Source organism: Triticum urartu, chromosome 2A (assembly GCF_056163025.1).
Source record: "Triticum urartu cultivar PI428250 chromosome 2A, HENAU_Tu73, whole genome shotgun sequence".
Classification (NCBI taxonomy): domain Eukaryota; kingdom Viridiplantae; phylum Streptophyta; class Magnoliopsida; order Poales; family Poaceae; genus Triticum; species Triticum urartu.
Window position 1 is genome coordinate 36,648,578 of NC_141874.1, and position 144,179 is coordinate 36,792,756.

At 43.6% G+C, this 144,179-nt stretch overlaps 6 protein-coding genes, 1 long non-coding RNA gene and 5 pseudogenes across 8 annotated transcripts in view; 11 read left to right on the top strand and 1 right to left on the bottom strand.

Annotated features, from left to right (window-relative positions):
* The first annotated feature begins 13,673 nt into the window (after nt 1–13,673).
* Nucleotides 13,674–32,673, top strand: LOC125534817 (senescence-specific cysteine protease SAG39 pseudogene; annotated as a pseudogene).
* A 17,497-nt stretch (nt 32,674–50,170) lies between these two features.
* LOC125535292 (UDP-glucosyltransferase UGT13248) lies at nt 50,171–52,555 on the top strand. Its single transcript, XM_048698346.2, has 3 exons — nt 50,171–50,909; nt 51,462–51,846; nt 51,963–52,555. Exons 1-3 carry the CDS (start codon nt 50,220–50,222, stop codon nt 52,298–52,300), a joined length of 1,413 nt encoding a protein of 470 aa, XP_048554303.2. The 5' UTR covers nt 50,171–50,219; the 3' UTR covers nt 52,301–52,555.
* A 6,982-nt stretch (nt 52,556–59,537) lies between these two features.
* LOC125540775 (UDP-glucosyltransferase UGT13248) lies at nt 59,538–61,419 on the top strand. Its single transcript, XM_048704337.2, has 2 exons — nt 59,538–60,773; nt 60,851–61,419. Exons 1-2 carry the CDS (start codon nt 59,735–59,737, stop codon nt 61,186–61,188), a joined length of 1,377 nt encoding a protein of 458 aa, XP_048560294.2. The 5' UTR covers nt 59,538–59,734; the 3' UTR covers nt 61,189–61,419.
* A 1,676-nt stretch (nt 61,420–63,095) lies between these two features.
* On the top strand, nt 63,096–64,984 carry LOC125535291 (UDP-glucosyltransferase UGT13248). The gene is made up of 3 exons (XM_048698345.2): nt 63,096–63,821; nt 64,004–64,388; nt 64,506–64,984. Exons 1-3 carry the CDS (start codon nt 63,153–63,155, stop codon nt 64,841–64,843), a joined length of 1,392 nt encoding a protein of 463 aa, XP_048554302.1. The 5' UTR covers nt 63,096–63,152; the 3' UTR covers nt 64,844–64,984.
* A 1,540-nt stretch (nt 64,985–66,524) lies between these two features.
* Nucleotides 66,525–69,543, top strand: LOC147983339 (uncharacterized). Its single transcript, XM_087540696.1, has 4 exons — nt 66,525–67,438; nt 67,538–68,128; nt 68,387–69,012; nt 69,389–69,543. The coding sequence occupies exons 1-4, from the start codon at nt 66,786–66,788 to the stop codon at nt 69,541–69,543; spliced, it is 2,025 nt and encodes a 674-aa protein (XP_087396822.1). The 5' UTR covers nt 66,525–66,785.
* Nucleotides 69,544–77,390: 7,847 nt separating this feature from the next.
* LOC125540774 (cytosolic sulfotransferase 5 pseudogene) lies at nt 77,391–78,569 on the top strand (annotated as a pseudogene).
* Nucleotides 78,570–86,857: 8,288 nt separating this feature from the next.
* Nucleotides 86,858–90,653, top strand: LOC125535290 (uncharacterized). Its single transcript, XR_007294628.2, has 4 exons — nt 86,858–87,975; nt 88,225–88,303; nt 89,005–89,300; nt 90,159–90,653. It is a non-coding gene; the product is annotated as an uncharacterized LOC125535290 (long non-coding RNA).
* Nucleotides 90,654–92,340: 1,687 nt separating this feature from the next.
* Nucleotides 92,341–93,422, top strand: LOC125534816 (cytosolic sulfotransferase 16-like). Its single transcript, XM_087542886.1, has one exon. The coding sequence runs from the start codon at nt 92,371–92,373 to the stop codon at nt 93,373–93,375; it is 1,005 nt and encodes a 334-aa protein (XP_087399012.1). The 5' UTR covers nt 92,341–92,370; the 3' UTR covers nt 93,376–93,422.
* A 1,873-nt stretch (nt 93,423–95,295) lies between these two features.
* On the top strand, nt 95,296–96,444 carry LOC147983340 (cytosolic sulfotransferase 5 pseudogene; annotated as a pseudogene).
* Nucleotides 96,445–96,830: 386 nt separating this feature from the next.
* On the top strand, nt 96,831–98,442 carry LOC147983341 (cytosolic sulfotransferase 18 pseudogene; annotated as a pseudogene).
* Nucleotides 98,443–98,756: 314 nt separating this feature from the next.
* Nucleotides 98,757–102,045, top strand: LOC125528403 (cytosolic sulfotransferase 16-like; annotated as a pseudogene). Its single transcript, XR_015615630.1, has 3 exons — nt 98,757–99,490; nt 99,609–100,115; nt 101,215–102,045. The product of XR_015615630.1 is annotated as a cytosolic sulfotransferase 16-like (transcript).
* A 37,197-nt stretch (nt 102,046–139,242) lies between these two features.
* LOC147983342 (ABC transporter C family member 4-like) overlaps nt 139,243–144,179 on the bottom strand; it is an 8,908-nt gene continuing 3,971 nt past the window's right edge. Inside the window, exons 3-11 of the mRNA XM_087542887.1 lie at nt 143,843–143,929; nt 142,741–143,364; nt 142,298–142,462; nt 141,904–142,198; nt 141,335–141,546; nt 140,712–141,017; nt 140,556–140,619; nt 139,794–140,033; nt 139,243–139,617 (exon numbers count right to left, since the gene is read on the bottom strand). Coding sequence (XP_087399013.1) covers nt 139,514–139,617; nt 139,794–140,033; nt 140,556–140,619; nt 140,712–141,017; nt 141,335–141,546; nt 141,904–142,198; nt 142,298–142,462; nt 142,741–143,364; nt 143,843–143,929 — 2,097 coding nt within the window. The 3' untranslated portion in view covers nt 139,243–139,513. The remainder of the gene's footprint in view (nt 139,618–139,793; nt 140,034–140,555; nt 140,620–140,711; nt 141,018–141,334; nt 141,547–141,903; nt 142,199–142,297; nt 142,463–142,740; nt 143,365–143,842; nt 143,930–144,179) is intronic.

Genomic DNA, 144,179 nt, shown 5'->3' on the forward strand with positions numbered 1-144,179 from the left:
AAATAAGTTGCACTTTCATTATCAACTCTGCATCTTTTGGCTTCAACATTATGAATATGTGTATTACTACTATCGAGATTCAATAAAAATAGACCACTCTTCAAGGGTGCATGACCATAAAAGGTATTACTCATGTAAATAGAACAACCATTATTCTCTGATTTAAATGAATAACCGTCTCGCATTAAACAAGATCCAGATATAATGTTCATGCTCAACGCTGGCGCCAAATAACAATTATTTAGGTCTAATATTAATCCCGAAGGTAGATGTAGAGGTAGCGTGCCGACCGCGATCACATCGATTTTGGAACCGTTTCCCACGCGCATCGTCACCTCGTCCTTTGCCAGTGCCCGCTTATTCCATTGTCCCTGTTTCGAGTTGCAAATATTAGCAACAGAACCAGTATCAAATACCCAGGTGCTACTGCGAGCTCTAGTAAGGTACATATCAATAACATGTATATCACATATACCTTTGTTCACCTTGCCATCCTTCTTATCCGCCAAATACTTGGGGCAGTTCCGCTTCCAGTGACCAGTCTGCTTGCAGTAGAAGCACTCAGTTTCAGGCTTCGGTCCAGACTTGGGTTTCTTCTCCTGAGCAGCAACTTGCTTGCCGTTCTTCTTGAAGTTCCCCTTCTTCTTCCCTTTGCCCTTTTCTTGAAACTAGTGGTTTTGTTAACCATCAACACTTGATGCTCCTTCTTGATTTCTACCTCCGCAGCTTTCAGCATTGCGAAGAGCTCGGGAATAGTTTTGTTCATCCCTTGCATATTATAGTTCATCACGAAGCTCTTGTAGCTTGGTGGCAGTGATTGGAGAATTCTGTCAATGACACAATCATCCGGAAGATTAACTCCCAATTGAATCAAGTGGCTAGTATACCCAGACATTTTGAGTATATGCTCACTGACAGAACTGTTCTCCTCCATCTTGCAGCTATAGAACTTATTGGAGACTTCATATCTCTCAATTCGGGCATTTGCTTGAAATATTAACTTCAACTCCTGGAACATCTCATATGCTCCATGACGTTCAAAACGTCGTTGAAGTCCCGATTCTAAGCCGTAAAGCATGGCACATTGAACTATCGAGTAGTCATCAGCTTTGCTCTGCCAGACGTTCATAACATCTGGTGTTGCTCCAGCAGCAGGCCTGGCACCCAGCGGTGCTTCCAGGACGTAATTCTTCTGAGCAGCAATGAGGATAATCCTCAAGTTATGGACCCAGTCCGTGTAATTGCTACCATCATCTTTCAACTTTGCTTTCTCAAGGAACGCATTAAAATTCAACGGAACAACAGTACGAGCCATCTATCTACAATCAACATAAACAAGCAAGATACTATCAGGGACTAAGTTCATGATAAATTTAAGTTCAATTAATCATATTACTAAAGAACTCCCACTTAGATAGACATCCCTCTAATCTTCTAAGTGATTACGTGATCCAAATCAACTAAATCATAACCGATCATCACGTGAGATGGAGTCGTTTTCAATGGTGAACATCGTTTATGTTGATCATATCTACTATATGATTCACGCTCGACCTTTCGGTCTCCGTGCTCCGAGGCCATATCTGCATATGCTAGGCTCGTCAAGTTTAACCTGAGTATTCTGCGTGTGCAAAAACTGGCTTGCACCCGTTGTAGATGGACGTAGAGCTTATCACACCCGATCATCACGTGGTGTCTGGGCACGACGAACTTTGGCAACGGTGCATACTCAGGGAGAACACTTCTTGATAATTTTTAGTGAGAGATCATCTTATAATGCTACCGTCAATCAAAGCAAGATAAGATGCATAAAAAGATAAACATCACATGCAATCAATATAAGTGATATGATATGGCCATCATCATCTTGTGCTTGTGATCTCCATCTCCGAAGCACCGTTATGATCACCATCGTCACCGTCGCGACACCTTGATCTCCATCGTAGCATCGTTGTCGTCTCGCCAATCTTATGCTTCCACGACTATCACTACCGCTTAGTAATAAAGTAAAGCATTACATCGCGATTTCATTGCATACAATAAAGCGACAACCATATGGCTCCTGCCAGTTGCCGATAACTCGGTTTACAAAACATGATCATCTCATACAATAAAATTCAGCATCATGCCTTGACCATATCACATCACAACATACCCTGCAAAAACAAGTTAGACGTCCTCTACTTTGTTGTTGCAAGTTTTACGTGGCTGCTACAGGCTTAAGTAAGAACCAATCTCACCTACGCATCAAAACCACAACGATAGTTTGTCAAATAGACTCCCTTTTAACCTTCGCAAGGACCGGGCATAGCCACACTCGGTTCAACTAAAGTTGGAGAGACAGTCGCCCCCAAGCCATCTATGTGCAAAGCACGTCGAGGGAACCGGTCTCGCGTAAACGTACGCGTAAGGTTGGTCCGGGTCGTCTCGTCCAACAATGCCGCCGAACCAAAGTATGACATGCTGGTAGGCAGTATGACTTATATCGCCCACAACTCACTTGTGTTCTACTCATGCATATAACATCAACATAAATAACCTAGGCTCGGATGCCACTGTTGGGTTTCGTAGTAATTTCAAAAAAATTCCTACGCACACGCAAGATCATGTGATGCATAGCAACGAGGGGGAGAGTGTTGTCTACGTACCCAACGCAGACCGACTGCGGAAGCGCTGACACAACGTAGAGGAAGTAGTCGTACGTCTTCACGATCCAACCGATCAAGCACCGAAACTACGGCACCTCCGAGTTCGAGCACACGTTCAGCTCGATGACGATCCCCAGACTCCGATCCAGCAAAGTGTCGGGGAAGAGTTCCGTCAGCACGACGGCGTGGTGACGATCTTGATGAACTACAGCAGCAGGGCTTCGCCTAAACTCCGCTACAGTATTATCGAGGAATATGGTGGCAGGGGGCACCGCACACGGCTAAGGAATAGATCACGTGGATCAACTTGTGTGTTCTAGGGTGCCTCTACCTCAGTATATAAAGGAGCCAAGGGGGGAGGCTGGCCGGCCACAAGGGGTGCGCCAGGAGAGTCCTACTCCCTCCGGGAGTAGGATTCCCCCCCCCCCCCAATCCTAGTTGGAATAGGATTCGCGAAGGGGGAAAAGAGGAGGAGGGGGCCGGCCACCTCTCCTAGTCCTAATAGGACTAGGGGAAGGGGGAGGCGCGCAGCCCATCTAGGGCAGCCCCTTCTCTTTTCCACTAAGGCCCACTATGGCCCATATAGCTCCCGGGGGGTTCCGGTAACCCTCCCGGTACTCCGGTAAAATCCCGATTTCACCCGGAACACTTCCGATGTCCAAAAATAGACTTCCAATATATCAATCTTTACGTCTCGATCATTTCGAGACTCCTCGTCATGTCCGTGATCACATCCGGGACTCCGAACAACCTTCGGTACATCAAAATGCATAAACTCATAATATAACTGTCATCGTAACCTTAAGCGTGCGGACCCTACGGGTTCGAGAACAATGTAGACATGACCGAGACACGTCTCCGGTCAATAACCAATAGCGGGACCTGGATGCCCATATTGGCTCCTACATATTCTACGAAGATCTTTATCGGTCAGACCGCATAACAACATACGTTGTTCCCTTTGTCATCGGTATGTTACTTGCTCGAGATTCAATCGTCGGTATCCAATACCTAGTTCAATCTCGTTACCGGCAAGTCTCTTTACTCGTTCCGTAATACATCATCTCACAACTAACATATTAGTTGTAATGCTTGCAAGGCTTATGTGATGTGTATTACCGAGAGGGCCCAGAGATACCTCTCCGACAATCGGAGTGGCAAATCCTAATCTCGAAATACGCCAACCCAACATCTACCTTTGGAGACACCTGTAATGCTCCTTTATAATCACCCAATTACGTTGTGACGTTTGGTAGCACCCAAAGTGTTCCTCCGGCAAACGGGAGTTGCATAATCTCATAGTCATAGGAACATGTATAAGTCATGAAGAAAGCAATAGCAACATACTAAACGATCAGGTGCTATGCTAATGGAATGGGTCATGTCAATCAGATCATTCAACTAATGATGTGATCTCGTTAATCAAATAACAACTCATTGTTCATGGTCAGGAAACATAACCATCTTTGATTAACGAGCTAGTCAAGTAGAGGCATACTAGTGACACTTTGTTTGTCTATGTATTCACACATGTATTATGTTTCCGGTTAATACAATTCTAGCATGAATAATAAACATTTATCATGATTATAAGGAAATAAATAATAACTTTATTATTTCCTCTAGGGCATATTTCCTTCACCGAGTCCCACGCATAGGACCTACTGTATGGAATCTCATGGTCCATGTCCTCTTCCATGCAATTTGCCTCAACATCACCAACATAATGGTCATGAAGATAAGATTCCGATTCATCACCCTCAAACTCACCACCATCCATGTGCAAGTCTTCATTATCAACTTGGTCATTCCCGCCGGGGCTCAAACATTGGGTCATTGGAGGTTGGCTCATTGTTGTGTCATGCACATCCAGAGTGACATGTGTTGAATCTCGAACCGGGCTTCTAACATCATATGAAGATGCACACTGATTCAAATCAATGTGTAGCCGAGCACGAACAACTTTGTGGCAAATAACTCAAATGATTTATCTTGTGAGGCCAACACACTCTCTTTATATGCTTCCCAATGAAACTCGAAGTCAAGACGCATTATCTTCCAACGAATATGTTGCCCATACCCAACATTATACCTTCCGATTAAGTCTACTCCATCGCTTTCTTCCATCCAATTCAACCTTCTTCGAAGCTCAACCAAAACCTCCTCAAGGCTAGGACTTGTGGGAAACACCATCACTACCGGCTTCTTCTTCGGGTCACCATACTCCGCGTCTCCCTTCTGAAAGGAGACAAAGTCCACATGATGCACATTGACGATCCTCGCCATCTAGAATCATAAACAACAAAATGCATCAACAAAAATAGCAAAATTGGATGACCTAGGGTTTCCCCAAATCCCCACAATGTTGAGATTTCAACCAACAAAAAGAGGAGGAATGATGGAGAATACCTTGAGGGGTCGAAGGGAAGGATAAATCACCGATTTGGAGCTCCGATCCACGAAATTTTGTGCGCATTAGGTAGGGGATTGAGTGGGGCGGCCGGGGTGGAGAAGGCGGAAAGTGAGGATATGTGGAGGGGAGACTTTGTTTTGTTCACGGAAGGGGCATGGCGCCCTGAGCAGGGGCGTCATGACCATCAGCACGGCGCCGTGGCCTGGAGCGCCATGGTGGCATGCCCTGCCAACGTGGCAAGTAAGCGCTGACCAGTCTGGCGCCCTTGACCGAGGCGTTATGTTGTCTAGCATGGCGCCCCGGGTGCGGGCGTCATGCGTGTAGGGCCATTTTGTGAAATATTTTCAAAAGAGGTCCATTTTGTGCTGAACTTCGGCCAAAGGGCCAGTTTTGTGATTTTTCACTAGTATATGTACAGTGTTTGGTGTTGAGCACTGCACAATTTTTTAAAATCAGCTGCAAAAAGATGCCCCCTTTAATTCTTGTACAATCATAATGCGTTTACCTTTTATAACCTTTTATCCAAGTAGCTACTGGCAACTATGGACCAATGTATCTGAGCCAATTCATGTTTTGGTTGCATTACAATCTCGTCATATTTATTTCTAGCTGATTGTTTTCTTTGATTGATTTGTATAGATGTGTCAATTTAATTATCATCAGAGCTCTTTATGGTCTTTCTGTTTTCGTCTAATGTGAAAAGTGAATCCTGCATGTAGTTGTGCTAGCGACTTTCAGTAATATGGCCATGAGTAAGGCGGGGATGCCATGAGTGCGGATTTTTGGAGGCCGAGCTCCAGTGAGCTCGATATTTTGAAAAAATCAAAAAGCGTATCTAAAAGTTCCAAAAAAATCTGAAAAAAATATCATGAAAACTTATATGTATTCCGCAAGAACGTGTTCAATTTCGTCGAAAAATGTTGTGATTTGTAGGCTGTACAAAAATAACAAATTTCTGGCCCAATAACAAAAATAAAAGGCCCATTAAAAAATGTGTATTTGTCTTTTTCCTGTAGGCCACATGTAAATGTATAATACTGTGAAATTTTGCATATACATAGTATACATGTGCATGTGTGTTCAAAAAATAAATTTGGAATTTTTCGTGCTCCAGAAAAATAAAAAATGAAAACAAGCTCACTGGAGCTCGGCCTCCGATGGCATTTTTCGGGGATGCCATGAGCTATATGGCTAGACATATTTGACCAGTCGCAGCTTAAGGGCTTCTTTGATTCAAAGGAATTTTATAGGATTTCTGGAGGATTGAAATCCTTAGGATTTTTTTCCTATGTTGGTCCTTTGATTCATAGGATTGGATCCCATAGGAATTTTTCCTATGGAATCTTCTGTACTACATTTCATAGGAAATTTAACATCCACTCGAACCTCTTTTTACAATTCCTTTGTTTTTCCCGTGGCATCAAACAATCATTGCTAATTCTATATGATTCAAATGGGCATGCCACTCCAACCCTACACTTTTCCTATTCCTATGTTTTCAAAATCCTACGAATCAAAGAGGCCCTAAAAGTTCTTGCAGTTACATGTTCATCTGTTTATCTTACGAACTGTTATCAAAATCTTGTTCCACAGTTCATTATGCCTATTTTGATTTCTATTACTTTGTACTTCTTCGTTTCTGGTGCGTCTAGATATTTGACCTTTTTTTGGTTTTTCATTGTGTTCATCTTGCTAGCAATACCAGTACCGTGGATGTCGCAAGTGCCGTGCAGTTCTTGTTTCAGACTGGTTTAACCTACACATAGTATACTATACATCGCTGCCTACTGTTTTTTTAGGTCCATGTGGTATACCACAGTACCATATTTACACTACTACACTAACTGTATTGTACCAGGCTTACTATTGTCATGGCTCACATTTGTAAATGAATATATTATTTGGCAAAATATGCACATGTTTAAGACTTCTGCTTTAGACTAGAATATGCAGCCTTAATTTTTCATGTTTTAGACTAGACTTCTGCTTTAGACTAGAATATGCCTGCTTGCGTATACAACAGCTCAGTTGTTTTCTTTGTTCTACTAGTCTGCCTTGTCATTTCTCCCAAATATGTGTTTGGTTATGCATACATATATTGCACGTTATGTGTTCAACGACATATCTTGAGGCTTTCACATATCTTGAGGCTTTCTTCATTCCAACTTTCCAACTGCTGCCTTCAAAAAAAAAACTTTCCAACTGCTGACCGATTCAATCAACTTTTGCAATCTGGCAAACAATCAACTGGTCAGCTCAAGTTCAGGGAAGGTCCCATTGAAAGTGCCATGTCGCGCATCAAAATGATGTGTTTCCGTGAATTCCGTGGGGATGAAGGCGAGGTTGCCTTCCTCAGATTGTTCTTCAAGAGCACAACGATGCTGGAGACCGCAGTGGTAATAATGGTGAACCCCAGCTTCACACCATTTTCAACAGCTGCAGCATCTTCCATGGTGCGGCGAGCTTCTGAGGTGAATAGGTGCAACCAAGTGCTGGTCCTTGAGAGCATAGGTCCTGAAGGAGGCGATGCGTGGAGCTTTAGAATAGGAAGTGATTTTTCATGTGAGGACCCCTTTGCAGAAATGGAGGCCCTCAGCCAATCTTAGTGCCTGCGGAGCCGTGGATTTTTTTGGATGTGCTGAACTATGATCAATCATGGATGGTATCTGCTTCTTTTGGCTTGCGGCCACTGGTAGAAAAAGGGCCTATAGTCCCGGTTCGTAAGAGCCTTTAGTCCCGGTTCCTGAATTATTTTAACCTCTAGTCTGTAATCACCACCCCTCATCACTTCTCAATTTATCCTCTAATCACCCCTCATCATTCCAAATCATCTAACTTCCCGAACGGTCACCCATCCTCCCACTCCCCCAGCCTGAGCACGCTTAACTTCCGGGTTCTATTCTCCCTCGCTCCAAGTCTGCACTTGTTGTTTTCCTGACAATAGTAAGATGTCAATCCTATTAACCTTCAGGAATTTTGCTTGAGCATGAAGTGACACATTTCACTGTTTAATTTTGAAACTATTGTTTTAAAAAACAATAATTATTTAGTAACACTAATATTTCTTGAATAATTAGTTTGACCATTGTTTGACCACAGTTTGACCATAGTTTGACCAGATTTGACCAAAATTGAAATAACTAAAATAATTATTTAGTAACACTAATATTCTAGAATAATTAGTTTGACCATTGTTTGACCACAGTTTGCCTACTGTTTGAATATTTTTCAATTTTTTCCACTCTAGATCTTAAAAGCCCTGTAACTTTTTTTCTATTAGGTTTTTGAGGATTTTGAAAATGTTTAACGGGGTTCCCCCAGTTAAATTTGGATGTAACTTTTCGAGTAGATGATTTTTCATATAAAAAAACTTTTTCATCCGAGTTAGTATGCAAAAGTTATGCCCATTTTTACAAATTTCAGAGAGATTTTGCAAATAAAGTCAAAATTCACATTTGCAAATTTTCCCAACAACTAGACCACATATCACATGAGAAACTTATTTTCTTTTATTTTTTTGACATTTCCATTATTTTCTTTTATTTTTTTTTTAAAACTGAAAAGGCGATCCATGGGGGAGGGGGGGTACAGTTTGAAAATGGGACCTTTAGTACCGGTTCGTGGCACGAACCGGGACTAAAGGTCTCAACCCCATTAGTCCCGGTTCGTGCCTCAAACCGGGACTAAAGATCCTCAAACCGGGACTAAAGGTCTAATCTTTAGTCCCGGTTTGAGGCACGAACCGGAACTAAAGGTCATCGCACCCTTTAGTCCCGATTCATGTCTTAAACCGGGACTAAAGGGCCCGAGTGAACCGGGACTAATACCTTAGCCGCACGAACCGGGACCAATGCTCACATTAGTCCCGGTTCTAGACTGAACTGGGACTAATGGGCTGAGCCGGCCTGGACCATAGCCCTGTTTTCTACTAGTGGGCCTTTGATTTGGCGGTCTTACATTGTGTTAAACTTTGTGGCCTGATATCTGGTGGGAATCAGAGATACTATGAATTTGTACACTAGCAGATTTGCATTTTCTCATCCTTATTGAGGTGTCAAATATAAGACCTCCATGGTTTACTGAAATCTGCTGCCTCACTTTCTAATTTGTGTTACACATGAGTAGATGCATATATAGCGACGACACCAGCACAATTATTTTTCTGCCTCACTTTGGTGCTTTGTGCTAGTTCCATGCATGGAAGTATTGATGATCTGCCATTTCTCCAACACCATAATTTGAGGCTTCATCTATGCATGGAGGTATGGTGTCTAGTGGGAATCAGATTTACCATGAACTGATTATTTGTAATGCCGTGTAATCTGTTTATCAGTTTCCATCAGTAACATTTTCATTGTGCTCCTGATAATCACGCTACACTTCTATACACTTGTAAATTTGGTTGCAATTTATCTTGATAGCATATGCACACTCGCAACATTTTGTGCGAAATGGAACAAAGTAAAACTGTGTATCTGCGAACGCATTACAATTCACTCACCGCTGCCTGTGAAAGGTCAGTGATTGTCCACTAGAACTATTAAGGAACAAGCTATTCAAATTTGCCGATCGCTTCAAATTTACAAATAATTTACCAATCGCTTTGAATTTCCAAGTTGTACCAACAACAAGAAGCAGGGCATGGAGCTATATTTTTGCTGCAAAGCATAGAAATTGCATCTTTGCCATGAAGCACAAAGAAGCAGGAGAATTGGGAACCTGCTACAACATTTGCTGCAAGATACAAAAGTTGCATCTTCACAACAACATGCCAAACGATAAGCTAGTCACATAGACCACAACATTATACTGTGAACCCAACTTCAGTGCTCCAACTTTTAAGTCAATGCATTATTGCCAAAATTAACCAACAAATATTGTGAGAACTACATGACATGAAAATTTCCTTGTCAGTTCTTAGCGGTGAGAGTATTGTTCTCCGTGACCCAAACCTGGTTGTCCAGCTTGACGAAACGCTTCAGGTTTTCATAAGGCAATGTCTTGGCATCTTTCATCCGCAGCTTGCTCAGAACAAGACGCTTGTTGATCATCTGCCACAGGATATTTGCCCCAAACACACTTGTACTCTTCATTTCTTTGCTGAGCACAGGTTTAGCATCAGCCACGCCACCTTTTTGAAGGAAATATGCCCTAGAGGCAATAATAAAGTTGTTATTTATATTTCCTTATATCATGATAAATGTTTATTATTCATGCTAGAATTGTATTAACTGGAAACTTAGTACATGTGTGAATACATAGACAAACAGAGTGTCACTAGTATGCCTCTACTTGACTAGCTCGTTGAATCAATGATGGTTATGTTTCCTAACCATAGACATGAGTTGTCATTTGATTAACAGGATCACATCATTAGAGAATGATGTGATTGACTTTTTTTGTGGTTGAGAGAATGATGTGATTGACTTGACCCATCCGTTAGCTTAGCACGATGATCGTTTAGTTTACTGCTATTGCTTTCTCCATAACTTATACATGTTCCTATGACTATGAGATCATGCAACTCCCGAATACCGGAAGAACACTTAGTGTGCCATCAAACGTCACAACGTAATTGGGTGACTATAAAGATGCTCTACAGGTGTCTCCAATGGTGTTTGTTGAGTTGGCATACATCGAGATTAGGATTTGTCACTGTGTATCGGAGAGGTATCTCTGGGCCCTCTGGGTAATGCACATCATTATAAGCCTTGCAAGCAACGTGACTAATGAGTTAGTTGCGGGATGATAAATTACGGAACGAGTAAAGAGACTTGCCGGTAACGAGATTGAACTAGGTATTGAGATACCGACGATCGAATCTCAGACAAGTAACATACCGATGACAAAGGGAACAACGTATGTTGTTGTGTGGTTTAACCGATGAAGATCTTCGTAGAATATGTAGGAACCAATATGATCATCCAGGTTTCGCTATTGGTTATTGACCCGAGATGAGTCTCGGTCATGTCTACATAGTTCTCGAACCCGCAGGGTCCGCATGCTTAACGTTCGGTGACGATCGGTATTATGGGTTCATGTGTTTTGATGTATCGAATGTAGTTCGGAGTCCCAGATATGATCATGGACATGATGAGGAGTCTCGAAATGATCGAGACATAAAGATTGATATATTGAACGGCTATATTCGGACACCGGAAGTGTTCCGGGTGATTTCGGAGAAAACCGGAGTGCTAGAGGGTTACCGGAACCCCCCGGCGAACTCCATGCGCCCCCTCCCCCTCTGGTCCGAATTGGACTACAGAAGGGGGGAGGCGCCCCCCTTTCCTTCTCCCTCTCCTCCTTCCTTTCCCCCTCCTAGTAGGACTAGGAAAAGGGAAGTCTTACTCCTACTAGGAAGAGGACTCCTCCTCTCCTGGCGCGCCCCAAGGGCCGGCCGGCCTCCCCCCTTGCTCCTTTATATACGAGAGCAGGGGGGCACCCTAGGACACACAAATTGATCATTGATCTCTTAGCCGTGTGCGGTGCCCCCCTCCACCATAATCCACCTCGGTCATATCGTCATAGTGCTTAGGCGAAGCCCTGCGCCGGTAGCTTCATCATCACCGTCATCACGCCGTCATGCTGATTCCCCGATTCCCCATGTTAGGCCATAATTCGCAGTATGTCATCTTTCACGATATGTCAGGCAATAACCACCACAATATGCTTGGTTAGCAAATTTTTCTTGGAGTTGAGCAAAATCATGAGAAAGGCGCAAAACAGAAATGCCCAGTTATAATACCAGTTTGTTTCTTGCTGAAGCAAAATCAGTTGAAACATCAGGCACTAGTTACAGCATGAAGCACTAGTCGACTCAAAATCAGATCCACAATCCAGCCTTTAGACCATTTATTTATGCACAACACAGTTCACAACACCGTGCCGCATCGTACCGCGTGAGCCATGCCTGCTGGCCGCCATGGGGTCGCACGCACCATCTTGCCGCGTGCCACCTAGTGCCGAGCCGCATCGTATGTATTTGAACTAAACTCCAGCTGTGAGTTGGAAAGAGAAAAAAAGAAACGAAAGAATCGATAATCCAGTATGCATGCAATAAGAGAGGGAAGAAATGGAAACGCGGTTGCAACGGAATAATCAGATCAGGCATGTTGCTTCAACTGCATGCCCAACAGGCCACATGCATTCACCCAAGGGCCGCCAGTGGCGGAGCTGACATGAATACATGGGGGGGCAAAGACAAAAAAACGTTTGATGCAATTCAAGCAACCGTAGACAAATATGTGGTGCAAGCAACAAGAAATTCCCAATTAGATCAAATGAATAGGCATACTACATGATTGTTAAATTACTAATCAAATTCATACTGGGAAACAACAAGAAATTCCAAATTTTGCTGCCCCTAATTTGACTCGTACATGCAACATTGCTGCAGAGGATTCGGTAGTTTAAGGTTGCAAGCACAGGGCACTTCAAAAAAATTGGCCGAAAGCCGGTGGGGTTCACTACTACCTGGTAAAAGTATAAATTTGGGTTTGGGGGGGGGGGGGGGGTGGGTGGGTTGGGGGGGAGGAGGGCACGGCCCCCTCAGCCTTACATGTAGCTCCGCCGTTGCTGGGTGGCTGCGGCTGCAATGGCGGCCACCGTGGAATTTTTATTCAGATTTTTTTGAAATGGAGAAGTTTGTTTCTTGACTTTTTTTCAATAAAATAGGCCCTCATGCATGGAGGCCGAGCTCCAAAATGCCCTACTCTTCTTACAAATATATTGTTACCTGTGGCACTCTTAGTCTTAACCCCTTTATCATACAACATTTGGGTAGAAAACTTTGGCATGGCACAAAGTTTGGATGTCATTTCTTTGATCTCTGATTTCACATTTCATTTTAGGCCTCGTACAAAGTGCTACGCATGTCTCTTTTTTCTTCTTCTTCTTTTTCATTTCCTCTTTTGGATTGGAAGGATCCATTACTTTGCATATATTCTGTAAACAAAGCATGTGTTTATCCGGATCACGCCAATGGAGGGGGTAATTAAGCACTTATCTGATCTTCAAATGTAAACAAAGCATGTGCGACACCGGAGACAATCACAAATTCAAGCTTCACAACTCTGGATCTCACATGAGTATCAGATGATCTTGAATCCATGTTTTGCTTCTTCAGTACCTTCTATAACTAGTGTTCCCTCCATCTCATAATGTAAGCCGTAGTGTAGTGTCAAAAAACGTCTTACATTATGGGACAGAGGGAGTAGTTATTAGCAACCGCGATTTTACAACAAAAGGTGGTCAAACGTTATGCAGTAGGAACAACCTATCATAAAAAATCCTTCTTGCTATATTCGCAAATATCAGTCCATCTTAACAATAATCCGTTGACTGATTCCAGTAACAATCGTCTTCCTTCTTGCTATATGTGCAAAAATCAGTCCAGATATACTAACCAATGTTTAATTAGGCAGTATTTATTCTACAAGCCGAGTACAGCTAATTAACTAAGTTGCGGTTTTGTTCAACGATGTATAACGTACAAGATGTTCAAACATTGTCCACATTACATCCCACAAGTATATCATCAAACAAACAAGATCCGGCTGGCACAACTTTCTCTGTCGCACTCAATCTTCATCGATCTTCCACCTCTACCGGCCATGGCTAGTTACTGGATAGTTCTCCTTTTCACGAGCTCCTGCGCACTCAGTGGCGCACTGGCGGCACGCGACCTCACCGACGACCCGTCCATGGCCGCGAGGCACGAGCAGTGGATGGGCAAGTATGGCCGTGAGTACAGTGACGCCACGGAGAAAACACGGTGGCTGGAGGTGTTCAAGGCCAACGTCGCGCTCATCGAGTCCGCCAACGCCGGGAACAGCAAGTTCTGGCTGGAGGCCAACCAGTTTGCCGATATCACTGAGGACGAGTTCAGGGCTACCCACAGTCCCACACCGAGTGAATTGCAAAAAACCACCACAATTGAGGACCCTAATTCAGAAAACCGCCAGCATTCAGTTTTTATTCAAAAAACCACCAACATTGGGGTGACAGTTTTCAAAAAACGCTGATACCGTGATTTAGAGTGTTTGAGTGGATTTCTGACGGGTGGGTCCCTTTGTCAGGTGCCACGTGGCCAGGGCGAGACGGCGACCGTGACGCGCCATTAGACGGCGTCGGTCTAAACCTAACCAGCTCGAACCCTACCACCACTTTCCCCCAAATCGCATCTCGACTCCCCCTGGCTACCCGCTCGTGCTCACATCTCCCCCATGGCCACCGGCGGCGGCGGCGGATGTGCCGGCAGCGACCTCAGATTCATCGAATCCGGTGCCCGCTCCGCCTTTCCTCGCTCTCCCACGGCCCTTCCTCGCTCTCCCACCCCCCCCCCCTGCTAGGGTTGCTGGCAATGGTGGATCGTTCACCGATGGCGGAGAGGAGCTCGACGAGCAAGGCGGCAGCAAGTTCAAGCCCACATCCGACGACATTTTTTCGCGGGAGGCAGCATCATTGGCCCAGGTCTGGACGGCAAATCCCGCATAGAGCCACCACTTCACCTCTGGCCTAGGCGGTGTGGAGTGAGTCTTCTTCTTCTTCCTCTTAACTCTCTGAATTGGCTAGGAGTGCTTAGCTCTGTATAATTTTTCGTGTAGTCTATACTTTGCTCTTAGCCAACTGAATTTAGGAATTAGGGTTAACTGAATTGTTCATGTTTATTTGTTCCTGTATGTCTTAGCTATCTTGAGGTGTACTCGATATACATTGTAGTGTTATTTTAAATTATTTGGAACTGAACTATAGTTTAAGTGTAAGTAGTGTTAACTAACATTGGAACAGAACCATAGTGTAACTGAATATAGTGTTAACTAAATTTAAGTGTGACATAAATTAAAGTTTAACTGAATTTAGTGTTAAATGAATTTGTTTTGACATGTATTATAGTTTAAATGAATGTAGTTTAACTGAATGCACTATTAAGTGTAAGTAGTGTTAGCAGAAAATATTTGCAACTAGTTTAACTGAAATTAGTGTTAACTGACATTGGAACATAACCATAGTGTAACTGAATTTAGTGTTAACTGAATTTGTTTTGACATAAATTACAGTTTAACTGAATTTAGTGTTAAATGAATTTGTTTTGACATGTATTATAGTTTAAATGAATGTAGTTTAACTGAATGCACTATTAATTGAACTTGTTTATAAATTGCAGTTTGGATGATGATGAACCATGGGAAGTGAGGTTTCATTTCCAAGGTTGTGACAATCTAGAAAGGAGACTGTATGAGTCAGATATAACATATCTAAATATGTTAGCTATCATTGGGATTCAGGGCTATGATCGGAATGATTCCATGTATTATGTGAAGGAAGATGGTGTAGGAATGTCAGGGATGCAACTAATCAGGAGTGATGAAGATGTTGAAGAGATGCTGGAGTTATATGAGGACAAGATGTGTGTTACTATCACTGTTATGAAAGGTAGAGAGTCTGAGAGGGCAGAATTGCAGATTAACATTGGAGATGAGCAGCAAATTCCTATTTCACAGATAGGTTCACCTAAAATATACAATGTAGATGAAGAAGGTGTGCTATATGCAAGTCAGTCAAGTGAAAAAGCAGAACAAGCAGCATGTTCTGCTCCAATTGTCAGTGTACACACAGAGGACTCATTTGGAGAATATCTTATCACTCAGGAGAGTTGCAATGTGAGGAAGGGAACAACTATTGCAGAGCTAGATGATTTCCTTAATGAGTTTGCTGACATGCCAGAAGTGCAAGAACACAACATGGAAGAAGATAACATGGAGGAGGAAGATCTGATGGATTCTGATAGTGAAGAGGAGCAGGAGGATGAGGATGCAGAGCTACATGTGAAAATAAAAGACCTGAAGAGGAAGAGGGTTTTTGAAGGTGATTCTAAGCCAAAAGATTTATTTTGTGAGGCTGATGAGGAAGAAGAGGGCTTTGTTGAACCAGCACCTATGCAGAAATTGCCTATTAGAAGAGGACCCACAACAAGATCTCATTGTAGTTCAGAAGCTAAACTTGAAGAAGACTATGTTCCATTGTCTGATGAGGACATAGATGAGGAATTTGAAGTTGATTCAGATGAAGAGGTTGTGTTCTACTGCTCCTCATCTGGCAGGAAGTCAAGGGCAAAGAAGAGGAAGGCCAGGAAATGGTATGATGAGAACAGGCTTGCCCCACAGGAGCAAATATGCTTTCACATGTGTTTTACTGATGTTTATCAGTTCAGGAGAGCTTTGGTTAATCTTCATGTCACTCAAAGGAGGAACTTCCATTACCATAGGAACAACAAAGACAGGGTAATTGTTGATTGTGTTGAGAAAGACTGCCCCTTCCACATGGTTGCATCTGTTATAGCAAATGAGAAAACATTTTGTATTAGGAAGTTTCAATTAGAGCATACATGTGCTCCAAGTGGTGAGAATTGTAAGATTTCTGCTAGGTATGTGGCCAAAGCAGTTGAGGATAGTTTCAGGACAGATCCAAAAGCAGGAATTGAAACTGTGATAGACAAGACAAAGGAGAAGTTTGGTGTGGAGGTTGGGAAGATGAAGGCTTACAGGGCAAGACAGCAAGCTCTTAGTGTGGTCCAAGGTGATCAGGAAGCACAATATACCAGGATAAGAGACTATCTCCAGGCTGTGCTTGACACTAACCCAGGAAGCAGATGTATTGTGACAACAAGAGTTGTGAAAGAGCATCCAAGCAAGAACCCTAGATTTCATAGGTTGTTCATTTGTTTGGCAGCTCAAAGGGATGGTTTTCTCAAAGGATGTAGACCTTTCATAGGTATGTTACTAGTGTAATTACATACACAAGTGTAGCATATTAAGGTTTTGTGAAATTTACTATGGTCTTGTGTAATTGTTTTCAGGTCTAGATGGTTGCTTTGTGAAGTTGAACACAGGTCAACAAATCCTAGCTGCTACAGGTAGAGATGGAAACAATAACATATTTCCACTAGCTTTTGGAGTAGTTGAGAAAGAAGATACTCCAAGTTGGTGTTGGTTTCTCACTCAACTAAAGATAGTTATTGGTGGAGAATCTGGAGAATTTGGATACTACACAATTATTTCAAACAGGCAAAAGGTGATACTGGTGCCTTCATTATTAGTGACTACATTAGTGCCTTTATTTCATACTTAGAATTACTAGTTGCAATTAGAATTACTTAGAATTATTAGTGTCCATGGCAAAACATAGTTAGTGACTAAATTAGTCCCTTCATTACTATCATCAGGGTCTTCTCAATGCAATTGACCAAATTTTTCCAAATTGCCCTCAAAGATACTGTTTAAGACACATTTATGCAAATTTCCAAAGTGCTGGCTATAGGGGGGATGAACTTAAGAAATATATGGATGCAACTGCTTACTCTTACACTGAAAATGGGTTTAAGTTAGCAATGGAAGATATTAGAAAGGAGAGTGAGGATGCATGGTTGTGGCTCAAGGCAATTCCTGTTGATACATGGGCTAGGCATGCCATGGACACAAACTGTAAGACTGACCAGTCAACAACATCAGTGAGGTGTTCAATAGGATGATTTTGGATATTAGGGGAAAACCCATTAAAACAATGGTTGAAGGTGCCAGGAGCAAACTGATGGTCAAGTTCAATGAGAAAAGGATTGGAGGGCAGACTGCTAGATGGGAAATTACCCCAACATATGCAGAGATGCTAGAAGAGGCCAAGGAATGGGCTAGGAATTGAAAGGCCATGATGGCAGGCCCAGATCTATTCCAGGTCAACAGTGGTGAGAAGTCTTATGCTGTCAACTTGAAAGATTGGACCTGTGGTTGTAGGAAATGGGATATGACAGGTGTACCATGTAACCATGCTGTGTCTGCCATATACAAATCAAAACAGCAACCTGAGGATTTTGTGCATAAATTCTTCAAGAAAGCAATGTATGTTGCAGCATACAAACCAATGATCTACCCTGTTCCAGGTCCTGATCTTTGGACAAGAACTGATACAAGAGACATTGATCCACCTGTGTTTCATAGAAAGAAGGGTAGAAAACAGACCCAGAGAAGGAAGGGCCAATTTGAGGTGCCAAAACCCAAGGACACATCCAGGGTTGGAACAATTACATGCAGTAATTGTGGAAGGCAGGGACATAGGTACACAAACTGCCATGATGCTCTAAAGCCAGCACTTGCTGCTAGGAAAAACAAGCACAAGGTACATTTACATTTCTGCACTATACATTTCTGCACAGAAACTGTTTTTGATACATAGGGCTGGAACTATTTTGTTTCAGGAAAATAGGGCTGCTCCAAGAGCTACAGCAGGAACTTCAGCAGCTCCTACTCATACTCCAACAGCTGCTCCAACACCTACTGCTAGGAAAAACAAGCACAAGGTACATTTACATTTCTGCACTTTATAATTTCCAAAGAAGCTAGCAAAATCTGTTTTTGATACATAGGGCTGGAACTATTTTCTTTCAGGAAAATATGGCTGCTCCAAGAGCTGCAGCAGGAACTTTAGCAGCTGCTCCAACACCACCTCCAGCAGCTGCTCCAAGAGCTACTCCATCTTCTGCCAGCACAATTTCCACATCAAGGGCTTCTGCTGCTCCAAGATCTGCAGCTCCAAGAGGAAGGGCTGCATCAACAAGGACTACACCAGCACCCAGGTCTTCATTTGCTCCTCCAAGGCCTTCCACTGATCACAGGGCTGGAAGTTCTTCAGCTGCAGGTAGAAGGGTCACCAAGAGGCCAAACAGGCTCAAGGATTATTTCTATGCTAGTGGCAACTAGCTATGTAATGCACCCTAGCTGATGGACCAACCAAGGAGTCATTTTGCCAAAAAAAAATATGTCATTTTGCAACTTGGTGTGCCTGTTGCTTTGTGGCTATTGAACTCATTATGGATGAGGATTGCCATGTTGAACTTGTTTTCTGGTTGTGTAATGAACACTTGGATGATGTGTCATGGATGATGTTATATTATGCTACTGTTGAGCATTGCCATGTTGTACTTTTTTATCATGATGAAGTTTATGATGATGTGTTTGGCTTTGATGATTGGCATGATGAATTTTATTTGTCATGATGAAGTTTATATGTACTAGATGAACTATTATTTTGTCCTCGAGTGGTTTGTCGAGAGGCTAGGTTCAACCAAAAGAGGCATTTTTGTCCTCGAGTGGTTTGTCGAGAGGCTAGGTTCAACCAAAAGAGGCATTTTTGTCCTCGAGTGGTTTGTTGAGAGGCTAGGTTCAACCAAAAGAGGCATTTTTATCCTCGAGTGGTTTGTCGATAGGCTAGGTTCAACCAAAAAAGGCATTTTTGTCCTCGAGTGGTTTGTCGATAGGCAAGGTTCAACCTGTAGCGACCAGACCTCAAACAGTCTGATCTCTGTGCTCCGGTGTCATCCCTGGATCAGTAATGCTGACACCACACAGTACTCGGAGGATTTATAGCAGAGTAGCAATCACACACTTATTACATCGAGTGTCTCAAAAGAGAACTGAAAACAATAAATATGGCTTAAGGCCATCTAATAACGATAACAGCGGAAGGCTTGGAAGATAAGTGAGTCCATCAACTCCAACGGCATCACTCAGTATAGAACCACGACCTAAACTCCTCAATCGTCGTCTGAAAAGTCTGCAACATTAACATTGCAGCCCGAAACGGGTCAGCACATGGAATATGCTGGCAAGGTAACACATAGAGAATAATGGAAATGCAGCAACTATACTATATGCATATTTGGCTGGTGGAAAGCTCTATGGTTATAGTTTTTGCGTAAAGCCAATTTTTCCCTACTTCAAAGGAATAAAATTAATTACTATCATGGTGGTTGTTAAACATTGAGAATGGTTGACAGCATTCTCAATCCCAATTAAGTATCATCATTAAAACCCAACAATATTAATTCTAGAGTAACATGTTGAGATTCACATGAAAATCAGGTACCAGATACTCAAGATGTCCATAACCGGGGACACGGCTAACCATGATTAGTTTGTTGCACTCTGCAGAGGTTTGTGCACTTTTCCCCACAAGACTCGATCGCCTCCGTTTGGTTTCTTGCACTACAGGGTGTTTGAGAAGACGGATGACCGAGACATAGTCTTTCAGAAGCGTTTGCACCTTACGATGGGTAGACCGTACCACCTACAACCCCTACATCTGCTAGTCTACCACTGTAAGAGTTCACACGACTTAGTCAACTATTCTAGAGCCCATAATAGATTGTGGCTGCACACGGAAGTTTCTAGTATGAATAATCTCATGATCCCTTTGAGCCTGGGTGGCGGTCCAAAAGAAAACAGGCAAGTCCTGGATACCCCAGGTGCCTCAATCCACCCAGATGTGTGTTAGGTTGTCACCTTAGATAAACCCTTAATTATAAAATCTCACATCTGTCATGGATATCACTCACCCAATCCACGTCTACTGGCATAGCATGGCATAATAAGCAAACGTAGAAGTAACTCCCAAAGGTTTGATAATAAACAGGTAATAGGTACTACCTCATCTACTTCCCATCCCACAATTTAATTAGATCCTAATCATGCAATGTGTGAAGATTGATCTAATGCAATAAAACTGGGTTGTAGAAAAGGGTATGATCAAAGTGTTACTTGCCTTGCTAATGATCCGCGAAACCTAGAGATTCGAAGTAACAAGCGGCGCACTCCGGGTATTCTGTCGCAGACAACAATAAGCATACAATAAGTACTCATCTAATTCACAGGTAAAACTCAAATAGAAGATCTAACCAGAAAGTTCAACTTAAGAACCCTGGTTGGCAAAAGAATCAAATCGAACGAAGTAAAAGAAATCAAACGGCGAAAAAAAACAACTTCGTTCTAGTAATCTGAATCTAGGGCAAATTTTACAGTAGCAAAAACAAGTTTAAGTTGATTATTCGGAAAGAGGGTTTCGAGACGAAACTCCATGCGCTTGAATCGCCTGATTCCGATAAACGAGCGAAAAGTTATACTAAAACGAAAATCGGATCAGAAATCGCGATCAGAAAATAACCGCGGAAAATCCGTCGAAAAAGAAAAACGACGAACAGAAATTTTATTTTAAAAAAAACAGCACGGAAAACGAGGCGGCGGCGAACCTCGAAAGGCGCGCTCCGGCGAGTCGGCGGCGGGGCGGCGGCGGCGGCGACGGCTGGAGGCGCCTAGGGTTTCGGGTGGCGGCTGGGGCTCCTCTCTCGGGCCGGGGCGGCGGCTTATTAAGGCCCCCGGCCGGTGGTTTCCTGCCCGGGTACGGCCCGGAGTCGGTTACGCGTTTTTTTTTAAATCCGCTCGGAAGAAAAATAAAAAGAAATACTAAACGGACTCCAAAAATCACGAAATAAATTTTGCCGGGTTCCTAAAATCAAGCCCGATAAAGTGAACATTTATCTGGGCCCAAACTACAACTTTGAAAAACGCGCGTTTTTCCTAAATTCAAATAAAAAATACCAAAAAACTCCGAAATAAATCTTATTTGATTTTTTTTATTAAATCCTCAATAATTCTATATTTTGGGAAAGTCATTTTATTCCCTCTCTCATATTTTTGTAATAGAAATAATTGATGATAAAATAAATAAAATCAAATGATCCTGTTTACATAATTTGAGAAAACTCAAATATGTAAATAACGAAATCCCCAACTCTCTCCGTGGGTCCTTGAGTCGCTTAGGATTTTCTAGAATCAAAACCAAAAGCAAAATAAAATATGATATGCATCATGACCTAATGTATAACATTCCAAATTGAAAATTTGGGATGTTACAAACCTACCCCCCTTAAGATGAATCTCGCCCTCGAGATTCGGGTTGGCTAGAAAATAGGTGAGGGTGGTCTTTGAGCAAATCTTCCTCTCGCTCCCAGGTGGCTTCATCTTCCGTGTGGTGGCTTCACTAAACTTTGCAAAACTTGATAACCTTGATGCGAGTAACTCGGCTGGCAAACTCGAGAATCTTGACTGGTTTCTCCTCATAGGTCAGATTGTTATCCAACTGGATTGCTTCCAATGGCACTGTGTCTCTCAAAGGTATGTTAGCCATCTCCGCGTGACACTTCTTCAACTGAGAAACGTGAAACACATCATGCACTCCGGCCAATCCTTCTGGCAATTCCAACTTGTAGGCCACTTCTCCCATACGCTCCAAAACTCGATATGGTCCTACAAATCGTGGCGCTAACTTCCCCTTAACTCCGAAACGCTTAATCCCTCGAAGTGGGGATACTCGAAGATAAGCTCTATCTCCGACTTCGTAAACTGTCTCCTTGCGTTTAGAATCTGCATAGCTCTTCTGCCTGGACTGGGCTACCTTGAGCCTATCGCGAATCAACTTCACCTTCTCAGACTCCTTAATCAGATCTGGTCCAAACAACTGGCGGTCTCCAACTTCGTCCCATGACAACGGTGTCCTACACCTCCTTCCGTACAGAGCTTCGAAAGGGGCCATCTTCAAACTGGTCTGATAGCTATTATTGTAAGAAAACTCTGCATATGGCAAATTATCGTTCCAACTAGATCAATAATCTAGCGCACAAGCTCTCAGCATATCTTCCAAAATCTGATTGACTCTCTCAGTCTGTCCATCTGTCTGCGGATGAAAAGCTGTACTGAATTCTAGCCTAGTACCCAAAGTCTCATGCAACTGCTTCCAGAATTTTGAGGTAAACTGGGTTCCTCTATCTAACACGATGCTCCTCGGAACTCCATGCAAACATACGATCCTCGGAACTCTTTGCCAACTTAGCACTGGTGTAAGTGGTCTTTACGGGGATGAAATGTGCTACCTTCGTCAATCGATCGACTACAACCCAAATCGAGTCATAGCCTGAACGAGTCCTTGGTAATCCCGTGATAAAATCCATGCCTAGCTTATCCCACTTCTATTCGGGTATCGGCAATGGTTGCAACAATCCTGCTGGCTTCTGGTGCTCTGCCTTTACTCTCTGACATACATCACAAACTGCTACATAATCCGCAATATCCTTTTTCATTCCGGTCCACCAGAAAATATCCTTCAAATCCAAATACATCTTGGTATTTCCTGGGTGAATCAAATACGGTGAATCATGTGCCTCTTGCAAAATCAACTTCCTGATTTCCGGGTTGTTGGGCACATAAATGCGGTCTTCAAACCATAGGGTGTCGTGCTCATCCTCGCGAAATCCTTTAGCTTTTCCTTTGCTCAGTTTCTCCTTTATAGCGGCAATCTCTTTGTCAGTTTTCTGAGCTTCTCTGATTTTGTCCATTAATGTTGACTGAATCTCCAATGCTGCTACATAGCCTCTCGGAACTATTTCCAAACATAGTTCACGAAAATTTTCTGCTAACTCCTTGGGTATTTCTCCCGCCATTAATGTATTGACATGACTCTTGCGGCTTAATGCATCAGCTACTACATTAGCCTTCCCGGGATGATAATGCAATTTCATATCATAATCTTTGATGAGCTCCAACCATCTCCTTTGTCTGAGGTTCAACTCCTTCTGTGTGAAAATGTACTTCAAACTCTTATGATCCGTGTACACCTCACAATGATTTCCAATGAGGAAATGTCTCCATGTATTCAATGCATGCACTATGGCTGCTAACTCCAAATCATGCGTAGCGTAATTCAATTCATGGGGCTTCAGTTGTCGTGAAGCATACGAAACAACTCTTCCTTCCTGCATAAGCACTGCTCCAAGTCCTCGACGTGAAGCGTCGCAATACACCTCATAATCCTTGGTTTGATCTGGCAAAATCAACACTGGTGAGGTAACCAAATGGTTCTTCAACTCCTGGAAACTTGCCTCACACTCCTCAGTCCATTTGAACTTAGTATCCTTCTTCAACAACTCCGTCATAGGTTTCGCGATCTTTGAGAAGTTCTCAATAAATCTCCGGTAGTATCCTGCGAGTCCAAGAAAACTCCGGACCTCTCCAACGGTAGTTGGGGCTTCCCACTTGGTCACGGTTTCAACTTTAGCGGGATCTACTGCTATACCTTCTCCAGATATAACATGTCCGAGGAATCCTACTTCCTTCAACCAAAATTCACACTTGCTGAACTTGGCATATAATTGATGTTCTCTGAGCTTTCCAAGTACCAAACGCAAATGCTCCTTGTGTTCCTCTTCATTCTTCGAATATATCAGGATTTCATCAATGAACACTACGACGAACTTATCCAAAAACTCCATAAACACTTTGTTCATCATGTTCATAAAATAGGCAGGCGCGTTAGTCAGTCCAAATGACATAACGGTATACTCATACAGCCCATACCTGGTGGTAAAAGCTGTCTTCGGAATATCCTGTTCTCGAATCTTCAACTGGTGGTATCCTGATCGCAAATCGATCTTGGAAAACACTTTAGCTCCTTGCAACCGATCAAACAGATCATTGATCATTGGTAGCGGGTACTTGTTCTTGATTGTTACTTCGTTCAATCCCCGATAATCAACAACCATCCTTAACGATCCATCCTTCTTCTCTACTAGAAGTACTGGTGATCCCCAAGGCGAAGAACTTGGGCGAATATATCCCTTATCCAGTAACTCCTTAATATGCTTCTTAATTTCCACCAAATCCTTTGCTGGCATCCTATATGGTCTCTTCGATATTGGTCCAGTGCCTGGTAAAAGCTCAATCAAAACTCAATGTCTCTATCCGGTGGCATGCCTGGCAACTCTTCGGGAAATACATCAGGCAAATCCTTTACCACTGGTACTTCCTCCTGCACAACTCCTGATAAGGAATTTACTTGTGTCCTGTTTGGCACATGCCGGGATACATACTTGATCCTTCTCCCTTCTGGTGTGGTAAGCAAGATTGACTTTCTAGCACACTCAATATTCCCTTCATACTTTGATAACCAATCCATGCCTAATATCACATCCAATCCTTGAGATTCCAATACTATTAGGTCTGAGGGAAAAACGTAGTTACCAATCCTTAATGGTAACCGATCACACCATAGTCTTGCCACATACTCTGCTCCTGGCGAGGTTACTAACATGGGTGACCTAAGGGCTTGGGTTGGTAGGTTATACTTATCCATAAATCCCCTTGATATGTATGAATGCGATGCACCAGTATCAAAAAGAATGAGTGCAGTAAATGACTTAACCAAAAACTTACCTATTACTGCATCGGGCTGAGCTTCAACCTCCTCCACATTAACGTGGTTCACCTGTCCCCTATTGAAAGGGTTCGGCTTCTTTCCAGAACTTCCATTGCCGTTTTGGCCTTCAGGACATTCATTTGCAAAATGTCCGGTCTTCTGACACTTATAGCAAGTGACGTGGCTTAAGTCCTTCTTGGCTGGGGTTGATGGGGTGCTGCGGTTCTGTCCATTGCTTCCTCCACTCCCATTACCATTCTTGGTGCCATTGTGATTGTGCGAGCTACCTACTCCATGGGTATGCTAAAATTGTCCTCCCGGTCTAGGGGTAAAACGAGGCTTCTGCTGAGCTCCTGAATTATACTTTCCTTGTCCATACTTCCTCTTGCGGTTCTCAATTTGTTGCTGCTTCCCTTCAATCATAAGAGCACGATCTACCAACTCCTGGTAGTTGTTGAAGGTGGCTACCATCAACTGCATACTCAACTCATCATTCAGTCCTTCCAAGAATTTCTCCTGCTTAGCTGCATCCGTAGCAACGTCATCTGGAGCATAACGAGCTAGCTTACTAAACTCCTCCACATACTGGCCAACTATCCGTCCTCCTTGGCGCAAGTTACGAAACTCATGCTTCTTCATGGCCATTGCTCCTGCTGAAACATGGGCGGTACGAAAAGCCTGCTGAAACTGGTCCCATGTGACAGTGTCGATTGGGAAGGTGGCTGTGAAATTCTCCCACCAAGATGCTGCGGGTCCTTCTAACTGATGTGCGGCAAACTTAACCTTCTCCACATCTGTGCATCCTGCTGTGGTCAACTCCCTAGCTATCTTGCGGAGCCAATCATCTGCTACTATCGGCTCGGTGCTACTGGAAAACACCGGCGGATTCAGCCTAAGAAAACGGGCTAAGTGGTCAACAGGTGGTGGTGGTGGTGGGTTGTTGTTGTTGTTCCCCTGATTCTGATTCTAAACTAGCAACCGCATCAAGGTGTTCTGCTGCTGGATCAACTGGGTGAGCTCCGCGGAAAGGCAAATCCGGGGTCACGTCTCGGAGGCATCTGAGGGTTTAGAAAAGATGAGATATAAGAATAGAGGGGGTCTAAAGGGAAAACACTACCCATATGCACATGAGCAAAACAAAAAATTCACTTCAATCAATCAATCAAAGGCATACAATCGATCTACCTATCGCAAAAGTGCTCGGACTACTATATTTACATGGTGGACTACTACTACTGATGAGGTGGTCTACTAGAAATATTCTACGGTTGTAGACTCCATGATATCTGCTCCTGCTTCATCCACATAATCATCATCGCTACTATCTTGTTCCGAGTCGGTGGCGTCAATGATGATGTAGTCTTCCGGGCTAATCTCTTTGGGTTCTTCGTCTTCATCTACTGGAGTCGGGCCTCCCATAAATATTCCAATCTTCTTGATTAGATCGTCATTCTTCTCCACCAATACTTCAATTTCTTCTTCATAACCTTCGCGTGTAGCCTTGAGTTCTTCCTCCAGTTCATTGATTCTAGTCTTAGCCTTCTTCAGATCTATCATGTCGGTGCACATCTGATTCTCCTGTCGTCGAATGTGCTGATTTAACTCCTGGATAAAAGCTGCAATTGATCTATCTTTCTTGGTGCTGATCATCTCCCAGTGTTCATCTCGGCGCCCGCAAATTTGGTAGATAGTATCCTTAAGATCCTTGCGGTAGACTTCTCCAATGCGTCCCATGGCGATGTGAGCTGCCATACTCTTTCCTAGACTCCAAGTTGGTGCATCAAAAGAAAACTCTATGGGCTCAGTGACTGGCATGAACGTCCTTCCTGGAACTTGAACTTGAATCATCCAGTGCTCTTCTTCAGGTAAAGTGGCGTTGTAGGTTCCCGTGAAGCTTGGTACTCCTATGTTCAGGTATCTAGTGACTTCCTTCAAGTGGCGTCCAAAGGGTGTATCTTCATCTGGTTGTGTGAACTTGTTCCTTGCATCCGCCATCCTAAAGAGTAGAAAATATGAGAAGTCAGAAGAGAAGAGAGTGAGTAGTGATCTAGGTCTTTAGCTTAGTGGTCGTGTCCTACAGTCAGTGTGTGCTCTGATACCATCTCTGTAGCGACCAGACCTCAAACAGTCTGATCTCTGTGCTCCGGTGTCATCCCTGGATCAGTAATGCTGACAAAACACAGTACTCGGAGGATTTATAGCAGAGTAGCAATCACACACTTATTACATCGAGTGTCTCAAAAGAGAATTGAAAACAATAAATATGGCTTAAGGCCATCTAATAACGATAACAGCGGAAGGCTTGGAAGATAAGTGAGTCCATCAACTCCAACGGCATCACTGAGTATAGAACCACGACCTAAACTCCTCAATCGTCGTCTGAAAAGTCTGCAACATTAACGTTGCAGCCCGAAACGGGTCAGCACATGGAATATGCTGGCAAGGTAACACATAGAGAATAATGGAAATGGAGCAACTATACTATATGCATATTTGGCTGGTGGAAAGCTCTATGGTTACAGTTTTTGCGTAAAGCCAATTTTTCCCTACTTCAAAGGAATAAAATTAATTACTATCATGGTGGTTGTTAAACATTAAGAATGGTTGACAGCATTCTCAATCCCAATTAAGTATCATCATTAAAACCCAACAATATTAATTCTAGAGTAACATGTTGGGATTCACATGAAAATCAGGTACCAGATACTCAAGATGTCCATAACCGGGGACACGGCTAACCATGATTAGTTTGTTGCACTCTGCAGAGGTTTGTGCACTTTTCCCCACAAGACTCGATCGCCTCCGTTTGGTTTCTTGCACTACAGGGTGTTTGAGAAGACGGATGACCGAGACATAGTCTTTCAGAAGCGTTTGCACCTTACGATGGGTAGACCGTACCACCTACAACCCCTACATCTGCTAGTCTACCACTGTAAGAGTTCACATGACTTAGTAAACTATTCTAGAGCCCATAATAGCTTGTGGCTGCACACGGAAGTTTCTAGTATGAATAATCTCATGATCCCTTTGAGCCTGGGTGGCGGTCCAAAAGAAAACAGGCAAGTCCTGGATACCCCAGGTGCCTCAATCCACCCAGATGTGTGTTAGGTTGTCACCTTAGATAAACCCTTAATTATAAAATCTCACATCTGTCATGGATATCACTCACCCAATCCACGTCTACTGGCATAGCATGGCATAATAAGCAAACGTAGAAGTAACTCCCAAAGGTTTGATAATAAACAGGTAATAGGTACTACCTCATCTACTTCCCATCCCACAATTTAATTAGATCCTAATCATGCAATGTGTGAGGATTGATCTAATGCAATAAAACTGGGTTGTAGAAAAGGTATGATCAAAGTGTTACTTGCCTTGCTGATGATCCGTGAAACCTAGAGATTCGAAGTAACAAGCGGCGCACTCCGGGTATTCTATCGCAGACAACAACAAGCATACAATAAGTACTCATCTAATGCACAGGTAAAACTCAAATAGAATATCTAACCAGAAAGTTCAACTTAAGAACCCTGGTTGGCAAAAGAATCAAATCGAACGAAGCAAAAGAAATCAAATGGCGAAAGAAAACAACTTCGTTCTAGTAATCTGAATCTAGGGAAAATTTTACAGTAGCAAAAACATGTTTAAGTTGATTATTCGGAAAGAGGGTTTCGAGACGAAACTCCAGGCGCTTGAATCGCCTGATTCCGATAAACGAGCGAAAAGTTATACTAAAACGAAAATCGGATCAGAAATCACGATCAGAAAATAACCGCGGAAAATCCGACGAAAAAGAAAAATGACGAACAGAAATTTTTTAAAAAAAACAGCATGGAAAACGAGGCGGCGGCGAACCTCGAAAGGCGCGCGCTCCGGCGAGTCGGCGGCGGGGCGGCGGCGGCGGCGACGGCTGGAGGCGCCTAGGGTTTCGGGTGGCGGCTGGGGCTCCTCTCTCGGGCCGGGGCGGCGGCTTATAAAGGCCCCCGGCCGGTGGTTTCCTGCCCGGGTACGGCCCGGAGTCGGTTACGCGTTTTTTTTAAATCCGCTCGGAAGAAAAATAAAAAGAATTACTAAACGGACTCCAAAATAAATTTTGCCGGGTTCCTAAAATCAAGCCCGATAAAGTGAACATTTATCTGGGCCCAAACTACAACTTTGAAAAACGCGCATTTTTCCTAAATTCAAATAAAAAATACCGAAAAACTCCGAAATAAATCTTATTTGATTTTTTTTATTAAATCCTCAATATTTCTATATTTTGGGAAAGTCATTTTATTCCCTCTCTCATATTTTTGTAATAGAAATAATTGATGATAAAATAAATAAAACCAAATGATCCTGTTTACATAATTTGAGAAAACTCAAATATGTAAATAACGAAATCCCCAACTCTCTCCGTGGGTCCTTGAGTCGCTTAGGATTTTCTAGGATCAAAACCAAAAGCAAAATAAAATATGATATGCATCATGACCTAATGTATAACATTCCAAATTGAAAATTTGGGATGTTACACAACCAAAAGAGGCATTTTTGTCCTCGAGTGGTTTGTCGAGAGGCTAGGTTCAACCAAAAGAGGCATTTTGTCCTCGAGTGGTTTGTCGAGAGGCTAGGTTCAACCAAAAGAGGCATTTTGTCCTCGAGTGATTTGTCGAGAGGCTAGGTTCAAGCAAAAGAGTCATTTTGTCATCGACGGGGTTATCGAGAGGCTAGGTTCAACCAAAAGAGTGATTTTGTCATCGACGGGGTTATCGAGAGGCTAGGTTCAACCAAAAGAGTCATTTTGTCATCGACAGGGTTATCGAGAGGCTAGGTTCAACCAAAAGTGTTATTTTGTCATCGACAGGGTTATCGAGAGGCTAGGTTCAACTAAAAGAGTGATTTTGTCATCGACGGGGTTATCGAGAGGCTAGGTTCAACCAAAAGAGTGATTATGTCATCATTTCTCAACTTCAAAGTGCACATCATAATTGTTTTGATATCAATGCTGATTTTTTCATCATTTATCATACATGATTTTGTCATAATTAAATCAATGGACAACACATTTCTTTCCAACCAACATCATAATTGTTCTGCTATCACAGCAACAGATTTCATTCCAACCAACATGATAATTCCAAACATTAGTAGCCACAACCATACATGATATAGGTTCACATACTACAACACCCACACATTGTTCTTACTTCTAACATTAGTAGCCACCACAACCATACATAATACATAATACATAAACCACCAACATTTACTCATCACAAATTTCCTTGATTCTATTGATCTTACTCTTGTTCTGCTCCCCAGCCTTCAGCAAATCAGCTATGATGTACTCCAGCCTTTTCTTCTCTTGCTTCAGCTCTGCCATACCTTGATCTGCTACAGCCTTCTTCCAATTGGTGATCAGTTCATCATTGCTCTGCTTAATAACTTGAAGTGCTAGCTTCAGATCCATATTCTCTTTCTCAAGCCTAGCCTTCTCTTCCTGGGCTTCAACTACAGCTTTCTCAACATCACTATCCTGCATAATCTTCTCATAGTTCTCCCTCATCACATTCTTGTGAACTGTTGCAAAAAACTGGCTTGTTTCCTTTATATGGGTGTGATGCTTCTCTTGTATTAACTTTTTTTCTTCTTCCAGCTTCAATATCACCTTATCTTTTCTTTCAATCTCTGTGTTGCTCTGGTCATACATATCCCAAATCTTGCGCAATGCATTCTGCATTGGTTCTGGCCATTCTGCATCAATCCACTGCACCAGACCACAGTTGTCGCCGTCCTGGATTAATTTTTTTGCAAAAAGAGTAAAGACTAAGTACAATTGAACAGGAACTGAGAACTTAAATGTTCTAATTATCAAATGCTGAATTTGAATGGATTTTTGTAACAAGCTGTACACTTTGTTCTTAAATACCAAACAGCACATACATACGAACAGCACATACACTATGTTCTTAAATTAGACCTAAATTACACCTAGTAGACAATTGTTCAATGGCATAGAAAGGATCAACACGAACCTCATTACCACATCCGTAAAACCTACGGCCAGTGTTCACGCCTTGGAATACAACACCCCTATGCACCGGCAAATTGTGACTGCACATCGGTCCTTCGGCAACAATACCACACCACTCTGGGTCAACAATGGTATGTGGAACCTAGAAGGGTTCACATAGAGTACATCCTCAAATCCCAGATCAAATGGGTCAAAACTAACCTCAAATGGAGTACAGATCGAAGAAAACCTAACCCTAATTGAGAAAGACGATGAACTCACATAGGATTCGTCCGCGTGCGAGATGAAAAGGGGGGAAACAGACTCCTCGCTGCTGGTTTCGCCATCCTCCCAGGAGACCATGGCTGCGGCAGTCGGCGGCGGGGGCGCGGGCGGTCGGCGGCGGGGGCGCGGGCGGTCGGCGGCGGGGGGACGGGCGGCGGCGACAGAGACCTGCGAAAGAGTGAGAGAGCGAATGGACGAATGGGTTGGGCTCGAGCAGCTGGTTAGGTTTAGACCGACGCCGTCTAACGGCGCGTCACGGCCGCCGTCTCGCCCTGTCCACGTGGCACCTGACAAAGGGACCCACCCGTCAGAAATGCACTCAAACGCTCTAAATCACGATATCAGCGTTTTCTGAAAACTGTCACCCCAATGTTGGTGATTTTTTGAAAAAAAAAACTAAATGCTGGCGGTTTTCTGAATTAGGGTCCTCAATTGTGGTGGTTTTTTGCAATTTACTCTCCCACACCGGACACAAGCCAGTTGCTGCTGACAAGGGCCGGAGCGCTGGGTTCAGGTACGCGAATGCCAGCCTCGACGACCTCCCGGCCTCCGTCGACTGGAGGACCAATGGCGCGGTCACTCCCGTCAAAGACCAAGGCCAATGTGGTACGCACTACGCAGCACAAACGTACATTATGTTGGACACTGGAGTATGCTGACTCATTTGTACATTATTTTTAGGGTGCTGCTGGGCGTTCTCCACGGTGGCTTCTATGGAGGGCATCGTGAAGCTGAGCACGGGCAAGCTGGTGTCCCTCTCGGAGCAGGAGCTGGTTGACTGCGACGGCACGGACAAGGGTTGCGAGGGCGGGCTCATGGACAACGTCTTCGAGTTCGTTGTCGAAAACGGGGGCCTCGCCACCGAGGCCGACTATCCCTACACCGGCACAGACGGCAGCACATGCGACTCCAGCACGGCTGCAGCGACCATCACGGGGCACGAGGACGTGCCGGCCAATGATGAGGCGTCGCTGCTTAAGGCGGTGGCGGCACAGCCCATGTCCCTGGCCGTCGACGGCGGGGACAACCTCTTCCGTTTCTACAAGGACGGCGTGCTCTCGGGCAGCTGCGGCACGGAGCTCGACCACGGCATCACGGCGGTCGGGTACGGCGTGGCTGGGGACGGGACCAAGTTCTGGGTGATGAAGAACTCGTGGGGCGCGGGGTGGGGCGAGGACGGGTTTATCAGGATGGAGAGGGACGTCGCCGACGAGAAGAGCCTCTGCGGGCTCGCCATGCAGCCTTCCTACCCCACCACGTAGCCTGCTTCAATCATTCCTAGCATGTAAATCGATCCACCTTCGAAGTGTTTCTGGTGTGTATGGATGTACAACCTGCATTATTCTTATATATCACCCTTTCGAAAAATGCTTCTGTCTATCACAAATTCACGATTCACACACTCTACTTCTCCACTTTAGCTACTTGTAAGTTGCCTGAATTTTAATTTGGGTCAGTCGTTTCCTTAGCTGTTGATTCTTGCTATTCGTGCTGCTTTTTTTTTTTGCAATGTCTTGTTGATTGGGCTGGGCTTGTTTTTTTACGGACCCTTTATTTGGGTCAGTCGATTTGCTACTGAACCAAAGCCCATTAACTATGTGATCCATCCCTCCTATCCCTCCCATTTTTCTTACGTTTATCCATTTTTGTGCGTTTCTGCTTTTGTTTTTTGTTTTTCTTTGTTAGTTGGTTTTTATCTTTTTATTATGTGTATTTTTGGACGTTGGGCGAGTGTAAATGTATACACATAAATATTACCAATATAAAAAGACCCAGTGAGACAGATCCAATACATCTCGGCCATCAAACCATATCAATTCAACGACTTAGATTGCTCCAATGGTGAGCATTAAACATGTTTAACGTGCAATTAATATCATACCAAATAACAATAACGGTGTCAATCACATAATTAACGTGTGACTAATACCCTACCTAATATAAAACGTGCAATCAATTTCCCCAATATCAACATGCATTGCACGTGTGCATTTACTAGTACTACAAAAGGTGCAATTTTAGTGCAAAGTTGTGTGCAAGCTTTTTCAAACTATTTTCGTTATCTTCCTTCTTTAAAGGGTATTGCTATTAATTCGTCGTTCCTTATTTTGAATTTTCATAAGGGTACAACCAATGATGCTAATTTATTCCTTCATAGGAATAGCTTCATACGATAAGAAGGCACAATGTCTGCATAAATTGTGTGCAAATTTTGTCATTATTTTATTTCCTATGCCAAATGAGGTAAAACGTGAAATGAACTTCATAAATCGGATAGCTTGGTACCATTTTACGAAAATAGGGTAGTTGTTATCACTTGAGCACAAAATATGAGGTAAAAAGAGGAAATTTACTCAAACTTTCATTACTCCCGCATAATTGATATGGTGGTTGGATGTGATCCTCTGTTATCTAACTCTTATACCTATGTGCATAAAACCAAGCATATCTAACTGTTCACGACCTTACATCGACGACATGCCGAGGTATAGCCAATTCATTGGTAACTTAATATAAAACGAATTTGTGTAAAGGTCTCTGGTACAAGAAAACTTGAGTTTCGTTATATGCTTCTCGGTGGATGCGTTGACAATGTTGTTGTCTAAAGTGAAGAGGAATAGTACCCTATCAACACGTGCATACATAATATGTGATGACTATTGAGTGGTTGCGGATAATTGGACCTAAATTCATTTTGATAAACACTTAGCTGCAAATTCAGCAATATTCTTACCCCATAGGACGCGAGGACTACTGAGCAAGGGGGCTGCTGATCCAGCCATGCCATGCACGCGCGTTGCTGCTGATGAAGTTGACGCCGTAGACCTTGTTCGATGGCAGGCGGCCATCGTCGAGGAAGAATGACGTGCACGCCGCCGTGCTCATCGCCGGACGACGAGGTCGCGCTCTCCATGTCTCTATCTTCTTGGCTTTCAGTTCTGGGCAGGGAACTCTGTTTTGCTCTGCTTTGGATGTGTCAAGGAAGTGAGTGTACGATGAACTTGTTGGCAAATATAGTTCTTTTGTTCTGTTACTATGGGTAGCTTCTGTGAGCATGGGTATGACCTACCAAGTCACCTTCACGCTTAGTTAATCACGTTGACAGGGAAGGTGCTCATGTAGTTTCCCCACGCCATGTGCTGGACTTGCCTCTCCAGCCGCAACTATTTTCTTTCTCTCCTCTATCCTGTTTCTCTTGTTGATATTTTGTTGCAAAGGGACCGTCTCTCCAGCTGTAGTGATTTTTCTCTCTCCCCGTCCCGAATTACTTGTCGCATAAATGGATAGTAATGGATCTATCTAGACCTAAAAATACGTCTAGATGCATCTATTTCTGCAACAAGTAATTTGAGACGAAAGAGTATTTCATAAGATGGACAAATTTATATTCGCAGAAAAAGAAGATGAACAAATTTATAAGACAACTTAATCTTTCTTACAATCTAAGTTGTGGGTAAGTGGAGTGGAAATAATTATTGTGTTTTTAAATTTTGCTGAGTGCAACCCCTTTTGAGCAAGGGAAGACTTCCTAGAGAAGATGAATGTGCCCATGGATAAGGAGCTCACATTTGAGGTCAACCTAGTCATATTAAAAAAGAAGGGTCAAACTACAACGCTCTTGCCACCGAAGAGGCAGAGCGAAGCTTTTTCGGATGCCCTCGTTGGAGAGACATTGCAGCAGACTACATGATGGAAGCTAAGAAGATGGTCTTGATGTTTCTTGGCGAACCTGATGACAACATCATGGTGTTGTACAACTCCCACGCTTACCATAGTTCCTGGTGTTGATCCAGAGTTCGTAGGCATGCTAGCTATATGTCATTAGTGCTTCGTTAAACATGTTAGAATGTATTGTTGTTATGTTGAAGTATTAAATTTTGATGTATATATATGGTATTACAATTATCGTTAAACTTAAGTATTATGTTTATTGTTATTGTTAAACCGTGCTATATGATACTAGCATATATGATATTATTATTACTGTTAAACTAAAAATTTAGCCATTTGGCAGAAGACGCTACCGTGTTATCTTTCTGGCCTAGGACCCGATACCAGTGGCGGGGGAGCATATGAGCCTGCCACTAGTAGTTACATTACCAGTGGTGGGCAGACCGCCCGTTACTACCCCAGCCGCCAATGGTGAGCTTCTTTCACCATCACTACTAGTCTATGTCGGAATAGTGAATTTAATAGCAATTTCATAATTTTTGTAAGCGTACATTCTTTTGCATGGTTCTTTCGTAACTTCATGGCGCCTCTGTGTGCTAAATATAGTGGGTGATGATCGGCGATGCAACTATTTACTTTGCTACTGGAAGCCCATTGCAGCCACTATACCATATGAATATGAGGTACATCTTCGAGTTCTATGTTTTTTTCCAATGCCTTGAGTGTCATTTTTTTGGAGATTCAAATTTATTACCATGACCATGAGATATAGCTATGTCCAGTATAACAAAATGCAGTACTCAAGTTTCTTAATGCGGTACTTAAATTTGGTTATATTTTCTCTTTGTTGTTGTGTGCTATATATTATATGGTTGTGGTTTGCGAATACATAGATACATTATTTAATTATCTTTATGATCCTAACAACAATGATCATCTGTCACATGCTAGGCCTACCCTGGTTTCTGCCTTATCCTCAAATGTACTTATGTTAGCCATGCTTGCTCCTAGGGCTCTAACTGGCATGTCTCTATTTTTTACTTCCTAACTATCCGGGTCTACAATTAAAAACAAATAAATTTCTTGTCTAGATATTAGTGATTTAGTTCAACCATCTGTTCCAGAAATTATTAATTAATAAAAAAATTACACCATTCTCGATCATGACATTTTCATGAACCTCTTTCAATTAGATAGCTACAATGTTAGCTTAATCACCTCATGATTCAAGTACTAGAAGACTTGATAATTCAACTGCTCAAAGATAAGAGAATCAAAATGGAATTACTCGTTGGTAAGCATCCAATAAAAAATGGTAGTGTAAGAGAAGTGGGCACAAGTATGTGGGTTTTGGTTGTAGTAACTTACAAAGTCACATTCTATATTTTCAATACAACTCATGCTAGATTACTGAACATTTTGTTACTCTTTCTATATTTTCTATTTACATTCCTACCAAATCTCATTTTGATATCTCTTCCATTTGTTTTCACCCATTTTCAACAATTCATTTGATTAAGCGGTTAACTTGCCGATTAATCCCTACTCGTAGGTGAAGGAAATATGCCCTAGAGGCAATAATAAAGTTATTATTTATTTCCTTATAATCATGATAAATGTTTATTATTCATGCTAGAATTGTATTAACCGGAAACATAATACATGTGTGAATACATAGACAAACAAAGTGTCACTAGTATGCCTCTACTTGACTAGCTCGTTAATCAAAGATGGTTATGTTTCCTGACCATGAACAATGAGTTGTTATTTGATTAACGAGATCACATCATTAGTTGAATGATCTGATTGACATGACCCATTTCATTAGCTTAGCACCTGATCGTTTAGTATGTTGCTATTGCTTTCTTCATGACTTATACATGTTCCTATGACTATGAGATTATGCAACTCCCGTTTGCCGGAGGAACACTTTGGGTGCTACCAAACGTCACAACGTAACTGGGTGATTATAAAGGAGCATTACAGGTGTCTCCAAAGGTAGATGTTGGGTTGGTGTATTTCGAGATTAGGATTTGTCACTCCGATTGTTGGAGAGGTATCTCTGGGCCCTCTCGGTAATACACATCACATAAGCCTTGCAAGCATTACAACTAATATGTTAGTTGTGAGATGATGTATTACGGAACGAGTAAAGAGACTTGCCGGTAACGAGATTGAACTAGGTGTTGGATACCGACGATCGAATCTCGAGCAAGTAACATACCGATGACAAAGGGAACAACCTATGCTGTTATGCGGTCTGACCGATAAAGATCTTCGTAGAATATGTAGGACCCAATATGGGCATCCAGGTCCCGCTATTGGTTATTGACCGGAGACGTGTCTCGGTCATGTCTACATTGTTCTCGAACCCGTAGGGTCCGCACGCTTAAGGTTACGATGACAGTTATATTATGAGTTTATGCATTTTGATGTACCGAAGGTTGTTCGGAGTCCCGGATGTGATCACGGACATGACGAGGAGTCTCGAAATGGTCGAGACGTAAAGATTGATATATTGGAAGTCTATGTTTGGACATCGGAAGTGTTCCGGGTGAAATCGGGATTTTACCGGAGTACCGGGAGGGTTACCGGAACCCCCCGGGAGCTATATGGGCCATAGTGGGCCTTAGTGGAAAAGAGAAAGGGCTGCCCTAGATGGGCTGCGCGCCTCCCCCTTCCCCTAGTCCTATTAGGACTAGGAGAGGTGGCCGGCCCCCTCCTCCTCTTTTCCCCCTCCGCGAATCCTATTCCAACTAGGATTGGGGGGGGGGGAATCCTACTCCCGGAGGGAGTAGGACTCTCCTGGCGCACCCCTTGTGGCCGGCCAGCCTCCCCCCCTTGGCTCCTTTATATACTGAGGTAGAGGCACCCTAGAACACACAAGTTGATCCACATGATCTATTCCTTAGCCGTGTGCGGTGCCCCATGCCACCATATTCCTCGATAATACTGTAGCGGAGTTTAGGCGAAGCCCTGCTGCTGTAGTTCATCAAGATCGTCACCACGCCGTCGTGCTGACGGAACTCTTCCCCAACACTTTGCTGAACGTGTGCTCGAACTCAGAGGTGCCGTAGTTTCGGTGCTTGATCGGTTGGATCGTGAAGACATACGACTACTTCCTCTATGTCGTGTCAGCGCTTCCGCAGTCGGTCTGCGTTGGGTACGTAGACAACACTCTCCCCCTCGTTGCTATGCATCACATGATCTTGCGTGTGCGTAGGAAAATTTTTGAAATTACTACGAAACCCAACAGTGGTATCAGAGCCAGGTTATTTATGTTGATGTTATATGCACGAGTAGAACACAAGTGATTTGTGGGCGATATAAGTCATACTGCCTACCAGCATGTCATACTTTGGTTCGGCGGCATTGTTGGACGAGACGACCCGGACCAACCTTACGCGTACGCTTACGCGAGACCGGTTCCCTCGACGTGCTTTGCACATAGATGGCTTGCGGGCGACTGTCTCTCCAACTTTAGTTGAACCGAGTGTGGCTACGCCCGGTCCTTGCAAAGGTTAAAACGGAGTCTATTTGACAAACTATCGTTGTGGTTTTGATGCGTAGGTGAGATTGGTTCTTACTTAAGCCCGTAGCAGCCACGTAAAACTTGCAACAACAAAGTAGAGGACGTCTAACTTGTTTTTGCAGGGTATGTTGTGATGTGATATGGTCAAGGCATGATGCTGAATTTTATTGTATGAGGTGATCATGTTTTGTAACCGAGTTATCGGCAACTGGCAGGAGCCATATGGTTGTCGCTTTATTGTATGCAATGAAATCGCGATGTAATGCTTTACTTTATTACTAAGCGGTAGTGATAGTCGTGGAAGCATAAGATTGGCGAGACGACAACGATGCTACGATGGAGATCAAGGTGTCGCGCCGGTGACGATGGTGATCATAACGGTGCTTCGGAGATGGAGATCACAAGCACAAGATGATGATGGCCATATCATATCACTTATATTGATTGCATGTGATGTTTATCTTTTTATGCATCTTATCTTGCTTTGATTGACGGTAGCATTATAAGATGATCTCTCACTAAAAATTATCAAGAAGTGTTCTCCCTGAGTATGCACCGTTGCCAAAGTTTGTCGTGCCCAGACACCACGTGATGATCGGGTGTGATAAGCTCTACGTCCATCTACAACGGGTGCAAGCCAGTTTTTGCACACGCAGAATACTCAGGTTAAACTTGACGAGCCTAGCATATGCAGATATGGCCTCGGAGCACGGAGACCGAAAGGTCGAGCGTGAATCATATAGTAGATATGATCAACATAAACGATGTTCACCATTGTAAACGACTCCATCTCACGTGATGGTCGGTTATGGTTTAGTTGATTTGGATCACGTAATCACTTAGAAGATTAGAGGGATGTCTATCTAAGTGGGAGTTCTTTAGTAATATGATTAATTGAACTTAAATTTATCATGAACTTAGTCCCTGATAGTATCTTGCTTGTTTATGTTGATTGTAGATAGATGGCTCGTGCTGTTGTTCCGTTGAATTTTAATGCGTTCCTTGAGAAAGCAAAGTTGAAAGATGATGGTAGCAATTACACAGACTGGGTCCGTAACTTGAGGATTATCCTCATTGCTGCTCAGAAGAATTACGTCCTGGAAGCACCGCTGGGTGCCAGGCCTGCTGCTGGAGCAACACCAGATGTTATGAACGTCTGGCAGAGCAAAGCTGATGACTACTCGATAGTTCAATGTGCCATGCTTTACGGCTTAGAATCGGGACTTCAACGACGTTTTGAACGTCATGGAGCATATGAGATGTTCCAGGAGTTGAAGTTAATATTTCAAGCAAATGCCCGAATTGAGAGATATGAAGTCTCCAATAAGTTCTATAGCTGCAAGATGGAGGAGAACAGTTCTGTCAGTGAGCATATACTCAAAATGTCTGGGTATACTAGCCACTTGATTCAATTGGGAGTTAATCTTCCGGATGATTGCGTCATTGACAGAATTCTCCAATCACTGCCACCAAGCTACAAGAGCTTCGTGATGAACTATAATATGCAAGGGATGAACAAAACTATTCCCGAGCTCTTCGCAATGCTGAAATCTGCGGAGGTAGAAATCAAGAAGGAGCATCAAGTGTTGATGGTTAACAAAACCACTAGTTTCAAGAAAAAGGGCAAAGGGAAGAAGAAGGGGAACTTCAAGAAGAACGGCAAGCAAGTTGCTGCTCAGGAGAAGAAACCCAAGTCTAGACCTAAGCCTGAAACTGAGTGCTTCTACTGCAAGTAAACTGGTCACTGGAAGCGGAACTGCTCCAAGTATTTGGCGGATAAGAAGGATGGCAAGGTGAACAAAGGTATATATGATATACATGTTATTGATGTGTACCTTACTAGAGCCCGCAGTAGCACCTGGGTATTTGATACTGGTTCTGTTGCTAATATTTTCAACTTGAAACAGGGACTACGGAATAAGCGGGCACTGGCAAAGGACGAGGTGACGATGCGCGTGGGAAACGGTTCCAAAGTCGATGTAATCGCGGTCGGCACGCTACCTCTACATCTACCTTCAGGATTAATATTAGACCTAAATAATTGTTATTTGGTGCCAGCGTTGAGCATGAACATTATATCTGGATCTTGTTCAATGCGAGACGGTTATTCATTTAAATCAGAGAATAATGGTTGTTCTATTTACATGAGTAATATCTTTTATGGTCATGCACCCTTGAAGAGTGGTCTATTTTTATTGAATCTCGATAGTAGTAATACACATATTCATAATGTTGAAGCCAAAAGATGCAGAGTTGATAATGAAAGTGCAACTTATTTGTGGCACTGTCGTTTAGGTCATATCGGTGTAAAGCGCATGAAGAAACTCCATACTGATGGACTTTTGGAACCACTTGATTATGAATCACTTGGTACTTGCGAACCGTGCCTCATGGGCAAGATGACTAAAACACCGTTCTCCGGTACTATGGAGAGAGCAACAGATTTGTTGGAAATCATACATACCGATGTATGTGGTCCGATGAATATTGAGGCTCGTGGCGGATATTGTTATTTTCTCACCTTCATAGATGATTTAAGCAGATATGGATATATCTACTTAATGAAACATAAATCTGAAACATTTGAAAAGTTCAAAGAATTTCAGAGTGAAGTTGAAAATCATCGTAACAAGAAAATAAAGTTTCTACGATCTGATCGTGGAGGAGAATATTTGAATTACGAGTTTGGTGTACATTTGAAAAACTGTGGAATAGTTTCGCAACTCACGCCACCCGGAACACCACAGCGTAATGGTGTGTCCGAACGTCGTAATCGTACTTTACTAGATATGGTACGATCTATGATGTCTCTTACTGATTTACCGCTATCGTTTTGGGGTTATGCTCTAGAGACAGCTGCATTCACGTTAAATAGGGCACCATCAAAATCCGTTGAGACGACGCCTTATGAACTGTGGTTTGGCAAGAAACCGAAGTTGTCGTTTCTTAAAGTTTGGGGCTGCGATGCTCGAACCCAAATCGGAGAAATGTGTCTTCATAGGATACCCAAAAGAAACTGTTGGGTACACCTTCTATCACAGATCCGAAGGCAAGACATTCGTTGCTAAGAATGGATCCTTTCTAGAGAAGGAGTTTCTCTCGAAAGAAGTGAGTGGGAGGAAAGTAGAACTTGACGAGGTAACTGTACCTGCTCCCTTACTGGAAAGTAGTTCATCACAGAAAACTGTTTCAGTGACACCTACACCAGTTAGTGAGGAAGCCAATGATAATGATCATGAAACTTCAGATCAAGATACTACGGAACCTCATAGATCAACCAGAGTAAGATCCGCACCAGAGTGGTACGGTAATCCTGTTCTGGAAGTCATGCTACTAGATCATGATGAACCTACGAACTATGAAGAAGCGATGGTGAGCCCAGATTCCGCAAAGTGGCTTGAAGCCATGAAATCTGAGATGGGATCCATGTATGAGAACAAAGTATGGACTTTGGTTGACTTGCCCGATGATCGGCAAGCAATTGAGAATAAATGGATCTTTAAGAAGAAGACAGACGCTGATGGTAATGTTACTGTCTACAAAGCTCGACTTGTCGCAAAAGGTTTTCGGCAAGTTCAAGGGATTGACTACGATGAGACCTTCTCACCCGTAGCGATGCTTAAGTCCGTCCGAATCATGTTAGCGATTGCCGCATTTTATGATTATGAAATTTGGCAGATGGATGTCAAAACTGCATTCCTGAATGGATTTCTGGAAGAAGAGTTGTATATGATGCAACCGGAAGGTTTTGTCGATCCAAAGGGAGCTAACAAAGTGTGCAAGCTCCAGCGATCCATTTATGGACTGGTGCAAGCCTCTCGGAGTTGGAATAAACGTTTTGATAGTGTGATCAAAGCATTTGGTTTTATACAGACTTTCGGAGAAGCCTGTATTTACAAGAAAGTGAGTGGGAGCTCTGTAGCATTTCTGATATTATATGTGGATGACATATTGCTGATTGGAAATGATATAGAATTTCTGGATAGCATAAAGGGATACTTGAATAAAAGTTTTTCAATGAAAGACCTCGGTGAAGCTGCTTACATATTCGGCATTAAGATCTATAGAGATAGATCAAGACGCTTAATTGGACTTTCACAAAGCACATACCTTGACAAAATTTTGAAGAAGTTCAAAATGGATCAAGCAAAGAAAGGGTTCTTGCCTGCGTTACAAGGTGTGAAGTTGAGTAAGACTCAATGCCCGACCACTGCAGAAGACAGAGAGAATATGAAAGATGTTCCCTATGCATCAGCCATAGGATCTATCATGTATGCAATGCTGTGTACCAGACCTGATGTGTGCCTTGCTATAAGTTTAGCAGGGAGGTACCAAAGTAATCCAGGAGTGGATCACTGGACAGCGGTCAAGAACATCCTAAAATACCTGAAAAGGACTAAGGATATGTTTCTCGTATATGGAGGTGACAAAGAGCTCACCGTAAAAGGTTACGTTGATGCAAGCTTTGACACTGATCCGGACGATTCTAAATCGCAAACCGGATACGTGTTTACATTAAACGGTGGAGCTGTCAGTTGGTGCAGTTCTAAACAAAGCGTCGTAGCGGGATCTACATGTGAAGCGGAGTACATAGCTGCTTCGGAAGCAGCAAACGAAGGAGTCTGGATGAAGGAGTTCATATCCGATCTAGGTGTCATACCTAATGCATCGGGTCCAATGAAAATCTTTTGTGACAATACTGGTGCAATTGCCTTGGCAAAGGAATCCAGATTTCACAAAAGGACCAAACACATCAAGAGACGCTTCAACTCCATCCGGGATCTAGTCCAGGTGGGAGACATAGAGATTTGCAAGATACATACGGATCTGAATGTTGCAGACCCGTTGACTAAGCCTCTTCCACGAGCAAAACATGATCAGCACCAAGGCTCCATGGGTGTTAGAATCATTACAGTGTAATCTAGATTATTGACTCTAGTGCAAGTGGGAGACTGAAGGAAATATGCCCTAGAGGCAATAATAAAGTTATTATTTATTTCCTTATAATCATGATAAATGTTTATTATTCATGCTAGAATTGTATTAACCGGAAACATAATACATGTGTGAATACATAGACAAACAAAGTGTCACTAGTATGCCTCTACTTGACTAGCTCGTTAATCAAAGATGGTTATGTTTCCTGACCATGAACAATGAGTTGTTATTTAATTAACGAGATCACATCATTAGTTGAATGATCTCATTGACATGACCCATTCCATTAGCTTAGCACCTGATCGTTTAGTATGTTGCTATTGCTTTCTTCATGACTTATACATGTTCCTATGACTATGAGATTATGCAACTCCCGTTTGCCGGAGGAACACTTTGGGTGCTACCAAACGTCACAACGTAACTGGGTGATTATAAAGGAGCATTACAGGTGTCTCCAAAGGTAGATGTTGAGTTGGCGTATTTCGAGATTAGGATTTGTCACTCCGATTGTCGGAGAGGTATCTCTGGGCCCTCTCGGTAATACACATCACATAAGCCTTGCAAGCATTACAACTAATATGTTAGTTGTGAGATGATGTATTACGGAACGAGTAAAGAGACTTGCCGGTAACGAGATTGAACTAGGTATTGGATACCGACGATCGAATCTCGAGCAAGTAACATACCGATGACAAAGGGAACAACGTATGCTGTTATGCGGTCTGACCGATAAAGATCTTCGTAGAATATGTAGGACCCAATATGGGCATCCAGGTCCCGCTATTGGTTATTGACCGGAGACGTGTCTCGGTCATGTCTACATTGTTCTCGAACCCGTAGGGTCCGCACGCTTAAGGTTACGATGACAGTTATATTATGAGTTTATGCATTTTGATGTACCGAAGGTTGTTCAGAGTCCCGGGTGTGATCACGGACATGACGAGGAGTCTCGAAATGGTCGAGACGTAAAGATTGATATATTGGAAGTCTATGTTTGGACATCGGAAGTGTTCCGGGTGAAATCGGGATTTTAACGGAGTACCGGGAGGGTTACCGGAACCCCCCGGGAGCTATATGGGCCATAGTGGGCCTTAGTGGAAAAGAGAAAGGGCTGCCCTAGATGGGCTGCGCGCCTCCCCCTTCCCCTAGTCCTATTAGGACTAGGAGAGGTGGCCGGCCCCCTCCTCTCTTTTCCCCCTCCGCGAATCCTATTCCAACTAGGATTGGGGGGGAATCCTACTCCCGGAGGGAGTAGGACTCTCCTGGCGCACCCCTTGTGGCCGGCCAGCCTCCCCCCCCCCCTTGGCTCCTTTATATACTGAGGTAGAGGCACCCTAGAACACACAAGTTGATCCACATGATCTATTCCTTAGCCGTGTGCGGTGCCCCCTGCCACCATATTCCTTGATAATACTGTAGCGGAGTTTAGGCGAAGCCCTGCTGCTGTAGTTCATCCAGATCGTCACCACGCCGTCATGCTGACGGAACTCTTCCCCGACACTTTGCTGGATCGGAGTCCGGGGATCGTCATCGAGCTGAACGTGTGCTCGAACTCGGAGGTGTCGTAGTTTCGGTGCTTGATCGGTTGGATCGTGAAGACGTACGACTACTTCCTCTACGTCGTGTCAGCGCTTCCGCAGTCGGTCTGCGTTGGGTACGTAGACAACACTCCCCCCCTCGTTGCTATGCATCACATGATCTTGCGTGTGCGTAGGAAATTTTTTGAAATTACTACGAAACCCAACAGTAGGGTCACCGAGTAGCCGATAAATTGATGAATCATCCGATTAATTGATTAACTGGCCGATTAACTTGACGATTAGTCTATTAATCCCTTACTCTGTTGTCTATGGGACATGCATGCCAACTTGAAATTAAATATTTTACTACTCCCTTTGTTCTGAAGTAAGTGTCATGGTTTAGTTCAAATTTGAACTAAAACCACGACACTTATTTTGGAAGGGAGGGAGTACCTTTTAATATTTTTTACTTAGTAGCACTTTCAAAAAAATTCAAATGACGTGAATTTTCTACAATATTAACATGGAAAAATATTTGCAATGTCACCAATGATTTGCATAAAGTGGCGACAACCCAAATATTTTCTCCATGTTCTTCTTTACAGATGGAGAAAATATATTTTCTTGGAATATTTGCAAAAAGAACATGGAGAAGATATTTGCAGGGTTACCACTCAAACTCTAACAATACCTTTAGTACAAAATTGTACAGACACTTATTTTGGGACGGATGGAGTATTACTTTAGGTACATATGTTAAAGCAGTATACCCCCCCCCCCCCCCCCTTTTTACAAAATGCATGATGTTTTACACAATCTTGAAATTGCACCTTAATTTAATTTTATACACTAGAAAAATATATGTATTGAGAAAATCGTACAAGATCTCATTTTTTATCAAGTATATTTTCAACAAGTTTTTACCTAATAATTGTCAATGATAGCAAAGTATAATCACCATTTATAAATGATATCATGTATTTAATAACAAAGATAGCAAAAATGTCAAAAACTGAATATCTCAACCATCATAATGTAGCTGATCTTTGTATAAGAGTTTGAATAATAAATTTTAAACTTGATGAAGGTGTTGCTCGTACATGTGCGCGGGCCAATTTGCTAGTTTTGAAAATAGGCTTCAAATAGCAAGCAGTTGTTAGATAACTAGTGTTAAATACATAAGATAAGTTAGGTTGCGCTTTTAGAGGCGGCACCGTGGCCATACACATATACACATAAATAGAAATTGGGGTGATATAATTTTTAATAGTTTGTGTATTCATTACTTGGGTAATTACCTCCCAAAGGTCATCATCATAAGACAAAAGAATCATGTGCTTTGTCACACTAACACTTGTAGTACACACAACACAGTAGCACTACAATAACCAAAATGGTTCCAATTATTATTACAAAAATGGATCCTAAGTCGTGTGACTTCCTTGTTTCTTTGCCCTTAGTAAAGGGGCAGGGGTTCAGCAGGAAAGGGGGTAGGCGGGACAGGTGCATGCACGTCGACATCGCCCTTATGGCGAACACATGTATAATCTACACCAATCATCATCAACATGAATGGTATAAAAATAAAGCAACTTATAAATATGACAGTTGAACCATTGCAGTCCTTCATGTACAGTGGCCATGACACGTCTAGATCAGAATATTTGTCATCACTACAAAAATGATACACAAATGGAAGATTATAATGAATTTCCCATGCCACCATAAATTTGCATAGTCTAACTCAAACCGTGGCACGAAATCCGCACAAACAAGAGAGATTCACAACACTGGTGGAGCTTACGGTAAGGGGGGGGGGGGGGGGGCCGCCCCTCCCCTCTTAGTATTCAAATTTTATATTTTGCCACCCCTCCCAAACTCAACATTCTCAAGTGCCGCCATTGCGCCGCAACACGAGGGTCTTGGAGACTTCAGATACTCTTGGCAGGACATCGCGACAAGACTAAGAAGTTCAGACTTACAAGTGTGCTTCGGTACCACCGAAGTCACCGAGAGTAACGTCGACACAAAAAGACATGATCACAAGGAGGAGAAGAGTTGTTTCCCGAAGTGAGCAAGAGTAAAGCAAGAAAACTAGAATTATTTGCGAGTAGCACAAGGAAAAACTTTTGAAAGATTTCTACCAACACCAAAGAATATTTTGTAGACAAGATTGCAGTAACTATCCGTGACAGAACAACATTTAGAAATTAAATCAAATTAGGACAGGCAAACTGAAAAATTGAACCCCTTTAAAGAAACAAAATTTTGAAAGCCAAATGGGAGAAAATGAAATGATCCCGGCATCCTGACCCGCCATGGGTCACTAGGTTTTCTTGGCGGCAGACGACCTCGACACCAATGCTCGTTCCATGGTCGTGAGGCACGATCTCATGAGCATTGCCAGGTACGGCCGCGTGTACATTGATGCCGCAAAGAAAGCACGTCCGCAAAAGGTTTTCAAGGCCAACATTGCATTCTTTGGGTTGGTGAGCGTCAGGAATACAAAGTTCTGGCTGGAGGCCAACTAGTTCGCCGATGTCACCAACGAATGGGTTCAAGCCTACCCACATTGAATATATGCCAACGGCTACGAATAAAAAGGGCCGGAGCACTGGGTTTAGGTATGCAAACGCCAGCCTTGACGACCTTCCAGCCTCCATCAACTGGAGGATCAATGGTGTGGTCGTTCCGTCAAAGACCAAAGCTATGTGGTAAGCAACACAAACCTTTGACGCTTTTGTGGTGCATACAGATAAACAACCTGCATGATTCTTCTTTCACAAATTCATGCTTTATAACTCTTGATCTCACCTATGTATCTTAGACTATGGCAGTTCTTGCAAACATATTATTACTGAATCATATGATCTTATTTTGCTCCTTCCATATCTCCAACAACTAGCAGTTATTAGCAATCACTCGGTTTTAAAACAAAATAGACTCAAACGTTCAGTAAATGCTTACTAAATTACGACCATCTCTCTAAAAAAACATGGTGTTAATTTGACAAATACAGGCAATTGGCTGCAAAATCTGCAAAGTTCTGGGCAAGAAACTCTGTTTTGCTCTGCTTTGTATGTTTCGGTCGAGGGAGTGACTGTACGATGAAAGTATTGGCAAATAAATAAGCGCTAGAAAGAGTACCTCTTTTTGCCTGTGCTTCTAGCAGTTTAGCTAGCTGCAGGATTCTAGCGGAGTGGCGCGCAGAAAACATAGGTTTTTTGTTCTGTTATGGGAAGCTTCTATCATAGTTGCCATCAGCGCTGCTACACGCGGTGGCTAGTTGCCTGGCTGTTGGACCTCTCCGTCTCCAAGTGGCTCGGCTCAGTGCTGAATCGGGGCAGAAAGCTCATAGCTGGATGCGAGGCAGTGCTTGATGACGGATGCGAAGGAAATTTTTCTCTGAAGCTGGGCTTGCCATGGCCTGGTTTTGTCCTCACGAAGCTCCGCCGGTGCTTCTATGTGCATGGCTATAACCTATCAAGTCACTTTCACGCTTCCTTGACAGCCACATGGAAGGTGCTCATGTATATTCCACATTCCAAGGCTTCCCTCTCCAGTTGCAGTTATTTTTTTCTTTCTCTCCTTTGTCAAGTTTCTCTTGTTGATATTTTGTTGGAATGGGATCTAGTCTGGCAGAGATGACAGGGATATGGGGACGAGAGAAGGCGGCGCTCCGGCCGGTTGCTCACAAAAAACAATACTTGGTGGAGAGAACATATTTTTCTCTCAAGCTGTAGTCAGTTTTCTATTTCAAAAGATGGACAAATTTATATTCGCAAAAAAAGAAGATGAACAAATTTATAAGACAACCTAATCTTTTGTACAATCTATTTTGGATGTAAACAGGGTAGAAATAATTACTTAAGATTTTTCAAGATCATTTGCCATAGTTAATTTCTACTAATATTTTGGGAGTGGCGATGAAGCATTTGACTTGATTGTCGCATGGGTCTAACCGTGGAATAAGTTTATCAGAATCAAACTTCAATGTTAAATAGGGTAAAAATATGGAATAAATTGTTTGCAGAGAACAGACTGTGGTTAACAACTGAATGGCCCGAAAATTAAGGTAAATTTTGCTAGATCGTATTGCTGATTTTCTAGACAAGTATATTGTGCAAGTTAAGGTGACGAGGATGTTTGTTTGCCGGAATCCGATTTATTCATCAATTGTCAAGGTAGATTCAGGTCGGTAACCACCTAGCGACAACTACAGCCATTGGAGCGAACCAAAGATGCGCAATCATCATTTCAGCTACCTCGTCGGAGCCAGACAAACCTTATTATATATAGTAGACAGCCGAGAAAAAATTATAACAGATAAACTACAAATGTATCCATATCTCCCTGCATTTTTGGAGGACATGATCAATTATTCTCGGTTCCTCTCATGGGGAGATAGGAATTTTTTTCCTGGCAAAGAGTGGGTTTTTTGTTGAAAATGTAACATTAAAGGGATACAAACATAAAACGCATACAACTAGTCTATGCATAGATAAGATGCACACGATCAACACCAATTCACACACAAAAAGAAAACCACACTAGCAACTAGCAAAATCAAATAAGATCGTAGCTATGCCATGGTGAAGTAAAAAAAGATAAAAACAAACGATGAAAAGGGTGATCAACAACTGCATCAGCACTAACCATCTCTTGACATCACCTGTACTACGATAAGATTCTCCAACAACAATGCCCCGCTGTCGCTGAATCCAACCACCGCCGAAGAACAAGTCCGAACAAATTCGAGCAATGTCTTAGGTAACTGACACCAGAACCTAGTCCGGGCTGTTGGCGTACAATTGGAGGATCGGTAGTTAGTGGTGAGCTACATTACATTTTAAACCAGTGGTATCTCAAAATTGGGTGCCGCTGTTGGTGTAGGACAAGTGTCGTCGCATAGTGACCGCATTCGAGCTGATGGCGATGGGGTGGAGCTGGAGCGCAGTTCTTCTGCTCAAGTGGCTGGGCGGAACAACTTCCTCGTTATTTCCATCGCCACCGGACAAAAGCGTAGCAACAAATCTGACCATCGCGCTCCAAGAGCAATCTTGCGCGTCACTCTGCTTCCATGCCTATAAAATCCACCGAAAGAAAGACACATCCAAGAAACCCCACCAAGCTGAAGTGCTAACCCATGGAGAGCACGCCGGCGGCCACCGCCAGCTCGGGCGTCGGCCATGGAGGCGGCAACGAGGGCGCGACCGTGCTCCTCCTGCCGATCCCGGGGGCGCTGGGCCACACGAACCCGATGCTGGAACTGGGCCGCCGCCTGGCGCACCACGGCCTCCGCCCCACGTTCGTCACCACCCGCCACGTGCTCTCCGTCACCCCGCCCCCCGGCGCGCCCTTCCGCGTGGCCGCCATCTCCGACGGCTTCGACGCCGGCGGCTTCGCCTCGTGCCCGGACCCTGCCGAGTACTTCTCCCGTCTGGAGGCCGTGGGGTCCGAGACGCTGCGGGAGCTCCTGCTGTCGGAGGAGGCGGCCGCGGTGCGCGTGCTGGTGTACGACTCGCACCTGCCGTGGGCGGGGCGGGTGGCGCGGGCCGCCGGCGTGCCCACCGCGGCGTTGTTCACGCAGCCGTGCGCGGTGAACGTCGTCTACGGGGAGGTGTGGGCGGGGCGGCTGGCGCTGCCGGTGACGGACGGGCGTGAGCTGCTGGCGCACGGAGCGCTGGGCTTGGAGCTGGGGCCGGAAGACGTGCCGCCATTCGTGGCGGCACCGGAGTCGCTGGCGGTGTTCCTTAAGACGTCGATTGAGCAGTTCGACGGGGTGGAGGACGCCGACGATGTGCTCGTCAACTCTTTCAGCGACATGGAGCCGAAGGTGAGTCCTACACTCGTACTTGCGTGCTCCCGCCACTCAAACCGTTTGTTTTGCTTATTTATGGGTGGTTTTGGTCTGTTAAACTGGTTTTCTCGATAGATATTTTGATAAAACCACAAGTGAGGTCCACAACAATTAATGTATACATATTTTTAGACATAGCCATAGCAAAATCACTATAAAGAAAGTTAATTACTTTCTCCAATCAGATTGAGTTTATATGACATGCACATATTCAAGGTCTACCTTGACCATCACTAAAACTAATACTACCTCTGTAAACTAATATAAGAGTGTTTAGATCACTCCTTAGTTTACAGAGGGAGTACTATATAGCACAGTAATATGTTATGTAATACCATACGAAACTGCATAGTTTGAAACTTTTTCGGAATGGTGGATTCAATGATATGTTTTTTGTGTCATATGAGTCATATTTGGTTACCCGCAAAAAACAAAGAATTATATTTGGTTACTTACACTGATGGTCAAAATTAGTCTTACAATATGTGTGTGACTTGTGACCCGAGCGACACTATGAAAATCGAGCAGGAGGTGGATTACATGAAGTTAACATGGGGAGCGAAGACTATAGGTCCCACCTTGCCATCATTTTATCTCGGCGATGATCGCCTGCCATCCAACAAGTCTTATGGTTTCAACGTTTTTGTTGATGACGCGGCATGCATAGATTGGCTTGAAAAGCAGAGCATCTCCTCTGTTGTGCTTGTATCAAATGGGAGTTACGCAAACTATGACGCGACTCAGTTGGAGGAGCTTGGCAATGGTCTATGCAATTCTAGCAAACCTTTCCTCTGGGTTGTTAGATCCGACGAGGCACACAAGTTATCTGAGCAACTCAAGGTGAAATGTGAGAAAAATGGATTAATTGTCTCTTGGTGCCCCCAGCTTGAGGTTCTAGCACACAAGGCAATTGGTATCATACCATAAACCATATTTCTTTTCCTCTTCATATGAAATGGAATTAAAAGGTTTTCTAAAATGAGAAAATAAAAATAACATTCTAATCTTTTTTCATAAATATATGTGTAGGTTGTTTTGTTACCCACTGTGGATGGAACTCGACACTAGAGGCAGTTGTTTGTGGTGTACCTCTTGTGGGAATTCCGCACTGGGCGGACCAACCCACTATCGCAAAGTATGTGGAGAGCATGTGGAGTATGGGTGTGCGATTGCGGAAGAGCGAAACTGGATCACTAAGGAGTGCGGAGGTCGAGAGGTGTGTTAGAGAGGTAATGGATGGGGATAAAAAGGACGAGTACAAAAGGAATGCTACGAAGTGGATGAAAAAGGCTAAGAAGGCAATGCGAGAAGGAGGAACCTCAGACAAGCATATCGTTGAATTCGTTGCCAAGTATTCGTCAATTTAAAGTTTCAACAATGCAGTCTTTATTTCAGGATAAGCAAGCATGCAATGATTCCAGGCATATATAGAAGTTTAGAGGAGATGGCATTTTCCATATGTAATTGGAGAGCTATCTTCTCACCACTTTGAAGGATGCTGAAATTTTCATATACCGATAGCCAGCAGGAAAATGCTTTACACATTATGTGTTGATGTAACGTTTTCTGTAAATTTATATGTGGACTGCAACTATTACTAACATGTAACTCCATACTATGAACATGGTATGTTCTTAGTGTTCCACAGGGAAAAACAAATCGCACATGTTAAAGCAAGCCGATTATTTTCTATCTCATGGACAATGCTTTAGATACATATGCAATTACTCCTACTAGCACAATGTCCGTGCGTTGCTATGAAATAATAAAAAATGCATTCATTATATAATTTGGAAATGTGTGTCGTACATGATGGCATGTTTTCATCGATGTAGCAATGAATTGAGGCTCTTTTCCATTCCTTTCCTTCTCAACAATCATTGTGTCAATGTGTCTCCTTAATCGCGCTATCGTTCCAGGAATGTAAAGCGACATCTTTCTTTCCGCCCCTCCCTCCCTCCAACCTTCACTCTCACCGGTGTGTTTGATCCCTCTTTTCAAAATATGGTACCTCTGCATATTATGGTTTTTAACAACTAAAAGTATTATTTTGATCTTCTATTTGTCGATTAGCTAGTTGAATATTCGCTTAATTCTTATTTTATTGCTATTTGATTAGTAGCCATTGTCTTCGGGCGCTCTTGCTCTAGCATTATTGTCAGTTCAAAAGTATGTTGCTCACGTTACCATAGTGATCTTGTTCTCCAAACCTTTTTGCAAATCTCTAAAATGGCCCTCATGTATTGCAATAGTTGACGTATTGTATGCCTTGTTTACAAGAACAGGTTCTTACCAACTGTTAGAGACAACATGTATTAAATTTATTATTACAAACAATGAAAAATGCACCCAGTGGAATGCCAATAGATGACGTATTCGATATCTGTGAGGCAATGTGTATTACGTAGTACAATGCCATTATTTGTGTTACTCAACCACAAAAAGATAACATTTTGGTAATCACGGCAAAAGTTGAGTCACTTATTTTGGGACGAAGGGAGTAGAAAAGAAATACTACCTTCATTAATTTCATGGTTAAAATTCATGATTTCACCTATAATTAGGCTAGGGCTGTTAACTTCTCTTTAGATGCCTTTTTTTTGCAGGGCTTTAGAGGGCTTGTTAGCTACCACACTCTTGCATGAAATGCATGTTTTTGTACGTGTATAAAGAGCCCAGAGCTCAGTCAATACAATATCGTTCCATCTCACTCTTGCTCTATACTTCTACAATCTACGTCTCTCTTCTTCGCAAACGGCGAACTCGTGGGGTGACCCGGAGGCCACTTGGTCTCCAGATGGTGGTGTGAGGCGGCTCGGAAGGGGTGGTTGGCATGTGGATTTCGTCAACGTGTATTGCTGGCAGCAAGTGCGTCTTCCAGGTGAACATTCTCCGTTGCAACGGCCAGCAGACGCAAGGCTACCGGTGCGTGCCCGAGGCTATAGGCGTGGAGGCCGGCGTGGGTGGCGGGCAGCATGGTGCCTTAGGCACGTCGGGTAGAGGTGTATGGAAGGCCACTGCCGTCATGACCGTCCGCAAACTTATGGTGGTGGTGGCTTTGTCGATGAAGGCAACAACGACGGGGCGTAAAGTGCCATCAAAGAGTTTTTTCTTCTCGGTGGCCGTCGACACAACCCGAAGGCGCTCCTCGCTGTCAGCCCGCAGGACGACCTCTCTTTCAACGCTTCTGCTTTGGGTCGGTGTTCCCTTCGCTCTATCGTTCGTGTTTGTGCTTGTCATTTCTATTGTTGTTAAAGCACCTTTGTCGCTTCGAGCGTTGCTGTCATTTCTGTCTATAGCAAGAACATGAACAGTCCATTTGATGATGTGAATGTTCTGTAATGGTGTGCAATGTAGTTGCTTTAAGGATGTAGACTTCTTTGGTATGTATCTAGTATTCCTAACAAGTGCGTCCCACTACAAGCAATTCTCTCAACATGCAAATTTTCACCTTACCAAGTGTGCCAAGTCAGCATCCACTAGCACTATTTTTCAGCCATGCACCACATCCACTACCTTCAATTCTTGCATCATGTACTCTCCAACCTCATCAAGTCATGTCTCTCATGCATGTCAGCCATATCATAATTAGTCATGTAATTATCCATGCCCTGCATCTTAGACAAGCTCATATAACTAGCATGTCATCTTATTCATTTGGTATAGGAAATTGACGGTAGACATTGTACATTAGAATGGATTAAAAAGTGAAAATCTAAATTAAAGAAGACAATACATGCATACAAGCATTGGATGGTGTGTTGACTATTAGTAAATACTAGAGCATTTTTTTCTTTAAAGCTCTACAATGCTACAAAACTTTTTAAGAGAAACATTTATGAAATAAAAAAAGGAATACCGAATATTAATCTGACAAATTGACTTGAGATGTTTTTATTAGAAAAATAATAATTATTTTATTTTGAAAATTCCTTGAACCGTTAAATTGATAACTTAACAAAATAAATGTTAGTATGTAGTAATAGTATTTCATGACTACATGTCCCCTAGTATTTCCGCAATAACGTGCGGGAAATCATCTAGTATCGTTAATCGTTCGGGGCCTTTTGCAAGCCTGTTGCATGACTTGGGTTTCACGGTCTCTTTATGGCAGTTTGTATACAATAATCCTAGACGTGCAGGCTGTTTACAGGGTTGTTACCGAGCCTTCCTTAAATCCCCATCCCCCCCCCCCCCCCCCCCCCTTTTCCAGCCGGGGTGGCCCGCCTCACTCCCCTTTCCAATCACCATTTGCCATGTCAGCATGTTATCAATCCCGGCCCGTATTTGCCTGTATGTGTAGCATTACTGGTTTGTATATGTTGTTGCCGATAGGAATATTGCCTGGTGCTCTCATCGCAACACCGATTGGCGTGGGTGTATGACTTTGCTCGGCGGATTAGACAGGTAACAGCCCCGGGCAATGACATCGCAAGCCAGACGTTGCCTGGACCCAAAGTGGCTTGGCGTGCCCGGACGCGTCCCAAAATATTAGAAATTAATTAAGAATGATCTTCAAAATCTTTATTTCTACTATGCTTACCTCCGAATTAGACTGTCAAAAAGATTAAGCTGTCTTATTTTTTGGCAAATGTTAAAAATCTGGCGTCATATCTTTTACACTAAAAATCTGGCGACCAAATTTGCCATGCGAAAACAAATAAGTTTGCCCATGTGTTTTGTTTATTATTTTCTAGGACAATTGTCTAATAAATTTGTTCATGTTTCTTTTCTTGTGAATGTAAATGTGTCCATCGTTTGAAGTAGAAAAATCACTATACCTCAAAAGATAAATATCTTCTCCTCTTCGAGTTCTTTTTTGAAAACCAACAGGAGCGCCGCCTTCTCTCCTCCAAATATCCCGGTCATCTACAACAAGTTATACATTATCTTCTTATCTACTTCCTCCGTTCTTAAATATATGTCTTTTAAGACATTTCAAATGGACTACAACATACGGATGTATGTAGACATATTTTAGACTATAGATTCACTCATTTTTGCTTCGTATGTAGTCACTCGTTGGAATCTCTAGAAAGACTTATATTTAGGAATGGAACGAGTAGTTTTCTCATGTCCACTTCTCTCTATCCATCAGCTCTCTCTTCCCATTTTTTTCTCCTTCTACTCTGACGGCTAGCACGCTGTGCAGCTGCAGGGCGCCACCGAGGCAACACAAAGGCTGATGACGGGGCAGTTTCTCCCATGGATTCCTCTCTTTTTTTTCTCCCTGGGCGCCATCCCCTTCCTACCAGATTTGTTGCGATGTAGCCCCACGTCGGCGAGCGGCACGCCTGGCGACGAGCTGCTGTAGAGGTCCTCGGCGCTGCAACGGGGCTGCTGTAGAGGATCGTCGGTGTTGTGCTGCAACCGGTGTTGCGGGGATGCGTCGTGCGAGCGCAACAAAGGGTCGTCAGTGTTTGTGCTGCGACCGATGCTGTGCGATGCTTCACGGTGTGCGCAAATGATGCGATGTGGGTGATGTGTCGCTGTTTGCAACATCACCCCTTTTGCAAAAAAAGAAAGAAAAGAAATTGCAACAAGGGTCTTGTCGCGGGAATACAAAGAAGAGTCCGGAGATGCTACGCAACATCACCTCTGTTGCAATTTATTTTTTTTGCAATAAGGGTCTTGTTGCAGGAATACAGAGAAGAAATGCAAATTTTGCAATGGTGCCCTGTTGCAGGAATTCGCGTTTTGGTAACCGAGCGAAATTCTGAGGTTCCGTGCGGTTACCGCGTTTACCGACCACCCTCGAGAAACACTCATATCAAGAAATTGCAACAAGGGTCTTGTCGCGGGAATACAAAGAAGAGTCCGGAGATGCTACGCAACATCACCTCTGTTGCAAATTTTCTTTTTTTGCAATAAGGGTCTTGTTGCAGGAATACAGAGAAGAAATGCAAATTTTGCAATGGTGCCCTGTTGCAGGAATCCGCGTTTTGGTAACCGAGCGAAATTCTGAGGTTCCGTGCGGTTACCGCGTTTACCGACCACCCTCGAGAAACACTCATATCAAGCAAAAAATCTCAAATAATTTGAAAATTTTGAATTCAAATTCTCACAGTATAGTTAAATATAGGTCATCTTTTCATAGCAACAGAACTGGTCATGGCTTGGTGGTAAAGCTAACCTTCCCTCAGCCAAGAGACGACGATTCGACTCTGGGCTTTCATGTTTTTACTTTTTGATAGTGCAAAACTTAAAAAAATGCTGCCATTTTGTTGGAGCGATCGGAGCTCGAACCCGCGACGAGCAAGAAAGAGCCAGCTGCGGTCGAATAGCCACTAGGCCAGGGTAACGTAGATGTTAATTAGAGTTAAATAACTATCTATATCGTTCTTAAAAATTTTGAATTCAAAATTTGATTATAAATTCCGTCCGAAATTTTTTCGGAATTTCACGGTTACCGTGGTAACCATGAATTCCGGTGCCCCTCGAGAAAAAAAGGTCCACTTGTGATTCAAAACCTTGGCAGGAATACAAATAAGAGGCAAAAAAAGGAGGAAGATGCTTTTGCAACAAAGGTTCTGTTGTGGCGAAGGTTTGCAACAAGGTTCTTGTTGCGGGAGAATGAAGAGGAGTGATCAGACGACTCGCGTCATATAATCGGACGGCTCATGACCCGGGCGATCTTTTAAAAAGATTAACCGACAGACACGTAGCACTCCTCATAGGAGAAACAGAAGAGAAAAAAGAAAGAAAAATAGCTGGAGAGGGTAGTCTTGGAATGTGGAATCTACACGAGCACCTTCCCTGAATCCCTGTCAAGCTTGAAAGCGACTTGCTTGATATTACTCCCTTCATTTCAAAATATAGTTCAGCCGCGCTTTCCGAGGTTTAACTTTGACCATAAATTTAACCAACAAGACCAACTACGACGGAAAAAAATAATATATAATTGAAAACTTCTTTCGAATACAAATTCACTGATATAATTTTTGCTCCCGCCATAATCGGTCTTGGTAGTTAAATTTACGGTCAAAGTTAAAACACGAGGATAGAGGAAGCACTACATTGTGAAATGGAGGGAGTAGATGATAGCCATGCTCAGAGAAGCTTCCCGTAGGAGAACAAAAAACCTTATCTTATTTGTATTCCCCGATGCATTCATTCATGGTACACTCACTCCCTTGACTGAACATCCAAAGCAGGAGGGAATTGCACGAACCACCACTTATTGGGGCTAGTGTTGCACAAAACATCTACTATACAGGTTTGTTGCAGAAAGCACCACATATTGGTGTAATACATTGCAGATAGGTCTAATCTAGTGTTTAGCTATATTAACATAATTTCAGACAAATGGATCCCGCTTGTAAGTCAATTCTAACCGGCTGATGCAAAGGAATGTGATTTTTATCCGTTTGGGTCGGCCGAGCAGACATGCATGTCCGGGTTTTTTGGGTCGGCTGGTGCACCCACCGTGGCCGACGCATTTGTCCGCGTGGTCTTAGAAAAACTAAATAGGCACAAAAAATATTTAAATTTAAAACATGAATATTAATAATACATGATTAAACATTAAAACCGCTGGCCAAAGTCCCCTTCAAACATAACTAAATATAATAAAACATAATAGAAACAAAAAGCCTCACGGCAGTTCTCGCCCACAGCCGTAAGTGTCATCCTCATCGTTGGAGCAGGTAAAGTCAAAGAACTTTGGCGGCTGTGCCCAGGGGAACGCTGTCTGGTAGGCCGCGAGCGCGGCCTCCTCCGACGTCTGCTACTACCCCATGGGTGCCTGGCGCCGCTTGCCTCCTCCTGCTTCCGCCGCTCCTTCTCCTCTTCGCGCGGCTAGTGCTATCGGTGCTCCTCCTCTCCGCGCTCGTGTCGCATGCGGTGCTCCGACCAGTCCACTTCTCCTCTAGCGTGCGGCAGCGCCGCTGCTCAAGGTAGGCCGCCTCCTCATCCGATGCACCGAGCCACACCAGTGGTGTGCCGACCCTCCCGCATGATGCCCTGCCACTGCGTATGTCTCGGTGACTGTGGGCGGTGCCGGCGTGGGTGTATGTGGTGCTGGTAGCGATGGCGGCGGCAGTGGCGGGTAGATGCAATTGCCGGCCACAGAGAGCTGGAGCGCCTCCTCCAGACCAAGTATGCAAGACTAGTCATATTATTTTGTGATGGTTGTATTGGACACATGACAACTAGTTTGATGTAGTGGCCATATAGCAAATACTTGGATGCTAAAATCTAATGGCAACAATATCTACCATGTTTTTGGTGCTAGTGATCACATGCCGAACTTGTTTCATTTAAATTTTGGTTCAAATTTTAACAATTTCAGAAAATATGAAAAATTCCAGTGAATTTCACATGTCTACAGTACCATTTTGGGAAAGTTTTACCCCATTTGGATCAATGGGTTGAAGATAATGAAAGTTTTGGTTAGGCCGTACAATTTTTTGGTTCAATTTTTGACATTTTTCAGAAAAATGAGAAACAATTCCAGTAAATACTACATGTATTCGATACCAATTTGAAAAAGTTTCGGCTCAATTGGACCACAAGTTTGGGAGATAATGACGATCTAATATGTTGGCTGATGTGACCGGTTTTTATTGCCACATGTGCACTTACAAGTGGGACTCATCTGTATAAAATTATGTCAATGTATCCAAACACTAGATTAGATCTAGTTGCAATGTATTACACCAATATGTGGTGTTTTCTGCAACAAACCCGTATAGTAGGTGTTCTGTGCAACCCTAACCCCAATAAAGGGTGGATTATGCAATTCCCTCTCCAAAGCAGAGCTTTTTTCCCAGAGCTGAAGCGAGCCTGAACCCAACAGAGACATGGAGAGCGATGAACGCGGGGGCGCGCACGTCCTGCTGGTGCCGCTGCCGGCGCAGGGCCACATGAACCCGATGCTCCAGCTCGGCCGCCACCTCGCGTACCACGGCCTGCGCCCCACGCTCGCCGCCACGCGCTACGTGCTCTCCATGGGCCCGCCCCCCGGCGACCCCTTCCGCGTCGCCGCCTTCTCCGACGGCTTCGACGATGGCGGCATGGCCTCCTGCCCGGACCCCGTCGAGTACTGCCGCAGGTCCGAGGCCGTGGGGTCAGAGACGCTGGCGCAGGTCATCGCAGAGGAGATGCGCGCCGGGAGGACGCCGTCCGTGATGGTCTACGACCCTAACATGGCGTGGGCGCCGCGTGTGGCCAAGGCCGCGGGCGTGCCGACCGCCGCGTTCATGTCGCAGTCGTGCGCCGTGGACCTCATCTACGGCGAGGCGTGGGCGGGGCGCGCGCCGCTGCCCATGGCGGACGGGAGCGCGCTGCGCGCCCGGGGCGCGGTGAGCGTGGACCTCGGGCCTGAGGACCTGTCGCCGTTCGTGGTGTCGCCGGAGCTGTACCCCAAGTACCTGGACGTGTCGATCCGGCAGTTCGAGGGCCTCGAGGACGCCGGCGACGTGCTCGTCAACTCCTTCCGCGACCTCGAGCCGCAGGAAGCGGAGTACATGGAGTCCAGATGGCGCGCCAAGACGGTCGTTCCGACGCTGCCGTCCTTCTTCCTCGACGACGGCCGCCTGCCGTCGAACAAGGCCTACGGCGTCAACTTCTTCAGCAGCGACGCACCGTGCATGGCATGGCTGGAACGGCAGCCTACTATCTCGGTAGTCCTCGCGTCCTATGGGACGGTCTACAGCCTCGACGCCGGCGAGCTTGACGAGCTTGGAAATGGGCTCTGCGACTCCGGCAAGCCATTTCTCTGGGTCGTGAGATCCAGCGAGGTAGAAAAAATATCTGAAGAACTCAATGACAGATGCAAGGAAAATGGATTACTTGTGCCATGGTGTCCCCAGCTTGAGGTCTTGGCGCATAAGTCCATAGGTACGAAAAATAGGGAGTTTATTTTTATGAATATAAATATCAAATTTTCAGGTATTAATTTACCTTTCAACTTGCAGGTTGTTTCTTGACCCACTGCGGATGGAACTCGACAACGGAAGCAATTGTTGCCGGCGTGCCAATGGTGACAATGCCACGGTCGGCTGACCAGCCAACCACGGCAAAGTACGTGGAGAGTGCATGGGGGATCGGCGTGCGGATGCGGGCAAACGAGAAAAGCTTGGTGAGGAGGGAGGAGGTGGAGAGGTGCATCCGCAAGGTGATGGATGGCGAGGGGAAGGATGAGTACCGCAAAAATGCGACAAAGTGGATGAAGATGGCAAAGGAGGCAATGCATGAAGGAGGCACTTCGGATAAATATATTGCTGAATTTGCAGCCAAGTATTTATCGAGATAAATTTAGGCCTGATTATCCACAACCACTCGATAGTCATATTGTGATTCATCGTAAATTCTGTATAGAGGATTATTCTTCCTCTTCACTTTATACTTCAATGTCAAGGCATTCATCAAGAGGTTTAGAATGACACTTTAATTTTCTTGTGTTAGTAGCCACTGCACAAATCCAATTTTATATCGAGTTACCGATGAATTGACTATACTCATGAGGAGTTAGATATATTTGGGTTTATGCACCTAGGTGTAAGCTTTAGAGAACAAACGATGTAATGATGCTTTAACAAACGATGTAATGATGCTTTAACTTGGAGCGAGAGTATTCAAAATTTGACAAAATTTCCTCTGTTTATCCCATATTTGTGCTTGGGTGACGGTAACTACCAAAATTTAGAAAATCTGCCTCAAGGTTTCTGATTTAAAAAGTCTATTTCAGATTTTACATCATTTGACACCAGAGCCTCTCCTAACAAAATGGTCCCACATATTAGGCGCATGCGACAGCTGAGCCTGAAGCTCATAGGCTACACATCAGAAATAGTAGGAAATAATTATAGGAGTTTGGTTAAGATTTTCTATACATCCCAGTCACTTGAATTAGAAAAATATGTTTTTTTTTATTTTCCGGATCTTCTAGACTATATTTAGTTTACGGTATTAGAGTTTGCAATCTTATAAGAAAATTAAGTTCTGAAATTAAAAGTAACTCGTGTTTCAGGTATTGTTTAGTAAATTTTATTTAACATCTATTCATATCATTTATCCTTGTTAAATATGAACAATTACAATAAAAATATGATAAACATATTCCAGTACTTGAATTCTACTTCTTCATACTCTGTAAAATACAAATGTAATTTATGTTATTCAGTTGTATGCATCTACTTTACTCTAAATGAAAACTACAGTTCAAGATTTTCCAGACCATGGCAGAATACAACTTGAAGGATTTAAAAGATGACAAGAAACAATTGTTAAAAATTGAGTTTATAGGTCAACTTTGTCTTTTTACAACCTAATTTGAAGGTAAGTTGAGCAGAAATAATAATTTAAGGTCTCCAAGATCATTTCCTGTAGTTAATTTCGAATAGGTCATATATGGAATAATTTGTCACAGGAGAATAAACCATTCATAAAACAATTGAATGGCCTGAAAGTTGTGTTAAAATTCGCTCATATTACACATTTTTTAGACAAATGTGTTGTTCAACTTGCGGTAACTGACTTGCTGTGCTCTTGCAGCGGAATCATCGAACTAAAAAAGTTATTTTCGAAAAGGGGATTACACCGGCTTCTGCATCATTGTAATGCACAATACCATCTTTGAAAAAATGAAAGAGAATAAAAGAAAAACTGCAGCTGATCGAGAAGAAAAAGATTACATGACTCAGTCACAGAACCTATCATTGACGAATGAACGTACAAATGTGACTTGATAGATTACATTACTCTGTTTTTGTCATAACCATCTTGCTTGTTTTTGTATAATCTAAAAACTGAGCCGCTGCTGTTGCGGGATTGGAGGGCCGGCAAAGGCACTGGTGAACACCCCACTAAGTTGCTGGCCACTCGCTGATAATATCCATAGTTTTAAATAGTCGACTATAGCAGCCGGGCGCTACTAAATAATCGTCTTCACAAATAGCTCGCTATAACCCGTTTTAGCTCGCTATAGCTTCGTTATAACCTGATCTGAAGGCCCGCCGCTATTTTTCATAATCCGTTATTTAAAACATTGAGAATATCACACGCAGTGTCTTTGTCTGATTGACGGGTGTCCTCGGAAGATGGATGTGCACGCGTACGGTGGAGAATGCAGCCGCGCCACCTTCCTCGTTGCTTCCACTCGCCCAAGTTCAGCCACCGGACCTTGCGCGCCGCTCAGCTTCCACCCTTTCCGTGCCTATATAATCCACTCCACCGAAGCACCGGAACACCTGAGGAATCCCCAGACCAAGCAGAAGCATGCAGCGCACGGGCCATGGAGGCGGCGGCGACGGCGAGGGCGCGAGCGTCCTCCTCCTGCCGTTCCCGGGGGCGCAGGGCCACACGAACCCGCTGCTGGAGCTGGGCCGCCGCCTGGCGCGCCACGGCCTCCGCCCCACGCTCGTCACCACCCGCCACGTGCTCTCCTCCAGCCCGCCGCCCGGCGCGCCCTTCCGCGTGGCCGCCATCTCGGACGGCTTCGACGCCGGCGGCGCGGCCTCGGACTACACGGAGTACTTCTCCCGGCTGGAGGCCGTGGGGTCCGACACGCTGCGGGAGCTCCTTCTGTCGGAGGCGCGCGCCGGGCGGCCCGTGCGCGTGCTGGTGCACGACTCCCACCTGCCGTGGGCGGGGCGGGTGGCGCGCGCGGCCGGCGTTCCCGCCGCGGCGTTCTTCTCGCAGCCGTGCTCGGTGAACGTCGTCTACGGGGAGCTCGCTGCGGGGAGGCTGGCCCTTCCAGTGACGGACGGGCGTGAGCTGCTGGCGCGCGGAGCGCTGGGCGTGGTGCTGGGTCAGGAGGACGTGCCGCCGTTCGCCGCGGCGCCGGAGTCACAGCCGTTGTTCCTTAAGACGGCTATTGGGCAGTTCGACGGGCTGGAGGACGCTGACGACGTGCTCGTCAACTCATTCAACGCCATCGAGCCAAAGGTGAGTCTTGTTCGTGTGCCTCTATGGGTTTGCAAACATGGAAATTCTTTCTACATCTTTGTTTGCAACATCTTTATAAATTTTGACAATACTAATAACGAGACTAGAATCTTTAAAAGGGAAGTTAATTAGAGTAGGGTTTTACAGAAAAATTAGTGCTTGACATTTTGACGTGTGAGCAGGAGGGAGCGTTCATGGAGTTAACATGGAGAGCGATTACCGTAGGCCCCACCTTGCCATCGTTTTACCTTGACGACGATCGTCTGCCCTCCAACAAGTCTTATGGTTTCAACCTATTTGGCAGCGATGCACCGTGCATGGATTGGCTAGAAAAACAGAGCATCTCCTCTGTTGTGCTCGTATCCTACGGGACTTTCTCCAACTACGACGCAACCCAGCTAGAGGAGCTTGGCAATGGGTTGTGTAATTCTGGCAAATCTTTTCTATGGGTTGTTAGGTCCAACGAGGCACACAAGCTATCGGAGGAACTAAGGAAGTCATGTGAGAAGAATGGATTGATTGTTTCTTGGTGCCCCCAACTTGAGGTTCTAGCACACAAGGCCATTGGTATGATATCACAAAACGATATTTGTTTTTGCGTCATTTGAAAATGAATTAGAAGATTTGGTAAAACAAGAAACTGGTAATAACATTTCCTTTTTTATTTCGTAAACATGTATGTAGGATGTTTTGTTACTCACTGTGGCTGGAACTCGACGCTGGAGGCGGTTGTTTGTGGTATACCTCTTGTGGGAATTCCGCATTGGGCGGACCAACCCACCATCGCAAAGTATGTGGAGAGCGCATGGGGTATGGGTGTGCGAGTGCAGAAGAGTGAAAGTGGATCACTAAGGAGTGCGGAGGTCGAGAGGTGTATTAGAGATGTCATGGATGGGGAGAGGAAGGACGACTACAAAAGAAATGCTATGAAGTGGATGCAAAAGGCCAAGGAGGCAATGCAAGAAGGGGGAAGCTCGGACAAGCATATTGCTGAATTCGCTGCCAAGTATTCGTCAATTTGAATTTTCAACAATGTAATCTCTATTTCAAAATAAGCAAGTAGGCAATGATTCCAAGCATATATGTTTAGAGGAGACAATTTTTCCATATGTAATTACAATGCTAAATTCTCACCATTTGGAACGATGCTGAAATTTCGTAAATTAACAGCCCATAATGCTTTACACATTATGTGTTTTTTCAGTAAATTTATATCTGGGCTGTAGCTATTACTAACAACTAACTCTATACTATGTATATGGTTTCTCCTCAGTGTTCCACATGGAATATGATGCATGATAATTCGCGGAAGATGAGTTCATAAGCCTGAAGTCTATCATATACGAACGTGCATCTACGGGGCATCACGCAATGCACGGTGATGTGGTACATATTTTTTTTGAAACTAGGGGGGGGGGGCTCCCCACCTAAATATATGTCAAGAAAAAAGTTTTTACATGAGAGTTTTTAGCCTAGGTAGGAGGATAGGTAATCACACCACAACCCGGCATGATCCGTAAGAGGTGCCTTTATTGAGGTGATAAGACCAAAGGGTTAGATCTGCAATGACGTTAGAGATCACATCATTATGGGATACATCAATGCTTCTAAACACCTTAGAGTTTATAACATCCCAACTTTTCCTGAGTAGCTATGACAGTCGAGTAGTGTTGGGGGCGGTCCAAAGGGATGAGGTCAGCGAGTAGGTTGGTTGGAAACCAAGAGCATCCCATACAACACATGAGGATGTGCACCCTAAAAAAATGAGCACAGTCTTCCACTGCAACAGACCATCGAGCACAGGTCGAAGAATCAAGGAGTGTCTTGCGGTGTAGTTTAGCTCGTGTATTTAGCCGGTCAAGGTGGAACAACCAGCCAAACACACAAACACGGTTGGGCACCCGTGATGACCAAATGGAGTCCATACGACCATACATTCGTTGGCATGGGCGGAGACAGGCCCCAGGCAGCCCAGGCGGCTGCCTGGGGCGTGAGGCCCATCTCGCTCGTACACTGTAGCAAATATACTGTAGAACAACGAAGGCTGCCTGGGGCGTGAGGCCCATCTCGTTCGTTGCCTGCCTCATATGCCTGCGGCCTGCCTGTGCGTCTACTTCGAGTCTGGACGAACACGAACCAGCCAGCCACCCGCAGCCCGTTCCCCTGACTTGGACAAACCCTAGGCGCCGCCCGCCGCCTACCCTGCCGGCCAGCTCCGTCCCCTTCGACCCCCTTCTGCGGCATCAGGTTGCGCCGCTGCGGTGCTGCGGGCTACTGCCCTGTCCGACGAGGCAGTGACCTCGGCGAGGCGGCAGGCTACCCGGCGTCCGGCAAGCCGCAACACATAGCAGACAGCAGAGCAAGAGGCCAAGAGCAAAGGTATCCCTTCCTTGCTTCCTAGTTTTCTTCGAGTTCGATGTACAACTCTGTTCGGTGGAGGCGTGGAGCTCTATTCTGAACTTCTGAATTCGGATGTATAGCTTTTAGGACAGAGACAGTGCAGCGTTGAGCTCTGTTCGTTGGAGGCGTGGAGCTCTATTCTAATCTTGTAAGCATGGCCCCCTCACTTAGGATTCACTAGGTAGAGTTCCTGTACTCTGTAATTGCTAGATGCCATCATTGTTTGCTTGATGCCACTTTTTGTTAAATGTGGAAACCTATGTAGACAGATAGTAATTTTGTTTCTATAAATGTTACAGGAAGGCAAGATGAGTAAAAGAAACAAGACATTGAATTCATTTTTTCAAGTTCGAACCACGGAAACTGCAGAAACAGGTCCTTCAACTCGAACAACTGATAATGCCCCTAGTGTTACGGCTCAACTTAAACCTGGTGATATTGAATCAGACCCTGGTAAGAGAATACCAATTGAGGATTTGGATGCAGACATTAGAGATCTTGCTAGAAGGGAGTACATTAGTATGGGTCCATGTCAACCAACTGATCATACATATGAGCAGATAAATGGTAGAAGCTTTCATGATTACTGGTATAATGATCATCGCGGCTGGTTGGAATATAGCATTGAAAAAAGCAGTCTTTTGCTTTTATTGTTTTCTATTTAAGCAACCAAGAGCTGCAAACTATGGTGTTGAGGCGTTCACGAAAAATGGATTTAAATCTTGGAAGGATGGACCTAAAGTTTTTAATCGGCATGTTGGCAAGCATGATAGTGCTCATAATAAATCTAGACAACATTATGATGATTTCAAAAATCAAAGACAAAATTTGCCACATGTGTTTGATAGGGGTTCTAAGAAGAGAGAAGAAGAATACAAAGCTCGTCTCTTCATTATATTGGGTATTGTCAAATTTTTGACACTACAAGCTCTTGCTTTTCGTGGTCATGATGAGTCTGCTAGCTCAATGAATAAGGGTAACTTCAAAGAGTTGTTGGACTTGTTCATAAAGAAAGACCCAAAGATGGAAAAATTGTTTGGTGATGCAGGAGGGAACCATCTACTGACTTCACATGAGATACAATTGGATTTATGCAAGGCTTGTGCACAAGAGACCACCAAAGTCATTATAGAGGAGATTGGAGATAGGAAATTTGCTTTACTTGTTGATGAGTCCAGAGATGCATCTATGAAAGAGCAAATGGCTATGTGTTTGAGGTTAGTACCTTTCCTCGTATTGTATGTGTTTGTTGTTGTAGACTTGTAGGTGGATTTTGTTGAAGTTTTATATTAATCATGCTCCTTTGTCTTATGTAGGTATCTCGGCAAACGAGGGGAGGTGATTGAGAGATTCATGGCAGTTGAGCATGTTCCTGACACAAGATCAACTTCACTAAAGGTAGCTTTGGATGGTATGTTTGCTACTCTTGGCTTATCTATGTCTAATTTGAGAGGACAGGGTTATGATGGGGCTTCAAACATGAGAGGAGAATTCCGTGGGTTGCAAAGATTGATCTTGGAGGAAAATCCTTATGCTCATTATATACATTGTTTTGCCCATCAGTTACAATTAGTGGTTGTTGCTGTTGCCAAGTGTTGTTCATCAGTAAGGGATTTTTTTGAATACACAAGCGTGGTGGTTAACATTGTTAATGCTTCTTGTAAAAGACATGATCAATTGGCCCAAGAGCAACATGATGAAATAGTGCGTCAAATAGAGGCTCGGGAACTTCTTGTGGGAAAAGGAAAAAACCAATTAACTAACCTTGCTAGACCCGGTGATACACGGTGGGGATCACATCATAAAACCTTGTGCCGTCTTGTTCAGATGTGGAAACCAGTTCTAAAGGTATTAGAAAATCTACACAATGATGCAGATAATGTTGCACAAAGAACCACAGCCGCAGGATTGATAAAGCAAATGGAGTCCTTTGAATTTGTTCTCATATTGCATCTTATGATTACATTATTGGGCAAGACTAACAATCTGTCACAATGCTTGCAAATGAAAAATCATAATATTGTACGTGCTGTTGGATTGATTAAAACCACATTGGATGATATTCAAAATATAAGGCAGAATGGTTGGGGTGAGCTCTTTAAAGAGGTAACAGACTTTTGTGTCAAGTACAACATTGTAGTGCCAAATATGGAAGATACTAGAACTGCTAATGGGCGTTCAAGGATTTGGGGTGGGCAGTTGGTAACTTACAACCATCATTTCAGAAATGAAATATTCAATGTGTTGCATGATCAACTTATTGTGGAGTTAAACAACCGCTTTGCTGAAAGGTCTACTCAATTGTTGAGATGCATTGCTTGTCTTGATCCCAAGAATTCATTTGCCAATTATAATGAAGACAAGCTAGTAGACCTTGCTAATATGTATGTTGCTGACTTCTCTACATATGAAGTTACTTTTTTCCTTAGAAACCAACTAGACTCATTCATTCGGGAAGCAAGAGTTGATCCACATTTGATGAATTGCAATGACCTTGGTCATCTTGCCATAAATATGGTTACAAGTAATATGCACACAACTTTTCCCTTGGTTTACCGTCTTGTTGAGTTAGCATTGATTTTACCTGTTGCAACCGCAATAGTGGAAAGGGCATTTTCAGCAATGAGCATTATCAAGACTGGATTGAGGAACAAAATGGGTGATGATTGGATGAATCATAGAATGGTATGTTACATTGAGCGGGATGTATTTGTGAGTATTGAAGAATCAAAGATTATTGAGCGATTTCAAGGTTATCGCAGTCGCAAATGCCTTTTGCCTCGTCCTGGACGTAGGTTTTCAAATTTTGCATCTATTATGAACTATTTTTGCTTCCTTTATTATGCACTGATTTGCATTTCAAAATTTATCATTCAAGTCAGATCAACCAATCCTTTGATTTGGTATTAATCTTTTGGATCATCTATATATGCTACATATTGTCTTGATTTATCTTGCTTTATTAGTTGACCCATCATGGAACAAATGCTGCCATGGAATATTATGTTTGGTGTATTATTAGTTATGCAACATAAATTGACTTTCGTATGCGTTGAAACTGGAGTTTTTTTTGGGTAGCTTTTAGCCCTTAGTTTCTCGCCTGTGGTGTCAGCCAATCCTGGCTCCGCCACTGTTCGTTGGTAAGCTGTGATCCCAACGCCTCATAGACACCTTTGGTGGTGAAGGGTGCGCCATTCAGCAGTCTGCGGGGGTTCGGGACCTGTACGAGCGTGACATTTTGCAACAACAAACGCAAAGACAAGTCCAACATACTGTTTCCTGCCTTTTCACAGATGTTATATCTCGTTCAAAGCGATACTAACAAATGTCTGGGAGCGCGCCAAAAAATTGTGCTCACACGACGAAATCGAACACATGCCCTACAATACATACAGGTGTTCGGCTAACCACTAGGATTTGTCGTTGCAAGTGAATAAATGCAGCGCTACTTTAAAAACTATTATAACCGCTCATACATGTTTTTCCTTAAAAATAATAATTGAAACTTCATAGATTTCAGAAAAAGTTTATGAACATGAAAAAATACGTTGCCCTATTCTAGAAAAGTTCAATTTAGAAAAAAAAATCATCATTTTTAGAAAGTAGTTCACAAAATATTGAAAAAATGTTCATCAAAATTTGCAAAAAAAAGTTCATCTATTTTTTCAAAATTTACAAAACTGAAAGAAGTTCAACATTTTTGAAAAAACCTAACAGAATTTTAAAAAAACTTAATTGAATCTGAAAAAACATCATTGATTTTGAAAAATAGTTGATCAAATTTGAAAAAAAACTTCATCGAATTGAAAAAAGTTCATCGAATTTGAAATTTTTTTATCGGTTTTGAAAAATAGATCACTAAAAAAGTTCATTGATTTTGAAAAAAAACTTCCTCGATTTGGAAAAAGTTCATGCATTCAACAAACGAAAAAAGAAAGTAGGAAAACAAAAAAAAGAAAGGGAAACAATGAAGAAAATATAGGAGGTATTTCCTATACATAGAAGAGTGTGAAAATCGATGAGGGAAGAAACCAGGAAGAAGAAAAAAGAACATAAAACAAAAATGGGAAAAAGGAAAATGAAATAAAAGAAAAAGGAGAACGAAAGAATAAAAGAACGAAAGAGTTGAAGATTAGCATATCCCGATCCGTGGCTTTCTGGTTATACCAGCGAACCTTGATGAGGGAGGTCGGTTGTTCCATCCGCAACGAGTGCATGCTTGTTTTTTGCGTATTAAAATACAAAGTAGCGGCTGCCTAAATTGCCAAATAGGAATCGCCAATATCTCGCTGAAGGTTTTGCCCATCCCCCCTATAGCTATTGGGCTGACCGGTTTTCTTTATTTTTTTCCTTTCTCGTTTGCTGGTTTCGATCGAGTTCGCTTGTTTCGTTCACTGGGTTTCATTCGCTAGTACTTTTTTTGATTTTTTTTTTCTGTTTCTTCACTTGTTTTCTTAGGTTTTTATGATCCTCTTTATATTTTTCACCAATTTTATTCGGTTCTTCCAAGGTATTCATTAGGTTTTATTTTCTTTTCTTTTCCTTTGGCTTTTCACAATTTTCTTTGTTTTTTACTATTTTTCTTCGCTTTTATTTTTTATATGTTTTTCTTTGTTTCTTTCTTGGTTTTCACTATTTTCCCTTTGTTTTTAGTTTTTCCTTCTTGGTTTCCATTTTTTTGTTTTTTTTTAGATCTTAGTTTCTCTTGTTTCTTTCTTGGTTTTCATTCTTTTTTTATTTCTTTGTTTTGCATTCCACATTTTTCGTATATGTCAAGAATATTTTTCTAATACACATTCAACATTTTTCAAATATAAGTTCATCCTTTTCTTAATACATCGTTTACATTTTTTCTATACACCTCTTAATCATTTTTAAATATTTGGTTAATATTTTTAAAACGTTTTATGTAAAATATTTGGATATTTGGAAGTATAACCTAGACTAATAAAAGTTAGAGAAAAAAATCAAAAACATGAAAAGAAATACAAAGAAGCGAAGCCGGCCCATCTGGCGCTCCGATGACAAGAGGCTACCCTCGTCTCGATGAGAGCTCCTCGTTGGCGCCTTCAGTGCCCCGCAAACTTGTTGCGATCACATGCGCACCTAAGGGGGCATGGCCCATCGCTCGTTCGACTAGCTGCTCGCTCGATGTTGGTTTCACTGAAATCACTAATTGGGGAGTACTCCTTGCAAAGATCACTCCTACCGTCCAGGTTGTGACTAATGACGTGCTGCATGTGCACCACTTGTCACAATTTGGGAGTTTTTCCTTTTTTCGCAGATCCTTTTATTCCAAATGTTTTATCTCTTAAACTGTGCATCCAAATCTTGAACCGTTTTCACCCTTGGTTTTCTCGTGTAGAGATCTTCAAAACGAGATACCCATGTTTATAGGTTTTGATGAACTTTTTCATAAAAGAAACCGGTCGGAAAAAACCAGATGAAAAAACCGAACCGGGAGCACTATTTTTTCCCTTTCCGAAAGAGACACGGCCATGCCTCTCGCGAAATCACTACCATGCCTCTGGCAAAAGCAAAACTGTGCCTCTCGCGGAAGAAAAGTAATAGAAAACACGTTTTTTTCGTTTCTGAGAGGCACGCTCACGCCTCTCGTGAAAACACAATCGTGCATCTCACGGAAGCAAAACCGTGCCTCTCGCAAAAAAGAAAAAGAAAAAAACACGTTTTTTCCATTTTCGAGAGGCACGGCCATGCCTCTTGCGAAAGCACAACCGTGACTCTCGTGAAAGCAAAATCGTGCCTCTCGCGAAAGAAAGGAAAATGGAAAACATATTTTTTTCCTTTTCTGAGAGGCACGGTCGTGCCTCTCATGAAAGCAAAACCGTGGCTCTCGCGAAAGCAAAACCATGCCTCTGGCGAAAAATAATAATAGAAAATGTGTTTTTTTTCATTTTTTGAGAGGCATGGCTGTGCCTCTCGCACAAGCAAAATCGTGCCTCTGGCGGAAGCAAAAGAAAAATAGTGTTTTTTTATTTTTTTTGTCCAAAAGCTGAGAAAGACCAGTGAAAAATCAAAAATTTGAAAAAATCATTTAAAAACCAAAAACGAGTGCGGAAAAATAAAAAAACAAATTCCGAAGGAAGCGTCTAGAGAGCGACACGTGGTGGCGGATGAGAGCATGCCAAGTGGCGCTGATCATTGTGAGGCTCCCAAAGGAGCGCTTGTCAACTAGTTGCTCCCTGATTTTTCTCGCCCAATCCATCGCTAATGAGTTGTTTGCTGGTCTTTTTTTGGCCTGCAAGCACTTGTGAAAGACGAGTGCTGGTTTAAAAAAATGGTTGCGATTCTTCTATTAATTTCAAAACTTCATCAACTCAAAAAAGTTCATTAATCTGAAAAGTGGAAATATGTAAAAATGTCTGTCAATTAGAAAAAAAATGTGAAGGTGATATAAGTATATGAATTTTAAAAAAATGAAAACCAGCTTTTTCACATAAAGTTCATCGATTATAAAAAATTTTAAAATTTTGAAAACAAATCATGAATTTTGAAGAAAAAATCTCACAAACTTGTAAAAGGTTCATTTTAAAAAAATCATTGATTTAAAAAAATGAACTTTTTTAAAAAGTTCAAAATTTTGAAAAAAAAGGTTCATCAATTTTGATAAAAAGTTCATCAATTTGGAAAAAAAATAAGAAACTTGAAAAAGTTCCATCAATTTTGAAAGCAAGTTCGCGTATTCAGAAAAAAATCATCAAGTTTGAAAAGAAGTTCATGAATTCGAGAAAAGTTCATCGTACTTTGGAAAAAAGGTGACAGATGGAGAAAAGATCATCATTTTTGATAAAAATAAAGTTGATCAAAAAAGATCACTATTTCTATAAATATTTGAATTTAGAAAAAAATATTGTATTTGAAAAGAAAAAGAAAATAAAACCTGAGCAAAAAAGGTTGAAAACCGGCAAACCGAACCCCCCCTGGTGCAGAATAAGAAGCTGGAGAATTATTACTATGCTTACGGGTGAGCCATCAGAATTGGTTTCATAAATTGTGGGCACTACTTGGAGCCGGTTCTAGGTCTCGTACATGGAGCCAGTTCAGGTTCCAGAAAATTGTGGCCACTACTTACTTGTACCTATGGTGGCAGAGGAGAGGCATTGTGTGGGAAGAAGAGGTGTTATCGCCGGTGCGCATGGTACTGGCGATACAAGCATTGATGTTGAGTTATGTGCCGGGGGAAGGGGACCAACATCAACGGCCAGAGTAAACCAGTGGAGAATGGGATTTGTGCGAAAAGCTTTGATCAACGTTGATGCTTCATTTTCTGACAATGATTATACTGGATCATGTGGCGTGGTGGTAAGGGACTATACGGGCCGGGGCAATTCTTCAGCACAACGACGATGGTGTTACAACATCTACGTGATGTAGTTTCTGCAGAAGCTGGGGCCTTGCTAGAGGGACTGAAGTTAGCGACAAAACTGGGATGCAATAATATCCTAGTTCGTATGGACAATGTCACGGTAGTTGAAGATCTCAAGGAAGATGAAGGCTACTCAATGGTGGCATCACCGGTTTTTATTTGCATGTCGTAGTGAGTTTCACAGTTTTGGAAAGGCCTTTTTTTAAGTTTTATAACAGGGAGTCTAATGTAGTCGCGCATGTGCGAGCTGAGTGGGGGCAGGAAAATCAACCCTCAGAGAGGCTCGACTCACCTTCAAGTTTTATTGCAAAATATTTAGCAGATGATGTAAGTGTGATTTGATTTTAATAAAGCTAGCCATGATGGTCTTCTTCTAAAAATTTGCATAGTGCAGGTGCTTAATAAAATAAACCGAGTTTTCTTCAAGCACCAGTGCGTATCTCCATAGGATGAGTGATTAATTAGAAGCCTACCTCTACAAATAAGTATTAGTGCTTAAAAACTGATTTTATTTGCCTAAGCACCTTTCTTTTTCTAAGCTTCCGATACCTTTGTTTATTTATGTTGATGTTGAGTTTATGTTGTGCATGCGATTCTGAACCATATTTTCTATGCGATTCTGAGATGTGTTGTGTATGTGATGCTGAATTTGCTAGGCCTCTTTCCCAAGGTTGGAAGTTGTAGGTTTGGTAGTCTCCATATGGAAAGTGACATGCGTAATGCTAACACAACTAAACCGGCATTATGCCACCTACCAACGCAATCGGAAGGTGGAAGTGACCTTTGCAAGCAGTACTCCTTAATCAGTGATTTCGCCTGAAAGACCGAAGTCTGGCCTTTTATTTAGAAGAACTGAAGTCTGACCCTAGAGACATAGGAGCCTCGAAATTCCGGCCCAAAAGCCTGAAAATAGAAGCTGGTGCATAGCCCCAATTGTCTTTTAGGCTGCAAACAAAACGAGCCCAACCCTAGAGACAAGCCTAACCAGCGTCTCCTGCTTTTTTCGGGTTAGGCGATCCGATGCCATGATTTATTTATGGAGCAATGCTATACCACAGATCATTAGACTTGGCAGGTTCCTGCTGGAATAAGGGGTGTGGGGGGGGGGGGGGGGGGATCGCCCCGCTGAAATTCAGTGTGTGTGTGTGTGGGGGGGGGGGGGGGGGTGCATGTCATGCTGAATTTTGTTATGCATGCGATTCTGAACCGTGTTGTCTATGAGATTCCAAGATTAGGGATGGCAATGGGTCGGGTTTGGGGCGGGTGGAGCTGGTCCAAATTCAACCCATGACCCATCTTCCTACCCTCTGCCCATCCATCAAATTATCCATGGGCACAACTTGTGCCCATGCCCAAACCCGCTGGATACCCACATACCCATGGAGCTCCATGGGCATAGAAAAGTCAAGATGCCTTTCCAAAGATCAAATTAACTCATCATCATTCACTCACAAATGACAACATAAGCTACTTGCATAAGTAGGCAACAAGTAATACGATGAGTCCTTAAGTGTGACATACCACAGCTTGATTCTGTAGCATACAGCTTATGGCACTAGTTGCATATTGCCTGCCATTTCCCATTGATTTGCTCTTTCTACTATCATTGGCATATGCCACACATGTCATACGGGTATCCATTGGATATCCATGGAGCACAAACTATAACTGTGCCCAACCCGGCTGTTCGTGGGTATCCATATCCACGGACCCATGGGCAGAAATGTGCTCCATACCCATACCCAACTGGGTCAGGTATTCATGGGTATCCAGATCCGTGGATAAAATTGCCATCCCTGTCCAAGATGTGGTGTGTATGTGATGCTAAATTTGCTATGTCCCCATTTCCAAAGTTGGAATGATATTTACTATAATCTCCGTATCGAAAATGCCGCCCGCAATGCTAACACAACTAAACCAACATTATTATTAGTTATTGAATGGTAATACATGTCTCATTTATATCATAAAGATCATACTCCCTCCGTCACAGTTTAGAAGGCATAGTTAAATTTGCGTGCGTTTCCACAATAGACAAGGTTTAGGGCGCATTGCATTTATTTCTAGTAGCTAATTAGTACTCCGATATGCTATTTCTATATGCATGCTTAGTGTGAATGCCATTTTTTAGCCCATCTCACAATCAATAGATAACCACCTAGGTCCCAGAGAATTTCCAAGTGCGCCTTCTAAACCGTGATGGAGGGAGTAGTACAAGTCATGTATATACCGACGTTACAAAATTAAAAGCAGAACATTAGTATTTGCACAAAGAAACACTAACCAAGAAGTAAAAATACAAACAAGACATAAAAAATCTCTGAGCTTGACACCAACAATCGTCACATGCCTCGGACACCACCACAGCTGCCACCAAAGAAAAAAAATGACGGATCACCTCCACACCCGAGCTCGACGCGGCACCATCGCTGATATGCAGCTTTGCGGACCTTCAAGGTGGCTCAGTAAAGGCGAAACCACTACTATTGAACGAATCAGGCCAGGGCAATACGCCGGACACGCAATCGAACTCCAGATCTGATACCCCATATGACTAAGACGTCGGAGGAGGAAACCATACTTGTCATCCACGTACCACGAAACTAGCACATGATCCACCATCTTCCATATGCCGCCGATGCAGACCATAATCTGCATCCGCTTCTGGAATACCTCCCGGGCTTCGCACTGGCGCTGGAGCAAACGTTTTCGTAATAGCAGAGACCAAGGACACATGTCCGCCACGAGGATGCCGCCACTACGGCACCATCCTTGCTTGAATAGACTGGATTTTAAATCCACGCCCAACCAAAGGACCGATCACTTTGTCAGAGTAGGATCTGAAAAAACTTTATTTAGCTCCGCCATTGGCGTCACCGAGGCAAAATGATGAACAGCCGAAAAGCTAAGCTAATCGGGCTTAAAACTACCCACACGGATGGATCCGATGAATCCACGCATCATTGATGACCGAGGTCAACGGAAGGGAGCGTCCTCGAAGGAAACACCTATCGAGATCACCTTTTTCTTCTAGAGGAAGAAAGAACGATACTACAACTAAACCGGCATTATGCCACCTACTAAGGCCCTGTTTGGTTCATAAGTCTTAGGATTTTTTTTAGAGGGTGTTTGTTTCCAGGGACTTATTGGTTTAGGGACTTAAATAAGTCCCTATAAGTCTCATCTAAACCAAACAGGAGGGACTTATAGGGACTTAAAGTGGGCATTTGGGACTTATGGAATAAGACTCTCAAGGAGGGACTTATAGAGACTTATAGTTATAATATGGCCTTATAGAGACTTATAAGTATCGGGAACCAAACATGTAGGGACTTTTTAGGGACTTGAGACTTATAAGTTGGGACTAAAAAAAGTCCTAGGACTTATGAACCAAACAGGCTTTTAGTCTCAACTTATAAGTCTCAAGTCCCTAAAAAGTTCTTGCCTGTTTGGTTTCTAGGACTTAACATGAACTAAAAGACCATATTACAACTATAAGTCCCTATAAATTTCTTCTTGAGAGTCTTATTTCATAAGTCTCAAATGCCCATTTAAGTTCTTATAAGTCTTTCCTGTTTGGTTTAGATGGGACTTATAGAAACTTTTTTAAGTCCCTAAATCAATAAGCCCCTGAAAACAAACACCCTCTAATTCAACGGAAAGCAACCAAACTCTTCTAGTACGTATATTTGTAGCAAGTGGGAGTGGGCGATACTCTAGTACGCATATATACGAACCTCTCACTCGATATATGAACAAATATATATATATAGCACCACACTCTTCTCTTGAAGGCCATCAATGGCGGCCAAGACTAAGGCACCAGCTGGTACTCCGGTCGGCCCCGTCCCTTTTGCGGACGTCGAGACCGACCCAGGCTTGGTCTCCCCAGTGCCGGAGCAGCTCCCGGAAGAGCACGCCACCCTGCCGAGCGCGTCCGCGTTCAACGGCCAGACGAACATCCGTTGCTACCAGGGCTTCTGGCTGTCAGATTACTTCGCCGCCGCGGCCGTCGCCCTGCAGCGCCGCTTCGAGCCCTGCCGCGACGACGTCATCGTCGCAAGCTTTCCCAAGTCCGGCACCACGTGGCTCAACGCCCTGGCGTTCGCCACCATGGCACGGCGCGCTTACCCGGCCGCCGACGCCGGGCACCCGCTGCTACGCCTCAACCCGCACCAGTGCGTCCCTTTCCTGGAGAACCTCTTCCGGAGCCGCGCGGAGGCCGCCAAGCTCGAGGCCCTGCCGTCCCCGCGCCTCATGAACACGCACATGCCGCTCGGCATGATAATGCCGGGCGCCGGCGGGTGCAAGGTCGTCTACGTCTGCAGGGAACCCAAGGACATGGTCGTCTCGTTGTGGCACTTCCTCCGGCATCTGCGGCCAGACCTGGCGCTGGCCGACGTCCTCGACTCCGTGTGCAGCGGCGCGGTGCCGTATGGACCCGTCTGGGACCACATCCTCGGCTACTGGCGCGCCAGCATCGCGAGGCCGGACGCCGTGCTGTTCTTGCGGTACGAGGAGCTGCTGCGCGACCCCGCCGGGAACGTCAGAGAGCTGGCGCGGTTCGTCGGGCTGCCCTTCTCGGACGCCGAGGAGGAGGCCGGCGTCGTCCAGGACATCGTCAAGCTCTGCAGCTTCGGGCACCTCAAGCCCCTGGAAGCCAACTCGACAGGCCAGTTGGATCCCCTCGTCCCGGTGCCGCGCGAGGCGCTGTTCAGGAAGGGCGTGGCCGGCGACTGGGCGAACCACATGACGCCGGAGATGGCGCGACGCCTCGACGAAATCGTCGCCGACAAGTTCCATGCGACCGGCCTCACTTTTGGATGATTTTCCATGATCAAGTAATGTTTGTACTCTCGTAATCACTAAGCAGGAATAATCAAGTGGAGTGGTTTTCGTTTCACGAAACTGGCCTGTCTATTTCCGGGTGTAGAGCATATACGTCCACTTTCCACGGTTGCTTTCAGATTCATGCAACTTTTTAACCATTTTTAGAACTTGTTTTGTTTCAGTGTGTTACATATTACTCCCTCCATCTCATAATATAAGAGATGTTTTTAACACTACACTAGTGTCAAAACGCTCTTAACAGAGGGAGTAGGTCTTTTCTCTCGTTCCATGTTGTATCACATAATGCTTTATTGTGTAACATCGTGTATCAACAAGCCCGTTCCAACACAGATGCCTTTTTGTCGTCCGTACACAATAAAACGTTGTACACTTCGAAATAAGAAAAATACCAAATGAAATTTTTTGAAACAAGATAAAATTTGAAAGCAACCAAAAAAGTAGGACTATCTCAAAGCAATGACGTAGGATATCCCGTGCATGGTAGGTAAATCATTCTCGTACGCACTAGGGCTCCTTCCATTCAAAGGATTTTCATTAAAACACTGGAATGATTAAAACCATTACGATTTTTTCAAGATATGTTGGTTGTTTGATTCATATGGTCTAATTCTGTAAGAACTTTTCCTATAGACTCCCTTAATTACTTTGCTTTGGAATATGTCATGTTAACATAAACATCTATCTCCTCGTTAATTTAGTGCTATATTTACGATTGTAGCATAACACTCCGTCCTAAAATAAACGCCTTTGATTTAGTGCTATATTTTAACAGATTACGACAGCAACGCGCAGGTATCACATGTTTTTGGAGACCGGACGGGAGACAGGGAGAGGCCCATTGATTGCCACTCACAACCATGTGTTCGTTGTTTTGTTGGCGCCATATCTTCGCGGATCGAGTTTTAAACTGCGAGGAGACGGGCCTGCCTGGCGCCATATCAGCACTTGATTAGCACATGTCTCTTCAGCGAGTTCAGAACTACAGATAAACACCTAACGGCTGGGTTGCAGATCGAATAGTTTGCACGTTGCCACCGCTAGCAGCGTGAGATACACCGTGTTGTGTTGTGTATGCAGGTGAGCCTGCTCCTAAGAGCTTCTTCAGCCGCGCCCCCAACAGGCCCCTCAGGCCACTTTTTCGACACCGGCGTCAAAAAAACGCCCTAGTCGCGGCTCTAGTACGCCGAAAAGCGCCAGTTCAGCCTTTTTTTTCGTCCGGCGGTCACAGGCCGAACCCGGCGCACTAGGGGGCGATCGGGGGCTCCGGCGCAAGGGAAAAGCGCGGCTGGCCCACACCGTCAGGCGAAAAGTCAAGATTTTCTTCCCCGACCCGCCTCCTACCCCCCGCGACCTCGGCCGCCACTAGCTATATCCCGGCGCCGCCCGCCGCCGTTCACCGCTAGATAGCCATTCCCTGCCGGAAAAATAGCAGAGGTTCGCCGCGGCAGCCCCTCCAACAGCAGCTGGGCGTTTCCGGCCGCCGTTTCCGGCCGCGGAGGGGCAGTTTAGCGGCGGGTACACGCCCACCAGGCGCAAGGTGTTCGGCGATTTGCCTGCCCTGGCGATGGACTCGGATGACGAGGAAGCGCTCGCCGCGTTGCTGGAGAAGAAAGCCGAGGCCGACGTCCAGGAAGAAGAGCATCTCATGGTGCTCGCCGCCCTCGCCCAGCTGCTGGCGAACAATGAAAAGCCGCGACGAGGTGGCTCGGCGCCGGGGCGGGTGAAAGCAAAGAACCGGCATCGTCTCGAAGGCCACTACATGATCTACTCCGACTACTTCGCCGATGCTCCACTTTATGGCGACAAAACATTTCAGCGCCGTTATCGGATGAGTCGAAAGCTCTTCCTCAGGATTGTGAATTCCATCCGGGAGTTCGACAACTACTTCAAGTGCAAGATGGATTGCACCGCAAACTTGGATTCACCTCGATCCAGAAGTGCACGACAACGATGAGAATGCTTGCATACGGAGCTCCCGGTGATTCACTCGACGACTATGGGCGCATGGCCGAGTCCACCAGCATAGAGTGTTTCTACAAGTTCTGTCGGGCAGCGGTGGCAGTGTGTGGACCGCAATACTTGAGAACACCCAATGCGGAAGACACTGCTCGGATCCTAGCACAGAATGCAGCAAGAGGATTTCCTGGGATGCTTGGAAGCAACGACTGTCTGCATTGGAAATGAAAGAATTGCCCATTTTCTTGGCAGGGGATGTACAAAGGCGCCAAAGGCGGTTGCAGTGTGGTACTTGAGGCGGTGGCCACACAGGACCTCTGGATTTGGCACTCCTTCTTTGGTATGCCAGGAACTCACAATGACATCAACATGCTGCAGTGCTCTCCTATCATTGCCAAGCTTGTTGAAGGTCACTCTCCTCCGGTGAACTTCGAGATCAATGGGCGGCACTACAACAAGGGGTACTATCTAGCTGATGGCATCTATCCGAGATGGTCGACATTTGTGAAGACCATCTCAAACCCTGTGCCAGGAGGCAAGAACACCTGGTTTGCGAAGATTCAGGAGGCTTGCAGGAAGGATGTCGAGAGGGCATTTGGTGTGCTCCAATCTCGATTTGCTGTTGTCCGGTACCCCACTCAGACCTGGTCGAAAGATCAAATGTGGGAGATCATGACTTGCTGTGTCATCTTGCACAACATGATCATCGAAAGCGAGGAAGAAGACCCAGTGTTTGACATTGAACCATACTACAGGCAAGGCCCTCTAGCCGAAGTTGATCACCAGCTACCAGCAATCTGAACTGCCTACCTCAGTATGCGTCAGGAGATCCGAGACCCACAGGTACACCATCATCTGCAGCAGGATCTGATAGAGCACCTATGGAGGCTCAAGGGCGACGCCGGGCGCGACGTGTGATGAAATATGAGTTTTTATTTGTTGAACTATATAATTTGTATTGAACTATTTGTTGTTGCACTATTTTGTTGAACTATTTGATTTTCTGTGATGAACTATGTGATACAAAAATATTTATATGTTGATAATTCAACGTCGTACCACGGCGAACCACGCCGAATATGAGCCTATTCTCGCCCATATGGGCCCTTAATTCGCCGAAAGTGGGCCGAAAAGTGGCCCAATATCGGTGCATGGGGGCGACCTGGGGGTGACGGCTGGACGGCCAACCGCCCCCATCGCCGATTTAGCGCCTGCTCGCCCCCAGGGGCGCGTAAAAGTGCCGCCTGGGGGGCCAACGGCCGGAGATGCTCTAAAGAGAGAAAGCGTAGGGGAGAAAGAGACTATGATGTTCATGCATGTGAGAGCACTTTAATCACACAGAGTCGGACTGTGAGGGAAGATATATATGCATAGAACTTTTTGTTTTTTTGCTTCCATGATGTCGTTTAGGTTCAAAGATGATGAAGTGTCATGTAATGGAAGTTCACATAACATCATTAGAGAAAGAACAACAAAATATAATATCAAACTATTGAACGGTGATCAAGTTCACATGATTACTAGTAACAGAAATTCTCTCATATCCTCAAGAACAAATAAACTACTCACAACTCATCATGTTGATCATGATCAGTCGGTATAAATATATGATTAACAATCTGAACATAATAATCTTTCATCAATTAAGCCAATAAGCATCAACTACAAGATGTAATCAACACTACTAGCACCCTAGGTACCAACATGAGGTTTAATACAAAGATTGAACACAAAAGATGAACTAGGGTTTGATGATTAAATGGTGCTGATTAAGATGTTGATGAAGATGATGATCCCCACAATGAGAGGACCATTGATGATGATGAAGTCTGTGATTTCCCCATCCTAGAAGGAAGTTTTCCCGACGAACTCGCTTTGCCGGAGAGCAAAAATTTTACTTCCCTTGTTCCACCTCGAGATGGCGGGGAAAAGTCGAGAAAATTTTCGGTGATTTTTCCAAGGGTAAATGAGAATTGATGGAAAAATGACTTCAGGAGGTGAGTCACCACTGGCCGCCAAGGGCAGGGGCACGGCAAAAAAAGGGGGGGAGGTCGTGCCACCTATCCTTGTGGATGACCGGTGAACCCCCTCTAGTGCTTCTTTGCTCGAACATTCTTCATATATTTCAAAATAATTCTAATAAAAATCCACGCCTCATTTTAAGCTCTGGGGAATTGATATATCTTATGTTGCTTTTTCAGGTCCAGAGTTTCAGCTGTCGATAATATTCCTCTTTTCATACAACTTGCATGTTGTTGACACACAAGTATAAGGGGTCAACTGCAGTTCTTTCGATAAGTAAGAGCGTCAAACCCAATGAGGAGTAGAAGGAATCAATAAACGGTTTTCAACAAGGTATTCTCTCTAAGTGTTGTAGAACGATTATGACAGATAGTTTGCTCGCAAGATAATTGGTAACAAGTAACAATGTAAGAAGGTGTAGAAAGGTGACCCAATCATTTTTATTGCATAAGACGGACGTATTTCTTATAGTGATTAAAACGTTCTCGATGACACACGGGAATTTCATCTAGTTACTCTCAGCATGATTCATTGACCCATGTTCACTGCTTTGGTAAGTTGTTATGCGGGTGGACTAGAGCTGAAGTGTTGTTCTTACTTGAACAAAAAGCCTAATTGTGATTATGCCCTCTCGCAAGCATCCACAACTACAATAAAAGAGTTAAGATAAATCTTACCATAATATTAAACATATGGATCCAAAACAGCCCCTTACTGAACAACTCATAAACCGGGGTTTAGGTTTCAGCCACTCCCGCAACACATCATCTACAAACTAATTCCACGATGCCTTCCCCTAGGACCAAACATGGAAATGTGTCATGCAGTCAAAATTCGCACGACATGACTAGAGAAAGAACAACACAACACATCATCAAAACATTGAACAAAAATTAACTTCACATGATTACTTATAACAAGACTTCTCCTTTGTCCTCAAGAACAAACATAACTAGTCACAAATCATATTCATGTTCATGATATGATGATATAAATATGTAATTAGCAATCTGAACATATAATCTTCCACCAAGTAAACCAACTAGCATCAACTACAAGATATAATCAACAGTACTAGCAACCCACATGTATCAATCTAAGATTTGAGACAAATATTGGACACACGAAATGAACTAGGGTTTAAAGATGAGATGATGCTAGTGAAGATGTTGATGGAGATGAGTCCTCTTATGATGAGACGCCAACCTGGCACCACCCCTTTAGTCCCGGTTTGTCCGGGACTATAGGTAACAAATGAACCGGGACTAACGGTGGCCGTGCCCCCGACCTCTCCTAGCCACTGGAATTGAGACTAATGGTCACATTAGTCCCGGGCAGTAATCAAACCGGGACTAAAGGGGCGAACGAAAGGTCTGTTTTCTACTAGTGTGATGGCTTCAATTTCCCACTCTCGGAGGAAAGTTTCTCCGGTGGAGTTGCTACGCGGAGAGCAAAAGTGTTCCTGCCCAGGTTCCGCCTCGAGACGGCGATGCTTCGTCCCAAAAATCTTCTACTGATTTTTTTTCTAGAGCAAATGGCTTCATATAGAAGAAGATGGGCACTGATGGACATCCATGGGCCCCACAAGCTCACATGGTGCATCCCAGGGGAGAGGAGGCGCCCCCTGAGCTTGTGGGCCCATGGTGAGTCTTTTTTGGTATATTATTCTTTTAATATTATATATATATATTCCAAAATAAATATTTGTAAGTTTTCAGGTCATTTGGAGCTCCGAAGAATAGCTATCTTTGTTGTAGCTCTTCTCAACCTCATAATTCCAGCTGCCGACAATCTTCCTATTGTGATATAACTTACAACTTGAGATAGAAAAGGCATTAGAATTGCATCAAAAGTGAAATATAACTTTAAAGCAATAAAAATAATAGTAGAAAAACATGATGCAAAATGAACGTATCACAAGTTAAGAGAGAAAAATCATTAGAATTGCACCATAATGTGAAATAGATCATTGAAATAATATTTGTTACAATACGAAATAATGATGCAAAATGAACGTATCAGCTACATGCGGCAACTTCAGCTCATCGTCGGACTCTATGTAGACGAAGATTTCGTTGATCTCCGCCCTCCGCTGGTAGAGGAAGCAGCGGCGGCCTCCACCTCGGCCTCCGAATGGATGGAGTCGAGGATGGCTACAAGCTCTGCCGCCTCCTCCGCTTGGGTGGGCCACCTCGAAATCCGCCATCGTGTCCTCCATTGTGTAGCCCGCAGCCGGCTCCGCATCCTCCATGGCGTCCTCCTCCTTTGGCTCCGCCTAAGGCTGCTACTCAGCCAGCTCCTCCTCCGACTCCGACGAGTCCAGAGGCAGGCCGACTTTAATCCGGGCTTTGCGCCTACCCCGGATCTCCTCGAGCAGCTCAAGGCACCACCCTGCCGTGAACATGATGTATGTCGTCACCCTCTGCCGGGCCATGGTTGTCGATAGATGGCGAGCTAAGAGGGAGGAAAGTGGATGCGGCTAGGGTGGCGGTGCAGAGAGGGAGGGAAATGAATGCGGCTAAGGTTGGGGGTCGCCGTCCGGCTTACTTTAAACTGGATATGAGCAGTGCCGGTCAGCTTGGCCATATAGGACTAGCATGAGGAGTCTATCTGTGTAGCCTTTTTTTGACCGGTCATGGGACGTCCGCCATACGCATAAGGAGGTTCGGTGAGCCCGGATGTACATGCTCTTACTCATCGATATGTTTTACTAGGCGGGCATGGAGATTGAAGCTGCATTTGACCATCCACCATCATTTGCCGTGCCTCTCGTGCGGCCAGGACAAAGCCATGTGAGTGCCACGTGTTCACCGCATGCGTCCAGAAAATGTAAGCAATCATGTAGCCTTCTCTTAGGAAAAAGCGTGTGTATAATATACTGTATCTCTATTCCTAATGTCTCAGTTGGTAGGTTGCGTTCCGGGTTTTATTTTCGTCCCACCTCACCTGGTCTTTTTTGGTACTTCTTTGATACTTCCTCCCACCTCCCTCTCAGCCGCGAAAAACCAAGGAAAACCCCGCGATCGAGTCCCGCACACGCCCAACCTCCCGTCTCACGCTAAGCCGCATAGAACCAAAAAAACCTCAAGCCGAGTCCCCCGCCCGCCCCCACGCACTCCAAGCCCTAACATCCCGTCGCACCAAGACAGACGAACCAAAAAAATCTACGAAAATTAACCGACAAAAATTAACCAGCGAAAATTAACCAGCGAAAAAAAATCCAGAAACACTCGCACGCACGAATCTCTGCTCTCGTTCGCCCGCCGCCGCCCTTCGTCCCTTCGCTGAACCCTAGAAGCGAAGGAGCGGTGGCGGTGGTGAACCCTAGATGCGGAGGAGCGGTGGCGGTGGTGAACCCTAGAAGCGGAGAAGCGGTGGCGGTGGTGAACCCTAGAACCCTAGAAGCGGAGGGATCGGGGGAGGAGATGGGGGGCGGGCAGCGTCGGGAGCCGAGGAGGAGGTGGGGGGCTGAAGCTCCCACCATTCATCCCCACCTCAGGAGGGCCTCGTTGGATGTGGTAGCGGCCGACCGGCCGTACTCGTCGGATGCCTCGGTGGGGGCGTCTCCGCTTCCTAGATCTGGGTCGGAGACTCTGACGCAGAGGCCCGCAAGGGAGAAGCAGAGGGTGGAGGAGGAGCGGAGTCCATGGAGGAAAGCAGGCGACGACTACAGGTAGGCGCTCAGCTTGCCCTACTGTGTAGTTCAGTGCGTCACCGTAGGGATAGGAGCGCCGCCACCGTCTCCAGGTACGTCCTCGACCAGGTCGTGCTCGGGCTGCCCTCGGGCATGCCCACGCCATAGATCAGGTCATGATCTCGTGGTTGAATGCCTTCCGAGGTCTCCCTGAGGTCTGATCTGATGCCCTTGTTGAACCCATCCCTTACTCTCCACCAGCTGGGTCTCATTCGATGCTGATGCTTGCTACCATAGTGTGCTTCAGGAGATCAACAACATGCTGAGATGGAAGAGCATCAGTTTTGCCATTACACGACGACATGCAAAAGTAGCACGTCATCAATCACACCTGACAACACATACAAATTCCATTAATTTGCAATTCTTCAGTTGACGCACTTGAACAAAAGCATCAGTTTTCTACATTGTGATGATCACAAGCATCTAATTATGCTTCTCAAAGTTTGTAATCATGTGATGCATCCTTGAAATCAGTTTGTTCTCCACCATTGAGTATCATACTCCTTCCGTCCCAAAATAAGTGTCTTAACCTTAGTATAATTTTATACTAAACTTGGTACAAAGTTGAGACATTTATTTTGAGACGGAGGGAGTACATGATACATCAATGTGTTAGGTATAAATTGTCTGCACTAAAACATGTACGACAACCAAACTGCCACATTCATTCAGTACAACTCATCCTGCTTCAGCATCGAAGTTTTGAGGGGCCATGAGAGCAGAGGTAGGCAAGTCGTCGTCACATTAAGGCAGAGTGAGGACGTAATTAGCTCATTAGGAGGAGTTCAATTGTTTCCCCAAATTTCCTTCCACGATTTTGTAACCCTTTGCAGAATTGCATGGGGAGGTTCGCAACATTGTCTACTCATCTGATAGGAAATCAGTATCTATTGTCTATCATGTGACTATGGAACTGATGCAGAGTACCCTTCTTTGCATGGGAGTTATATGTGGTTCAGTTTGCAGAATCTTGTTTGGTTTTACATTGATCTTGCATGCTCAGTTTTTGGGCGTATAACCAGTTTGTAGGTCCTACTATTTGATCTGTGGACGTGACCAATGAGGGCATGGAGATTATGGCGAGGCATGGTGATGCGGTGGCAGTGGTGAAGGTAACCACATCGAAGGCAGCGGCAATGGGTGGTTGTCGATGAAAGCAGCATGGGGATGGGGGAGGTGGAGAGGCGAGGGATGGAGGCGGAGGACGGCAGCCAGGGAGACGGAGTGGCAGTGAGATTGGACGAGCTCGCCTGCGGAGTGCGTGGGCAAGATTTCCTTTCCGGGTTGGACGAGGGCTTCTTTGTTTGTGTGTGTGTGCATGTGTGAGTTCACACCGATACTCGACCAAATACTGTGCATGGTTATCTGAAATTCTAGACAATAGTTCACATCCCAGTGGCAGGTAAGAACCTTCTTTTTAATTTATCAAATGGCGTCAATAGACCATAAAATTATCTTCATTTATAATACTAAAGATATGTCAATACATGTTCTTACATTTAGGCTCCTAAACCTGTTGAATGAGTTCTATATACAAGATTTATATTGTCCTTCTATAAATTAAGACTACACTTGCTATTGATGAGTCTATAATTGTCAACCTGGACAGTAACAACACACTATCGTTTTATCTCTCAATGTGAGCAAGTAAGATTTTTTTTCAGAGCTTTATTCTTTTGTATTATTTTTCTATTACAGAAGTTGATGCTCCATCTTGTTATTCATTTCCTGGGATCATTTCTCGAGGAATGTACAGATTTCTCGAAGTGACGCAATGCTATGATCTTCAACCATGAAAATGAAACTGTCAGCGCTGATGGCCTGCTCCTGTGATCTCATAGGTACCAAAATGCAGTTTAAATCTCTTTTTGAGAATTGGTTCCTGATGTTACATTTAGCTACTCCTGTATATCTTTTAGATTTTTTTTCTCTTTGTAATTTTTGTTTTTTGTTTGCTCACCTTGTAATCAACTCTGTATTTGATGATTTAGAAATCAGAATTCAGTTTAACTCTGCAATTAACCCTTAATGATAATATAATTGTTCTGATTGCACTCATCCCTAATTCATAGCTTCACCAATGGTGATAGCATTGTGTCAAGGAGCAGGTGGAGAGGGAGAAAGAGAAAGGGAGAATGGAAGCCAAGTGATAGACAAAGAGAGTGAAAGGTAGAAGACATGCAATAACTTGTGTTATCTTACTAATGCTTTATTTATTGAAGACCTATACCAATGCACAAGTATTTGTCGTTGTATGATGGAAACCAGATGCCATCATGCTTACAGAATATTTTTGAATTAAAAGAATAATTTGATCATTGTGTCTATATTTTATGATTTCGTGTCAACGCACTGGCATTTGGCTTCAGCCCATCAATTAGACCAGCTAGGTCTACGCACACTCCATGATTAGCTAACAAACTAGAGCAAACTAGCTAGCTTGAGTAGTCCCAGTTTGGTATTTAAGCTATTAATTCTTGGATGAGTGTGTTTGGAGGCGAGAAGGGAAATATGTTACTCTGCAAATTCCAAGTCTTTTATCATGACTATTATTACACGTCAAACATGCAGTAATGAGAGCGTGAGTGTGTTTTGAATTCTTAATTGGTAAATTCTGGTGATTAACTGACCGGGGATTCAGTTTGGATAGCTACCCAGGGGTATGAGTGTGATCAGTGTGACTAATTGTGATTTGTTTAGTGGTGAAAATGTAGGAATTAATTTGTTTCACCAATTCTGCACTTGCATTTGGCCATAGAATTTAGTTGGGGTAGCATATGCCCAGAATTTAATTAACCACAATTTTGATAAATTTTTGGAAGTTGTTTATTTGTTTTATTAAACATGGTCGAATTTTCTTATAATTGCAGGTATTTGGTTCAAAATATATTTTTCTACTGTTAACCGATAGCATGGATATCACTATTTATGATCATGATGTCCATAAGAAATCATCATGACATGTCGAATCCTCAACCACTCAGTTAGATGTTGATGGATCTGCATCACAGCTTTTGTTGAACTCTCATGGTTGGAGATACTGCAAGAATTCTGATTCGGCACGGCCCTCATGGAGACAATGGAGATGGTGTTCAGCGGTGCGCTCAGCCAGAGTTCGCCGTACGTCCGACATTTGCTGATTCGGCAGGGCCCTCATGGAAACAAAGTACGTCCGACATTTGCTCTTCTGTGAATCAGTCCATAGGCCCTTTAATAGTTGTGTGTTGCTGGGTGTTTTCATCATGGGCTTCTTGTTTCTTTTAGTCCATGAAAGACGCATTGGAGCACCAGGTCAAGAGCAAGGCCTTTTTCAAGATACTAACCTAAATGCTGAAATACTTCGTTGTTGCCACTTTTAGTGTAGCTGTACTGATGCAGATAAGCTAAAAATCTCTCTTGCCTTCTCTTTGATGCCCTGATGACTTGTGTGCTTAATTATTAAGTAAATTACATTATGGCGCATGTTATTTCCCATGTCGCCATAGGGCATTGTTCTTTTGGGACATGCATAGGGGTGCTTTGTACCGGTACGTAACTTCGTGCTGAAAACAAGAGCAACATGTTTTCTTTGTAGGTCAGAATTATTAACAAGATATGAAGAATTAACCTGTTAATTTCTTTGCAAAGGAATTGGCCAGTTAGTATTTTACTAAATAACTATGGACTAGCTACTATTTTTACAATGGGTTGCTTATTGGACTAGGGACGTGTGATATCTTTCTCCCGTTGCAAAGCTAAACCACGTCGTGTCATCTTTGTAGTTTACATATTTTTTAGATGTGTTGGCACACATTTTGAGGCATCATTTTCTTTCAAGTCGTTCATCATCATTGGTCCCATTCTGCACAAGACTATCGATGATACCACTCTGCATTGGACCTACACAATCATCAATTTTACCAATGTCACAAATGGTCTGTCTTGTAATGTGACATTATGGCCAACTGTTTGGTTTAAATTATGGCTGGTAGCTGTCCTTGGATGCTGTAAATTTTGTTAACCTAACTCCCTGCTATATGCACAGTTCAGGGCGCAGAGAAACTAATGGAGCAACCAGGAGTCCAATCATTTTAAGGCAGAACATTGAACATATCAGTGATCGGACACTCGAGACAACTCTTAATGAGTTCTAGCAACCGAAGACAGAATATTTGCGTAGGATGCAACAAAGCTGCATGTCATGAGATTATTGAATACGTTGAGTAATTTGGAATGGAAACATTTTTGGTTAAATAGGATGCTCTTGAGATTATTTCTCATGCCAACATGGCATGCCCGAGCTAAAAATGTGCCACCCTTTGACAGGACCATGCCTTGTTAGAGGAGGTTTCTGGTTGGATAAATGAGAAGGCCATGATGCCTATTTGGGCTAAGATGACTCCTAACATTGCAGGTATTACGGATGGAACTTAAGCTTCCATAATGCATTTGTTGAGTAATTAGCAGTCACATATCTTCTGTGTTTTTAATTGCTATACGGTGTCAACAAATGATGAGGTTCTAAATTATTATTTTTATCATTGCCTACTTTTCAAATGCGTAGTTTCTCTCTGCATTGATCTTAGTAGTTTGATTCTCCGGTAGTACATTTGGTGATCCTAACCAGAAGCTAGCTGTTAGAGAATGACAATGGACTATTCATGTAAGATAGTTTTTGTCCAACATTGCATTGTTCTATATATCTTCTCTCGCATGTTTGGCTTTGGCATCAATAGGGACAGGGTGGGCGATCATGGTGGGATTAGGCATGTGAATTCTGGTTTTAGTTTCACTTCCATGTTTGGTAAGACAGACAAAAACTCTGAGTGGCTGATTTGTATCTTGAAATGCATCCTGTGACGAATCATCATGAAGTGCCAAGGTATATTAAACTTTCTAAAACGGTGGGAGTTCAACCCTCAAATCATAATCCATCCCCCACCACCCCTCCCTAATTACTGTCCCTCCAGCCAAACAACCCCACAATTTCTAATTTAATGTTCTGTTTGCTGTATTAAAAATGAGTCCTGGTCTTGTTGCATTGTAAAGATCAGATATGTAGTGCACAATTGATGATAATCTTTCAGTCTTACTCCCTCCATCCAGAAATTCTTGTCCTACAAATGGTTTTATCTAGACTTGTTTTAGTTATAGATACATCTATTTTATCCATTTCTAGGATAAGTATTTCCGTATGGAGGGAGTAACATTCATTAGCCAATGGCCCCACATTAGCATGTCCAACTAGCTGCTAGGCACATTACGTCATTGTGCACACATCCGCTCCTCCTGCTTAATTAAAAGGAAAAGAAGGGCACGTAGATGGCCCGCGATTCCTGGACATCGTGATGCCTTAGTTTAACCGAGCGCTTGTTTCTCTTCGAATCGCTCCAATTTCTTTTGACGCTACAATTCCTAATTGTCTATTATGTTATTCCGTCGTGCCTTGTCACTTCGGTTGTGAATCATCAAGCGCTGACACCGACGAACTATGTTTAGGTATGTGAATGGTTATCCTTAGTAAATCATGCTTTTAGCATTTTATTTTTAGTTCTTCCACATCACATTGTTGCACTGTTAGGGGCTATAAAGGGTATCATTGTCACCCATTTTCTAGGAGGAACTGGGTTCGGGCCTTTTGCCCTAAAAAGAAGCGAGTGAGAGTGAATACTTGTCATTGTGAATGAAAACCATATTATGTCAAGTTCAATAAACATTTCTGATTAGAACAATTGAGTTTGTACAAAAAAATCACGTCGCAAAACCATCATCAAACATCGCCATCGTGAGTGGCAGCAGCTTCACTTCACCCCCTCTCCATATATGGGACGAGAAAATATGTATTAGAAGAACCGATATTTATAGCAATACAATCATAAGTCGCATGCAACATCCACATGATGAATTACAATTTATTTGAATGGTACTATCTATCTATCTATCTATATATATATATATGTATACATATATATGTGTGTGTGTCTATATATATATATATATATATATATATATATATATATATATATATATATATATATATAATTGGCCCGTGGCAACGCACGGGCATTATACTAGTAAAATAAAATCAGGCAGTACGTTCCATCACCATACCAACCGGCTGCTGCAGAAAATTATTGTAAGCAAACTGTGGCGCTTTTATAACCGGCCTCAACATCCCTTCATGCTCCTACGACAAGGAAAGTACTAGCATACATTGAGCAAATTAAGCCATCTTCGCCTCCCCTCCCACATTAGCCATGGCTGCTCAACCAATAGTAGCTCCATCGATGATAAGCGACCCAGAGAGTTCAACAATACAAGAAGAATATGTCCTCCCACCCAAGGATTTCGTAGCCGCACTTCCAGTAAGAGAGGGGTGGTCTGAACCACTCGTCCAATACAACAACTACTGGTTCAGACCCAGGCTCCTCGAGCGAATCCTTCTGGTGAAGCAGGACTTCGTGCCCCGTGCTGACGACATCATCCTCGCCACGCAGCCCAAATGCGGCACCACCTGGATCAAAGCCCTTGCCTTCACCATCACCAACCGATCCTGCTATGGGTTCGGCGACCACCCGCTCCTCACACGCCACCCACAGCATGTCGTGCCATTCATCGAGATCCCGGCCGCCGGCCTGATCCACACCGACATCCATACACTTTCGTCTCCGAGGCTTCTCGCCACGCATGTGCCCATGTCGTTGCTCCCACCGGACACGAGATCGGTCGGCTGCCGGGTCGTGTACCTGTGTCGGGACCCCAAAGATGCCCTCGTGTCAAGGCTGCACTTCGAGAACAAGGCGTTCCAGGGCACCAACCTGTCCATGGACAGTGCTTTCAGCATGTTCTGCGAGGGCTTCTCGCCCTATGGCCCCTTCTGGGACCACTGCCTCGGGTACTGGAGGGAGAGTGTAACAAGGCCCGACAGCGTTCTTTTCTTGAAGTATGAGGAGATCAAGTCCGATCCGGTGAACACCGTGAGGAAGCTGGCGAAGTTCCTCGGCGTCCCGCTGACTGAGGAGGAGGAGAGGTCCGGCGTTGCTCAGGAGGTGGTGAGGCTGTGCAGCTTTGAGGCACTTACCAACCTGCAAGTCAATCAGGTCGGCCGCGTACGCCTCGGTGATAACATTTTCATGAGTAACTCTGTGTTTTACAGAAAAGGAGAAGTTGGGGACTGGGCAAACCACATGAGCCACGAGATGGGGGACAAGTTGGACCGCATCGTCCAACAAAAGCTTGAAGGATCTGGGCTTGTGTTTTGAGTCGTTGTTGTCTGTTCCCTTCTCCTTTCCTCACCTTGTACGCCGTATTGCACATTCCAATAAGAGGAGTTTGTTTCTTTTAAATCTATGTACATTGTGGTTTAATTAACGAAAATGTACATGGCAAATCGAACGATTTTCATGGCAATTTATAGGATGTCAAAGTTAGTTTGCAAGCACGTCAATTTCCTAACAAAAAATAATCTAAACTGGATTTGCCATGCTCATCAACAAACAGATCACATCTTGATGTTGTGTGTAAAGCAATCAGATCACATTTCGATGTTGTGTGCGAAATGAAAAACTAGCGGTACCGGTTTCTACCGGGTACCCCAAAGGCACCGGATACATCCTGCGATTCGTGCATACAAATCATTCTTGTACCGTAGTCAAATCAACAGTTGCCAATTGATTTTCTGTTGTGTGTATTCGCGCACAATAGATACGGTGGAGCCCACACCCGTACTTAACTCATTGTGTCCATCTTTCACCCCCTACCTCTCAGTATTGTTTGAGGAACTACCGGATTGGGCTGGTCTGCCGTGCCGCACCGCGCCACCGCCACCGTTGTTCCACAAGTGCGCTCCCGGGTGGAACTGGAGCGGACCTCGAAGATTCAGCGTCTCAGTTCGCAATCTGGAAGAAAGTCCAAACACCTTAGTATATGTTGACGGTTTTGATTTGTTAGATGGCGGTACTCAGATTGCAAATACTACATGAGTCTCATCAATCAGTGCAGTTCTTACGGGCCCTGGTCGTTGCAATTTCACGGTTGTCAACATATAAGAAATCCTTGGAGTATCGTGAGCATACGACAGATCTTGATTCGAGCGCAGCATGTTGTTGTTTACGGGTTGTCTAGTTTAGAATTCCTATTATCTCTGTTGGAGGGGCATTTATGATTTGATGATTTTCTACATTTTGTATTAGTTAGAGGAAATTTTGTGTTTTTGTCATTTAAGGACTATGGGGATTTTACATATGTTTTTTTACTCATGGTTTGATTGGCAGATTAACTGATTACCCTGGTAAACATGAAAGAAAACCTATCTGAAAATGAGCTCTGCGCACGTAGATCGCCTAGATTTACAAAAAGACGTAAAATGGATATAGCTGACACCGCTTGCATCGCGCCGAACCAACTGCCACCACGTATCGGACCTAGCACTGCTCGCCCAACCGTGCCGCCAACCGGGAGCACCACCTGATGCCGGCTAGCCCCTCGGTGGCCTTTGGTGGCGGTGGGGGAGAAAGGAAGGAGAGGAGGAGGTAGGCGCCGGCATGCTATGGTTCCTCCCGTCTCCTTGCGGTGACGACGCAGCAGGGAGGGATGGGATTTTTTTTCGGTTTCCTTTCTTGGCTTTCTCATGTTTTCCTCTTTATAACAAGACATTAGTTAACTAATGAAATTGAAGAGTGAGCTTTCTTTATAAAAAAGAAACACGGGAATGAATCGTACTCGGATGAATAATTAGGCGGTAAATGGGCTAAACTGTGATTTGTTGTGATATTTTTGTTGTTTTATATAATATATATGTGTGATTCCCAAAAAATATGGAAGATTCAGATTGATTGTCATAGCTGACAACATATATTACTCGAGTCCATAAAAAACATATATTACTCGTGGATATGTTTTAGGTGGGAATGGAGCTTAATGGGCCATCCACCATCCTTTGCATGCCTCTCGTGCACGCACGCAGTCCTCCTGTCGGTGTCTCGTGCGGGCAGGAAAAAGCCATGTGAGTGCGACGTCCATCACATGCATTCAGAAAATGTAAGCAATCATGCAGCCTTCTCTCTGGATAGAAAATGTGTGCATATATAAAATAAAATGAGGTAGTACGCTCCATCACCGCACCAACCGGCTGCTGCAGAAAATGTAAACAATATGTGGCCTATATAGCCAGCCTCAACATCCCCTCCTGCAAGGAAAGTAGCCATCCTCACCTCCCCTCCCACCTCAGCCATGGCTGCTCAACCAGTAGTAGGTCCACTGATGATGAGTGATCCAGAGAGTGCTACTACCGAGAGTTCAACAACACAAGAAGAAGATGTCCTACCCAAAAATTTGGTAGCCACACTTCCAGCTAGAGAAGGGTGGTCTGAACCGCTCGTTCAATACCACAACTACTGGTTCAGACCGGGGCACCTCGAGCGGATCCTGCTCGTGAAGCAGGCCTTCGTGCCCCGCGCCGACGACATCATCCTCGCCACGCAGCCCAAATGCGGCACCACCTGGCTCAAAGCCCTCGCCTTCACCATAACCAACCGATCCCGCTACGGCTTCATCGACCACCCGCTCCTCACACACCACCCTCAGCATCTCGTGCCGTTCATCCAGATCCCTGGTGCCGGCACGGGCCACACTGACATCGACCCCTTTGGGTTCCCGAGGCTTCTCGCCACGCACACGCCCATGTCGTTGCTCCCGCCAGGCATGAGATCACTTGGTTGCCGAGTCGTGTACCTGTGCCGGGACCCCAAGGACGCTCTTGTCTCAAGGCTGCACTTCGAGAACAAGGCGTTTCCGGGCACCGACCTATCCATGGACAGATGTTTCAGCATGTTCTGCAAGGGGTTCTCGCCTTATGGCCCCTTCTGGGATCACTGCCTCGAGTACTGGAGGGAGAGCATGGCAAGGCCGGACAGCGTCCTCTTCCTTAAGTACGAAGAGATCAAGTCTGATCCAACGCAGGTTGTGAGGAAGCTGGCGAAATTCCTCGGCGTCCCACTGACCGAGGAGGAGGAGAGGTCCGGTGTTGCTCAGGAGGTGGTGAGGCTGTGCAGCTTTGAGGCACTTACCAGCTTGCAAGTCAATCAGGTCGGCCGCGTTCATTTCAGTGATAACATTGTCATGAGTAACTCTGTGTTTTACAGAAAAGGAGAAGTAGGGGACTGGGTAAACCACATGAGCCAGGAGATGGGGGAGGAGTTGGACCGCATCGTCCAACACAAGCTTGAGGGATCTGGGCTTGTGTTTTGAGTTGCTATTATCTGTTCGCTTCTCCTCTCCTCACCATGTACATTGCATTGCACATTTCAATAAGAGGATTTTCTTCCTTTGAAGTCTATGCCCATTTTGATTTAATTGATGTTGGACATTTCAGTAAGAGGAGATTGTTTCTTTTAAGTCTACTATGTCAATTGTGGTTTAATTAACGAAAATGCTAAAATCTGATGTGTGAATTTTAGCCATGGCAAATCGAATGATTTTCATGGTAATTTATAGGATGGAAAATTTATTTGCAGGCACCTGAATTTTGTACAAAAAATTAAACCGAGGTGGATTTGTCATGGTCACCAACTAAACTTGTCTTCCTCGATGAACATAACTAGCAAGAAAGGGATTTGTCATGGCCACCAACTAAATCATGGTAGTACGTTCCATCACCGCACCAACCGGCTGATGAAGAAAATGTATTCAATATGTTGCCTTCACAGCTAGCCTAAACATGCCCTTCCTACAAGGTAAGTAAGTACTCCCTCAGTTTACTTATACAAGGCTACTATGAAAAATACACTTTGCGTCTATATAAGGCCACCAACAATAATCAAGACAAAGTTAATGATATTTTCCCGAACTAGCAAACTATTTAATACTTACATGCATGCAATCATAATTGCACTCCAATCAGCTTCCTATCCCTTCCTTGCATGTATGCGGTGTATTAACGGTCCCACTAAACAAAAAGAAAAGCAGGTTTACAAGACAAGACATTTAATTTTACATTGGTACCTGTAATATGAGTTTGTGGCTTTGTATATAAAAATGGAGAGAGTAGCATACATTAGGCAAATTAAGCCATCTTCGTCTCCCCTCCCACCTCAGCCATGGCTGTTCAACTAGTAGTAGCTCCATTGATGATGAGTAATCCTGAAAGTGCTACTACCGAGAGTTCGACAAACACAAGAAGATGTCTTACCCAAAGATCTCGTAGCCACACCTCTAGCAAGAAAGGGGTGGTCTGAACCACTCGTTCAATATAATGTTTTAAATAGCGGGCTATGGCATATAGCGGCGACCTTTAAAAACAGATATAGCTGGGCTATAGCGGCAAATTGTACATGAAATCATTTAGCGCCAACATGTTCAAACAGCTATAGCGGGGCTATAGCCGGTTATTTAAAACTATGGTTCAATACCACAACTACTGGTTCAGACCGTGGCACCTCGAGCGGATCCTGCTGGTGAAGCAGTCCTTCGTGTCCCGTGCCGATGACATCATCCTTGCCACGCAGCCCAAATGCGGCACCACCTGGCTCAAAGCCCTTGCTTTCACCGTAACCAACCGATCCCGCTACGGCTTCAGCGACCACCCGCTCCTCACACACCACCCTCAGCATCTCGTGCCGTTCATCCAGATCCCTTGTGCCGGCATGGGCCACATCAACATCGACTCCTTTGGGTTCCCGAGGCTTCTCGCCACGCACACGCCCATGTCGTTGCTCCCGCCAGGCATGAGATCACTCGGTTGCCGAGTCGTGTACCTGTGCCGGGACCCCAAGGACGCTCTCGTGTAAAGGCTGCACTTCGAGAATAAGGGGTTTCCGGGCACCGGCCTATCCATGGACAGATCTTTCAGCATGTTCTGCGAGGGGTTCTCGCCTTGTGGCCCCTTCTGGAATCACTGCCTCGAGTACTGGAGGGAGAGCATGGCAAGGCCGGACAGTGTCCTCTTCTTGAAATACGAAGAGATCAAGTCTGCTCCAGCGCAGGTTGTGAGGAAGCTGGCGAAATTCCTCGGTATCCCGCTGACCGAGGAGGAGGAGAGATCCGGTGTTGCTCAGGAGGTGGTGAGGCTGTGCAGCTTTGAGGCACTTACCAGCCTACAAGTCAATCAGGTCGGCGACGTTCATCTCGGTCATAACATTGTCATGAGTAACTCTGTGTTTTACAGAAAAGGAGAAGTAGGGGACTGGGTAAACCACATGAGCCAGGAGATGGGGGAGGAGTTGGACTGCATCGTCCAACACAAGCTTGAGGGATCTGGGCTTGTGTTTTGAGTTGTTATTATCTGTTTGCTTCTCCTCTCCTCACCATGTACGTTGCATTGCACATTTCAATAAGAGGAGTTTGTTCCTTTGAAGTCTATGTCCATTTTGATTTAATTGATGTTGGACATTTCAGTAAGAGGAGCTTGTTTCTTTCAAGTCTACTATGTCAATTGTGGTTTAATTAACGAAAATGCTGAAATCTGATGTGTGAATTTTAGCCATGGCAAATCGAACGATTTTCATGGTAATTTATAGGATGGCAAATTTATTTGCAAGCACCTGAATTTTGTACAAAAAGTTAGACCGAGCTGGATTTTTCATGGTCACCAACTAAACTTGTCTTCCTCGATGAACATAACTTGTCATTAAAAACGTTTATGGATATCCGAAGCGACAACCATGGCGGGGCTTGCAGTGACGCGCCGCAGCATGGCCAAGATGCGGCTACCGGTGCCAGGAATGCCTACATCGGGATCCCCTTCCCCATAGATCAAGCAAGTCAGGCGGCTCCTAGATTGGTGACGGCCGCAACGGCGCTCATGGATGGGAAAGGAGGCAGCAATGTTCCTCCCCTTCTCTCGGTCTGGTGCAGTGTTGTGGGAGACGACGAGGTATGTGGCGACTCCGCCTCCCATGGCGGCGACAATATAGAAGTTGCAGGTCTAGTGCTTGCCTAGGGGTGGGGAAGCACATTTTTTCTATTGTAGATTCTGCACAGGCGGCAAGGAGAGGGACCGGTTGCTCCGTGCTCCTTCGAACCTACTGCTAGTGTGATACCATGGAGGTTCTCTCGCCCCTCTAGCCTCTCTTCTCTTTCTTTATGTGATGTGTTACGACAGATCCTAATCAATCTTTCCTCCCTCAAGAGGAAATCGACACCCGTGGGCACCACTGCCGTCAGCACCAAAGCGTCGAGCTTTTGCTTTGCAGCTCACCATGTCACCATGAAGCATCCAGGACAACTGCAAAGAACAAAAGTCTCCAGATTCAGATCTAGGCGCCGCCACTTCAAATGCCGGAGAGTGAGCCCAAGCCACCCACCGGTACAACCCTCGCCACGCAGATGACCAAGACCACAGCCACAGTCACCACAACCGACATGGAGCCCGGAAAATTGGTATATATGTCTGTGTGTGTTTCCCAAAAAATATATGGAAGATTCAGCTTGATTGTCATAGCGGACAACATATATTACTCGTATCCATACAAAAATATAACTCGTGGATATGTTTTAGGTGGGAATGGAGCATTGGAGTTGCATGAGGCCATCAAACATCTCGTGCACGCACGCAGTCCTGTCGGTGTCTCGTGCGGCCAGGAAAAGGCCATGTGAGTGCCACGTTCATCGCATGCATACAGAAAATGTAAGCAATCATGCAGCCTTCACTTTGGATAGAAAATGTGTATATACGTATAAAATAAAATCATGGTAGTACGTTCCATCACTGCATCAACCGGCTGATGAAGAAAATGTATTCAATATGTTGCCTTCACAGCTAGCCTAAACATGTCCTTCCTACAAGGTAAGTAAGTACTAGCATACATTGGGCAAATTAAGCCATCTTCACCTCCCCTCGCACCTCAGCCATGGCTGCTCAACCAGTAGTAGCTCCATTGATGATGAGTAATCCCGAGAGTGCTACTACCGAGAGTTCAACAAACACAAGAAAATGTTTTACCCAAAGATCTCGTAGCCACACCTCGAGCAAGAGAGGGGTGGTCAGAACCACTCGTTCAATACAATGTTTTAAATAGTAGGCTATGGCATATAGCGGCCACCAATGCGAATTATAAAATGGGGCCCTAAAATTGAAAAATGATGTGTGTTATAGCCTCATAAATGGCGAAGGAAAACCACTCATAAAAATAGTGGTGGACAACAAATGTTTTTTTAGTGTGCCAAAATTTATAGCATTGATTTTTAAAAATATATATGCTCACAAAAAAGGTAATATAAAATGTAATAAACAGAAGTAGGTATAATTTTCTCATACAAACATATAACAAAACTAATGTATGAATATTGATGTCAAGAGATACTGCTTACTCTATTATTCACGACCATCATTTTGTAGAGGAAAAGTCGCTGCTATAAATTTATCAAAATTATGGAAGTATTATTTTTTTGCAGGAAGCAACCTGTTAAAGAAAAATGAATCAATTTGTCTGCCCCCTTTTCCAAAAGAATTGTCTGCCCATTTTGTTATTCATCTTCTATCGAACATAAAAGTCATGTACTCATGTACACAAAGGAAACACATACGCGCATCCGCAAAAAAAAAAGGAAAAACATACGCGAATGCACGGTACATCTCGTACCTTTTGGCGACGTTTTCAGATGCATCCAATCACCTCTATCGCAGTTTTCTGTTTTTTTTTTCAGTAGAACCCACTATCAGTGTTAATTCCACTCAAAGTCTCCCTACGATCCTGGGCCAGCGCCACATCTTAATCTCCATCAACGTAATGGACTAAAGGCCCAAGGCCCATCTCACTAGAGAATAACGATTCGGTTGCTTTCCCCCGCAAAAAAAAACGATTCGGTTGCTTTCTTCTTGCCGGAGACGAGCTGCAGACCTTCCCAGCAGCTCTAATGACGGCTCCTCTACAGATCAGATATATTTTAGAAATACGAATATAGGATCTGGGGGCCTCTATTTTTTGGGGGCCCTGTGCGGTCGCACAGCTCGCACATGCTTATGGACGGCGTTGGCGGTCACCCTTAAAAACAGCTATAGCTGGGCTATAGCGGCAAATTGTACATAAAATCATTTAGCGGCAACATGCTCAAACAGCTATAGCGGGACTAAAGCCGGCTATTTAAAACTATGGTTCAACACCACAACTACTGGTTCAGACCTTGGCATCTCGAGCGGATCCTGCTGGTGAAGCAGTCCTTTGTGCCCCGTGCCCGATGACATCATCCTCGCCATGCAGCCCAAATGCGGCACCACCTGGATCAAAGCCCTCGCGTTCACCATCACCAACCGATCCCGCTATGGGTTCAGCAACCACCCGCTCCTCACACACCATCCTCAGCATCTCATGCCGTTCATCCAGATCCCTGGTGCCGTCATGAGCCACACGGACATTCACCACCTTGCGTCTCCGAGGCTTCTCGCCACGCACACGCCCATATTGTTGCTCTCGCCAGGCATGAGATCACTCGGTTGCCGAGTCGTGTACCTGTGCCGGGACCCCAAGGACGCTCTCGTGTCAAGGCTGCACTTCAAGAACAAGGCGTTTCCGGGCACCGACCTATCCATGGACGGATCTTTCAGCATGTTCTACGAGGGGTTCTCGCCTTATGGCCCCTTCTGGGATCACTGCCTAGAGTACTGGAGGGAGAGTGTGGCAAGGCCGGACAGCGTCCTATTCTTGAAGTACGAAGAGATCATGTCCGATCTGGAGCAGGTCCCGCCGACCGAAGAGGAGGAGAGCTCCGGCGTTGCTCAGGAGGTGGTGAGGCTGTGCAGCTTTGAAACGCTCACCAGCTTGCAGGTGAACCAGGTCGGTGGTGTTCGTCACGGTGATAGCGCTTCCATAGGTAGTTCGGCGTATTACAGAAAAGGGGAAGTGGGGGACTGGGCAAACCACATGAGCCACGAGATGGCGGACAAGTTGGACCGCATTGTCCAACAACAGCTTGATGGTTCTGGGCTTGTGTTTTAAGTTGTTCTTATCTGTTCCCTTCTCCTTTCCTCACCATGTACGTCATGTTGCACAAAGAGGAGTATGTTTCTTTTAAGTCTATGTTCATTCTGATTTAATGTTGCAAATTTCAGTAGGAGTTTGTTTAAAGTTTACTATATACATTGCGGTTTAAAAAGGAAAATACTAAAAATCTGACGTGTGATTATTAGACATTGAAATTGAACGATTTTCATGGCGATTTAGAGGATGGCACTAGTAGAAAAGGGGGGCTTTGGTCCAGGCCGGGTAACCCCATTAGTCCCGGTTCAGTCCAGAACCGGGACCAATGGGTGCATTAGTCCCGATTTGTGCGGCTAAGGCATTAGTCTCGGTTCACCTGGGCCCTTTAGTCCCGGTTCATGCCACGAACCGGGACTAAAGGGTGCGATGCCCATTAGCCCCGGTTGGTGGCACCAACCGGGACTAAAGGTCTAACCTTTAGTACCGGTTGGTGCCACCAACCGGGACTGATGGCCTTTGAGGCATTACTACCGGTTCATGGCACGAACCGGTACTAAAGGTCCAATTTTCAAACTCTCCCCCCCCCTCCGTGGACCGTCTTTTCAGTTTTAGAAAAAAACAAAAAAAAATGATGGAAATGTCAAAAAAATAAAATAAAATAAGTTTCCCATGTGATATGTGGTCTAGTTGTTGGGAAAATTTACAAATATGAATTTCGACTTTATTTACAAAATCTCTCTGGAATTTGTAAAATGGGCATAACTTTTGCATACAAACTCGGATTAAAAAGCTTTTTATATGAAAAATCATCTACTCGAAAAGTTACATCCGATGGAGACCGCCTACAGCATGTTTGCAAATTTGTAGAATCCTCAAATTCCAAAAGGAAAAAAAGTTATGCTCAAATTTCAGTTTTTTTAAATTTTCATTAAATCTTGTCAAACTATGGTCAAACTACTTATTCAAGAAGTATTAGTGTTACTAAATAATTATTCAAGAATATTAGTGTTATTAAATAATTATTTTAGTTTTTTTGAATTTTGGTCAAATCTGGTCAAACTATGGTCAAACTGTGGTCAAACAATGGTCAAACTACTTATTGAAGAAATATTAGTGTTACTAAATAATTATTGTTTTTTAGAACAATAGTTTCAAATTCAAACAGTGAAATGTGTGACTTCATGCTCAAGCTAAAATCCTGAGGGTTAATAGGATTAACATCTTACTATTGTCAGGAAAACAACGAGTGCAGACTTGGAAATGAGGGAGAATAGAACCTGGAAGTTAAGCGTGCTCAGGCTGGGGGAGTGGGAGGATGGGTGACCGTCCGGGAAGTTAGATGATTTGGAATGATGAGGGGTGATTAGAGATTAAATTGAGCAGTGATGAGAGGGGTGATTAGAGATTAAATTGAGCAGTGATGAGAGGGGTGATTAGAGATTAGAGGTTAAAATAAATTTGAAATTTGAAAATAAAAAAATACAAAAAAAATCAAAAAATTACCTTTAGTACCGGTTGGTGTTACCAACCGGGACTAAAGGTGGACCTCCAGGCAGCGGCCACGTGGAGGGCCTTTAGTCCCGGTTCAAGAACCGGGACTAAAGGCCCTTATGAACCGAGACTGCAGGCCATTTTTCTACTAGTGTGGCAAATTAATTTGCAAGCAGACCAATTTCCTAGCAAAAACTTAACTGATGCAGTTGCTATGCTCACCAACTTAACTTGCCCTTCTCGACAAACACAACTTGTCATGAAAAACATTCGATTTGTCGTGCCTAAAAATCTGGTGTTCGCTGGATATCTGGAGCGACAACCATAGCGGGGCCAGCCTGTTCCTCCTTCCCTAACCGTGCGTACATGCCCTCACCAATCGGTGCCATCTTGCCGGCCGTCCTCCGGCAGGGGCAGCAGCGGAGCAGCAGCCCCTCGTGACAAGGCGAGCTGCACTCCGTAGAGGTAGAGAGAGAGAGAGTAAATGACCTAAATAAACCTTCATGTCAGCAGCATTGCCATTTTTTAGTGGTAGAGAGAGAGAGAGAGTAAATGACCTAAATAAACGTGTTACCATGTTAGATGATTCAAGGAACATACCTTATTTATCTTCTATGTGTGCCTGGCTGCCTGGTTGCTACATCTCCGATCACGGTTTAAAACTTTTACACATTGTAGCATGGTAGCATTAGACAAGTGTTCGGGGCGGCAATTTTTAGAGTAAACTCATGGCAAATATGTATGACCCCAAGTCCCCAACCATGATCTAGTGTATACAAAAGCTACATTTTAGCCGCCGCTTCCTTTCAAAAAAACCCTAGGGTTCCTCTGCCTCTCGTCGGCGCAGCCGTGGTCCGCCTTGTCCCCGGCCGCATTACGGCCATGGTGGTGCGGTGGATCCTGGCCATTGCCAATGGGGGGGCTCCATTTCTAGACGTTCCTTCGAGTTTTGTTAGAGTTTGTGTCCCGCTCGAAAAGACGAGACGACGACGGCTCCCTGAAGATGGAATAAGCTTCTTCCTGCCTAGGCCCTATTCCGGTGGTGCGTCTAGCATCGTCAGTGGGCGTATGGAGGTGTGTCTCTGGTGGATCTCTCCTCAGTGGATTTTCTTGGATCTTGCCATATTTCGTCTATGTTTGTGTGTCGTCAGGTTGGACCCTTCTGATCTATGCTAATCTTCAACGGCGGCGATTGATGTTCTGGTGTGATGGTCCTATGGAGCCTTAACACGTCGACTTATTGACTATCTACTACAACAAGTTCTGCCCAGCTCCGGCAAGGGAGGGGCAACGATGGCAACGCGCCTTCGTCTAGTTTTAGTGTTCGTAATTGTCGCTAGGTGGCCTATGGATCCGAATGTATTTTATTATTATTTATGGTGTTCATTGTACTGCCATGATTGAAGATGAATAGAATGGAAGTTTTCCCCCAAAATAAATAAAGTAGGTACCTTTTTTTTGTAAAGTTGCCATGTGACCACACAAACATTTTTCTTAAGGCAAACTGCCAACACATGCAAACGTGGATTTGTGCATTCCAAAACCTAGTGCTTGGCAGATTTTACTATCACGGGGAAAAAGGCAAATTTTGTTACACATATTTTCCATGAAATTTTTTGTTACCAAATAATTTTTGAATGTTACGATGTGACCATATTTTCCACAAATACATACACTTTTTCCATGTTCAATGTTCTCTCTTCTAATTTGACATGTAACCATACATTTTTTTTTCTACATTTGCCATGAGCTACAAAGCAAATCTTAAAAAAATGTCATCTCACTTGTGCTATGCTTTTTCTATTGTTGCCATCATGTGTACTACTCAGATGGCAAAACATAGATTATTTTTTCTACAATTATCGTGGCCAATTTGGGATAACATCATTTTCATAGTTGCCCATCAGACACTTTTATACAAAATCTATACATTTTTGCCATGTCACCATCTAACTTTATTCTGCATTTGCCAGGTCACCATTTAAATAAATCATGTCTCAACACCTTCACGCTTGCCATGTGATTATTACCAAATTTCCAATAACTTGACATGTTTTGTGTAAAAAAATCCTTAATTACAAGTAAAAACGTTTTGCTATGTTTTCCATGATCTGAGAATATTTTCTATTAAACTTTTCATGGACCATCGCAAAATTTAACTCTGCATTTTTTTCTTTTACAATGCCATAGCAATCTTTTCATGCATATTTTTTTAATGTATTTGCACCATGAAAAATTTATTGTATATACCATGGCAAATTTATGGATCGTATGATGCCAAATTCTTTTTGTATGTAGAATGGCAATTTCATATTACATATAGGCGAGGGGTTTTCACCGTGACATGGAATTTTTTTTAAAAAAATTATTCATCTATATGATATATTGAAACACAACAAAAATATCTTTAACATATAGGTGGATTTTAATCATGATCATGGCAAACTCACTTTTTATATGTATTTTCCCTTTTTCATTATATATGTTTTTGAGATGGCATTTGTTTTTCAATAATTCGCCCTGGAAAAAAACAGACAATAAAATTTTAATAGTGAACATGTGACATTTTTGTACAAATTATATACATTTTTTCATGTCACCATTCTTTTTTTGCATTTGCCATGTTACCATTTTATATCATATAAATTATGTTCAACACCTGGTGCTTACAAATTGTTTATTACAAAATCCCAACAACTTTGCATGTTTCATAACACATTTATGGAGAAAATCTTAAGAAAAAGTTGCCATGTCACTTTACTATGCTTCTCTATTTTTGACATCATCTGTACTACTCATATGAAAAAACTTACAATTTCTTTTTTGTTTTGTACACTTGCTATGGAAATCTAAGATAATAGATTTTTAAAGGTACCCATGTGACCCTTTTATATAAATTCTATGCAATTTGTCATGCCACTAATATAATTTATTTGACATCTTTTTCATGCCACCATTTATATAGATCTTGTTTTCAACAACTTTCTGAAGGAAATATGCCCTAGAGGCAATAATAAAGTTATTATTTATTTCCTTATATCATGATAAATGTTTATTATTCATGCTAGAATTGTATTAACCGGAAACATAATACATGTGTGAATACATAGACAAACAGAGTGTCACTAGTATGCCTCTACTTGACTAGCTCGTTAATCAAAGATGGTTATGTTTCCTAACCATAGACAAAGGAGTTGTTATTTGATTAACGGGATCACATCATTAGTTGAATGATCTGATTGACATGACCCATTCCATTAGCTTAGCAGCCGATCGTTTTAGTATGTTGCTATTGCTTTCTTCATGACTTATACATGTTCCTATGACTATGAGATTATGCAACTCCCGTTTGCCGGAGGAACACTTTGGGTGCTACCAAACGTCACAACGTAACTGGGTGATTATAAAGGAGCATTACAGGTGTCTCCAAAGGTAGATGTTGGGTTGGCGTATTTCGAGATTAGGATTTGTCACTCCGATTGTCGGAGAGGTATCTCTGGGCCCTCTCGGTAATGCACATCACTTAAGCCTTGCAAGCATTGCAACTAATGAGTTAGTTGCGGGATGATGTATTACGGAACGAGTAAAGAGACTTGCCGGTAACGAGATTGAACTAGGTATTGGATACCGACGATCGAATCTCGGGCAAGTAACATACCGATGACAAAGGGAACAACGTATGTTGTTATGCGGTCTGACCGATAAAGATCTTTGTAGATTATGTAGGAGCCAATATGGGCATCCAGGTCCCGCTATTGGTTATTTACCGGAGACGTATCTCGGTCATGTCTACATTGTTCTCGAACCCGTAGGGTCCGCACGCTTAAGGTTACGATGATAGTTATTTTATGAGTTTATGCATTTTGATGTACTGAAGGTTGTTCGGAGTCCCGGATGTGATCATGGACATGACGAGGAGTCTCGAAATGGTCGAGACGTAAAGATTGATATATTGGAAGCCTATGTTTGGATATCGGAAGCGTTCCGGATGAAATCGGGATTTTACCGGAGTACCGGGAGGTTACCGGAACCCCCCGGGAGCTATATGGGCCTTAGTGGGCTTTAGTGGAAAGGAGAAAGGGGCAGCCCAAGGTGGTTGTGCGCCTCCCCCCTTCCCCTAGTCCTATTAGGACTAGGAGAGGTGGCCGGCCCCCTCTCTCTCTTTCCCCCCTCAAGGAATCCTATTCCAACTAGGATTGGGGGGGGGGGGGGAATCCTACTCCCAGAGGGAGTAGGACTCTCCTGGCGCGCCCTTCCTTGGCCGGCCAGCCTCCCCCCTCTAGTCCTTTATATACTGAGGTAGAAGCACCCTAGAACACACAAGTTGATCCACGTGATCTATTCCTTAGCCGTGTGCGGTGCCCCAGCCACCATATTCCTCGATAATACTGTAGCGGAGTTTAGGCGAAGCCCTGCTGCTATAGTGCATCAAGTTCGTCACCATGCCGTCGTGCTGACGGAACTCTTCCCCGACACTTTGCTGGATCGGAGTCCGGGGATCGTCATCGAGCTGAACGTGTGCTCGAACTCGGAGGTGCCGTAGTTTCGGTGCTTGATCGGTTGGATCGTGAAGACGTACAACTACTTCCTCTACGTTGCGTCAACGCTTCCGCAGTCGGTCTGCGTGGGTACGTAGACAACACTCTCCCCTCTCGTTGCTATGCATCACATGATCTTGCGTGTGCGTAGGAAATTTTTTGAAATTACTACAAAACCCGACACTTTTTGTACTTGTTATGCGATTATTAAAAAAAATCCCAGTAACTTGCTTAGGATTTATAGAACATTTTCTATCAAAGTTGCATGTACTATGGCAAAATTTAACTCCGCGGGTTCTCTGCAACAATACCATGGCAATTTTTCATGCTTATGTTTTTTTGTTATTGTACCATGGAAAATTATTGTATATACCGTGGATAATTTACGGATCGTACCATGGCAAGTTCTTGTTGCATGTAGCATGTCAATTTCATATTACATATAGGCGGATTATTTCGTCATGTCACGGAATGTTTTTCTCTTTTTAATTTATTCATGTATATGATATCTTGAAATGTGGCAAAATAGTATATTTAATATGTAGGTGGATTTTAATCATGAACAAGACAAACTCACATTTTATATGTATTTTCTCTTTTTTGTATACAAATTTTTTTGACATGGATTTTTTCCTACCATTTTCCATGAAAAACTTTAAGATAACAACATTTTTGTAGTTGCCCATGTGACCTTTTTGTACAAATTCTATACATTTTGCCATGTCACCATTTTTTTTTCTGAATTTTCCATGTTATCATTTTATATCCTACAAATCATGTTCAACTCCTTGTGCTTGCCATGCGATTATTACAAAATTTCCAACAACTTTCCATGTTTTATAATACATTTATAGAGAAAATCTTTAAAAAATGGTCATGTCACTTGTACTGTTTTCAATTTTTGCCATCATGTGTACTACTCAGATGAAGAAACATAGATTTTTTTTTTTATACACTTGCCATGGTAACTTTAAGATAAAAACATTTTTAAAGTTACCTTGTGACCCTTTTATAAAAATTGTATACAATTGTCATGTCACCAATATGATTTATATTGCATGTTGCCATGCCACCATTTATATATATATATATATATATATATATATATATATATATATATATATCATGTTTTCAACACTTTTTGTGCTTGCTATGCGATTATTAAAAATTCCCAACAACTTGCACATGACATATACAACATTTTCTATCAAAGTTGCATGTACCATGGCAGAATTCAACTATGCATGTTTTCTAGAAAAATACCATGGAATTTTTTTATGTGTATATATTTTTTAATTTATTGTACCATAGCAAATTTATAGATCATATGAAATTTTTTATGTGTCCTGGCAATTTTCTCTCTTTTTATATTTATTCATGTATATGAAATTTTTAAACACGGAAATTTTTTATATGTAGGGTGGATTTTAATCATGACATGGCAAACTCACTTTTTATATGTGTTTTCCTCTTTTTTTTCATTACGTTGCTTTTTCAGATGGAAATTTTTTGGGCCTTGCAAAATCATGTTTTGTTCTCTTGCCAAATTATGTGTTTTTGCCATTCCTATATCACAAAGTATTTTGATTTTTTTGTTGATGGCAAGTACTTGCAAAAGCAACTAACTAGTCCTCACCCGTTTTTTCGCGTGCTCTCTATATTGTGGGCCAACATGCCGTCGTGTGGAACACTCGCTTGAGCAAATGCCTAAGGCCTTGTACAATGGAAGACGCTTAGGGGAGGTGCTTAGAGAAATAAATTCGTTTTTTAAGCACCGGTGCTTATTTGTAGAGGGTAGACGCTTAATTAGACGTCTCTCCCCTAGAAATAGGCACCGATTCTTTAAGAGAGCCCAATTTATTTTTCTAAACACCTCCGCAAGCACCTAGCATTGTACAAGGCCTGAGGGGAACCATCATTGTTCACTCGGTCGATCGTTCTTGATGGAACGAAATATTCTCGCAGGCCTCATGAGCTTACATCCGCTCACGTTCTTTTTTTTTTTACCTGCTTGCACATGAGGGTTTCATCACCACTTTATATCGATGTGCCTTTTTCAGGATGGACCAACCGGTGTTCTTTCTCTTTCTCATTCTTGTACTTTTTCTTTCTCTTCAATTATGCGAAGGCAGAGTTTGGATCAAAGAAAAAAAAGTCTAATAGAGAGGTTGACGTCCAGAGACGAGCCTAAGCTCCAGACGTGCTTCTTTGACCAAGGTGTTTCTCAAAAAAAAGTGCCAGGAAAATCGTGAAGAATACCATTATCCATTAATTTTATTGTACATACACGCATGATGAGTAGGAGGATGGAATATTGTGCTGCTTTGCCAAACTCCTTTTATAGACTCATTTTCAAGAAGAAAGACTCATTTACTTATTAATATCTGCAGTATTGGGAAGCAAGTTATTTGAGGTTGCACCTTCGATGCATGTAGGTTGTACCATGATTCAATAAGCTTGTGGCAAATGGCATGGGGCGTTGGAAACTTTCGAACGATTGAACGGATGAAATACAAAACACTCTGAATTATGGCCTGATGTATTTAGAACGTGTATAGTCTGATCGTACCATCAGTAGTTTGTGTTGACGACCAAACTATACTATCTGCGTTTCCCGATACATTTTCGTAAGCATTCTTTTGCACTTTCAAAGCAACAAGATGGAGAAGCGCTCGACTACTTTGCATTGCTATGTTCCTAGGACTATGATTGCCATGCGAGCATAAATGGTCTTTTAATGGACTATGAGCTAACTTCTCGCCAGAAATGTCTATGCGGTGAAAAAGAAGGGTGATGTCTGGCGGATGAGGCCAAAAAGAGGTGAAGAAGCAAAGTGATTATGGCATCGGCTTGCGTCTTGACGACTGCGCATGACAATCACTTATTGAAAATCTACCGATATGCATATACCGATTCCACAGTGTCGGCAAGTGCATCAAGTCCATTACCTATGTCGTCGGCGACCATGATTGGTGCATACGCTTCTACCCTGACGGGGTTACGAAGGACGACATCAAAGACTGGTTGTTAGTTTTCCTCAAGCTCAAGACCAAGAACGTCGTGGTGAGTCTGTATAGTTGATTCTAGTGAACCAGGGCATACAACCACTCGTGGTGCCATTCAGGTCCACAAGTCATATTTGTGCGACTCCCGAGACAACGAACTCGTGGTGCCATTCAGGGCCACAAGTCATATTTGTGCGACTCCCGAGACGACGAACTCGTGGAATGGGGTTGTGTCGAATTCAAAAAAAATGAGCGAGCTTGAAGGGTCGCTATATTCTGGAGGACTCTTTTGCTAGTCTCTTTGTTGTGAAACTAAACTCAACGGCGGCGGCCATGGGAGAAACGGGGAAGGAGGACAGTGGTGGGGGGTGACAGATGGCTGGAGGCGAGGATTTGACAATTTGGGAGGGCTTTTTCTGATTTGAACATGGTCGGTTTTGAACATCTATATATAGAGGGTAGTCCTATGTTGGCATAAATCTAATATTAGAAAATATTTTTTGTATCATGAACATTTTTGTAAAGAATGCGTGATTTTCAAAAATTGCATGATTTCAAAATAAATGTCATGAACGTTTTAAAAATAAATGAAATTTTAAAATATCATACACCTTTTAAAAAATGTCATGAATATTTACATAAATATATGAAAGATTTTTTTAATGTCATGAACATTTATTGTGAATTTTTTTACTCGAATTTAAATTTTCATAAACATTTTTCTAAATGCATGATTTTTTTCAAAAAAGATCATGAATGATTTGTACATAAACTCTTTTTAAGACTAGGTTAAGATTTTCTTAGTATGTAAAATGTCATGTACAGTGAGCTCTTGTGACGTAACGGTGTGCCAAAACAGGACACATCTGAGATTGGGGCCAATGAGGTCGATGCAGGTCAGGGCCATGCGGGTGCTGATGAAAGCTATCTTCTCCATCTTTGGGCTACCGGCTCGAAGTCTATCTTGCATAAATCGGTGGCGCACATGCACATGCCAAGCTCTAGCAGCTCGGGGAACCGGACTTCGGCAACTGAGCACCCATGGGTTTACTAGAAGAAGCACATGTCGACCTATAAACAGGTCAAGGACGTACATCGTAGGATATCGTCAGGAATACGGATAAAGATGGTGGATCAATGGTTGACGCAGACGAGATCCTGCACGCCCTTGCTGGCAAACACTTGAAACCACCCCCTGAGCTTACACCTATGGGTTTGCATGGCTGATGGCTTTGTTGGTAAGGTGGATGTATCAAAAAGGGCACTGGTGGGAGGCGATGCCCTGGGAGTCACTACGCATGACGGGGTTGGGGTCAAGTCCGTCCATGTATCTAGGTCGAGCAGGGTGGAGGGCCAGATGTGCCTCCAACCAGAGGACAGTACGATAGTGCAACCAACCTGTTTCATGGGAGTTTTGAGATGATTTGGTGTTGGATTTCATCCAGGAGGTCACTGTGTTGGCGCATTAGCTGGAGTAGGTGGCGGATTCCAGTGATAGTCGAGGTAGAGGTGAGTGGCAGCCGAGGATGCGGTCAATGATGAAGTCATTCGATCTAGTCAAGCTTATATGCTGAACGTCCGACAACTAGAGTGGTCAAGGACATATCAATTAGGCTAATGGGGAAAGCGGGATGGCGGAACTGATTGGGCTCACCTTGATCTGCACTCCACCAATGAGTTTCTATATGCACACACCTTTTGTCGACGGCTGTCAAAACTAGGGTTTTGTTTTGACCTTTGGGGCACCGAGATATATAATATGTGGATATCGGCCTTTTTCAGTTTTTTATTGAATTATATGAGAGGATATATTTTTTCAGCTGCAGTGAGAGAAATTTTAGCAAGTTTTTTATGCTGGAGCAACTAATCAGGGGTGCCTCCACTAGGGGCACTTCCATGGGCTGTCCCGTCAAGTGTTATGATGAGTTCAGCCATCTTTTCACGTGTCACATGCTGGACACCCACTGTAAGGGAGCCCTTTTTTGATTTTTTGCTTGGTTTCCATTATTTTGTTTGGTTTTTCAATGGTTTCTTAATTTTCCGGTTTCCCTATTTTTTGTGTGGAGCACACCTGTGCTCTCCTCGGAAACACAATTGTACTTCCGGTGGAAGCACGAGTTAATTTGTTTTGGAAGTACATGTGTGCTTCATGTAGAAGTGTGAGGCATGCTTCACCCCCGCAGGAGCACAGTTAGTTTACTTGGAAGCATGAGTTAGTACAGTATTACAGCACGAGTTAGTTCACATTGGAATTACATGTGTGCTTCACGCGTGAGCATAATGTGTGTTTCACCCAGCGAAAGCACAAGTTAGTTCACTTTGAAAGCGCGGGTTAGTACAGTTCTAAAGCACAAGTTAGCTCACTTTGGAAGTGCATGCACTAGTAGAAAACAGGGCTTTGGTCCAGGCCGGGTCAGCCCATTAGTCCCGGTTCAGTCCAGAACCGGGACCAATGTGGGCATTGGTCCCGGTTCGTGAGCCCAGGGGGCCGGTCGGGCCACGTGGGCCATTGGTCCCGGTTCATCTGGACCTTTTGGTCCCGGTTGGTGGGATGAACCAGGACCAATGGGCCTCGCTCCTGGCACACCACCATTGGTCCCCGTTGGTGGCTTGAACCGGGACCAAAGGCTCCCCTTTAGTCCCGGCTCATGTCACCAACCGGGACCAATGAGGTGCCTATATATACCCCTCGCTCGCGAGCAGAGCACCCCAGTGCTCTGTTTTTCTCTGGCCGAGGGGGAGAGGGCTTGGTGGTGCTCTAGCTCACCTCCTATGCACACAAGGTGTTCGATGGAATGCCCGAGCCACACTACTTAAGCTTTCTCCTCTCCAAGCTCGACCTCCAAGCTCCATTTTCCATAATATTTGTTTAGGTTTAGCGGTCCGTCACGCCCCGTCCCCGTCTTCACCGCCGTCGATCACCCGCGCCGAGCTCATCGCCGGCACCACCGTGGTGAGCCTCTTATTCTTATCTTCTTTCTGAAAGGAAAAATATTCTTACTTGTATGTTTACATAGATACTTGTATTATTTTCTTACTTTTATTATTGCATCTTATATAGTGCGATGGTTTTGGTATCCGCCCCCGTCGGCCCTCGTCCTGTCTATGATTCGGATGTGGTATATATATTATCTTTATAACTATTGGTTCATTTATTGTTTATGAAAATTATGCCGACCAACGTGACATAGATTTTATTTATGTAGGATGTATGTGAATCGGAAATGCCAACCGACCCTATTGTCGAGAGGTTAAATTTAGTTGAAGAAGAAAACAATTTGTTGAAGGAAAAAATAAAAAAAATTGAGGAGGAGAAGATGATATTGGAGTTGCATGTTGCGGATGTCGTCGATGATCACAAGATCAAGATGGATGCAATGCGCTTGAAGATTAGAAAGATTAGAAAATATGCCATTCATACCGAGGCTTGGTATCATTATGCTGTTGGATCAATTGTTATCTTGGTTGCGATTATGATCGCATTTGTTTTTGCATTGAAATGTTTTACATAGTTTCAATGTATGGTTTAATTAATTAGATGCTCTGGAGAGCGATATGTTGTTAGATGATAACTATGTATGCACTTTGGTTTTAATATGATGATGAACTTCTATTAATTTGGACACTTAATTATATATAATGCACGCAGATGAACCGGCAATGGATGTACGGTGACAGACACACCTGTGAGTACATTAAGGGTGTGCATGAGTTTCTCGATGCGGCTGAGGCAAACAAGCAGAATGGTTTTATGTGTTGTCCATGCACTGAATGTGGGAATACGAGGTCTTACTCTAACCGGAAAATCCTTCACTCCCACCTGCTTTACAAGGGTTTCATGCCACACTATAATGTTTGGACGAGGCACGGAGAAATAGGGGTTATGATGGAAGACGGCGAAGAAGAAGAGTACGATGACAACTATGTGCCCCCTGAATACGGTGATGCTGCAACGGGGGGAGCTGGTGAAGATCAAGAGGAACCAGACGATGTGCCCAATGATGCTGCAACGGGTGAAGCTGCTGAAGATCAAGAGGAACCAGATGATGTGCTCGATGATGATGATCTCCGTCGGGTCATTGTCGATGCAAGGACGCAATGCGAAAGTCAAAAGGAGAAGCTGAAGTTCGATCGCATGTTAGAGGATCACAAAAAAGGGTTATACCCCAATTGCGAAGATGGCAACACAAAGCTCGGTACCGTACTGGAATCGCTGCAGTGGAAGGCAGAGAATGCTGTGGCTGACAAAGGATTTGAGAAGCTACTCAAAATATTGAAGAAGAAGCTTCCAAAGGACAACGAATTGCCCGACAGTACATACGCAGCAAAGAAGGCCGTGTGCCCTCTAGGATTGGAGGTGGAGAAGATACATGCATGCCCTAATGACTGCATCCTCTACCGCGGTGCATACAAGGATCTGAACACATGCCCGGTATGCGGTGCATTGCGGTATAACATCAGACGAGATGACCCTGGTGATGTTGACGGCGAGCCCCCCAGAAAGAGGGTTCCTGCGAAGGTGATGTGGTATGCTCCTATAATACCACGGTTGAAACGTCTGTTCAGAAACGGCCAAGTTGATGCGATGGCACAGTGAGAACCGAAAGAAAGATGGGAAGTTGAGAGCACCCGCTGACGGGTCGCAGTGGAGAAAAATCGAGAGAAAGTACTGGGATGAGTTTGCAAAGGACCCAAGGAATGTATGGTTTGCTTTAAGCGCGGATGGCATTAATCCTTTCGGGGAGCAGAGCAGCAATCACAGCACCTGGCCCGTGACTCTATGTATGTATAACCTTCCTCCTTGGATGTGCATGAAGCGGAAGTTCATTATGATGCCAGTTCTCATCCAAGGCCCTAAGCAACCCGGCAACGAAATTGATGTGTACCTAAGGCCATTAGTTGAAGAGCTTTTACAGCTGTGGGATGGAAATGGTGTACGTACGTGGGATGAGCACAGACAGGAGGAATTTAACCTTAAAGCATTGTTGTTCGTGACCATCAACGATTGGCCCGCTCTCAGTAACTTTTCAGGACAGACAAATAAAGGATACCACGCATGCACGCACTGTTTAGATGACACTGAAAGTATATACCTGGACAAATGTAGGAAGAATGTGTACCTGGGCCATCGTCGATTTCTTCCGACCAACCATCAATGTCGAAAGAAAGGCAAGCATTTCAAAGGCGAGGCAGATCACCGGAAGAAGCCCGCCATGTGTACCGGTAATTACGTACTTGCTATGGTCAATGATTTACACTATGTAATCTTTGGAAAGGGTCCCGGTGGACTAGCTGTTCCGAATGACGCTGAGGGACACGCACCCATGTGGAAGAAGAAATCTATATTTTGGGACCTACCCTACTGGAAAGACCTAGAGGTCTGCTCCTCAATCGACATGATGCACGTGACGAAGAACCTTTGCGTGAACCTGCTAGGCTTCTTGGGCGTGTATGGAAAGACAAAAGATACACCTGAGGCACAGGAGGACCTGCAATGTTTGCAAGAAAAAGACGGCAAGCCTTTGAAGCAGTATAAAGGTCCTGCCAGCTACGCTCTTACGAAAGAAGAGAAAGAAATCTTCTTTGAATGCCTGCTCAGTATGAAGGTCACGACTGGCTTCTCGTCGAATATAAAGGGAATAATAAATATGCCAGAGAAAAAGTTTCAGAACCTAAAGTCTCATGACTGCCACGTGATTATGACGCAACTGCTTCCGGTTGCATTGAGGGGGCTTCTACCGGAAAACGTCCGATTAGCCATTGTGAAGCTATGTGCATTCCTCAATGCAATCTCTCAGAAGGTGATCGATCTAGAAATCGTACCAAGGCTAAGGAGTGATGTGGCGCAATGTCTTGTCAGTTTCGAGCTGGTGTTCCCACCATCCTTCTTCAATATCATGACGCACGTCCTAGTTCATCTAGTCGACGAGATTGTCATCCTAGGGCCCGTATTTCTACACAATATGTTCCCCTTTGAGAGGTTCATGGGAGTCCTAAAGAAATATGTCCGTAACCGCGCTAGGCCAGAAGGAAGCATCTCCATGGGCCATCAAACAGAGGATGTTATCGAGTTTTGTGTTGACTTCATTCCTGGCCTTAAGAAGATAGGTCTCCCTAAATCGCGGTATGAGGGGAGACTGACCGGAAAAGGCACTCTTGGAAGAGACTCAATAATATGCAGGGACGGATATTCTTGGTCTCAAGCACACTACACAGTTATACAGAACTCTACCTTGGTGACCCCGTATGTCGATGAACACAAGAACAGTCTGCGCTCCAAACACCCGGAGCAGTGCGACGACTGGATTACATGTGAACACATCAGGACATTTAGCAGTTGGTTGGAAACACGTCTCAGAGGTGACAACACTATTTGTGATGAGTTGTATGTTGGAAATATGCCCTAGATGCAATAATAAATTGATTATTATTATATTTCCTTGTTCATGATAATCGTTTATTATCCATGCTAGAATTGTATTGATAGAAAACTCAGATACATGTGTGGATACATAGACAACACCATGTCCCTAGTAAGCCTCTAGTTGACTAGCTCGTTAATCAATAGATGGTTACGGTTTCCTAACAATGGACATTGGATGTCATTGATAACGGGATCACATCATTAGGAGAATGATGTGATGGACAAAGACCCAATCCTAAGCCTAGCACAAGATCATGTAGTTCGTATGCTAAAGCTTTTCTAATGTCAAGTATCATTTCCTTAGACCATGAGATTGTGCAACTCCCGGATACCGTAGGAGTGCTTTGGGTGTGCCAAACGTCACAACGTAACTGGGTGGCTATAAAGGTACACTACAGGTATCTCCGAAAGTGTCTGTTGGGTTGGCACGAATCGAGACTGGGATTTGTCACTCCGTGTAAACGGAGAGGTATCTCTGGGCCCACTCGGTAGGACATCATAATAATGTGCACAATGTGATCAAGGAGTTTATCACGGGATGATGTGTTACGGAACGAGTAAAGAGACTTGCCGGTAACGAGATTGAACAAGGTATCGGGATACCGACGATCGAATCTCGGGCAAGTATCGTACCACTAGACAAAGGGAATTGTATACGGGATTGATTAAGTCCTTGACATGGGTATCCAACATGGGTATCCAGATCCTGCTGTTGGTTATTGACCGGAGAGTCATCTCGGTCATGTCTGCATGTCTCCCGAACCCGTAGGGTCTACACACTTAAGGTTCGGTGACACTAGGGTTATAGAGATATTAGTATGCGGTAACCCAAAAGTTGTTCGGAGTCCCGGATGAGATCCCGGACGTCACGAGGAGTTCTGGAATGGTCCAGAGGTAAAGATTTATATATGGGAAGTCTTGTTTTGGTCGCCGGAAAAGTTTCACGCATTATCAGTATTGTACCGGGAGTGCCGAAAGGGGTCCGGGGGTCCACCAAGGGGGTCCACCTGCCCCGGGGGGCCACATGGGCTGTAGGGGTGTGCGCCTTGGCCTATATGGGCCAAGGGCACCAGCCCCAAGAGGCCCATGCGCCAAGAGATAAGGGAAAGGAAGAGTCCTAGAAGGGGAAGGCACCTCCTAGGTGCCTTGGGGAGGAGGGACTCCTCCCTGGCCGCACCCTTCCTTGGAGGAAGGGCCAAGGCTGCGCCCCCCCCCCCTCTCCCTTGGCCCTATATATAGTGGGGGAAAGGGAGGGCAGCCGCACCTAATCCCTGGCGCCTCCCTCTCCCTCCCATGACGCATCTCCCTCCTCCCGCAGCGCTTGGCGAAGCCCTGTTGGAATCCCGCTACTTCCACCACCACGCCGTCGTGCTGCTGGATCTCCATCAACCTCTCCTTCCCCCTTGCTGGATCAAGAAGGAGGAGACGTCGCTGCTCCGTACGTGTGTTGAACGCGGAGGTGCCGTCCGTTCGGCGCTAGGATCATCGGTGATTTGGATCACGACGAGTACGGCTCCATCAACCCCGTTCTCTTGAACGCTTCCGCGCGTGATCTACAAGGGTATGTAGATCCACTCCTCCCTTGTTGCTAGATGACTCCATAGATTGATCTTGGTGATGCGTAGAAAATTTTGAATTTTTGCTACGTTCCCCAACAGTGGCATCATGAGCTAGGTCTATGTGTAGTTTCTATGCACGAGTAGAACACAAAGTAGTTGTGGGCGTTGATTTTGTTCAATATGGTTACCGTTACTAGTCCAATCTTGATTCGGTGGCATTGTGGGATGAAGCGGCCCGGACCGACCTTACACGTACTCTTACGTAAGACTGGTTCCACCGACTGACATGCACTAGTTGCATAAGGTGGCTAGCGGGTGTCTGTCTCTCCCACTTTAGTCAGATCGGATTCGATGAAAAGGGTCCTTATGAAGGGTAAATAGCAATTGGCATATCACGTTGTGGTTTTTGCGTAGGTAAGAAACGTTCTTGCTAGAAACCCATAGCAGCCACGTAAAACATGCAAACAACAATTAGAGGACGTCTAACTTGTTTTTGCAGGGTATGCTATGTGATGTGATATGGCCAAAAGGATGTGATGAATGATATATGTGATGTATGAGATTGATCATGTTCTTGTAATAGGAATCACGACTTGCATGTCGATGAGTATGACAACCGGCAGGAGCCATAGGAGTTGTCTTAATTTATTTATGACCTGCGTGTCAACATAAACGTCATGTAATTATTTTACTTTATTGCTAACCGTTAGCTGTAGTAGTAGAAGTAATAGTTGGCGAGGCAACTTCATGGAGACACGATGATGGAGATCATGATGATGGAGATCATGGTGTCATGCCGGTGACGATGATGATCATGGAGCCCCGAAGATGAAGATCAAAAGGAGCAATATGATATTGGCCATATCATGTCACTATTTGATTGCATGTGATGTTTATCATGTTTATACATCTTATTTGCTTAGAACGACGGTAGTAAATAAGATGATACCTCACTAAAATTTCAAGAAGGTGTTCCCCCTAACTGTGCACCGTTGCGAAAGATCGTCGTTTCGAAGCACCACGTGATGATCGGGTGTGATAGATTCTTATGTTCGAATACAACGGGTGTTGACGAGCCTAGCATGTACAGACATGGTCTCGGAACACATGCGAAACACTTAGGTTAACTTGACGAGCCTAGCATGTACAGACATGGCCTTGGAACACAAGAGACCGAAAGGTCGAGCATGAGTCGTATAGAAGATACGATCAACATGAAGATGTTCACCGATGTTGACTAGTACGTCTCACATGATGATCGGACACGGCCTAGTTGACTCGGATCATGTAATCACTTAGATGACTAGAGGGATGTCTATCTGAGTGGGAGTTCACAAGATGAACTTAATTATCCTGAACATAGTCAAAAGGTCTTCGCAAATTATGTCGTAGCTCGCGCTTCAGTTCTACTGTTTAGACATGTTCCTAGAGAAAATTTAGTTGAAAGTTGATAGTAGTAATTATGCGGACTAGGTCCGTAAACTGAGGTTTGTCCTCATTGCTTCATAGAAGGCTTATGTTCTTAATGCACCGCTCAGTGTGCTGAACCTCGAACGTTGTCTATGGATGTTGCGAACATCTGACATACACATTTTGATAACTACGTGATAGTTCAGTTAAACGGCTTAGAGTTGAGGCACAGAAGACGTTTTGAAATGTCGCGAAACATATGAGATGTTTCGAGGGCTGAAATTGGGATTTCAGGCTCGTGCCCACGTCAAGAGGTATAAGACCTCCGACGATTTTCTTAGCCTGCAAACTAAGGGAGAAAAGCTCAATTGTTGAACTTGTGCTCAGATTGTCTGAGTACAGCAATCGCTTGAATCGAGTGGGAGTTGATCTTCCAGATGAAATAGTGATGGTTCTCCGAAGTCATTACCACCAAGCTGCTAGAGCTTCGTGATGAACTATAATATATCAGGGACATATATGATGATCCTTGAGATATTCGCGATGTTTGACACCACAAAAGTAGAAATCAAGAAGGAGCATCAATTGTTGATGGTTAGTGAAACCACTAGTTTCAAGAAGGGCAAGGGCAAGAAGGGATACTTCATGAAACGGCAATTCAGCTGCTTCTCTAGTGAAGAAACCCAAGGTTGAACCCAAACCCGAGACTAAGTGCTTCTGTAATAAGAGGAACAGCCACTGGAGCAGATTTACCCTAGATACTTGGTAGATGAGAAGGCTGGCAAAGTCGATAGAAGTATATTGGATATACATTGTGTTAATGTGTACTTTACTAGTACTCCTAGTAGCACCATGGTATTAGATACCGGTTCGGTTGCTAAATGTTAGTAAACTCGAAATAAAAGGCTGCGGAGTAAACGGAGACTAGCTAAAGGTGAGCTGGCAATATGTGTTGGAAGTTTTTTCCAAGCTTGGTGTAATCAAGCATCGCACGCTCCCTCTACCATCGAGATTGGTGTTTGCGTTGAGTATAGACATGATTGGATTATGTCTATCGCAATACGGTTATTCATTTAAGGAGAATAATGGTTACTCTGTTTATTTGAATAACATCTTCAATGGTCTTGCACCTAAAATGAATGGTTCATTGAATCTCGATCGTAGTGATACACATGTTCATGCCAAAAGATATAAGATAGTAATGATAGTACCACCTACTTGTGGCACTGCCACTTGAGTCATATTGGTATAAAACGCATGAAGAAGCTCCATGTTGATGGATCTTTGGGCTCACTTGTTTTGAAAGGTTTGAGACATGCGAACCATGTCTATTGGTGTATATGCATGAAGAAACTCCATGCAAATGGACCGTTTGGACTCACTTGATTTTGAATCACTTGAGACATGCAAATCATACCACATGGGCAAGATGACTGAAAGCCTCGTTTTCAGTAAAATGGAACTAGAAAGCAACTTGTTGGAAGTAATACATTTTGATGTGTGCAATCCAATGAGTGCCGAGGCATGTAGTGGATATCGTTATGTTCTTACTTCACAGATGATTTGAGTAGATGTTGAGTATATTTACTTGATGAATCACGAGTCTGAATTATTGAAAGGTTCAAGTAATTTCAGGGTGAAGTTGAAAGATCATCGTGACAAGAGGATAAAATATCTATGATATGATCATAGAGATGAATATCTGAATTACGAGTTTGGCACAGAATTAAGACATTGTGGAAATTGTTTCACAACTAATACAGCCTGGAACACCATAGTGTGATGGTGTGTCCGAACATCATAACTGCACCCTATTGGATATGATGCATACCATGATGTCTCTTATCGAATTACCACGATAGTTTATGGGTTAGGCATTAAAGACAACCACATTCACTTTAAATAGGGCACCACGAAATTCCGATGAGATGACACCATATGAACTATGGTTTAGAGAAACCTAAGCTGTCATTTCTTAGAAGTTTGGGGCTGCGACGCTTATGTGAAAAAGTTTTAGGCTGATAAGCTCGAACCCAAAGCGGATAAATGCATCTTCATAGGACACCCAAAATAGTTGGCTATACCTCCTGTCTCATATTCGAAAGCAATAAGGGATTGTTTCTAGAATCGGGTCCTTTCTCGAGGAAAAGTTTCTCTCGAAAGAATTGAGTGGGAGGATGGTGGAGACTTGATGAGGTTATTGAACTGTCTCTTCAACTAGTGTGTGGCAGGGCACAGGAGTTGTTCCTATGGCACCTACACCAATTGAAGTGGAAGCTTATGATAGTGATCATGAAACTTCAGATCAAGTCACTACCAAACCTCGTGGGATGACAAGGATGCATACTACTTCAGAGTGGTACGTAATCCTGTCTTGGAAGTCATGTTGCTAGACAACAATGAACGTACGAGCCATGGAGAAGCGATGGTTTGCCTGGATTCCAAAATGGCTCGAGGCCATATAATCCGAGAGAGGATCCATATATGAAAACAAAGTGTAGACTTTGGGAGAACTACTTGATGGTCGTAAGGCTGTTAGGTACATATAGATTTTAAAAGGAAGACGGACAATGATGGTAGGTATCACCATTAAGAAAGCTCGACTTGTCGTTAAGATGTTTCCCGACAAGTTCAAGGAGTTGACTACAGTGAGACTTTCTTACTCGTAGTGACGCTAAGAGTCCGTTGGAATTATATTAGCAATTATTGCATTATTTGTGAAATCTTGCAGATAGGATGCCAAAAAACCATTGTTTCCACGACGATTTTTGAGGAAAGGTTGTATGTGATACAACCGGAAGGTTTTGTTAATCCTGAAAGATGCTAATAAGTATGCAAAGCTCCAGCAATCCTTCTAAGGACTGGAGTAAGCATCTCGGAGTTGGAATGTGTGCTTTGATAAGATGATCAAAGTTTTGGGTGTATACAAAGTTTATGAGAAACTTGTATTTCCAAAGAAGTGAGTGGGAGCACTATAGAATTTCTGATAAATATATGTTGACATATTGTTGATCAGAAATGACGTAGAATTTCTGAAAAGCATATAGGGTTATTTGGAAAGTATTTTTCAATGGAAAGCCTGGATTAAGCTACTTGAACATTTAGCATCAAGATCTATAAGGATAGATCAAAATTATTAATGGTACTTTCAAATGAGCACATACCTTGACATGATCTTGAAGGTGTTCAAGATGGACCAGTCAAAGAAGGAGTTCTTGCCTGAGTTGTAAGGTATGAAGTTAAGACTTAAAGCTCGACCACGGCAGAAGAAAGAGGAAGGACGAAGGTCATCCCCTATGCTCTTGTCATAGGCTCTATACGGTATGCCATGCTATGTACCGCACCTGAAATGTGCCTTGCCATGAGTCAGTCAAGGGGTACAAGAGTGATCCAAGAATGGATCACAAGACAACGGTCAAAGTTATCCTTAGTAACTAGTGGACTAAGGAATTTTCTCGATTATGGAGGTGGTAAAAGAGTTCATCATAAAGGGTTACGCCGACGCAAACTTTGACACTAATCCAGATTATTCTGAGTAGTAAACTGGATTCGTATAGTAGAACAGTTATTTGGAATAGATCCAAATGTAGCGTAGTAGTTGCATCTACAAGATGACATAGAAATTTTCGAAGTACATACGGATCTGAAAGATTCAGACCCGTTGACTATAACATCTCTCACAAGCATAACATGATCAAACCCAGAACTCATCGAGTGTTAATCACATGGTAATGTGAACTAGATTATTGACTCTAGTAAACTCTTTGGGTGTTAGTCACATGGGGATGTGACCTTGAGTGTTAGTCACATAGCGATGTGAACTGGATTATTGACTCTAGTGCAAGTGGGAGACTGTTGGAAATATGCCCTAGAGGCAATAATAAATTGATTATTATTATATTTCCTTGTTCATGATAATCGTTTATTATCCATGCTAGAATTGTATTGATAGGAAACTCAGATACATGTGTGGATACATAGACAACACCATGTCCCTAGTAAGCCTCTAGTTGACTAGCTCGTTAATCAATAGATGGTTGCGGTTTCCTAACCATGGACATTGGATGTCATTGATAACGGGATCACATCATTAGGAGAATGATGTGATGGACAAAGACCCAATCCTAAGCCTAGCACAAGATCATGTAGTTCGTATGCTAAAGCTTTTCTAATGTCAAGTATCATTTCCTTAGACCATGAGATTGTGCAACTCCCGGATACCGTAGGAGTGCTTTGGGTGTGCCAAACGTCACAACGTAACTGGGTGGCTATAAAGGTACACTACAGGTATCTCCGAAAGTGTCTGTTGGGTTGGCACGAATCGAGACTGGGATTTTTCACTCCGTGTAAACGGAGAGGTATCTCTGGGCCCACTCGGTAGGACATCATCATAATGTGCACAATGTGATCAAGGAGTTTATCACGGGATGATGTGTTACGGAACGAGTAAAGAGACTTGCCGGTAACGAGATTGAACAAGGTATCGGGATACCGACGATCGAATCTCGGGCAAGTATCGTACCGCTAGACAAAGGGAATTGTATACGGGATTGATTAAGTCCTTGACATCGTGGTTCATCCGATGAGATCATCGTGGAACATGTGGGAGCCAACATGGGTATCCAGATCCCGCTGTTGGTTATTGACCGGAGAGTCATCTCGGTCATGTCTGCATGTCTCCCGAACCCGTAGGGTCTACACACTTAAGGTTCGGTGACGCTAGGGTTATAGAGATATTAGTATGCGGTAACCTGAAAGTTGTTCGGAGTCCCGGATGAGATCCCGGACGTCACGAGGAGTTCCGGAATGGTCCGGAGGTAAAGTTTTATATATGGGAAGTCTTGTTTTGGTCGCCGGAAAAGTTTCACGCATTATCGGTATTGTACCGGGAGTGCCGAAAGGGGTCCGGGGGTCCACCTGCCTCGGGGGGGCACATGGGCTGTAGGGGTGTGCGCCTTGGCCTATATGGGCCAAGGGCACCAGCCCCAAGTGGCCCATGCGCCAAGAGATAAGGGAAAGGAAGAGTCCTAGAAGGGGAAGGCACCTCCTAGGTGCCTTGGGGAGGAGGGACTCCTCCCTGGCCGCACCCTTCCTTGGAGGGAGGGCCAAGGCTGCGCCCCCCGCCCCTCTCCCTTGGCCCTATATATAGTGGGGGAAAGGGAGGGCAGCCGCACCTAAGCCCTGGCGCCTCCCTCTCCCTCCCATGACACATATCCCTCCTCCCGCAGCGCTTGGCGAAGCCCTGTTGGAATCCCGCTACTTCCACCACCACGCCGTCGTGCTGCTGGATCTCCATCAACCTCTCCTTCCCCCTTGCTGGATCAAGAAGGAGGAGACGTCGTTGCTCCGTACGTGTGTTGAACACGGAGGTGCCGTCCGTTCGGCGCTAGGATCATCGGTGATTTGGATCACGACGAGTACGACTCCATCAACCCCGTTCTCTTGAACGGTTCCGCGCGTGATCTACAAGGGTATGTAGATCCACTCCTCCCTCGTTGCTAGATGACTCCATAGATTGATCTTGGTGATGCGTAGAAAATTTTGAATTTTTGCTACGTTCCCCAATATTGTACTTGTTGTCCAGGGGACCATCTTTGACTGTATTGACTTACAAAGGATACGAGATAAATGGGAACACATTTTACACGATCACCCAAGATCAAAAGAGCACCAACCAAAACAGCGGTGTACGCTTTGATGCAGCAACCGAGAGCGGAAAGGACACATATTATGGTTACATAGTGGACATATGGGAACTTGACTACGGACCTGATTTTAAGGTCCCTTTGTTTAAGTGCAAATGGGTCAATCTGTTAGGCGGCGGGGTACAGGTAGACCCACAGTACGGAATGACAACAGTGGATCTGAAAAATCTTGGGTACACCGACGAACCGTTCGTCCTAGCCAATGATGTGGCACAGGTTATCTATGTGAAGGACATGTCTATCAAACCAAGAAAAAGAAAAGATAAGGAAGCGAATACATCATACGATGAGCCAAAGCGCCACATAGTTCTTTCAGGAAAAAGCGGCATCCTGGGAGTGGACGGCAAGACAGACATGTCTGAAGATTATGAAAAGTTCCATGAAATTCCTCCCTTCAATGTCAAGGCTGACCCAAGCATCCTGATAAACAATGAAGATTATCCATGGTTACGGTGCAATAAGCAAATGACACAAGCGAAGAAAAAGTGAAGACTTTCTCCCGCAACTATTATGATGATACCATGCCAACTTTGTAACACACGAACATGCTACCATTCTCCGTTTTGTACATGCACATGTTATGTGGGTGAAATTATGATACCATGCCAACTTTCAACTTTTTCAGAGTTCATTTGAAATGCTTTCATGTCTTATGGTTCGGCCCTCGTAATACCATGACCATTAGTCCCTGGCCCATGCCAACTTTCAACTTTCAACTTTCTAAAACTAATGGCACTAACAGAAAGTTTATAATCTTGCTCCTCGCCCCTGGCCCATGACCATTAGTCCCAGTTTGTGCCACAAACCGGGACTAAAGGGTTGGTCCTCATTGCGGGCAGAGTTTAGTCCCACCTCGCCAACCGAAGGGGGCTCACACCGGTTTATAAGCCCTTCCCTCTCTGCCTTGTTGAGCTCCTCTCAAAGTGAAAATAGATGCCCTAATAGAGAAAAGTTTAACCTAAATTCATAGTGAATTTCTCTGAAATTCATAGAAAATTTACTAGGAATTTAGGTTGAATTTTCTCTATAAGCGCATCTATTCTCATTTTTTAGTAAGTTAATCACAAACTTGTGATTCAAACAATTTTCAAAGAATTCAAATTTTAACTATTCAAATTTGAAAACTAATGTCACTAACAGAAAGTTTATAATTTTTCTAAAACTAATGGCACTACCAGAAAGTTTATAATTTTGCTAACCTAAAAGCAAACAGAATTAAAAATTAAAGCAAAAAACAAAATAAAATAAATGATGCAAAAAACAAATAAAAAACAGGAAAAAAACTATTTTTATAGTAAAGTTAATCACAAAATAAAATAAATAAAGCAACAAAGAAAACTAAAAAACTAAAGAAGTGTTTTCAAATTTGAAAACTAATGGCACTAACAGAAATTTTATAATTTTTCTAAAACTAAAAGCAGAAAGAATAAAAAAAATAAAGCAAAAAATAAAAGAAAATAAATAATGCAGAAAACAAAACAAAAAAACTAGAAAAAAATAAAAATAGCAACAATAAGTATTTTGTTGTAAGTAGAAACAAAATAAAATAAATAAAGCAACAAAAAAACAAAAAAAGTGTTTTCAAATTTGAAAACTAATGGCACTAACAGAAAGTTTATAATTTTTTTAAAACTAAAAGCAAAAAGAATTAAAAAATAAAGCAAAAAACAAAAGAAAATAAATAATGCAGAAAACAAAACAAAAAACTGGAAAAAAAATTAAATATAGCAACAATAAGTATTTTGTTGTAAGTAGAAACAAAAAAACAAAAAAAAGTGCCACCTACTGGCACCCACGGCCTGAATACGACTAGAAACCCTACCATGGGCCAGGATTCAGGCCCGCGGGAGGCCCAGTAGGCCCACAGGCACACATTGCACGGTTAGGCCCGAAAGCCTGCTTTAGAGAGGAGCTCGAGAGGGAAGGCGCACCGCACCTTATAAACAGGTGCGGCTCCCTCTCAACTAGCGAGGTGGGACTAAACATTTGGGCGCGGGGTAGCACAAGGCCTTTGGTCCCGGTTGGTGGCACCAACCGGGACCAAAGAGGGGCATTGGTCACGGTTGCCTTTGGTCCCGGTTGGTGGCACCAACCGGGACTAAAGGGGGCATTGGTCATGGTTCGTGGCACCAACCGTGACCAATGCCCCCTTTAGTCCCTGTTGGTGCCACCAACCGGGACCAAAGGCCGCCGCTTCCCGCCCTTTGGGCTGCTGAAAATTGGCCTTTGGTCCCGGTTGGTGGCACCAACCGAGACTAAAGGGGGGCATTAGTCCCAGTTTGTGCCACGAACCGGGACTAAAGGCTTTGCTATATAAGCAGCACTTAGCAGTTTCTCCAAAATCCATCCCTTTCTTCTCCGCCCGATGCCCGCTACTCTGCCTCGTCACCGTCGCCGCCGAGCCGTCAGGCTGCTCCACCTCGTCGTCGCTGCCGCCTCCGACGTCGTCAGGCTGGTCCACCTCACCGTCGTCGCCGCCTCCGACGCCGTCAGGCTGGTCCACCTCACCGTCGTCGCCGCCTCCGATGCCGTCAGGCTGCTCAACTTTGCCGTCGCCGCCGCCCTCGAACGCCACCTCACCGTCGTCCCCGCGCCCCGACGCCGCCCGCCGTGCTCCGCCACCCCTCTGTGAGCACCTGCCTCGCGCCCCTGCCTTGCCTCGCTCCCGCGCCCCTGCCCTGCCCTGCCCCGCCGGCGCTACCACTGCCGCCATGCCCCTCTGCCCCGCTGGCGCCACCACTTTTTTTATTAGTTTAATTTTTTTTCATATATATATAATGTATGTGTGTATGTGGCTATATGTTTTTGTTCATATGTTGCAATATGTTTTTTTATTTTTATTAGTTTATTTTTTTGTTCATATGTGATGTATATGTGTATGTGGCTATAATGTATATGTGTATGTGATGTATGTGGCTAGAATTTGCTAAATATATATGTTAAAAATGTTTTTTTGTTCATAGAAAGTTTTTTGTTCATATATAGAAAGTTACAATTTTAGAAAAGTTTTATATATGCAAAAGTTACAATTTTAGAAAAAGAAGGATAGGAAAGAAGAAAATAAGAAGAGGAAAGAAAGAAGAAGAGGAGAGGAAAAGAAGAGGAGAAATAAATAAGAAGAAGAAAAAAGAAGGAAAAGAAGAGGAGAAGAAGAAAGGAATAGTGGAGAGGAAGAGAAAATAGAATTCTATTTTCTCTTCCTCTCCACTATTCCTTTCTTCTTCTCCTCTTTTTTTTCTTCTTTTTTTTCTTCGATCTTCTCCTCTAGCTATTCCTTTCTTCTTCTCCTCTTTTCTTCTTCTTCTTCTTCTTCTTCTTCTTCTTCTTCTTCTTAATTTTTATCGGGAACGAGGGTGTCGATGATCGCCGAGGGGTCGAGGGTCGGGAACTAGGGTAGAGGGTCGAGGGTCGTTAAGGGGTCAAGGGTCGAGGGTTTCAGGGTCGAGGGTTCGAGGGTTCTATAGGGTCTAGGGATCGAGGGTCCAGGGTTCCAGGGTCGTCTAGGGGTCGAGGGTTCCAGGGTCGTCGAGGGTTCGAGGGGTCTAGGGTCGCCAAGGGGTCGAGGGTCGTTGAACATGAGAGGAAGAAGAGGATAAAAAAAGAAGAGGAATAAGAAAAAAAAGAGGAGAAGAAAGAATAGAGGAGATGAGAAGAAAGAATAGAGGAGAAGATCTCATCTATTCTTTCTTCTCCTCTTTTTTTTCTTCTTCTTCCTCTTTTTTTATCGGGAACGAGGGTCGTCGTCGTCGAGGAGTTTTCTTCTTCTTCTCTTCTTCTCTTTTTTTTCTTCTTCCTCTTTATTTTATCGGAAATGAGGGTCGTCGAGGGTCAGGGTCGCCGAACGGTAGAGGAAACCCTAAATAGCAAGTATCGTCGGTGTGAGATACATGTGGCCATCGGTGTCGGACACTACATCCACGTCCCACAAGTGGCATGGGCTCGACGCCCATGTCACTTGTGGGACGTGGATGTAGTGTCCGACACCGACGGCCACATGTATCTCACACCCACGATACTTGTTATTTAGGGTTTCCTCTATCGCTCGGTGACCCTCGACGACCCTCGTTCCCGATAAAAAAAAAGAGGAAGAAGAAGGAAAAAAGAGGAGAAGAAAGAATAGAGGAGTTACTCCTCAATTATTTCTTCTCCTCTTTTTTTCTTCTTCCTCTTCTTTTTTTATCCTTGAAGCGTTGTCGAGGCCACCCCAAACCCTAGAGAAGCAGCGTCGAGGCCACCCCAAACCCTAGAGAAGCAGCGTCGAGGCCACTAATTAATATTAGTTCTACGTTTGCCACTAATATATCCATCTGTCATGTTTGAATAATAATTGCCATGTTGTCAATATTTGTAGAAACTATGAACACCGCCCGAGACGAAGTACAAGAAGAGTTGTTGGGGGACATAATCGCACGAGGAAGTGATGCCGTCTGCTCGTTGTTTCTCAACGACACCGATGGTCTGGAAGCAGCTGGCTATGATTATGATGGCTCCGGTGACCTAATGCCGGTGCAAGAAGGAGACCGTGAGGACGGCTCCGGTGACCCAATGCCGGTGCAAGAAGGAGACCGTGATGACGTCTCCGGTGACCGAACCGAGTCCGGCCAGGTATATATATTAGTTAAGCTTCTGCTGACTAGCTAATTGATGCATTCATTGTTTTGGTATGTACACATATTAATTAAGTCTTTGTTCTTTTTTCTAGCCCTCTGGATCGAGCACAACTTCGGTAAAGAGACGAGGCCCAAAGAAAAAGTTGAGCTCGGATGAAAAGTTTGAGATCATAGCAATCGCGCCCGACGGCCAACCGATTGAACCCCTCCGGATAAAGAGCGCATTTGTTGCTCAGTGTGGGGTTTTGGTTAGGGACAAGATCCCGATCAGCATCCAGCAATGGTTTAAGCCAGCTACAGAAGACCCTGAGGTGTCTTATGTCAATGATATGCAGAAAAATGATCTTTGGACTGAGCTGAAGTCAAATTTCACCCTACCGCCAGAGGATAATCCAGAGAAGCTAGTTAAAGAGCAATTAATCAAGTCTTTTGCTCTTAAGAGGATGGCAGAACTATTCAGGAGGTGGAAGAAAGATCTGAATAAGTTTGTCGAAAATAATGAGACACCAGAATTCAAGGGCAGATATGAGAAGATCAGAGATCACTGGCCCGCATTTGTGGCCCACAAGACATCGGAAAAGAGTAAGAAGATGTCAGCGACAGACAAGCAAAATGCTGCGAAGAAGAAGCATCACCATCGCACGGGGTCAGGTGGCTACCTCGTAGCCCGGCCTAAGTGGGCCAAGACTGAGAATGATCTGGTTGATAAAGGGATCGAACCAGAGACAATTAACTGGCCAGACCGTTGCCGGACTTGGTTCTTCGGGGCTGGCGGAACCCTGGACCCTGAAACAGGGAAGTGCATTTGGACAAACGATCAAATGGACATACCAGTCAGGAAGCTTCAGCAGTATATCGAAGCAGCGCAGCAAGGGACGTTCTTTCCAGACAGAGAGAACGACGAGCTCACAATGGCCCTAGGGAATCCTGAGCACCCTGGACGGACACGAGGCACGCCAGGCTCCATTCCATGGAAGGTTGGGTTTCCGGACGCAGGCAGTTACAAATCCCATGAGAGGAGGAAAAAAGTGCAGCAGAACCAAATGCAGGCGCTGCAAGCAAGGGTACAAGCGATAGAGGAACGAGAAGCAAATCGCAGCAAACGTACTGCCGAAGCTTCCCCCGAAGCTACCCCGCCATCTCAGGAGAGAAGCAGCGTGGCTTCCACCGAGCTGCTTCAGCCGGAGCATGCCTTGACGGCTCCTGCCAGCTATCCCGTGGATGCTATCATGGAGTCTCAAAATTGCCACCTTATGACGCAATGGATGAATTTGAAGGTCAAGGCGGCTGTTGGCTCTGTTTATCCTACTGAACCCGACGCAACTTTTCACTGCCGGCCGATTCCAGAAGGATATGCTAGGGTGATGGTGGATGAAATAACGGAGGGATTTGAGGACCTCCAGCTTGACCACCCTACCGGTGAAGGGGAGACTAGGCTGGGGTCTTCTCTGAAGACTCCATGCCTATGGCGGAAGGAGCTCATCAACCTTCCGAACTGGACGCCTCCGCATCCTCCTCCTCCTCCGGCAAGTCAGGGCACTCCGCCTCCTCCACCGCCTCCTCCTCCGGCGAGTCAGGGCACTCCGCCTCCTCCACCGCCTCCTCCTTCGGCGAGTGACGATTAGGGCACTCGACCGGCTCCTTCTCCAGCGCGTGGCGGCACTCCGCCTCCTTCTCCGCCTGCGCCGACGCGCCCGAGCAGCCAGCCTCCTCCTTCTCCGCCTCGTCAGCAAGGGCGGAAGAGACCTGCCGCCGCTCCGGCTGCTCCGGCGCGTCGTAGTCCTTCTCCTCCGCCTCGTAAGCAAGTAAAGAAGACAACCGCTCCGTCTGCTCTGCCGGCGTCTAGCAGTACAGCCAGAGGCGGGAGGAAATACAGATTTGGTCCTTCTCTGAAGACTCCAGAGAAGTTACCATATGAGGGGACCCCGGAGGAGAACGCCGAGATCGCACGAACCGAAGTGGATGACTGGTTTCAAGGGTTGAAAGCAAAGAGACATCCACCTCTGGAGGAGAAGGTAGATCCGGTGAAAGCGAAGCGCACTCTGGATGCCCTGACAAAACCACCCAAGTCTCCACCGAAAGGAAACTATGAGCGCATTATTGGAAAGGAATTTGCCGAAGCGGAGCGGTCGGGAAGTACTGTTAGTGATCAAAGGCTGAAAGAACGACGAGCTGGGAAACAAATTGCCCAGCTCGGCGAACAAGCGAAGCAATTGTGCCCCCCGCTCAAGGTGCCTAGCGACAACGTCGCTAATGATCCGAGGATGGTGCCCGGTTATAGCAATCTTGCCGATTACCTGCCCGACGATGTACATTATGAACCCATGGAGGTGCAGATACAAAGATACGAGTACGGGAAGCCTCTCGTCAAAGATGAAAGATCTCTATCAACGATGATGCGAAGATTGCATGATTGGTACTTGAAAATCTACAGAGACTCTGGGGGAGGAGTACTTTGTATGTGAAAGTTAAAAAGGAGCATGACCTCGTTGGAATTGAACGGTTGCCTGTTCCATTTGAGGAGTTCTTTCATTTTTTCAATCAATTGGCCCTCGATAAAACAACGGTCACCTGCTACTGTCTGTAAGTAGTACTACTTCTGTCACTTTATATAGCTCAGCTCTTTCATTGCATGTATTTATAATCATCCTCACTATATTATGTCGATTGAAGATCGCCGAATTGAAGAAAAGACAAGTCGGTGATATTGGGTTCATTAACACATATCTCATAGATGCAACTCAGGTTATATTTCATGCCGCAGCTACCGAGGCCAACTTGCTACGATCGTTGGTAATAAATGAAAACAAAGATATAATACTCTTTCCTTACAACTTCAAGTGAGTGTTACTGTATTGTGCGTATTCGGTTTCCCTTATATATATATTAGTCAAGGTTATAGTAATGTAATTGATGAGTTATGCATGTGTGTGCAGTTACCACTATATTCTCCTAGAGATTAAGTTTGAGCAGGGACTAGTAACTGTCTTAGACTCAAAACGAAAAGATCCGCAGGACTATGCGGACATGACTCAAATGCTCGAGAAGTAAGTTAAATTGATCATTATCCACCATATCAGCAACTTTGTTCATTTCCTGATATATCAAGTAATTGTTTTCTTTGTCTGGTAGGGTTTGGAAAAAAATTCTCCAAAAAAGCTCCAGGACTCCCGAAGAAGCTGCAATTTAGACACCCGAAAGTAAGTACTATAGTAGCATGTTCCGTGCATCTCCTATTGATTTGGCATTCTTACTTATCAGTTTGATTGACCTCTATTTCTTGTAAAATGGTTGTGGCAGGAAAAATGGAATGATTTTTGTGGATACTACGTTTGCGAGTCCATCCGCCACACAACCTGTGAGCGGGGCTACACTGACGAACAATATGAAGTACGTAAATAACAACATTCACAATTTTATTTTATTACCATCATTTGTGTTGAGTTTCATTCATTCATATATATATGTATTGACCCCCTTCTTCAAATTAGATGTTTCGGAAGCGGGATGAACTCCTAGCACCAGCTCACATGCGAGCAATTCAAAAGGAATTGGCGGCATTCTTTCTTGACCACGTGATCGCTGAAGACGGAGAATACTATGTGGGCCATGAGTCCGTATGATTATATTTGTAAGAGATAATTATTGTATATATGTAGCCGGTAGTGTCGGATAGATATACGAGAACTTATTGTTCGACCAATCTCTTGGAGAAGGAGAGGTGGTCGATATCACTTCTCTCTGTATGCATATATGTTCATGACGATCTTCTGTTTCCTTCGTTTGTTTACTAGCTAGCTAGCGTGTCTAGTCCTCTCTATACGTATGTATAGTACGTAGCGTCGACCAAGCACGGACATAAGAGAGGACAGTTCTCTCTATTAATTATAGCTAGCTAACACAATATATGAAACACCTAAATTAACCCCCCAAAACCCCCAACCCCCCCTTTCAAAAAAAAAAACAAAAACCCCAGCCACAGAAATGCTGACGCGTGGATGCCTATTGGTCCCGGTTGGTGCCACCAACCGGGACCAAAGGGTCTCCTGTCTGGGCTCCGCGCACAGGCCACGTGGAGACCCATCAGTCCCGGTTCTGGATTGAACCGGGACTAAAAGGGCGGGGCATTAGTACCGACCCTTTAGTCCCGATTCAGGAACCGGGACAAAAGGCCCTTACGAACCGGGACAACAGGCCCTTTTTCTACCAGTGATGTGTGCTTCACACACGAGTGCAAGGTTTACTTCAACCAACTAGTCATTGCGTACATGCAATGCACGTTAATTTGAAAGTATATTAAGTGCATGCGGATATTAAATAGAATATTATTTGCATGTTATTATGGGATTAGCATTATATGTGGCATGAAATTAATTGCACGCTAAACGTGTTGAGCGCTTGACATTGAAGCAGTCTAGGTCATTGGATTGACATGATTTGATGGCCAAGATTAATTGGACCTGCCCCTTTGGGTCTTTTCATATTGGTATAGATGGAAACACAAGTTAGTACATTTGGGAGCACAAGTTAGTTCACTTTGGGAGTATAACTTTCATTCAAAAAAAATCGTCGAAACCTATCAACATGAGATCTAGTTTTGAAGGCCTCGACGTGAGGAATGCAACATTGAAAACGATTTGTATTTTGGATGTAGGGTTTATGAGATATTTAAATTTATAAAAATGGATCAAGAAAGAAAAACACAAACAACTAGCCTCCCATCGTGCAGGGTGAGAAAACCACGAAAAACTCTCTGGTGGCAACAGGTGCCACACACGCGCTACACCATTTGTCACCACGAGAGAAGATGAAAAATTACATTTGCATGGGGCCCTTGCTACCACTAGCCCAATGACAAGTCTATCGAAAGGAGAAATTCATATTTTTTTCGCTCTGTAAGCCAAGCTATTGGCATACTGCAAAGAGCTGGCGAAAGGTGGACTCAACTGGGCCGGCACATTTAGCGTTCTATAGATCCTAGTTTTGGGAGCAAGCTTCCTGTTTGTTTTCACAAGTTTTAGGAACCTTCTAGATGGTTTTTGTTTGTTTCTTTTTTTTATTTCTCTTTTATCTTTCTTTTATTTTGTTTTCAAAAAAGGGAATAATTTGAGTTTTTAAAATTGTTTGGAATTTCAAAACTTTATCCCATTTTAAAATCATTTTCAAAATTTCAAAAAAGTACATAAATTTGAAAAACAATGCTCAAATTTTTGAAAAATACACATATCTGAAAACGTTCACTTCAAAAAAATCTCAACTATGAAAACAATGTTGCATTTTCAAAAATTCTCAAAATTTTAAAAAATTGTTCGTATTTAAAAAATCAAAATGTAAAAAATAAAGTTTTTATGTTCTATTTTTTCCAAAATTTCTAAAACAATGTTCACGTTTACAATAAATGTTTGCAAATTTTGAAAACTATTTTTTTCCAAAAAAAGTGTTTATGTTTTATTTTTTCCAAAATTTCGAAACGAATGTTCACGTTTACAATAAATGTTCGCCAATTTGAAAAACTATTGCCATTTAAAACATATTTATTTTTCTACAGAAATGATCGGGTATTAAAAAATGTTTCATTTCTTGCCAATTTGTTTTTTCATATTCGCAAAAAAAGTTCACATTTTTTCTAAAGAATCCGATTGGATTTTTCGAAAAACTAAATTATAGAAAATACTATGAAAGCCGATCAGCTACAGTCTCACTCGCGGCACCACTAGGTCGGCCCTATACGGGCTCCCACCAAAAGGATGATCGTCCAGAAGCAGCCTCGTGACGCGAAAGCAGCCCAATAGCCGACGTAGGGAATAGTTTTCCTTCTAATTATTGCCCGTGGTTTTTATTCATCTTTCTTTTCCCTTTTAAGTGTTCACTTTTTAAGATAAAATAAAATAATTTTGTTTCATAAATACAGGACTATGATTTTAAATGCATGAAAAAAAAATTCAATGTCATGAACATTTTTTTAAAATAGCTAACTATTTTTTGAAAATTTATGATTTCTGGTTAAATAATGTGTTATGTCATGAACAATTTAGAAATATTTCATAAGTTTTAAATGAAAATGCCATGGAAACTGTTTTTAAATTGATGAACATTTTTGTAAAACTTCATTCACAACTTAAAATTTTCATGAACATTTTATAAAAATGTGCAATTTGTTTTAACATTCTAGGATTTTTTATAAAATGTGATATCCATTTTTTAAATGAATGAACATTTCCTTAAAATGTCATGCGCATTTTTAAAATGACAATAACATTTTTTTAAATGTCATGTGCATTTATATAAAGTTCCATGAAAATGCCATGACAATAACACCTTTTCCCCCTTTTTTATTGAATTCTTAACACTTTGTCATAGGCCCTTTTCACCTCCTTCCCAGTAACAAGTCTTGCAACTCGGTGGACATTCACTAATCAGCAGAGACCACTATTGTCTGCTGATTCCTAAGAATCACATCCGCCCTACACGTGTCAACGCTTTGCACATCCGCATATAGATATTGTTATTAAGCTTGGTTCGTGCATATCTGGTCGGCGGCAGATGACGTCAGTGGTCAAGGAACGGGCAATTAGGCCAGTGGGGAAACCGAAATGTGGAATGGATTGGGGCATTACACATATCATTATTGTCTAGTAATTCCCGAGATTCACCTCCCACTACACATATGGATATTGTTTGATTTTCTTTTAAAAAATGAGGGTAGCACCTCCAACCTCTGCATCGGTTGATGTGCATGGTCACATATTATTGATTATTCTACAATGCCAAAGAAAGACAAGCAAAGATGTCGAGTGAATTGCTTATTTAAAAGTAAAGATATATGAGGGCATCGGCCTTGCGGCAAAATCTCCATAATCCTACCTTGGAACTTTATGACGTGTGACCGAACAACAAAATACACTACTCCTATAGACAAATGCTTCAAGAGAAGGAATCGTAACAAATGCATCAATGTTAACAAGTTCACCAGAGGTCGGACATGGTATTTTTCATCCCTGAAGCGGAGCTTCAAACCAACACCTTCAAAGCACGGGAGTCAGACAATGCTTAACCTAGTCATAGAAGCGAGATCGTCGCTTTCCATGTGGAGTAAAGCAGACCCGCTGTAAAAGACGTCAACGACAATAATCTCTCTACTGGTTGGAGACTCCTCATTAGTTGGTTCTTGGGGTTGAGAGAGCCCAAGGTCCGCACAAAAATACACCGGAAGCACGAGAGGGTCCTCATCATCATGCTCCTGGTCTCTGTCGTAGCTCCGTATGACCCGCCACCAATGGGAGGGGGAGAATCCATATCCAACAGAGGGTCACCGCACATGTGACCTCCACGGCAAACCCCATCAGCGGAATCATGTCGTTGTAGGCCTAATGTTCACGATGATGTGTGAGATGGGCAAACCTGGGCCTAGGCCTACATGGCAGTGACCATCACAACATTGTGTCATGATAGTTGGCTTGAGGTGGTACAATGGGAGCCTATGTGGCACATCAATGGTGCGTCACAAATGATATGTATCGCCTGCTGCGAGGAATATGGTGCGGTCGCCTACATGAGCTTGCTAGCGGGCCGGCCCATCAAGCGGCTATAGACTATTTAACGGTTTCAGGAAGGTTCTAGGAGCTTCTCATATGGTTTTGTAAAGTTCCCAGGCCATTCTTTTTCATGTTTTGTTTTCTTAATTTCATGAACATTATTTGAATTTGAATTTTTTTTAATTTCATGAACATTTTTTGAATTCCCAAATATTATTTGAATTCGTGAACCTTTTTTCAATTCGTGAAAAATGGCGGCGGACATCGCTTGCAAAGGAGGGACGGCGATTGGGAGTTGCATAACAGCATTGAAGAAGGGCACCAGGAACTAGGGAGGAAGCGGCGGTGCCGCACATGGTTTTTTTTAAGAAAACTCATGAAGCTTTTATTAATTCATCACAATGTTCACAGGGACGAGGAGATTGCCAGGCATGCCTAACCAAGCATGGCGACCAACCCCCCAAAAGAGCATGCTTCGTGAGGTTGTCAGCTTCGACAGTCGGACTCCTAAACTCATGAACAAAATTACAAGAAGTAAAAACTCCTAGCATGATATGCGATCTCGTGGACGATCACACCATAGCTGTCAGAACTACCCGTTTTGATGGCGTCGCACATGTGTGTGTAAATAATAAAACCTAATAACGAATAATGAACATCCTTGAACAATTTCCCGTCGCAGAATCGGTAGTACACTCGTGCTGCTGACCAACCATATAAAATCCGAGTCAAGTTTCTATTTTTAATTTTATTTTTTGAGAGAAAATATCCCGAGGTAAGTGTGAGCGGTCAAAGGTTACCGTGACACCCCAGCCTAACCCAGCGTAGATTGTGTTGAACTTTCTGTTTCTAATTCACAACTGAGGAGTAGCTGGAAACATAGTACTCCTACGACACAGCACCGCACGTTTAATTGGAGCTAGTTAGAACTGCATCCGGGAGCAAAGTGTCTCATCTTTGAACTAGTAACCTCGAACTTACAGTGGTGGTACAATGGCATCCCGTCAACAGGAGATCTCTATAGATGGTGGAAAACAAGATTATCAACTTAACTACAACTGCCTTTCTAAATAACACTGGAGAATACTCTCCAACCTTCTACTTTTATTTGTTGAGGTATTGCGCGGTATATACACTCAACCAGTCGACCTATCAAAACCACTTTTATTTATTTTTCTTTACATATATACGGTATCCGGGAGCAAGTTACTAGAGGTTGGCCGAGCGGTCGGCGTACTCCTGGACCATCGCCCCGAAGAGGGATGACGGTTGTTCGAGCAACCTCGATGGTGCATCGAATTCCTTTACCAGACCTGGACACAGATAGTGAGATTTTAGAATGCCATTCTGGAACAAGAAAGGACATGACTGGCCGAACCAAGTGAAAAACAGGACTCCAGTTCTCTGAACCAGATGTACCAAAAGCACACATTTATCTAGGGAAAGGAGGTGGTAAATGGGTCCAAAGCATGAGATTAAAGAGAGATACCTGCGTCCAGCACCAAAACTCGATCACAGTCCATGACTGTCGGTATCCTGTGTGCAATGCTGATAATTGTACATGATGAGAATTGTTCTCGGGTAATCTTCTGAATCGTGGCATCGGTTTGAGAATCAACTGAAGCAGTTGCCTCGTCCATGAATAAGATTTGGTTCTGCTTCAATATCACACGACCAAGGCAAAGAAGCTGTCTTTGGCCTACGCTCCAGTTCTCACCGCTATCGGCCACTGTGAGAAAAGTAAAGGGATGAGTATATATTATTAACTGTCCAATAAAACAGAATATTTCGTGAAAGGGGAAGTAAATCATCATTTATCGCAAACTATTTTATGCTCTTCTGGAAACTGATAGTGGTGGATTTAGGTCGTGTCATTTGAATCCAGGCATTAAGCTCTGTTTTCTTCCCCCAGATTGTCAGTGTTCATTTGGCAATTTTCATAGTTACATTAATTGTTTCCTGTACATGGTACCTATAATGTGATGAGGATCCCGCACAATGTATGTATGACATGATATTGACAACCGAAAGGTCTGATAGTTATAAAAGTTACTAGCTGCACTATTCAGTCCATTTATGTTTTTGAAAAGTGTGGTCGTTCAGAACTTTGGACTAGTAAATGATCTTACTTAACAACTAGCCAACACTTTATCACTCACAACTTCGGAACACATAATTAAGTGATTAAGCCTGAGTGGAAGATGCAACTTTAGCCGACAAAAAATACAACTGAAGCATACAAATGGCGAACCTAGAGCATCGAGCTTTTCAGCTTTTGAAGCTACCACATCTTTCAGTTGGCAACGCTCCAGAGCCTGCAAACATGTGACGTAATTCCCACAGCTAATTAGCACATCACATCACATCAAGGAGGAAGTCTGAAACAAACGCGTTACGTACACCATACCAGCCATATTTCAGAATCTGAATACTGCCCAACTGGATCAATGTTACTTCGAATCGTCCCTTCAAAGAGAACTGGCTCCTGGGGAATTATGCCGAAACGGGACCTAAGATCATGCAGACCCAATGCACATAGGTCTACTCCATCAATGATCATCTTCCCCTCTGCAGGTTCTACAAGCCTGAACAGTGCTTGAATCAAAGTTGATTTTCCACTGCCTGTCCTTCCTACAACTCCTATCTTTTCACCACCTCTAATGCTCACATTAATGCCCTTCAGAATTAGAGGTGTATTTGGTCGATACCTAACCTGAAAGGATAAAAATTATGAGCTCAGCTGGTTGAGAAATCCCCAATAACAAAGAGAAATATTCGGAACATTCAACACTTGATCCAGTGCAAGACAGACCAATAGTTTCATCACATTTATGTGGAATAGATACAACGTAAAAATAACAACAAAGTACTCCCTCTGTCCCAAAATTCTTGTCTTAGATTTGTCTAAATACGGACGTATCAAGTCACATTTTAGTATTAGATACATCCGTATCTAGACAAATCTAAGACAAGAATTTTGGGACAGAGTGATATGAAACTGTGCATATTTGAGTACTTGGTCCTTCTAACCTTTAGATCGCTGATGTCAATATCTCCATGTGTGGGCCAATTCGGAGGAAGATGATCCTCTTTTCTCCATGCTGCCTCAGAAGGAAGAGTGCTGAACTGATTTACCCTCTCTACAGCAACCATATCATTTTCCAACATACAGCTGATCGATATTGCAAAGTACACTAGAGAATTGAGGGAAAGGCCATACGAAAGAGACATGCCAACAAATTCTGCAACAAGTTGACAGAAATCAGTTTCTCCGGCCTATAAAAGGCTCATGATCTTAAATCTACAAAGAGTACATTACTAGGTATGCCAGTTAAAATACATTATCTGTACCAAAAAGAACTTAAAAGGTTACAATTGGTGGATTAATTATGCAACAATTTGTTGAGAAAAATAATCATCTACGCCTTCATCCTGGAGTACCAAGATAACCCAAAATGCAGTACATTGTTCTTAGATTATTCATCTTTTATTACCGAAATGCTGCTGAATTTAATGAAGCAGAAACTGGTGTCATTCTGCTGATAACATGTTGCCGCTTGTGAATGTTAAGATAAAATGCTTGTTTTTTCAATTGGTACCTTTCTTGATAAAATTGCTGGGCAAGCTGATCATCAGGAAAGCAGTGATTGACAGTACGAGTGTTCCAATCAGCTCCAGTCGGAACCCAAGCCACTCATTTGCTGCATAATTGTGGAAGTACATGCGCAAACTTGAATTGATTCTTTCTAGATTCTCCTGGAAAAATTCATTTTCCTTCTTAAAACATCGTATGGTTGTAGCACCTACAACGGTCTCAGTAAAGTGATCGATAACCGGTGCCTTGGTTACTCCTTCAAGTCGAGTTAGCTCCCGAGAAGTTGCAAGATAGCGGTTCTGCAGAAAAGAGGGAAATTGCAAGTTCAAATCAGCATTCTCTTCTTATGACCAGAATTAGCTAAGGTCTTTGAGGTGAACTTTACAATAATGTCATACCCTGTACCAAATGTTCAATAGCAGAAGCGGAATTACAGCTATAACTGAGGGCCAGGCAACCTGACAAGTAACAACTATGGTGCTCAATACTGAAATGTACATTGAAATTGTCAGGCCAACGAAAAATGCCAGCACAACATCGATAGTTGTTTGGTCAGATGATGCCTGAAAAGACAAGGGGGAGATATCAAATCAGTACTTCAGTACAAAAAGAAATGTAACACTCTTCTGTCCTTGCAGAAAATTAATTAAAAAAACTATTCCTTTTATAAATCTTAGAGTACAAGTGCACATTTCAGAAGGTCAAACTAGAGTTGCTAGCACTTATTTGAGTGAATACGAGAGGATGAGGAAGTAAGGTTTGCTGAGGCATAAATATAATCAACTTAGGCAAATGGACAAGTTAATACTATCACCAAATAAAAACCTATGAAGAGATTTACCCGACTAAGAATCCTTCCTGAAGGAGTGGTGTCAAAAAATGACATTGGGGCATGCAAAATGCTGTCAAACATCTTCCTGAAAAAGATCTGAGCTGTTTGAAGTCCCATAACCGTCTCAAGAAAAGTCTTGATTACTTGGAGTACCATTGAAACACCAGCTATGGCAACATACACTCCGATAAACAGTGAAGGATTAAATGGGATGCCGCCTGATGTTTCATATGACAGCCAATAGTCACTAGCCATATCAGAAGCTTGCCACACCAATGATAATCCAAATATGCCCACAACTCCCCACCAACCCCAAGCCTCTGTCATGTATAGCTTGTACACACGCCAACTTACTTGGCCACTCTCTCTTTCCTCTTCTTGTATAATCTTAGAAGTAGCTGCTTCTATTTCTGGTGCAACGATCACCTTCTCACCCTTTCCAATGGATCTAGAGCGAAGAGATGGGATTCTGACTACTGCAGGCTGAGAATGTTCAGTCTTCTCTACTTGTCGACTCTGTTCCACCAGTTCCATTGAACTATCATGAGCAGCAACAAGAGCTGAAAAGCCTGAGCCTGCCTCTAGTAACTCGTCAAACTTTCCTGACTGTGCAATCATACCATCTTTCATGACCTGTTTATTTGCATCGTGAACATTATTTATTGAAGACTAAGTCAAGTACATAGCACCAAAAAGTAACTACCTTACAAGTCACATATAAATCTCTTTTAGAGGGAATAATTCATACCGTAACTACATGACAAAATCATGCAAACTACATGAAGGAAGTGTGGTAACCTTTCAGTGATCAATCGTCTGTTTACACCTATACTGTTTCAACTATAGTACTATACAAAAACAACATGAGTGTTCTATTATTTATGATGATTGTTCCAGATAATAAATGAAATCTTGCTTGCTAACCACTGGATAGTACAAGAGTATCCTGAGAAGTCATACCAACAGACTTCAGGCATAATTGCAAATAAGAATGACATGAAACTAAACATACTGCAGCAGTGGGCAGATGCTACAGCAGTACTTGCTTTGGACGAAATTAAAAACATTTCAACTTTTATTATGTTCATCAACCAACAGATTATAAACTTACAAATATGTTGTCCACATTATGCAAGAAATCCACTTGGTGAGTAACAAGCAAGATGGTCTTTCCCTTGAGCATGCCCCTTAGACATTCCTGCAGAGGAGCATTCTTGTCATACCCACAAAATATGGTGGCACATATATCAGTGATAGTTATATCAAGAGGGTTTACTTCAACCCATGCATATCAATGTGACTTACTTTAACATTGATTTGTTTAGCTGTCATAAGTATTGCCCTAGCTCTTGGACTCTTTGGTTATTAGTTATTCAGTCGTTACATATTATAACAGTTATTATTTGTCACATACCAGGAACAAAGCAGCACATCAACGTATCATCTTA

Bases quoted from the DNA above. Each gene is read 5' to 3' on its own strand.
- LOC125534816 (XM_087542886.1), top strand. From the start codon at position 92,371: ATGGCTGCTCAACCAATAGTAGCTCCATCGATGATAAGCGACCCAGAG.
- LOC147983339 (XM_087540696.1), top strand. From the start codon at position 66,786: ATGGTAGAAGCTTTCATGATTACTGGTATAATGATCATCGCGGCTGGT. The intron at 67,439-67,537 runs GTTAGTACCTTT...TGTCTTATGTAG, and splicing joins CAAATGGCTATGTGTTTGAG to GTATCTCGGCAAACGAGGGG. The intron at 68,129-68,386 runs ATTGATAAAGCA...AGATACTAGAAC, and splicing joins CAAAGAACCACAGCCGCAGG to TGCTAATGGGCGTTCAAGGA.
- LOC125535292 (XM_048698346.2), top strand. From the start codon at position 50,220: ATGGAGAGCACGCCGGCGGCCACCGCCAGCTCGGGCGTCGGCCATGGA. The intron at 50,910-51,461 runs GTGAGTCCTACA...AAAATCGAGCAG, and splicing joins TCAGCGACATGGAGCCGAAG to GAGGTGGATTACATGAAGTT. The intron at 51,847-51,962 runs GTATCATACCAT...ATATATGTGTAG, and splicing joins TCTAGCACACAAGGCAATTG to GTTGTTTTGTTACCCACTGT.
- LOC125540775 (XM_048704337.2), top strand. From the start codon at position 59,735: ATGGAGAGCGATGAACGCGGGGGCGCGCACGTCCTGCTGGTGCCGCTG. The intron at 60,774-60,850 runs GTACGAAAAATA...TTCAACTTGCAG, and splicing joins CTTGGCGCATAAGTCCATAG to GTTGTTTCTTGACCCACTGC.
- LOC125535291 (XM_048698345.2), top strand. From the start codon at position 63,153: ATGCAGCGCACGGGCCATGGAGGCGGCGGCGACGGCGAGGGCGCGAGC. The intron at 63,822-64,003 runs GTGAGTCTTGTT...ACGTGTGAGCAG, and splicing joins TCAACGCCATCGAGCCAAAG to GAGGGAGCGTTCATGGAGTT. The intron at 64,389-64,505 runs GTATGATATCAC...ACATGTATGTAG, and splicing joins TCTAGCACACAAGGCCATTG to GATGTTTTGTTACTCACTGT.